This window comes from Saccopteryx bilineata, chromosome X, assembly GCF_036850765.1.
Source record: "Saccopteryx bilineata isolate mSacBil1 chromosome X, mSacBil1_pri_phased_curated, whole genome shotgun sequence".
In the NCBI taxonomy this organism is placed as follows: Eukaryota; Metazoa; Chordata; class Mammalia; order Chiroptera; family Emballonuridae; genus Saccopteryx; species Saccopteryx bilineata.
In genome coordinates, this window is record NC_089502.1 from 121441077 (window position 1) to 121585255 (window position 144179).

The window sequence follows — 144179 nt, forward strand, 5'->3', positions numbered from 1 at the left end:
AAAAGACTGAAACATTGTGTAAGAGGCAAAAATGACAAATCTGAAGCTGTCTTACTTCAGGCACATTATGAGAAGGCAGAGTCCTTTGGAAAAGACAATAATGCCGGGAACAACAGAAGGCAGGAGGAAAAGAGGAAGACCGACAGTGAGATGGGTTGACTCCATATAAGAAGTCATAGTTCCTTCAGCTGAGCAGGGCTGTTGAGGACAGGACAGGACATTGTGGACACCTCTCATTCATAGGGTCTCCAGGAGTCAGAGCCGACTCAATGGCATGTAACACAAGTAAACACTACTAACAGCTTCTTATATGTCCTTCCAGCATGGGCCAATGTCCTAGCTCTATCTTCTTTTAAAAATAGAGAGGTAACACACACTCTCCTCTGCACCTTGCTTGCTCCTGGGTCTCAAATGTTTCCATGTGTCTAGACAATATCCTCATTCTTTTCTAAAGCTACACATTTTCTACTTTGTGGCTGCATCACAGTTTTTTTCATCTCCCTTTGATGGATGTTTTGGTGATGACTGAAACGAGTTGATACTTACTAAAGGGATACAGAGAGTGTGGTGTGTGCATACAGTGGAGGATTATTCAGCCTTAAGAAAGAAGAGCCTGACCAGGCAGTGGCGCAGTGGATAGAGCATCAGACTGAGATGCCGAGGACCCAGGTTCGAGACCCCAAGGTTGCCAGCTTGAGCGCAGGCTCACTAGCTTGGACCCAAGGTCGCTGGCTCGAGCAAGGGGTTATTGGTCTGCTCTAGCCCCACAGTCAAGGCACATATGAGAAAGCAATCAATGAACAACTAAGGTGTCTCAACGAAAAACTGATGATTGATTGATTGATGCTTCTCATCTCTCTCCGTACCTGCCTGTCAGTCCCTATCTCTGACTCTCTCTCTCTGTCTCTGTAAAAAAAAAAAAAAAAAAAAAAAAAAGAAAGAAGAAACTTCCCGCCCTAAAAGAAGGAACTCTTACCATTTCCAGCCATGTGGGTGGACCTGGAGTAAACTATGCTACATGGGAGCTATTCAATGAGTATAAAGTTACAGTTACACAGAACGAGTAAGTCCTACAGATTTGTTGTACGACATGGTGCCTACAGTTTACCGGACTGTGTACTTAAACATTTAAGAGGGTAGATCATGTGTTAAGCATTCTTAACCACACAGACATGCAAAAGAGCAAAGGGACACAAGGAATCTTTTGGAGGTGATGGATATATTTATTACTGTGATTGTGGTGACGGTATGATAGGTGTATATGCATAGGTCCAAACTCATCAAATTGCATACATTAAATATATACATTTTTCTATATATCAAATATGCCTCATTAAAGCCATAAAAATAATTTTAATACTTCTACTTATTATTAGGTAGACACTATGAGGTAAATACTACCTACTCTACTGTCAATGTTGTTAGTTTCTTTGCTATGCCATCTTTCATTTGGTGGTTTCTCCTAAATAGCTATCATTCTGCCTTCCCACATGATATAAAACACTCACAAACCAAAGCACTGAGCTTGGGGCACTTCAAAAGAAACACACTACAAATTCTAAGATATCAGTACAGAAGCAAAGATACATCACTACTTATTTTATCGATTATTGGAGAACAAAAATTTAAGGTGTTGGCTATTGAGCTGAGAGAACAATGGTATACTTGAGTCCACCGTCTAACCAGGTAGAGAAAAACAAGCACAGAATGAAACCAGGTCAGGATTATAGGCAAGACTCTATTGATAATGGCTGCTGACCTTGCCAGGGTATTTTCCCGATGCTGAAATGGGACAGTGTAGTCTGTTGTAATACAGTGATTGAGGTGCTTATCATTCCAGAAACTACTTCATTGGCTGTTGGTTTACTCTTCAGAATGTGCCCGATCAAGTGCTAACAGTCAAGTTTCTCATTTCCTAAACATCTTTTTAAATTTCATTTAGATCGAAATTATAGTCTGTAACTGAGAAATGCAAGTAAGAGTGAGGGGTTAATTTATTTTAAGTACATTTATCATGAAATATCAATGTGTACAATTTCAAACACTTATAAATAGTGCAATTTATAGAAAACTAATGTCATCTGAAAAGGATTTGAACAGTGATTTTCACAATATTTACAATGAACTTAACCTACCTCTGTAGAAACATGTTTAAAAGTACCTTGCCACAAACTTGTAATGTCATAGTACCTTTATATAATATGAATGTCACTGAAGTGGCAGCTGTATCAATAAAACCCAGCAGAGTCAACAGTTGAGAAACAGCACAATGAGAACTGCAAATCCGAGTTAGCATTAATTCCAAACAAACCAAAGCCTTTTATATTAACATATAAATATTTTTTTCATTTTCAGCACTGATAGAATAAAATAATTAGTAGACAGTATATTCTTGCTTGTAGTAAACAGCAGTGAACTTGAAAACATCTTTAAAATAGACATTTACAATGCTAGATTAGGCACACAAAATAATAAACATTTTGAGAAATTCCTGGTTTCATTGGAAGCCATTTCTACTAGTAAACCTTTTTTCATTGTCATGACAATAAGCAGAGGTAATTCTGTCATCCTAAATAGAAATCATAATTGCTTATCAGCAATTAATAACATATTTGGATGGCAAGTGACCTTGGCTTTATTCATTCCTAAGGGTTTTTTCTTAACTTTTAAATTTTTTGACCTCCCCTCTAAAGGATCTCAAATATGTTTAAAATTATGTCAGTGGAAAATAACTTTATATAGACTAGTACTTGTGTTTGAGAAGAATATTTACTGTAGTATTCTATAGTTTTTTTCCCCCTTTAGCATATATCCAGCTAAAAATATTGAATAAAAATGTAAGGTATAAGAAATGTAGTTGAAGTCACAATAAAAATATTTTCTTTTATTGACATAGAACATATACTTTAAATTTTAAATGTTGGCTCTTTAAGAAAAAGTTTCTCCTGGTAAATAATATGTATAACCATTGCCCAAAACATATACAGCTGTTTTCCCTAAAATATTTATACACATAGTGGTCCACTTAAGACCAGCCCCATTATAATCTACTGAATACAATGTGCTCTTAATTTATAAATGGGCTACCTTCAGTATATAAAATATATAGGCATGTATGTAATACATACAAAGTAAGAAATATAAAAAGAAAACAAAAGTGTTCTTTCCTAAGATCCAGACACAAATTCAGTGTAATTAGTGAGACCATGTAAAATGTATTCTTAATTTATAAATGGGTTACCCTCAGTATATAAAATATATAGGCATGTACATTATATATATAAAGTAAAAAATATAAAAAGGATAGATGGGGAAAAAAAGGAAAAAGTATCTTTCTCTATAAGACCCAGATAGCAATTCAGTGTAATTAGTGAGACCATGTAAAATGTCTGAAGAACTTCAGTTTTGGCAAATACTTTTCAGAAAAAGAGCTAAGCTAGGAGAGTACTAAATTTCCGTTTTTAGAATTTAGTAGAGGAGTCCATTGAAACATTCAGTGAAGATGCTTTGGTCTCCCTTCTATGCAGAAAAAAGGACGTTTGGGGGTCTGCTAACCGGAAACCCAAAGTCGCTCATTTCAGCCAGTTAGTGATAAGCCCTTGAGCAAGTGTGTGTCGTGCAGAGAATCAAATCCTGGCCCATCAGCCTCTGACTGTGCTTGAGGAGAGCTGTTGATGGACAGGATGTGGATTCTTCCTAGATCTTAGAGGAAACGGGGCAGGAAGTGATGGCAAAGGAGGGCTCAGCTCCCAAGGTGGCTGTCCAATCTTAACGGCTGGTTAAAAAACACACCAAATGTTTCTATAGCATTCTTTCTGCTGCATTTTCTTTATTTCAAGCCACAGGCCTACTTCAAGCGTCATGCAGCAAGTACTTATAAATAAAATCAAAGTCTATGAATAGTGTCATCACATTAGAGACAGAATCACTGGAGTCTCTTGTTAGATAAAGACTCACATTGCCTGATCAGGCGGTAGCGCAATGGATAGAGCGTCAGACTGGGATGCAGAAGACCCAGGTTCGAGACCCCGAGGTCGCCAGCTTGAGCGAGGGCTCATCTGCTTTGAGCAAAAGCTCACCAGCTTGAGCCCAACGTCCCTGGCTCGAGCAATTATTTATAGGACACCTAAAATAGGGGACAAAAACCATATATGTCAATAACAGCATACACACAATTTAAGAGTTAAAGCAATGAAGACTATTTAATCATTTTCAGAGTTAGAAATTTTATATGGTTTCTAAATATTGATTCACAGTTAAAAATGCAACAAATAGAACAGCCAATCCCAAAATTAGCACATATTAACACTGTTGCTAATTGTTTACCAAAGCAAACGATCCTGCTGTTCTCAAATCTCAGCAATAGTTAGCAACAGAGAACACAAAGATGGTAACCATATCCATTTTGGAAGCCTAGGTATTTGGAAACCGAATGTATCCTTCATCTTAGAGATATGCTCCATGTCTCAATTTCCAAAGAGACAGGGCCTTTACCAAATAGGAAACAGAGGGGCGAAAATTCAATGGAAATATTTAGCTGCACTCTTTCTTTCCTTTTCCAGATAATCATCATGCAGTTAAAACAAAAACAACAAAAACAAAAACAACCCCCCCCCAAAAAAAAACCCCTCAGGATACTGAAAAAAAAAATAACAGAAATTTCCCCCAAACAGCATATACGTTTCTTTACAAATTTAAATTACTCTTCTTCTGGGGAATATTTGGACCCTTCCATGAAGAAAATAGGTATCGGCTAATTTCCTATAGGTTTATATATACAGAAACTTTGTAAAAATGTAAAGCATTGGCCCTGGCCGGTTGGCTCAGCGGTAGAGCGTCGGCCTGGCATGCGGGGGGACCTGGGTTCGATTCCCGGCCAGGGCACATAGGAGAGGCGCCCATTTGCTTCTCCACCCCCCCCTCCTTCCTCTCTGTCTCTCTCTTCCCCTCCCGCAGCCAAGGCTCCATTGGAGCAAAGATGGCCCGGGCGCTGGGGATGGCTCCTTGGCCTCTGCCCCAGGTGCTGGAGTGGCTCTGGTCTCGGCAGAGCTATGCCCTGGAGGGGCAGAGCGACACCCCGGAGGGGCAGAGCATCACCCCCTGGTGGGCAGAGCGTCGCCCCCTGGTGGGCGTGCCGGGTGGATCCCGGTCGGGCGCATGCGGGAGTCTGTCTGTTTCTCCCCGTTTCCAGCTTCAGAAAAATACAAAAAAAAAAAAAAAAAAAAAAGTAAAGCATTAATACCCACATAAAGTATTGTTATTATGGAAGCAGAGGATTTGAACAAAATATGAAGAATACAGTAAAAGGTAATTTAGTTTTAAATTCTCATGCAAGTTACCCATGCTTTATCATTAATAAAAAGATAACCTAATGTTCTGCTGATACAAATAATTTTTATTCCATATTTATATAAAGCACCAAATGGATGCTGGCAAACTGAATTAAGGCTTGTCAGATTTCTACAAACAGATGTTTGCCCCGTATCAGTAAAGTTTAAAGTTTACATTTGAAACCCAGGTCATCATTTAATTAATTAAGAGAAATAATTGAACTGTTTCCCAAATCATGAAGACTTTAAAAACGTTTCAATTTCTTGGCAACATATGGAACAAGTTATTTCCATTAAACCGATAATTTGAAGAAAAATTGAGCTATCATCGGGAACAGCTTCCAAAATGATTATTATATTTAAATTAATATGTTATGCAACGTATGCCATCACATGCTGAGCGATTTTACTTTCATGAGACTATTCAGTAGAAGTTAAAGTGCAAAAATAATAGTCCAGCTTCTTTTTTTAATTAATAGTTCAGTTTTGGTAATTCAACCACAATTTACGTAATCATTTTACAAACTTCAGTTCATAGAATGTATTCTTTTAAGTAAAGCAAAAGGGACTAAAAATTTCCCCTTGTTTTAGAGTTTTACAGAAATTCTGCTAACATACTCTGGCCAAAGCTCTAACCAGAATTAAGTTCTTAAGCCATTCATAACAAATTTTGGTAGTCTGAGAAAACATCTTCTGTACATTTGAAAGCCAATATAATTAATGTCAAAAATTATACTTGAACATGCATCTATCACTCTGAAGGCCCTGTCATTCAGCATTAACAGTAGTATTTTCACTTTTGCTCAGAGCTGTAGTTGACAGCAGAATGTAGCCCCTCAAAGAAATTATATCTACTAAAAACAAAAGAGCTTAAACAGAGCCACAGTTCTTAATTCTGACTGTCACAGAAGATTAATTAATTAGACCTTTAATGGATTACCCAGGTTCCTAAGCACAGGAAGAATAAAAAACACTGAAAACTTTTTGCTGCATTACATACAAGTACATTAATGCTAACTAATAAAATTGTCTAATTTAAAGAGCAACTGACCTGAGATGTACCTTGCTCCGATTAACATTACCATGCTACTCATTACAAAAAAGCCCAAGGGCAGACTACAGAAGAGACTAGGGTCACCTGTGGCCATCCAAGTAGAAGAGATTCCAGTCAAGCAAACCAAAAGAGAGACACATAATTACAATATTTGTGTTAAGAATCACATGATAGCAAAACAAAATAAGTTATAATAATAGTATATTCATAAAAGCTAGCAAAGAGTTATTATTTCAAATCAAAATATAATCAATATTGAAGGCGTATGACAATTAACAAACAATACAGATAGCATGCCACAAGTAGCCAAGAACATAATGCATATAGAGACTGCACGCCTTCCACTGGCAAAGCCAAAGGAAGCTGATGGAGGACTTTTTTGGGAGGCTGTCAATTTTAGTTTTCTTGATTAACCCCCCCCCAAAGACATAAAATAAGCAATCCAATTCCTCCCAAATTTAAATTATAGATCCTTTGGCTATCAGAAGTTATATGAGCCTACTAAAAGTAAATTTCAAAGCCACTGGTTTCATTTTCTTTCTTTTTTTTTTTTTTAATTCATTTTAGAGAGGAGAGAGAAAGGGAGAGGGAGAGACAGAGAGGGAGAGAGAGAGAAGGGGGGAGGAGCTGGAAGCATCAACTCCCATATGTGCCTTGACCAGGCAAGCCCAGGGTTTCGAACCGGCGACCTCAGCATTTCCAGGTCGACGCTTTATCCACTGCACCACCACAGGTCAGGCTCATTTTCTTTTTTAAAATAGAATTATCTGTATAAGAAAATGCACTTGACTATTAAATTACTCTAATTTGAAAATTAAATTGTATTAATCTACATTCTAAAATATTGCCTAAGGACATGGTTGTTTTGATGTTTTCTAACAGAGTTTCAGAATAAAAAATTAAAAGAAAAAGGACATTAAGCTTATTTAGGAAAAAAACCCAGAAGCTTCAAGTAGGAACACCCAGGACTAAAAAATACAGATTAGCCCTGCCGGGTAGCTCAGTTGGTTAGAGTGTCGTCTAATACACCAAGGTTGCAGGCACGATGCCCAGCCAGGGCACATACAGGAACTGACCGATGAATGCATAAATACGTGAAATAACAAATCAATGTTTCTGTCTCTCTCAAATCAATTAAAAAAATTAAAAATACAGATCATACTGATCTGTTGTACTGGATTGTTCCAGAAGCTTCTTTTAAAAGTCAGATACATTAAAAATTATTTTAGGAGGTGGAGGCAAGAAAAAGTAATGCTAGCCTGACCAGGTGGTGGCACAGTAGATAGAGCATTGGACTGGGACACAAAGGACCTAGGTTCGAAACCCTGAGGTCGCCGGCTGGAGCATGGGCTCATCTGGATTGAGCGTGGGCTCACCAGCTTGAGGGCAGGCTCACCAGCTGGAGTGAGCGGTTGCTGGCTTGAGTGTGGGATCACAGGCATGATCCCATAGTCGCTGGCTTGAGCCCAAAGGTTGCTGGCTTAAAGCCCAAGGTCGCTGGCTTGAGCAAGGGGTCACTTGCTCTGCTGCAGCCCTCCGGTCAAGGCACATATGAGAAAGCAAGTAATGAACAACTAAGGTGCTGCAACAAAGAATTGATGCTTCTCATCTTTCTCCCTTCCTGTTTTTCTGTACCTATCTGTCCCTCTTCCTGTCTCTCTCTGTCTCTGTAACAAAAAAACAAAAAAAAAAAAGGAAAAAAAAAAGTGGTTCTAAACCCACTTTGGGGTTGGAAGGCCAGTTGTATTTCATTTATAAGCTCTTCTTCAGTAAAGTTTATATTTCAATATACTATTGGCCATTGTTCCATTCCAAATCTTGCATTTAGCAAATAATTAAAATATTATGCTATATTATAGGCCTGTTTAAGGCTGTTTAAAAGCACAGGCTTATTAAAGAAAGCTTAAGGCTGTTTATAACTAAATGGTTTACTTAAGCTGAATACTTTCTTACCTAAATGGTTTAAAAAATAGTCCTCTGTTTTCTCCTGAAAGCCATTCCTAATCTATTATGATACTTCTAATTTAGTATGCTTGGTACATTTCTTCCTCTCTTATTCCAATAAAATCCCATAACATACACTGGCTAAGAACTTCAAATCAGCTTAGGAAGTAGTAAAATATATTCTGAAATGAACATAGCTTTTGGTTGGTTCAGGTCATGGAGACGGCCCCCCAAAAAGGTAAAGTAAGACATTAAGAGAAACAAAACCCACAAAGGCTATAGCTGATTTTTTTCATTAAGCAGAAACTAGAAAAATAGAAGGAACTAGAAATAATTTTATTTTTATAAAACTAAGCTATAAATCAAAGTACTAGGAATAAACCAATTAGCAAAGATATGGGAGTGTGTGTGTGTGTGTGTGTGTGTGTATATATATATTAAATTAATAGGGATAACCAATCAAAGTACTAGGAATAAACCAATTAGCAAAGATATGGGAGTAATATATATATATAATTTATATATATAAATTATATATATATATCAACTTCATAATTTACATTTTATGTTTACAATTTTAAAATATTTTCAAAATGTTAGAAACTCTGGATCTATGATAATGCTTTTCTTCAGAGCAACTCTGCTAAGTATATATGGTCAGACACTTAAATAAGCTATTTAATATACTAAGACAAAGTGGCAGTAATAATGAAAACATAGTTACCACTTTCCGAAGCCTCAGTTGTAACCCAACCCATTGACTTCATCACAGCTTTCTTCCAGGTAGAATAACGAATTTCACTTTCTAGAAATAGAACATGGGAAAAACACACATGAAAGGCAGGTTACTGATATGTTCTAGTCATTCAACATTCTTGACAAATTGTTACACATATTGAACCGATGTGGGGCTTTACAAGAATTCACATTTGGTAGAATATGTTTGCTAGTGATGGCCAATGGCTGGGAGAGAAGCTTGTTCGGAAGTTGGAGGGGAAAGTCAGCATGGTCCAAAGGGTGATGGAGAAGGGGAGACAGGATGTCTGCTAAGACCAGGCCATTTGCAAGCACGTGGTGATGAATTAGAAAGGGGAATCTCTTCCCTGACTGGTGGTGGCACAGTGGATAGAGCATCAACCTGAGATGCTTAGGTCCCAGGTTCAAAACCCCAAGGTCACCGACTTGAGCACAGGATCATCTGGCTTGAGCACGGGGTCACCAGCCTGAGTGTGGGATCATAGACATAATCTCATGGTCACTAGACTGAGCCTGGAGGTTGCTGGCTTGAGGCCAAGGTCACTGGCTTGAGCAAGGAATCACTGGCTGGGCTGACGTCCCCCAGTCAAGGCAAGTATGAGAAGCAATCAATGAACACCTAAAGTGCTTCAACCACAAGTTGATGCTTCTCATCTTTCTTCCTTCCTGTCTCTTTCTCTCTCTCAAAAAAAGAGGGGGGATCTAATTTAATCTGATTTCTCTTTTTTATGGGATAGTGTAGTGAGTATTTGGGATACACGGAGGGTATGCTATAATGTGGAAAGACTAGAAAGAGAATTATTTTTGGTCCATTCAAAGGATTTAACAAGTATTGATTTCTTACAAGATTCAACCTGCATTCCCAGGAGACAGGATTTCTTTAAGGTGGAAATCCACCACAAGAGGACGAAAGAAAACTGGGCACTGGCGCATTCACACATGCACACTGCACTCCTAAGGAGAGGCAGCATGCAGATGCCGCCCTGCTTTCAGGCCCGCCAGCCTTTCGCAGCACCTGGAGGCTGCACTCCCGCAAGAAGCTGCTCAGACAGCACTCACTTCAGGGAGCCTTCCGCTGCCTCACTTCTGGCCTGCCCCCAGCTTCCCACGGCACCTCACAGACACCGCAGGCTATCAGCCGCCACAGGGGATCTGCATGGTTTTGCTGACCTCTCCCAGGATACCTGAGTCTCCTGAGGGACAAGGACTCGCTTTTTATTCCTCTCTCTATTCCCATGTAAGGACAGTTTCTGGTCTGTGGTCAGCTCTAAACAAATGTTTGTTGTAAGAATGAACTATCTACATCTAGGTGCCCATTCCTGTGTGTGTGTGTGTGTGTGTGTGTGTGTGTGTGTGTGTATGCATGCACGCATGCGCATGTGTTTTGTGAGGAGAGGAGGAGGCTGGCGAAGGGAAAGATGTCGATATACCTGATCAACTCGGGGCTAAGGCCTTAAAAACCACAAAGATGGTTCTCCTCAGGAGACAGTAATCCTTAACTCTGTGCACAAAACTTCCTTGATTTAGAGTCAGATTAGCATCTCAAGACTATATACTTGCTGTGACCATTATTTGCTTATTAAAAAGTTGATTTTTTTTTGCCGTGGTCGGGTTGCTCAATTGATTAGTGTATCACTTCCATATGCCAAGGTCATGGGTTTGATTCTCAGTCAGGGCACACGCAAGAGTCAACCAATGAATGCATCAATAAGTGGAACAAATCAATATTTCTGTCTCTCTCTCTCTCCCAAATCAATCAATAAAAATTTTTTAAATTGATTTTTTTTCAGCCATAGAAAAGATTTTGAACTTCATATTTGAACTTCATCTTCATTAGCTATTAGAGAAATGCAAATCAAAACTATAATGAGATACTACCTCACACCTGTTAGACTAGCTATTATCAACAAGACAGGTAATAACAAATGTTGGAGAGGCTGTGGAGAAAAAGGAACCCTCATCCAGTGTTGGTGGGAATGTAAAGTAATACAACCATTATGGAAGAAAGTATGGTGGTTCCTCAAAAAATTAAAAATAGAGTTACCATATGACCCAGCAATCCCTCTACTGGGTATATACCTCCCAAAACTCAAAAACACTGGTATGTAAAGACATATACAGCCCCATGTTCATTACAGCATTGTTCACAGTGGCCAAGACATGGACACAACCAAAAAACCCTTCAATAGAAGACTGGATAAAGAAGATGTGGTACATATACACTATGGAATACTACTCAGCCATAAGAAATGTTGACATCGGATCATTTACAACAACATGGGTAGACCTTGATATCATTATACTGAGTGAAATAAGTAAATCAGAAAAAACTAGGAACTATATGATTCCATACATAGGTGGGACATAAAAATGAAACTCAGGGACATGGACAAGAGTGGGGTGGTTACGGGGAAGGGGGAGGAGAGGGAGGAAGGGGGGGAGGGGTGGAGCACAAAGAAAACCAGATAGAAGGTGACAGAAGACTGTATGACTTTGGGTGATGGGTATGCAACATAATCAAATGTCAGAATAACCTGGAGATGTTTTCTCTGAACCTATGTACCCTAATTTATCAATGTCACCTCATTCAAATTAATAATTAAAAAAACAAAACTAAACAAAACAAAAAAAAGAAAAAAAAATTGAAGTTCATATTTTATCCAATATATAAAAGTGAAAACTTATTTCCAGACAGAATATCAGAGTTTGAAACATGTTTCTACATTAAGGTACATGCTGTAGTGTCTGACTATAAAATCATTAGTATTACAATGCATTCTCTTGTATATGGAAAAGAATGAATTAAATTAATAAGCGCTGGCACAGTCTTCCAGAAACTTAAAAATGCATTTGAAGCTTATTTCTGAATAGCTCAAAATTCATTCCAATGCTATTTCAAGCATAGGTTTTTAGAAGTTATAAAACCAAATTTAATATATATAAAAACCTTATTTTTATACTCACATTTGTTTCAATTAGAGTAGCATTCCTACACTATTTTAATAAAGGTGTTGGTGAGACCTTTGGCCTTAGTTTAGTTAGGAAGTGAATAAGACATTTAATCCTCATTTATTTAAACTGTTGCTGCTTTTGTCTGGCTGTTTTGTCTGCTGAGCTTAAAAATGAGCAGAATGTCCCTTAGCGCAATCATGTCCTAAAACTGAGCCACTGGCACCAAAGATGATCCCGGGTAGACATTAGGGTGGGTGGCTGCTACATCGTCCTTCTCCCTTTAAAAAAAGGCTATTCGAACAAGCTAGAACTGACAGTGTGGCAGTGTTATCCTCCTACACAAAAGGACTGGAGAAGTGTGAACTGTAAAAATGCAATTCTAGAAGACCTTTTTATAAGGAGCGATTTCTCTCATCCAAACTAAGTGCAGCCCAACATGCTTAAGAGCCAAACCGGAAACAGTACAACTTGCTGCTGTACTCAGTTCCTTAGCTTATGAATAACCAGAAAGGCAAGCTCTCTCTCACTGAGCCTGTGTTCACAGTATATCATGAAAGGTTTCAATCTTTAAAATGTACCCTCAGCATTGATCTGAGGTTCGAAGCGTTCCATCGTGACGGCTGACAGATCATCGGGCTCCAGACTCCAAACGCCAACTCCTTCTGCAGCCCCCGCTGCCATGGCGGCTCCTAGAGCAGTTGTTTCCGGCATGGAGGGTTTCACTGAGAGAGGAGAGGTACATCAACAACGGTGTATTTATTTAGTTAGTTATTTTTTATGTATGTCTAAAAACCCAGTTCTTCCAAAAGATGCTTTAGTCTGAGAAGGCAAAGGTAAGAAGGTTTACTAACCTACTGGGATATAGAGAATGTCTGCTTGTAGCTGCATAAGAATTTTGTTGTTGGTCATGCCCCCGTCTACCTGCAGGTGACTGAGTGGGATTCCACAGTCGCGGTTCATGGCATCCAAAATCTTAAATAAACCAACGCAATGAACATAATTAAACTACTTCATAGTGACATGCCTGCAGACGGCCCTCATTGGTCTGGTCACAATCAACCTTTTCTCTCTCTACACCTCTGTACTCACCCTCGTATCCTGCCAAACCAAACCATTCTATTTTCTACTCGGCTTTCCCGCCTTGATGCCTGCTAGTGCTACTTCATTTGCCTAATATGTGCCACTGAACATCTACCCCAACCATAAAGCTCCCAGTGCGTGGCAGATGACAGGAGCTCCGAGGGTCATGTGAGTCTGACCTGTGGTGGCGCAGGATAAAGCGAGGACCTGGAATGCTGAGGTTGCCCCGGGCTCGCCCGGTCAAGGCACATATGAGAAGCAACTACCATGAGTTGATGCTTCCCGCTCCTCCCCTCCCCCACTTCTCTCTCTCTCACCTCTCTCTAAAGTCAATAAATAAAACCTTAAAAAAAAAGAAGGTAATGCGAGCCGGGAAAAGAACAAAAACTTATATTTATTAGATTAGTGTTTAGGCAGGTTTAATTTTTAAAAAGTATTTAATAAATTCATTAAGTATTCAATCAATTTCTGATACTCATAAGTAATTTGTTAAGAATGATAAAAGCCAATGAGGTATAAAATAATAAGTCCATATTTATTACCTCTCGAGTTTGGAAACAAACAGCTTCTAATGCAGCAAAAGCAATATGGCATTTGTTGGTGAACTGAGTGAGCCCACAGATGATCCTAAAAATACAAAGTTTTTTAAGGTCAGGGTGATAGGAAATGAGTCATCAGTCTGAAATGTTTTAAATATAGAAAAGTTGAATTTGGTAGATAGAAATGTGCAGGGAGAAAAATAGACATTAAAAAAACAAAGAAGAGTGGACATAAACATTAAGTAGTATAGAAAGTTCTTGTGGTCCAAAATCCTGCATCCATGTATGAAAAAGTTCATGATCATCCCTGGCCAGTTGACTCAGTGGACAAAGTGTCGTCCTGGTGCACCGAGGTCACGTGTTCGATCCCCAGTCAAGGCACGGATGAGAAGCAATCAATGAGAACACAACTAAATGGAACAACAAAGTGGAACAGCGAGTTGATGCTTCTCTCCCTCCCTCCCCCAAATCAATGGGAAAAGTAAGGAAAAAAAAAAAGAAAGAAAAAGGTCATGATCCATCGGAATAGATGACAAAAATATAAAACCAGATAAATCAGCATTGATCTAGACAATGTCCTTTTGATACATAACTTGCAGATGTCTTGAAGATAAAAGATAACACTAACATGAGTATGGACATGGCTTATTGTTAGATGACTTATAACTTCTGGGAGATTAAAGGTTAAGAAATTATACTCTTCAAATTAAAAAGGTTTCCTCAACACTTTAAAAGTATTTGAAAATAGATAGGAAACTACTGATTAATAAGTTATTAGACCCATAAAAGCATAACTTATTTTTAATTCTTACCCTCTTGCACTGGGCTCCCAGTAAGGTGCATATAACCCTGAAAATGCTGGGACGAAATAGCAGCCATAAGAAGTACCTACTTCTTTAGCAAGTTTTTCTAACATTAAAAAAAAGAAAAACAAAAACAAAAATCATTCTATATCCACTTATTTTAGTCAATAAACACATCTATTTTTTTTTTAAAAATTAGGATGAGGCTTTTGGTTTCTTATGCATTAGTACAACAAAATGTTCCTGAGTATGGCACTGTGCTAGGAGTAACCAAAATAAATTGCCCCACATTGAATACCACCACTAACATGTAACCCAGCCCCCAAAATAAAAGGACTGGATTAGTTTCGTTGAGCTATTTTAACTCATTTCCACTGTTTTTAAGGTGGCTGACTAAAAGATGAAGAAGTCGCCTCCAGTGCATTCCTACTCAGAAATGTGTTCCTCATTATCTTACCTTCGGGCAAAATTAAACAAGTTAGATGAAAAAGTGGACGGGTGAGTTCAAAATAATGATTCATAAACTGAAATAGCCATATTAGTACTTAAATTATAGGTGCTGGAGTTTTAATGCCCACTCTGATAAGATTTAAAGTTCTTTTTCATCAGATAAATTTAACTGGACTACTTCGCCTGAAGGTTCTGGTCATCTTCGGTGTTCAATTTTACACTTGGGTAATTTTTATGCCCTACCTTTCCAGTTTATTAATAACCACCACTAAATATATCAATTTGTTGTTTTATAAATCTTCACAAAATAGTCTTTTACATATAAATCAAACTCATAATAGGGATCCATATAATTTAATGTCATGTATGGGGCAAGAGCATTAGTCCTAACAGACTGCAATGGTAAAATATTAAAAAATATTCAGTATTGATATTCTAAGCCTTTGTTAGAACTTACTCACCAATTTCATCTGAGGTTTTGATAATTCCAAGATTGTCTCTTAGCCAGCGAATAACAGCACCGGCTATAGCTACAGAACCCTATGGGAAAAAAAGGAATCCAAGAAAAATATATGTTACCACTATAAAAAGTTTTATTGCTCCAAAAATGTTTTATTGCTCATATTCTGTGTATGACACTACCAGATGAATAAAATTCAAAAGTTTCAGCTTTGGGACTTGTACAAATATAAACTAGGTCTAACACAAACGTAGTTTTATCTAGGTCATTATAGAAGTTCTTCATGAGACAGGGAAAAGAGAAGCTTTCAGCACACCCTTGGATCTATGTGTTGAGCAGTCTGCTTCTAGTACAAGTGTTCTATTTGTTGCTAAGCAACTGAGGTATATTAATCACCTAGAATACATTCCCATATTAAGCACAAGATTATTGGGAGGGGCCACGGTAGAAGTTTTTTTCAAGTCTGTTTCTCATATTTAACAGTATATTAAATCAAAGAACAACAGAAAAGTTGGCAAAGAAGATAACTATGGTCTGGCCTGTGATGGCGCAGTGGATAAAGCATCAGCCTGGAACGCTGAGGTCGCCAGTTCGAAACCCTGAGCTCGTCCCAGGTCAGGGCACATACGACAAGCAATCAATGAACAACTAAAGTGAAGCAACTATGAGTTGACACTTCTTGCACATGACCCTCTGGGAAAGGTGCACACAACACACAAGCCTAATAGGTTGTACTCTAATAAAATAGAAATGAGAGGGTATAAAGAAGAATAAATTAAATAATAACAGAACAAAAGGAATAAATTATTTAAAAACTAGACAAATAGCCTGGAAAATGAAAGGCTAAGAAACAGGCTACGGGAAGATTGAATTAAAAATAATAAATCCCTGGCTGGAAAGCGTGGTTGGTTAGAGCATTGTTCCGATACGCAAGGGTTGTGGGTTCGATCACTGGTCAAGGCACATACAGGAACGTATTGATGTTTCCTTCTCTCCCTCTCCCTTCTTCTCTCTCTAATATCAATCAATAAATTTTTAAAAACTTCTAAAAAATAAAATAAATTCTAAAAAGTAATCAAGTAGACCTGATGTAATGTCATCGCAGGCAAACATACTTTTCCTCAAATGTTCCTTGACATGAATGCCACTGCTATGAATAGTATAAATATAAAGTATCATATTTCCCCATGTATAAGACACTCCCATGTATAACATGCACCTTAATTTTGGGGTCCGAAATTTGAAAAAAAAAAGTATTACATAGAGTTATTGAACTCAAGTTTTATTCATCAGAAAAATTCATACAACTCCTCATCTGCGCGAAGAAGCGGGGAATGCAAGTAAAAAACCCACTACCACCACTGTGTAAGACACACCCAGTTTTTAGACCCCAAATATTACAAAAAAGGGTACGTCTTATACATGGGGAAATACGGTAGATATTTCAGGATGCGGTGATTTTTATCTTACCCAACAGTTACAGTTAAAATCAGTAGGTGTGGAGAAAAATTATGTAAAATTAAGATTACCCTTGAATTGCTTAAAATCATCCATTAGGCATAGTAAACAGTTTTATGTATGCTATAGTAAGAAGTATCTCTACATACATGTTAGACTGTACTTAATTTGTATAAGATATCAAATGTAAAATCTCAGGCTATAGCTTTTTTTTTTTTTTTTGAGACAGAGAGAGAGTCAGAGAGAGGGATAGACAGACAGGAATGGAGGGATGAGAAGCATCAATCATTAGTTTTTTGTTGCGTGTTGGGACACCTTAGTTGTTAATTGATTGCTTTCTCATATGTGCCTTGACCGCAGGTCTTCAGCAGACCGAGTAACCCCTTGCTCGAGCCAGCAACCTTGGGTCCAAGCTGGTGAGCTTTTGCTCAAACCAGATGAGTCTGCGCTCAAGCTGGCGACCTCGGGGTCTTGAACCTGGGTCCTTCGCATCCCAGTTCGATGCTCTATCCACTGCGCCACTGCCCAGTCAGGCTATAGCTTTTTTTTTAGTGCACACACAAGAGAGAGACAAAGACAAAAAGAGACAGAAGCAGAGACAGGGAGAAAGATGAGAAACATCAACTTGTAGTTGCGTCACTTTAGTTGTCCATTGATTGCTTTCTCATATGTGCCTTGATCGGGGGGTGGGGCTCCAGCTGAGCCAGTGACCCCTTGCTCAAGCCAGCGCCCTTGGGCTTATGCCAGCGACCATGGGGTTATGCCTATGATCCTACACTCAGGCCGGTAACCCTGTGCTCAAGCTAGTGAGCCCACACTTAGGCTGGATGAGCCTGTGCTCAAGCTGGAGACTTCAGGGTTTCAAATCAGGTACCTTGACGTCAGTCCCAGGTCAACACTGTCCACTGTGCCACCACCTGTTCAGGGAGTCTATAGCATTTTTAATAGCATAGAAAACAGAAAAGGAGCACAGAGTTGAATTGGGGGAGCATTATTTTTGAAACATAATCTATATCATTAATATTTCAGTAACAAGTTAGGGAATTAAAATTAAAAGCATCTATTGCTCAGAAAGTATACTTTCTATGAAAATACATTACAGAAGCCCACATACAATGTTTATAGGCTGTGGCAGACAGACTGTTAACTCAAGTGGCCTCCAGGATCCCTTCCTCCTGGTGCTCATACCCTTGCATAATCCCCTCCCCTTGAACATGATGGGACATATAACTTGCTTCCAATCAATAGCTCATGTCAAAGGTGATGGGAGGTACTTGATTATGTTGCATAAGAATATCATGCCGCCTGACCGGGCGGTGGTGCAGTGGATAGAGCGTCAGACTGGGATGCGAGAGACCCAGGTTCGAGACCCCGAGGTCGCCAGTTTGAGCACGGGCTCATCTGGTTTGAGCAAAAGCTCACCAGCTTGGACCCAAGGTCACTGGCTCGAGCAAGGGGTTAATCGGTCTGTTGAAGGCCCCTGGTCAAGGCATATATGAGAAAGCAATCAATGAACAACTAAAGTGTCGCAACGAAAAACTGATGATTGATGCTTCTCATCTCTCTCTGTTCCTGTCTGTCCCTGTCTATCCCTCTCTCTGACTCTCTCTCTGTCTCTGTAAAAAAAAAAAAAATTGGCCCTGGTCGGTTGGCTCAGCGGTAGAGCGTCAGCCTGCCGTGCGGGGGACCCGGGTTCGATTCCCGGCCAGGGCACATAGGAGAAGCGCCCATTTGCTTCTCCACCCCTGCCCCCCCTCCTTCCTCTCTGTCTCTCTTTTCCCCCTCCTGCAGCCAAGGCTCCATTGGAGCAAAGATGGCCCGGGCGCTGGGGATGGCTCCTTGGCCTCTGCCCCAGGCGCTAGAGTGGCTCTGGTCGCAGCAGAGCGATGCCCCGGAGGGGCAGAGCATCGCCCCCTGGTGGGCAGAGCGTCGCCCCTGGTGGGTGTGCTGGGTGGATCCCGGTGGGGCGCATGCGGGAGTCTGTCTGACTGTCTCTCCCCGTTTCCAGCTTCAGAAAAATACAAAAATAAATAAATAAATAAATAAAAATAAATAAATAAAGGAAAAAGAATATCATGCCTGTTTCCTGGACTCTCTCCCTCCTTTCCTGACTTTGAGGAAGCCGAGGGTCATGTTAACAGTGTTCAGGTCAAAAGGGACTACAGGTGGCCTCTAGGAACAGAGGGCAGCCTATGGCCGACAGCTAGCAAGAAACTGAAGCCCTCAGTGCTACTACTGCAAGGCACTGAATTTGGCCAGTAACCTGAGTGCGGCTGGAAGAGGACGGAGCTGCATATGAGCCTGCAATCCACAGCCAGCACCTTGGTTGCTGCCTGAGCAGAGGACCCAGCTAAGCTGTGCCTGGCTCCTAACCCATGGAAACTGAGATAATAAATAAATGGCCATGGTTTTAAGCCACTTCTATTTGTGGTGTGGTAATATTGTACAGGTTTTTGTGTTTATTTGTTTGTTTGTTTTCGTTAGTGTGAGAGAGATAGACAGGGACAGACAGACAGGAAGGGAGAGGGATGAGAAGCATCAATTCTTTGTTGCGGCTCCTTAGTACATTGATTGCTTTCTCATATGTGCCTTGACCGGGGGGCTCCAGCTGAGCCAGTGACTCCTTGCTCAAGCCAGCAATCAAGGGGTCATGTCTATGATCTCATGCTCAAGCCAGTGACCTCTGGGTTTTGAACCTGGGTCCTCTGTGTCCCAGGCTGACACTCTATCCACTGTACTACCACCTGGTCAGTCTGTGGTAGTATTGTTAAGAGCCAAAATTAAGTAATATATAGGCTTATACCTAAAATGGGATAGCTGGCTCCAGAAAATTGAAAAACTAAAAAGAAAATCTTAACACTGTAATCATAAAGCACACAAAAGAAGAGATTGGAGAAAAGACATTTAAAAGAATCAATGGGGGAAGACACAGGGAACCTTCTTTGAAGTTCATATTTAAGTAGACAAAAATGGTGTAGCATAGGGTTTGGTATGTAAAGACTATTTAGTGAGTGTCTACTACACGTCAGCCAGCTGGGATGCAGAGGTGAAGGAGACAGACAAGTTCCCTGGCCTCACGGTATTTATATCCTAGTGACAGAATACAGAACACAAAAGTCTCAAACCCTAAATAAACTCAAATTCATAGTCTTATTAAAGGCCTCAAAAGGATTCTGTTTTGTGAAATAATATTTAGGAAAAGATGAGCAAGGAGAGGGAAGTACAGACCTTCGGGAACACAGAGCACTACGAATAGACAGCAGAGGGAAAGCAGAATTACTCAACCGCCCTAATTTGCTTCAGTCTTTTCCGCCACTAAGAAAAACTTTCCAACTAGAAAGAGCGAGACCAATTTAAGCGGTTAAATATAAATGTAAAATCTTAGAGCTAGTGGAGGATCGATCATGTGACCCAATTCCTTTTCACCGAGAATGAAAACAGGAACTTAGAGATGTTACCACATCAGGCCTAGATGAATCACATGCCGGGGGTAGAGATGAAAAAGAAGATGTTCACTTCAACGGAGATGGTGAGTTTGCACTTTAAAAATCCCCTCTGTTCTAAACACAGATGATTACAGGCAAAATGTGAAAAGAGAAAACCTGAAATAACACATGATGGCTCAAATACAGAATTGTGTCGATGTGGACAGACTCAGACATGCCTGACTGGGCGGGACTTGGAGTCATAGCACGATGGGTTCTGATTCATTTCTCTGTATGTGTCAGGGAGCAGGAGTGATGGTGGGAAATACTCTCATGGAGGGAAGGGATCCAACATGTTTTGTGTAAGACAAGGCATAGAATCGGCAGTGCTTGAAGCCAGCGGCTAGGTGGCGCTCTCCCACCACTGTAGGGACGCTCGCACACAAGCAATTGAATACAGCTTAATGGGAGAAAGGAAGTGAAAATTCCAAAATACAAGAAGAAATCTATTATTAAGAAAGACGCCAGTGCTCGCTTCAGCAGCACATATACTAAAGAAAGACGTCAGCCAACAAAACTTAACAGCTGGAATAGAATTCAATCCAGTCTGACAAAGACTTTAAAATAGTATGTGCTAAAAAAAATAAGTATGTGCTAAAAGTAATCAAAGAGATAAATGGAAAGGTATGACTTCCATTAAAAAATTCATGAAATTATAAATAAAAAACAACAACAGAGAAGTAGAACAAAATAAGGTCGATGTGAAAAATAACCAAGCCTGATCAGTCAGTGGCACAGTAGATGGAGCGTCGGACTGGGATGCAGAGGACCCAGGTTCGAGACCCCGAGGTCGCCAGCTTGAGCACAGGCTCATCTGGTTTGAGCAAAGCTCACCAGCTTGGACCCAAGGTCGCTGGGTCGAGCAAGGGGTTACTCGGTCTGCTGAAGGCCTGCGGTCAAGGCACATATGAGAAAGTAATCAATGAACAACTAAAGTGCTGCAACGAAAAACTAATGATTGATGCTTCTCATCTCTCTCCGTTCCTGTCTATCTGTCCCTATCTATCCCTCTCTCTGACTCTCTCTGTCTCTGTAAAAAAAAAAAAAAAACAATTAAAAAATCCCAGGAAGCCCTGGCTGGTTGGCTCAGTGGTAGAGCATTGGCCTGGCGTGCGGAAGTCCCGGGTTCGATTCCCGGCCAGGGCACACAGGAGAAGCACCCATCTGCTTCTCCACCCCTCCCCCTCTCCTTCCTCTCTGTCTCTCTCTTCCCCTCCTGCAGCCAAGACTCCATTGGAGCAAAGATGGCCAGGGCGCTGGGGATAGCTCCGTGGCCTCTGCCTCAGGCACTAGAATGGCTCTGCTTGCAACAGAGCATCGCCCCGGATGGGCGGAGCATCACCCCCTGGTGGGCATGCTGGGTGGATCCCGGTTGGGCACATGCGGGAGTCTGTCTGACTGCCTCCCCATTTCCAGCTTCAGAAAAATACAAAAAAAAAAAATCAAAAAAAAATCCCAGGAATGAAATTACTGAGTAAAGTAAAAAAAAAAAAAAAAAAAATGTAATAGATAGGGCCAATTGTAGAATAGACGATGAGTAAATTAGTGTTCTCATACACTGCTGGTGGTATTTTCATATGGTAATGAAAAGGAATGAAACAGTAGCTATATTTAACAACATGGATGAATCTCACAAATACAATACTTAGTGAAACAAGCCAGATCAAAGAATATATATTGTATGACTCAGTCTCTCTTGGTTTCTTCTATTTCTTACATTTTTAATATATTTATATAGTATATTAAAAAATTGCAAAACTAAACTATAGTGCTTAAGGTTGCACATTTAAATGTTAGCACTATAAAGAAAAGTAAGAAAATGTTCTAAAGCTATGTATGTTGTCAGATGGGTATGAGATTTATTGGGATAATCACTTGGTAAATTATATAATGTCAACTCACTGGGGTGTACACCTGAAACTAATATAATATTGTATGTCAACTGTAGTTGAAAAATAAAAAATGATTTAAATAAAAAAAGAAGAGTAAGGAAGTGAATATAATACAAGTCAGGGCCGTGGTTGCCTCGGGGGCAGGAGGAGGCTGTGATTAGAGGGCAGGTAATGGGCTCCTGAGTGTTGACAGTGCTGTTTCCTGATGTGGGTGAGCTTATACGGATCTTCTCTTTATAGTAATTGGTTAGCTGTACACGATAGTTCATGAAAAAAGGTTTTGTTTCATTTTATTTGTTTTAAAGAGAGAATCTGAAAATGTAAGGTAGATGCTGAGAAACTCACCAGGAATATAGCACAGAGAAACAAAGAGATTAGAAAAATATAATAGGATAGTTAAGAGACAGGGAAGGTGGGGCTGAAAGGTTTTAATGTCTATACAATAGCAAGTTCAGAAGAGAATGGTGGTAATGGTAGAAGCAATATTTGAAGAAATAATTGCTAAGACTTTTCCAGAATTGTAGACTTGTATTGAAATACCTAACAGGATAAGTAAAAATAAATCCAAACCCAAGTACATCCTAGTAAAACTACAGAACATCAATGATAAAAAGATAATGTTAACTCCCAGACACTAAATAAGATTATCTACAAAGGAACCACAGTTCGATCAGAGCAGCAGAGGTCTCAGCAGCATCAAAAATGGCCAGAAGGGATGTAGGGCAAACAACTGTTAATTTAAGATTTATTAACCCATGCCAGAGAGAGCACAAAATAAAGATAAACGTAAGAAGAAAAGCTTTACTAGCCCAGACTCTTATGAATACAATTTACTATTGACTGAAAAGAAAATAGCATGAATTATTGCATGTTTAAGAAAAGGGGCAGCCTGACCAGGTGGTGGCGCAGTGGATACAGTGTTGGCCTGGGACACTGAGGACCCAGGTTTGAAACCCTGAGTCACTGGCTAGACTACGGGGTCACTGGCTTAGCTGGAGCCCCTGGTCAAGGCACATATGAGAAAACAATCAATGAACAACTAAGGTGCCACAACTATGAGTTGATGCTTTTCATCTGTCTCCCTTCCTATTGTCAGTCTCTCTATCTCTCTCTCTTTCTAAAAAACAAAGAAGAAAAAGAGGGAAATGAAAACTAAACACAACATGATCACTGCTAGAGGTGGTGGGGGGAAAGTATTTGAGGTCCACATCATGGCTGGGAGCTTAAAGATACTAAACTTTAAACACTCTTAAGAAAATATGCAATTTGGCCTGACCTGTGGTGGCGCAGTGGATAAAGCATCGACCTGGAAATGCTGAGGTCGCCGGTTCGAAACCCTGGGCTTGCTTGATCAAGGCACATATGGGAGCTGATGCTTCCAGCTCCTCCCCCCTTCTCTCTCTCTGTCTCTCCTCTCTCTCTCTCCCTCTGTCTCTCCCTCTCCTCTCTAAAATGAATGAATAAATAAAAAAAATTAAAAAAAAAGAAAATATGCAATTAAATAATACCTTAAAAATTTAAAGGCACTACAAAAGAAAAAAGCCAAAACAACAACAAAATTAGAAATGCATTTTATTGCTTCCCAATCAGCAGAGGGAGAATAAGAGACTAAAAACAAAGATGGAGAGCTATCGTTTCAGCTTTTAAAAGGGGTAGAAAATAAAGTTTTACTACCTCCAATCTCTACGCCTAACAATAATCTGTCAAATTAATGACCCGAGTAGCGAATATATGCTTTGTAAGCACAGAAAAAAGCAGCAGTGTGACCAAGCATAATAAGCAGCAACTTATCGAGAAAGTTTTACCAATCTGGCTTTGTTCCCTGCCCTCTGTTTTCGATTTGCTTTAAAAAATGTCTGTTAATTTAAAAAAATATTAGAAGATATGGAAAAGAAAATCTTATACTGTTGTTTTTTTAAAATTTTTAGTTAGAAAATTAAATTTAATAGGGTGACACTGATCAGTAGAAGTAATCTATCTTGTTAATGCTGGTGTGTTTGTGCGCATGTGCGCGTGTGTGCGTGGTGGCGGTGGGGTTGGCTGAGTTGCTAGGGTAGTAGTCTAAGGAAGGACATCTGGGGGGCGCTGTGAGAGGGTCACTGCACTTGGGAGGCTGCAGTTCTGAAATCCAGATTTACAAGGACGGAGAAGGCACAGTGGGGTGGTCTACGCATCTACACTTTGAAGCCCGATAACCTGGGTATTTGCCTCCTGGATCAGTTACTTACTAGCTGTCAAAAATTACCTTCGCTAACTGAGTCCAATTTCACTGGTCTATTTTCAGATTCCTCGTGTGCAAAACAAGGGGAGGGCAGGGTGTCACAAAACCTGTTGTCATCTAATCTGTTGTCCCTCTGAGCTTTAAAATGTTAGGAATCGAAACAAAATTCCATGAAGTAAAACAAATCAGAAAGCATATGCTTGTTAAGTCTCCAGAGGAGACAAAACTGGAAGTGTAACAGAATAGGTAAAAAAGAATTAGGCCCTGGCCCGGTAGCTCGGTTGATAGAGCATCATCTGGAAGAGCAGATTGCTGGTTCGATCCTCGGTTGGGGCACATATAGGAGAAGATTAATGTTTCTCTCTCTCTCTCTCTCTCCCCCTTTCTCTATCTCTGAAATGAATAAAATAAATATTAAAAGAATTTGGTGTGTGTCAGCACAGGCTGAAATCATTATGAAATTTAACAGGGAGAAACAAAGACGTGAATTCAGAGTCGCACAAGGTCTGTGCAAATATAGAATGGAGCAGACTTGGCTTGACAGTGATTCATTTGGAAAAGTGTTACATATTTAACACGTGCTCCTGGAGCCAATGAGATGGTGAGGTTATCAGACGAAACTAATGAGTTTTCAGGCTAGAGCAACCGAAGCAGTGTTCATGGTCAGAGGTGCCCAGATCACTCCAGTGAGTATAGTTCAGGTTGCATGTGGAATACCCTATTCTGTTCTAGAAGACACTGGCAAGCTGGAAAGCATCTAATAAAGGCAGCCCAGAACTAAAGAGTATTTTGAAATCAGGTGACATGAGGGCATGAGAAAGTTTAGCCTAGAGTAGGAAGACCCAGAAAACCCGACACTGCCTCCTAGCATTTGAATGCTCTTGACAGCCGACCTAGGTCCGAAGGTTAGTAAGAAGCAGTTTTTGGTGCTATCTTCAAGCAGGAGTTGGAAGGATATGGACAAGGGATGGAAGGGAAGACTGTTCATGTTGGGGATGGAAGGAAAGCTAACGCCAGGTGACCTGTGTCCCTCAGGCCCTTTCCAGGTCTAAGGCATCTATAATTCTAAATGACTGGTTGCCTCCCTTGTAAGAAAAAAAGAGAGTAGCTTACTATTATTGGTTATAGGTACCACATAGTCAACGTGCCTAATGTTGTACTAAGTACTTTCCATGGGGGAAACAGAGAGAGAAAGGGCTTCTTCTGAGAAGTATTAGGATACCTTTAATATACAGACCAAGTGTTTCACAAATGCTCCTATTATCCAAAAGGGGTTGGGGCAGAGGTTACAGTGCTTATATAGGGAGAGGACAAGAAACACCCTAAATAAACTAAAATTCCTCATGCTCTAGGCTTAACAACTAATAAAATGTTTGAACTAAAAAGAAGTCTAGCCTGACCTGTGGGGGCGCAGTGGATAAAGCGTGGACCTGGAACACTGAGGTCGCTGGTTTGAAACCCCGGGCTGGTCCAGCTAAGGCACATACAAGAAGCAACTACTATGAGTTGATGCTTCCCACTCCTCCCCTACCCCCCTGCCTTTTTCTTTCTCGCTCTCCTCTCTCTAAAATCTATAAATAAAATCTTTTAAAAAGAGAAAACTAGAAAACAATTCTAACACTTTTGAGCAAATTATTATTAGATATTCCAGGAAACAAGGCTCAGTAAGTTTTCAGATCATACAATATTTGTTTGTTTCAAAATTTGCAGATTACAAGGGAGCCATTTAAAATTAATTGTAAAGAAATGCCTTTAAGAATTGCATCTGATTTACCTGACCAGGTGGTGGCACAGTGGATAGAGCATCAGACTGAGATGCAGAGGATCCAGGTTCGAAACCCCGAGCTTGCTGGTTTGAGCGCAGGCTCACCAGCTTGAGCGTGGGGTCACTGGCTTGAGCATGGGATTATAGACATGACCCCATGGTCGCTGACTTGAGCCCAAAGGTCACTGGCTTGAAGCCCAGGGTCGCTGTCTTGAGCCCAAGGTCTCTGGCTTGAGCAAGGGGTCACTTGTTCTGCTGTAGTCCCCCGGTCAAGTCACATACGAGAAAGCAATCAATGAACAACTAAGCAGCTGCAACAAAGCATTAATGTTTCTCATCTTCCTCCCTTCCTGTCTGTCTGTCCCTCTCTCTGTCTCTGTCACCAAAAAAAAAAAAAAGTATGGTATCTGATTTTACAAGGAGTACTGCTTCTTTGACTCCTGAAGTCAATATTTCTAATGTTTTCAATATAAACTTAGACTTAGGCTGACATATTCCTACTAGATTTTACAAACATGTTTTAAAACAAGTGCTTTCAGTGAAAGTGGCCTAAATCCTCTCACTCCCTTTGCCGCATCAAAGCACGACACAATGACTGTTACGGAGACACATGCAGGCATGCTCTGCCCGTGGAGCCCAGTGTTTCTCCTGGGAGCACGAGGGCACTGTGGTTCCAAAAAACAGAATTTTCAAGCTGAAAAAAATATTAGAACAAATCAGAGTCTAATTTAATTGAAAATTTTCATTTTCAATTAAAAAATTATTTATTGATTTTTATTTTTTTTTAGAGAGAGAGCAACAGACTGAAACATCGATGTGTTTCTGTATGTGGCCTGACCGGGAGTTGAACCCGCAACCTTTGTGTATCAGGAGGATGCTCTAACCAACCGAAATATCTGGCCAGGGCCCTCATTCAATTTTAGAAATAGAAAATCTCACATTGTGAAGCAGCTAAATAGTAGCAAAGTGGTTAAGGTCCCACAATTAATTGGTAAAGAACTGAGGAACCGATATATGCAAGGTCTCCTGGGAGTCCTGACCCCAGCTCAAGTCCCAAGTTCCTTCCATTCCACCAAATGTCAGGAAGAAAACAGAGTTTTTTCAGTCCTATGTATTAAGATTTACCAGCCCTGGCCGGTTGGCTCAGTGATAGAGCATCAGCCTGGCGTGCAGAAGTCCCGGGTTCAATTCCCGGCCAGGGCACACAGGAGAAGTGCCCATCTGCTTCTCCACCCCTCCCCCTCTCCTTCCTCTCTGTCTCTCTCTTCCCCTCCCGCAGTGAGGCTCCATTGGAGCAAAGATGGCCCGGGCGCTGGGGATGGCTCCTTGGCCTCTGCCCCAGGCGCTAGAGTGGCTCTGGTCACAACAGAGCGACGCCTCGGAGGGGCAGAGCATCGCCCCCTGGTGGGCGTGCCGGGTGGATCCTAATCGGGTGCATGCGGGAGTCTGTCTGACTGTCTCTCCCCGTTTCCAGCTTCAGAAAAAGGAAAAAAAAAAACCAAAAAACCAAAAAAACATACTTGTTCTGATAGCCTAGACCTAGAGTAAAGGGTATTGTTGTTAAAAAAAAAAAAAAAAAAAAAGATTTACCAGAAAAGGTATTAGAAAACACTATGATTCTCTTAATTTTGAATGTTTGTCATATTATCCATGTTGATTGAAAAGTACTTACTTCTAATGCATAATAAACAGGTTTGTCTCTGCCGAGTTTGTAAGCCACTGTGGTCAGAAGGCCATGTTCAGAAAATACACACTATAGAAAAGAGAAGAAAATGATGACATCGGATCATTTACAATAACATGGATGGACCTTGACAACATTATACGGAGTGAAGTAAGTAAATCAGAAAAAAAAAAACTAAGATGAATCCATACATAGAAGGGACATAAAAATGAGACTCAGAGACATGAACAAGAATGTGATGGCAACAGGGGCGGGAGGCTGGGGGTGGGGGGAGAGGGTGAAGAAGAAGAGAGGGGTTAGGGGAGGGGAGGGGCACAAAGAAAACCAGATAGAAGGTGACAGAAGACAATTTAACTTTGGGGGAGGGGTATACAGCACAATCAAATGTCAAAATAATCTAGAGATATTTTCTCTCAACATATGTACCCTGATTTATCAATGTCACTGCATTAAATTTAATAAAAAAATAAAAAAATAAAAAAAAAGAAAAGAGAAGAAACTTCAGTAGTCAAGAAAGTAAAAAGACAGATTATTTTTTAAAAGCTAAAATAGCCTAGGTTCAAAATAACTCAATAAAGATAATTATAAAAAATCTTAGTCAAAATTATCAGTATTAGGAATAATACGCTTATAAACAGTACGAAAAGTTTATACTTTGTTCCAAATTAGATTTGCATTAAGAATCTAACAGGGCTCAACCCCCTACCTCCGAAAATCTAACAAGGTCCTAGTATACATATGCAGCCAACACAGTTAGAAACATAAAATTCCAAGAACCTAGAATGGTTTACTAGAACCATTCAAATTTAGTGATATTTATCATTGCGCTCTTAATTAAATTCTAACAAAAATTAAAAAGGGCTGCAGTTTAAAATGTAACTTAATAGCAAATTATGCTCAAGCATTATTTATATGAAGTTAAAGAAGATTTTCACCAATGTTTTTTTTTTTAATTTATTTTATTTTTTTTAATTTATTCATTTTTAGAAAGGAGAGAGAGAGGGAGAGGAGAGAGAGACAGAGAGAGAAGGGGGAGGAGCAGGAAGCATCAACTCCCATATGTGCCTTGACCAGGCAAGCCCAGGGTTTTGAACTGGCGACCTCAGCATTTCCAGGTCGACACTTTATCCACTGTGCCACCACAGGTCAGGCTCACCAATGTTTTGATTTGAAAAAAACCTACCTTACGGCCTGTATTACATAACAAGAAGCAACCTGTTCCATACCTATAATTGGAGAAAGAATAAACAGTGTGACGATTTTATTAAAAGTGGTGAAACATTAATAATACAAATTATTTAAACTGACATTTAACTTAGTACAGTAAAAGTCATTATAGCAAAGTTTTAGAAAAGTTCCCAAAACTAACAAACATCACATACTCCTTTTGAAATCATGTTTTAAAGATCAGTCTAGAAGAAAACGTGCCTAGTGCAATCTTACTGGAAAAATGCAGGTGGGTATCCAGTGCTTCGTCTGTGATAGCCCATGGCTGTGTTTATAAAATATCACTGAATTACAACCAATCCCACCTTTAGTCACAGTAATGTCACTACTAATCCATGGGGATCAAAGCATTGTGACTAAGAGCCATTCAGCAACGGGGCTGGCCAGTTTAGCACTGTCATTCATACAATGAACAGAAAGGCTGCTATCTTCTGGCGCAAAGAGAAGGCCAAGTTCAGAGTGCAGGAACGGGTAGCAGGGCAGTGGGGACAGGAGTGACACAGCGGAGAAGGCTACTTGAGACCCAGCTTTCCCATCCCCTCGGCAGGAACGGGCATGCTAACGGTGCTGGCGGGATCTTACTGCCATGGAAGAACTGAGCTTACTCTGTGGCACCTTTATCAGCATAAGCTTCGGACCTTGCAGCAAGTCTGGCATGTGGACGTGCGTAGTTCTCACTTGCGCCAGGTGGATAAGCAGCCCAGACTGATACAAGCGAGGGTCACAGAGAAACAGTTTTCAACCACGTTGGCTGCGACTGTCACCCTTGGTTTTCCACAAGCTGACCTGCCTGAGCTTGGGGTCCCCCCACCCCACCCACGACAGGCCCTACTGCTATGCTGTGACATTCCAGCAGGTAGGAGAGGGGCGGCATTCAGGCCGGAGCAGGCAGAGGGACCTCAGCAGAAGCTACTACCAGTCAGCACTATGTCCATAGACACCATCCGCAGCCTCTATCTCATGGAGCAAACAGAAACTGAGGGCAATTTTTTCCCGATGGACATTTTTCTGGGTGCTATTGTTCTAAATAAGAATCAGCCCAAGACAGTCTCTCTCTTCTCACTCAATTAGATTCTCGGCTTGCTTGATGCACAGCAGACACATTCAGGGAACATGGGATTTACAAGTATCTTTTTTCTTCTTCTTTCTGAAGTGAGAAGGGGGAGGCAGAGAGACAGACTCCCACATGTGCTCCAACCAGGATCCACCCAGCATGCCCCCTCTCTACTGGGGGATGCTCTGCTCATCTGGAGCCATTGGTCTGTTGCTTGGCAACCGAGCTATTTTAGTGTCTAAGGTGAGGCCATGGAGCCAACTTGCTCCAACTGAGCCATGGCTGCAGGAGAGGAAGAGAGAGATAGCGAGAGAGAAGGGAAAGAGGGAAGGGTGGAGAAGCAGATGGTCACTTCTTCTGTGTGCCCTGACCGGAAATCGAACCTGGGACATTCACACGCCAGGCCAATGCTCCACCACTGTGCCAACCAGCCAGAGCTGGATTAACGAGTATCTGAAGTTTTTAAAGACATCAGTAAAATACCATTAGGTCCAGGTAATAATACATTTAAAAGTTAAAATACATAAATCACCTAAAATGGAAGTTTATGATTTGTTTCAAATTTTTAAAAGGAGAAATCTGGTCCTGACAGATAGCTTGGTTGGTTAGAGTGTCATCCTGATATACAAAGGTTGTGGGTTCAATCCCCAGTCAAGGCACATACAGAACAGATCAATGTTTTTCTCTCTTTCCCCCACCCCTTCATCTCTCTCTACAATCAATAAAATGGGCTTTTTTTTAAAAAAATAAAAGCCTGACTAGGCAGTGGCGCAGTGGGTAAAGTGTTGGACTGGAACACTGAGGACCCAGGTTCAAAACCCCGAGGTCGCCAGCTTGAGCACGAGCTCACCCGGCTTGAGCGTGAGCTCACCAGCTTGAGCACAGGGTTGCTGACTTGAGCATGACATGACCCCATGGTCTCTGGCTTCAGCCCGAAGATCATTGGCTGGAAGCCCAAGGTCGCTGGCTTGAGCAAGGGGTCACTAGCTCTGGTGTAGCCCCCCTGATCAAGGCACATATGAGAAAGCAATCAATGAACAACTAAGAAACTGAAATGAAGAACTGATGTTTCTCATCTTTCTCCCCTCCTGTCTGTCTGTCCCTATCTGTTTCTCTCTCTGTGTTGCTCTCCCTCGGTCTCTGTCACAAAAAAATAAGTAAATAAAAGCAGAAACTTGTATCAATTTAGCACCCATTTAAAACACTGTTGATATGAATAGTGGTGTACAAGTCTTTAAGTACAAAATTGATGGAAAGGCTTGGGGTACTTAGAAAAAGTGAATCCTTAAATTAGTATACTTAATAAGTAATTAATGGGCATTAGCAGTGTATGAAGAGACTTCCTGCTACACGGAGGCCACAGCTGTCAAAGCGGGACACAGGCAATTATTTTCCTTTTAAATCTTATTACCCTTTTTTTAAAAAAATTGTTTTTTTGTATTTTTCTGAAGTTGGAAACGGGGAGGCAGTCAGACACACTCCCGCCCAACCAGGATCCACCCAGCATGCCCACCAGGGGGCGATGCTCTGCCCATCTGGGGCATCGCTCTGTTGCAACCAGAGCCATTCTAGTGCCTGAGGTAGAGACCATAGAGCCATCCTCAGCGCCTGGGCCAACTTTGCTCCAATGGAGCCTTGGCTGCAGGAGGGGAAGAGAGAGACAGAGAGGAAGGAGAGGGGGAGAGGTGCAGAAGCAGATGGGTGCTTCTCCTGTGTGCCCTGATTGGGAATTGAACCCAGGACTCCTGCATGCCAGGCTGTTGCTCTACCACTGAGCCAACTGGCCAGGGCCTTATTACCCTTTTTTGCCAGTCATCCAAAAGATATGCTGCTTTCAGCATTTTTATGGTCTGTCTATTCTTCCTTAAGAGTGCCCTGTGTTTAAACATCCCCCAAACATGTTTGACCTCTCTACCCTCTGCGAAGGTGAAGGGTGTTTGCTATCCTTCCTGGAAAAGCGTGAACGATGGTGCGCAGTGGAAGGGGGAGGTCCTGGCTGAAGCTGTAGAGGAGGTAAGAAGGCCTCATTTATTACTCTCAGTGCCTTTGGGGAGAGGACCATCTATCTTGGGTTTGTTTTCTTAAAGGCAAAAATAACATTCAAATAATCCATGTTTATTCTTACAATTTAGAAAATACAGATAAAAGAACAATTAGAATCACCCCTCAACCATTCCTCTCCCCAGAAACAGAGAGGGGCTTTGCACTGAATTCTGAGCTGACGCACTGGCTCCCCGCTGAGGTTCAGAGAGATTAACTAAATTCTCAGTCCCAATCTCTCCAACCTCTTAGGACTCTGTTCTGCTCCTGTTTATTTTAAAGCTTCCATCTGGTCTCCGCTCAGACTCTAAAGAAACATTCTCTGGTCTTGCTGTGGCCAAAAACACAAACAAAACCCTCCAATGTTGGTATGAGTCTGTTAACCTAAGAAACTATCTGCTTCACTCACTATCCCCGAATGGCTGCACTTTTGCAAAGCACATTCTGTCTTGCTGCCTGTAGACTTTCTTAAACCTGCCTATGATGCCCACTTGACCATTTGCATCCTGGCTTCCACCCTGAGCGGTCTACTGAAGCTTCGTTCTTGGAGGTCCCAATGAAGACCTGAGTTTTAGGTACGACGGTCTGTTCTCACTCTCAGCCCCCATGACCTTTCTGTAGTCTTTGGTACCGCTGACTAAGCCTCCTTTTTAAAAATGTTTATCATGCAGATTTCCACATGAATAACTATGTTCTATCTGGACCTGGTCCTTATTTTGGCTAAGCCTAACTTCCGGGCGCAGGTGACTAAAGTCCATATCCCTCCCTGTATCTTGTCCCTCTGCAGTGCTATGGACATACACCTGCAGCCTTCTTCTGTGTCCCAATCCTTTCCTTTTTCCTTATTTTTTTTTACAGAGACAGAGAGAGAGAGAGTCAGAGAGAGGGATAGATAGGGACAGACAGACAGGAAAGGAGGGAGATGAGAAACATCAATCATTAGTTTTTCATTGTGACACCTTAGTTGTTCATTGATTGCTTTCTCATATGTGCCTTGACCGTGGGGCTACAGCAGACCGAATAACCCCTTGCTCGAGCCAGCGACCTTGGGCCCAAGCTGGTGAGCTTTGCTCAAACCAGATGAGCCTGCGCTCAAGCTGGTGACCTCGGGGTCTCAAACTTGGGTCCCCAGCATCCTAGTCCAATGCTCTATCCACTGCGCCACCACCTGCTCAGGCTGTCCCAGTCCTTTCTAACCCTTGCCTTTGCTATGAGCACACTGTAGTGGCCTACTCCATGGGTTCTTTGCCTCTAGTCTCCCCTCACTTTGACCTAGGATGGCCATATTATTAAACAAACAGCCTTGGTCATCTCTGAACACTGGCTCACAAGCCTATAGAAGTGTCCCACTGCTTAGCAGGAAAAAAGTCCTCAGGCTCTTTCTGCCATCTTGGAGCCTGTGGAATCGTCTGGAAACAGGACTTCCATAATGACAAATATGTCTGGAAAGCTGTGGTCCAGGGACATTTTTGCTAGTTATAAGTGGGGTCCCCAGAACCAGAGGGAGCACACAGCTCTTCTGAAAACTGAAGGTATTTATGCTTAAGATGAAACTGAATTCTCTCTATGCAAGAGATGTGCTGATGTGTACAAGGCCAAGAACAACACAGTGACTCCTGGTGGCAAAGAGAACAAAACCAGAGTCATCTGGGGAAAGGTCACTTGTGCTCGTGGAAACAGTGGGTGGTTCACGTTAAATCCTCAAGCAACCTTCCTGCTAAGGCCTTTGGACACAGAATCCATGTAGTGCTGTACCCTCAAGGGTTTAAACTTATTGAAGAGTAAACAAATAAAATGGGTTTATTCTCTTGTAAAAAGAAAGAAAGAAAGAAAGAAAAAAAGAAAAAAAATAGAGAAAGAAAGAAGAGAAAGAAAGAAAGAAAGAAAAAATAAATAAAGAGAGAGAGAGAAAGAAAGAAAGAAAAGAGAAAGAAAGAAAAGAAAAAGAAAGAAAAGAGAAAGAAAGAAAGAAAGAAAGAAAGAAAGAAAGAAAGGAAGGAAGGAAGAAAGAAAGAAAGAAAGAAAGAAAAGTTCTCAGTCTGAAATTTAGGTCTTCACAATCTGATCCTGGCCTTATTTTCAACCACTTCCCTACACACATGTTCTCTGTAGTCCCTAAACAAAGCCTTTCATTTCCTGGTCTGCATCTTTGCTCGGGGTTCTGAGCATGCGCCAATATCGCTCATTCCTCAAAATATCTTGTTAGTAACATCATCTTCTGTGACTTTTTTCCCCAGCTTTTGGAACTCAACAGCCATATTTCAAAGTTTCTTAGGGCACTTCAGTCCTCATTTATAATATGGTTAACTGTGTATCTGTGTTCTTCCCCCTCAGGGAGAGGAATATGAGCCCGGAGAGCTTCTCATCTGCTACTGCCTTCCTCCACCGAGCGGTGGCTGCAGAGGTACTCAACAAGCCTTCCCTTGTTTAACTGCATCATTTCAGGGCTTGGCTGATAATTTTTCTAAAGATTTTATTTATTCATTTTGGAGAGGAGAGAGAGAGAAAGAGAAGAGGGGGAGAGAGGAGCAGGAAGCATTAATTCCCATATGTGCCTTGACCAGGTAAGCCCAGGGTTTTGAACTGGTGACCTCGCCTTCCAGGTCGATGCTTTATCCACTGCGCCACCACAGGTCAGGCTGGCTGATAATGTTTGAGAACAGAAAGAAGGAAATCAGGCAATTTGGGTGGTATTATGTTAAGTACTTGACAAACAGAGATAGCATTGATTTACTGGCATTAGTGATTAGCCTGCCTACCGAGGAGGAAAGAAGGGTGGTGGGTAAAAGCCCGTTTTCTATCCTTTCTCCTGACTCCCGATTCAGCTGTCTGAACCCCAGAATCCAAACAATATGTTTCAAGACCCACGCTCCCGCAAGCCCTCTCACTCCTGGTAACCTCAGGACACCATGACCTGGAAGAATTTTCATCATATCCCTTCCCCCCAAAAAAAACTCACACTCTGTAACGACGACTGCTGATCCTGCTAGACTGCAACAACATTTACTCTAAAATAGTACACGTTCCATTAGTCACGAAAGAAGAACTTCATCACTGAAGTTAAACAGTGCTGAGAGATTTAGGAAATTCTCAAGAAAAGAACAATGAAATGTAGACAGTCTCTTGCCGGGTTTATAGAAATATTTTCCACGTTGGGTCAGGAAAGGGTAGAGGTTAAGGGCCTGGCTAAGTTAAACCACATGGACCTAGGGCCGAAGATTGCTTCTGCCACTTACTAGCTTAAGTTTCCTGAGCATCTGTTTTCTCATCCTTAACTGGGAGTAATCTCATTACTCTTAGAGATGGGGCTTGTTAAGACTCTACGTGTGTGAGTAGTCAGGAGATGAGATTAGGAGGAAAATGCACCGAATCTCCACTTCTATCATTTCTTCTGCTCCTTGTCAAAGGAGCATGTCCAGATAATGAGGAGAATGCAGTGCCAGGAGAACAGCATTGAAAACTCCACAAAACTCTGACTTTCTAGTCACAGTAAGAAAGTCTAGGGCAGGAACAATATGGTGAAAATTGTAGTTTAATATATGGCTTTCCCTCCCCTCTGCTCAGCCCTCCCTGCCCTCCCTGCCAATCTCACCCAAAAAGGCATGAATACTGTAAACCAGAATTGAGTTTCTGGATGGAAGAGGTATTGAATTTTATAAAGTATTGTCTCCACAAGGCTCACCGATGTGTTTACATATGGCCCACTACATTTTATTTGACAGAGTCAAAGAAAAACAAATGGTAAAAAGTTTATATATTCCTATTGGAACACTTAAGCTATTGATTTTCAGCCTGGATAAACTTCAAAAGCTTTTTCTCGTTCAAAGCACTGAAAGGAAAAACAACAAAAACATCATTGGTTTTTAGGTCTGTTTCTTAAACTCACGTATTTTTGGCTTGTCCGTCTCGAAAACACATTTGTCCCACCAATGCAGCAGACTGGTCCCCCAAACACTGAAAGTGTGAGTGACAATAAAGAACACTAAGACAATAGTATTAATTTCCTTTTCAGAAGAGCCATAGGATTTATTTTCCCTTTTTGATTTATCAAGGAATGAACTGATCTATGTTTTATGGATCACCTCCATTTGGCCTTTTTCCTATTTGTTGTAACCCCTATGAGATAATAGCTATGGGAAGGGGGTGGAGAATTGATGCATTTAAAAGAAATGCACCCCCATGTTTGTGGCAGCATTGTTCACAATAGCGAAGTTCTGGAAACAGCCCAAGTGTCCGTCAGTGGACGAGTGGATTAAAAAGCAACGGTACATATATACAATGGAATACTAGGGGGCCATGAAAAAGAAGGAAATATTACCTTTTGCAACAATATAGAGGGACCTGGAAACTATTATGTTGAGTGAAATAAGCCAGGCAGAGAAAGAAAAATATCATATGACCTCACTCATTTGAGGAATCCAAGGAATAATGAGAACTGAGGAACAGAACTGAGACAGAGGAGGGATCAAAGGGACCAGAGGAAAAGAGGACAGAGGGAAAGGGGATGATAGGATGGGATAAACCTGAAGGGAAAGGGGGAGGGCGCTGTAGGGAGGGGGGCAAGGGAGATGTTGAGGGGAATAGCGGGGAGAGGGGAGGCATTCGGGGTGACCCTAGAATCTATGTAAACACAATTAATTAAATAAAAAAAGATTCTCAACCCACACAAGAATAAGAATTCGCTGATTCTGCTGCTCTTATTCCTTCTGCACAGTTTAGGAAGAGGCAGGTAGATGAACATATAGGAAGAAAGCTATGACACGGAAGGGGTGGCGGGGAGGTAGCAGGGCGATGTTAGCTGGTGACACTTACCCCAGATATTGGCACACCTTCCAAGGCCCCAGCTTTCTAATAAAAATGTAAAAAAGGATTATGAATAATCTCGAATTGTTGGCTCTATCAACATAACCGCTGTGGGAAAGAACATGGATAGCGACGTGCCAGAGCATGTGGGGCAGACAAGACAAAGCAAGTGTTCCAACTACGAGTGGTTCAGAGACAGGTATTAGAAGTATTCCTAAGATGACACGAAGAGACATGACATTGGGGAACGGACACGGGATACTGGACTGGGAGTCAGGAGACGTGAGCTGTCCTCCTGGTTAGTTAGTATTAAGCCACTGAGCAGGCCGCTGAAACTTCTCTATGCCTTGATTTATTTATCTACAAAATGGGGCCTGGGCTACATGAATGCTGAAGTTCATTGGCTCTTGGCTATTATCGCCATTACTAAGGAAGGACTCACAGATTCTTTAAAATGAATATATAAATAGCTATCAAAGCATGAAACTTACTTATTTTGGAAAGTTGCATTTTACTAACTATTCTTCCTACCCAAACTGCTCCTAAGATAAGAAATGCAACATTGTTCAGGCATCAGGTACTGTTAATTCATAGCTAATATCATTCTTCAACTTTAGATAAGCAAGAGCTAATTTGTGATCTAATTAGTGGTTTTTAGTTTGAGCAAGTATGGCCAGCATTGCAGGAAGAAAAACAAGATTTAAGTGGCTGACTGTGTATTTCAACAGACTTCTTATTTTTTCAAAAAACATACACAAACACAAAACAATTTGCACCGGTATTATGGAAATAAGGGAAAGGAAAATGATCTCTGAGGTAGGTGTGATGTATTAGGAAGTGCACCAAACAAAAGCTATGGACCCACCCCTTCGCCTGCCATTTGTGGTCTTGTCTCATGGCTTCTGAGAGCTTGGGACCCCTTATCTGTTAGAGTGAGGGTAAGAATTGAAGCCACCTCACATGGCTCTGACGATAAGGAAATAACTGTAGATGTGTGCAAACCCTTTACTGAATAGAAAACACCCTCAGATAGCGGCTATTATTTTCTTTCTTTCAAGCTTCCTTGTTAATTCAAGAACTGCTATTTTTGTTTACTATATACACTGCTCACAAAAATTAGGGGATATTTCAAAATGAGTATGAGGTGATAAAATACCCCCTAATTTTTGTGAGCAGTGTATATATCCTTAGCAAACTTGAACCTGAATGGTAAGCGAAGGATAAATTTTCACAAAGAGCTGAAAGTGAACCAGTAGAAAACCTAGAGGCTGTATATCTTAATATACTTAAATACTAAGAGAAATCTTTGCTTATGCTCTTGACATTATTATCAAACTACCAGCAGGATCTACTATGTGAGGTCAGCCACGGAAGCGTTTCTGTTTCTTCACAGGGAGGGGTCTCTGGAAAAGTCCTGGGAACATGCAGAAAAAGTGACAGTGCATTTCCAACTAACTGGGCTGCAAGGTTGGTCAAGGTAGGTGTTCAGGATATTTAAAAACTACATCTAATTTCCCTATTATGCCAAAGCACATGACAACTGTACTTTGTAATGGTGACATCAGAATTTCTCATGCCAGGAAACTACCGTAGTCTTCTGTTTCGAAACATCACTCTCAGTCTATGGAAAATTTAAAAACTAAAGCTTGACCAGAGTTTATAATAATTTGAAGAGTCATGATCCTAGATAAATCTGTTTGGTAAACGGACTTCTGCTTATTTAAAACTGAATGGAAATGCACTGTATCTTTTCCGAATGAATGGGTAGAATAATTGGTGGGCAACCTACTCACCAGGCTATGAGAGATTTTCTATAGTCAGCAAGGGGGAAAAAGGGGGACAGAAGCATAATATTTTAAATGCAAGAGAAAACTAGGCCAGTTAAATGTTTTGTTTTGTTTTTTTTCAACCATCCTCTGAAACGGTTTCTCAGGAATAGTTTTTTTTTTTCTCTGACACAAGTCAGTTTGTAGATAGCTATAAAATCATCGAAGCACTTTAAGCATAGACAAGCAGTGGCTATCCCTTAAAAACTCCATGTTGCCTTAAAAGGCTTTATTATGAATGAAAAATTTAAGAATTCTTGCTCAAACTTTATCCAGAGCACTTAGTGTTTGACTTGATTATTATGACCTTTAGAGTTTCTAATATTTGCCAGGAAATGTCTATTTTTTGCAACTATTATTTCAATAAAAAATAAATCAGTAAAAAGAGATTCAAAAAAAAAAAAAGAAAATCACTAACTGTGAAGAGATCTTTCTATAAATGAAAAGCAGATACCACAAATACTAAATAGTTATTTGGATTAAAAGAACAAAATAGCTCAAATGTTCCCATGCCACCTTCTGTAGTAATTCTTCAAAAGTATAATACTCAAAGAAAAGCCAATTAAACTTTATAAAATGTAAAATGAATTGGTAAGGACTCTAAGATTTTTAAGTTATAAAACTATTTAAATACTAAAATCTTATTTTATATACCACCAACATTCACAAAGAAGTCAAACTATCAAATGTGACACAATTGACTTTTAAATTCTAAACAGTAAAATTTTTTAAATGAAAGTTTATATTTACCATTAAGCCATAGATCTCTGAAGAACTCCGGACATTTGGAAGAATTTTCATTGGAATTTCAAAAAATCTGAAAAAACATTAAAGTAAGATTGGGTGTTTAACACTGTTTTAAGTAAATATCTGCAAACATATGCATTTAAAGGTAAAAAATGTAAATAACAATTAGTAAAGGGATGTATTGGAGTATAAAACTAAATGGTAACAAATAAATAAATCGGCAGAATACAGTTGCATGATTAGATATTTATATATAAATTCTATACAAACCCATCAATAAAAAATAAAAAGCACAGAAACCAAAGTACTTCTCTAAAGGAACCTAATCTTCCTTGGAGAATAATCAAAGCAGTTACTTAATTTGGCAAGTTTATTGTATATGCAACAATAGTCTCACTTAAAAGAATATACAACATAGACTTGTAGATTGTAGTTGAAATACCAACATTTAAAGTTCGGTGCTCTGCTGACATCTGAAAAGAATGATTTATGTTATAAACAGGTAACATATTTGGAAAACTGTTCTTAGGGGAAAACACAACTCACTTGCAGAGGTCTTTATCCCATTCCAAAGAATGAATGTTGAAAAGCATCGTCCTGCTTGCATTTGTCACGTCTGTACAGTGGACGCCTCCATTGGGTCCTCCCGTCAAACTCTGGACAGAATTAAAAGGACATGTGAAATTTGTACTTATTTGCAATTTAATTCACGTTTTGTCAAGGGCCAAAATCTGCAGTGGAGCAAATAAAGTAGGAGAATGACATATTTTAATTACTTATTTTTCTAGTTTTTAGCAGTGTCCAATAGAAATATAGTGTGAGCTACACTCGTAATTTATACTTTTCTAGTGGCTATGTTTAAAAGGTATAAAGAAGCAGGTGAAATTAATTTTAATAGTACAACATAAAAAAGACAATTTAGACTTTTGGGGGGGTATTCTTTGAAGTCCAGCATGTGTTTTACACTTGCGGCACATCTCGATTCAGACTAGCCACATTTCAAGGCAGAGTGGCTTCCATATTAGACAGCTCAGTTCTTATTTATTTATTTTTTAATTTATTTTTCTGAAGCTGGAAACGGGGAGAGACAGTCAGACAGACTCCCGCATGCACCCGACCAGGATCCACCTGGCATGCCCACCAGGGGGCGACGCTCTGCCCACCAGGGGGCGATGCTCTGCCCCTCCGGGGCGTTGCTCTGTTGCGACCAGAACCACTCTAGCACCTGGGGCAGAGGCCAAGGAGCCATCCCCAGCGCCCGGGCCATCTTTGCTCCAATGGAGCCTCAGCTGCGGGAGGGGAAGAGAGAGACAGAGAGGAAGGAGAGGGGGAGGGGTGGAGAAGCAGATGGGCGCCTCTCCTGTGTGCCCTGGCCGGGAATCGAACCCGGGTCCCCCCGCATGCCAGGCCGACGCTCTACCACTGAGCCAACCGGCCAGGGCCGAGAGCTCAGTTCTAATGAATGGACAGTTAAACAAAAATCAGTTTTGTTTCCATCCTCCTATCTTTGGAAAAGGCAGAGTATTATAACTCTGGCAAACTGAGATACACTGAAACACCTGCCTCTTCAGGATCTTACTATATACCCTGCTTTGCCGCGTTCCTTTTCGGTTTGTTTTGGAATAACAATTCTCACTGCGCTGTGTGTGCTCTGACCCAAGCACATATCTTGGAAGTGAAATTTTAAAGTCTCTGATGTTAATTCCCTCAGACCAGAACTGAAAGCAGTGATGCTTTCTTTTTAAAAATTTTTAAAAATTATTTTAAATATTTATTTTATTAGTAACTTTCTTTCATTGCTGTTTTCTTTTATTATGGAAGTAATGAAGTAAGAAAGGAACAAAGGTGGAGAAAGACATCACGTGGGGGATACAGCCCAATGTGCCCCCTGAGTCTCCTGCAATCTCACAGTTCCCACATTGTGCCTTGCTCTGGTTCCGGGCAATTTCAACTGTGACTGACGTGTGGAAACTACTGGCCATGAGCACAAAGCACAGGCTGCTAACACAGTGTGTGTGTGTGTGTGTGTGTGTGTGTGTAAGGCGGGCTTCCTGATAGTGGTTTTTAAGACCTGCTGTGTAGCCCTGGTCAGATAGCTCAGTTGGTTAGAGCATTGTCTAAAGCACAGAGGTTGCCAGTTTGAATACCCGCCAAGGCACATACACGAGCAGATCAATGTTCCTGTCTCTCTCTCCCTTCCTCTCTTTCTAAAATCAATAAAAATAAACATGAAAAAAAAAGACCTGCTGTGTGGATTTGACTACTAAGAATAGGGACAATATTCCCTTGAAGCTCCCTGAATATTAAAAAATTATTGAAGTATTTACAAATGAAATTATATGTCTGGGATTTGCTTTACAATTATCTGTGGGGAGAAAGAGTATGTGGATATAGTTGAAAGAAGATTGCAAGATTGGCCAAAGTTGATTGCTGTAGCTGGTTAATGGCTGTAAAGGTTTGTTACACTTTTCCCTCTGCTTTTGAGTATATTTCAAAATAGTTATAATGAAAGTGTGTGTGTGTGTGTGTGTGTGTGTGCATGTGTGTATGTATGTGAGAGAGAGAGAAAGAGAGAGAATATGATCTTTAAAGACACATCTGGAAGATGTTTGACAGGTTAAGCCTCTAGTTATCCATATTCAGCTGAGGGAAAAAGATTGTATATCAGAAATTTCTACTGTGATTTTTCATAGTATGGAGTAATTAAATAAGAAACAGCTAGGTAATGGATGTTGAAAGCATATGATAAAAGTAGTCTAGGTGTTTTATCATGTGAAATAGTTATTTCTTCCAAGAAATGACTACTGGAAAACTTTATGATAGGCAACAGAGAAAGGCTACCTAAATTACTAATTGCCTAAATTACTTATTCTAAAAATAATAGATGACATATGGTTTCGGTAATCATCCTCTATTTTTACTGAAATACGGCAAGAAAAAATAAGAGGAAGTGGACAAAAACACCTCTCACATGGAGGCTGAAATGTTCTTCTATTTCTTGAGTGGCTTTTTTGAATAATGTCGCCATCCAAAATGTTGGAATTCCTAGCAGAAAGTAGACAAGGTAGTCTAAAAAATTTGAAAAAATTTCTCCACACACACATTCTACTTAAACATACCCAAATGAGCCAGGAATCAATGGTCCCAAAAAGAGCTCTATCCTCTTCAACAGCCTTTTGAACTTTCCTCACATTGTCAAGAAGCCAGCGAACTTTCACAGCACTAAAGTAAGTGCTAAGTGGAAGGCCTGTCTTGGACTAAAAACAATTACACATTATATTCATAGCAGTTTAAAATAAAACAAAACACCAAACCAAACAACTCCACAAATCACAAAATTTTCACTGGCTCGAAATGCAATTCCACAGTATTATGGGTAAAAATACTTTAGCTATCACATGGCATAGGAGAACATGTTCACGTACAAAGATCACAGTGATATGTTTGTAGTTCAAAGGGCATCCACGTAGCAAGGTAAAGAGGAAATTAAATGACACAATGCCCTGTAATCTATACTCCTGTGATAAGTTAGTATGAACCTACAGCTCTGTTTTTTGTTTCGTGTTCCATGAAAGTGATATTTAAACTATAGACAGAGAGTACATCAAATTATAAATTAATGGCCATAACCAGAAAACTTTATTCTTGAAAACAAATAAGACTTAACATATTTATATCATAAATATATGACACATTCATATTCAAATAATAGAATATAAAATTAATGGAGAATAAAGTAGAGCTCAAAGACACACCAGATTAAAGCAACATAAAGTTGCTCTATGTAAAAAAATCGTTGTCTAAATTAGCAAATACACTGCTCACAAAAATTAGGAGATATTTTATTGCTTCATATTCATTTTGAAATATCCTCTAATTTTTGTGAGAGGTAAATATTAAACAAAAGGAGGATGGATTGACTAAAGGTTAAAGTCTAATAATAAAACACATATGGGCTTATTAATCTTCCTTGAGAATGAATCAGGTCCAACTCTTATTTTTATATTCATATTAAATATCAAAAACTTTTTATATGAGCTGGTGAAAATATATACCTTAAAACAAAGCAACCATCTTTCCCCTCCCCTGCCTTAGTCTCCTCATTTATCACCTGACTACAGAAAGGGATACTTTTTCCTTTCTTATCCCCTATGGATATGTTTGGTAAGAATACTTAAACCAAAGGATCTAATATTTTAAGGCCACCTGTAAGTTAAGAATCTTAATATATGGTTTTCTATCTTTCCTAGAAAAGAATAGATCAATGATCAAACATAAAAGGCAATAATTTATGGGAGTACTCTACTACAGAAGAACTACTAGTGAGGTAAGTATTCAAAATCTCATTTCCATGACTTAGGTAGAAAGTGTACAAGTTGCTTCAAATGGCACTGGAGAGAAACATGCATTCTTTGAAGCAAAATGTAGCTGGAGGTAGGGGTGAAGATTGGACAGGGTGAGAAAGAGAACAGAATAGGAAATAATAAGGGTGTATTTAGGGCTGAAGTTATTTGGGCAGGTGGGGGTGGGGAACAGTTTGTTAAACAGCTGTAATTAACAGGATTGGAACATCACTTTTTTGAACAGACAAGAAGCAACTACAAGTTGTTGCTTCCTGCTCCTCCTCCCATGCCTCTCTCTCCCTCCCTTTCACTCCTCTCTTTAAAATCAACAAATCTTTTTTTTCTTTTTTAAAGAGTCTCACTGAAAAATATAAAGCAGATAGACCCCAAACCAGAACTTCTTTTTTTGGATACTAGAAGAATTTGACCTTGACCTTGCTAAGAAAAATACTTTGCCTGTTTCAAAAATTCTCTCTCCCTTCATGCATCAGAAGAGAAGTCTATATAAGAACTGAAAGCTAAGCAGTTTTTTATTAGCCATTTTCATATGAATGGAGTGGAAGTGTTCAATAAAGAGTTCAATTAAGAAAAAAAGAGTTCAATAAAATGACTTCTTTCTCTCCCTGAATCCAAATGCCTAAACACTCAAAAGCACTCAGAACTTCTTTGATGGAGAGTAGAAAACTAGAGGGATGGATTTGAAAAGCAGGGTTTAATTACGGTCAGCACACCCTGGGGATAAGGGCTTAACCATAGGGGTCCTTTATAATCCCCTGCAGCCTACCAACCTTGGACTATCACTCCCACAATCAACCACAGGGCGAGGAAGACAGAAAAGACTTAGTTGTCCTCAATTATCTGCATAGACATACTCTATAAATTGTACCAAATAACTATTGTGCAATAAGATGTAAAGGCCCGAAGTCTTTTTGGTAAAATCTCTAACTTTTTTTTTAAATTTTATTTATTCATTTTAGAGAGGAGAGACAGAGAGGAGAGAGCGAGAGAAGGGGGAGAGGAGCTGGAAGCATCAACTCTTTTATGTGCCTTGACCAGGCAAACCCAGGGTTTCGAACTGGCGACCTCAGCATTTCCAGGTCCACGCTTTATCCACTGCGCCACCACAGGTCAGGCAAATCTCTAACTTTTTAAATGACTATTCTTATAGTATACGTTTGAAGAGATCTCTTACCTTTACAAAGTTATTATTTCCGGGAATTCTTTTACTAAGATTCTCAACAGTAGACTGGGTTCTTAGATCAAGCCACACTATAGACCAAAATATAAATAATATATATGAAAAACTTCATTTTACAAAAATATCATATCTTAATGAAATCACTGTCCAGGATAGGAGACTGATTAGTTTCCATTAGCAATTAAAATGCTATAGCTTTCAAAAGACAGAAATTAGAAATTAGAAATGAATGGGCATATTGTTAGAAGAGAATAAATTTATGAGGGAGAATTTAAAGCTTTTATGCAAAATCACAGACCAAGTTAGGAGAACAATACAAACCTTATTTTGTATCCATTTTGTCAAAAAAAGAAAACAAGAAAAATGTTTGGATATGGATTTTCTATGTATACATGAGTGCAGAGAAAATCTAAATGCTGTACGAGCTGGTTGCCGGGGCAGAAATCAGCCCAGTCACCAGGTTGTGTACGAAGCATGTATGTTTGAAAACTGGGGAGCAATTTGTTACCAAATAGAGAACCTGATACTATTATTGAGGGGAAAAAATAAGATTCAGTCTTTTGTGTATGAAATGCTTATTTACATTAAAATTCTTTCAAAGTAGACAATAAATTGAAATCGTTAAAATAATTATTTCACCATTCTTTCTCCATGCTGGATTGTAAAAAAAAAAAAAAAAAAAATCTCCATTTTCACAGATCAACATTAATTTTAACTAAATAACTATTGCCCCATTTTGGACCCCCTACTAGAAAGTATTTCTGTTCTGCTTCACGACAAAAGGCTTGAGAAAGAGAAAACATTAAATGGTACATAACACAATTGTGAAAGGGAACCAATAGGGGCAGCTGAGCTTGATCCGCCAGATTTGTTTCGTATTTAACTTTGATCACTTTTAAGGTGTTTGTGGTCAGTAGGTCTTTTTAGGCACTGACTGTGCTCAGATGGCCCCTGAAAAGACTTAGGCCTGTAGTCTGTTTAAGGACACGAGGGAAGACTGTTCAGGCTGTCCCACTACACCTGTGAACACCGATAGTTATTGTCTAGTTTGGGTCACCCTTGACTATACTATTTCTTTCTCTTCATTTAAAAAATCAGTAAAATTCTGGTAGTGAATTTTAATCAATTCTTTCTAATTACTTAAGCTGTCATTTCCCTTGAGCACTGTCTGTGTTTGATTTTGACAGTGGCTACTGCACATGAGATTTAAACCGGGGGACTTCTGGACATTCTACTGGTTTCCACAGGTGTGAAAATCAGCAAGGAAAGGCTCATCACAAACAAGGAGACGGGAGACTAAGAGGAAGACCATGGACACGTACGGCATACGGACAACATCTGCATTTGCTGTCTAACATCCATTCATCTTGCTCCTGGGAGCAGTATTTCAAGCTGGTGACCTCAGGGTCTCGAAACCTGGGTCCTTTGCATCCCAGTCTGATGCTCTATCCACTACGCCACCACCTGGTCAGGCTGGGAGCAGTATTTCAAATTCTCTATAGGCAAGCTTCCTTTTCTCATCCTCAGCCACGTGGTTTGCCTGAGATTCGGCCCCACCCCCAGCTCCCAGTATCCTATCCTGCCCAGCAGTAGGTTCAGGAGAGAGTAGGTGGTCTAATCAGCCAGGCGAGATCTGGGCTTGGTCTGCAGACCTCCCCTTCTCAGCTCAGACTGGCAGCGTGTGGCTGGGACCCACTGTTCCCATGAAGACAGAACTGAATCGGCCACATTCTGAGCCGTCCCAGAAAAGACAGACTGTAGAGATTCAGGTGACTGTCTGAGTCTGGAGTAAATCAGCACCTGACCTAAGCTACTCTTGGATGGCTGGTTTCATGAGCAAAATAATTCCTTTAAAAAAAAATTCTTTCAGTGCGGTAGAGTTTTCTATGACTTGCACTGTGATCGATCCAAGCCATTATTAGCAGCAGCATCAGGGAGTCCAGGGAACAAGGACAGTCCACTTGTAACACAGGGGAGGCATTGTATGACTATGACAAAAGTGGACTTTCCTCATGGGGCAAGCAGCTGTTAACGGCTTAAAAGGAATAACGGGATGGTAGAGGAATTTGAGAAACTGTTTGAAATCTGTGATAGGTAGAATTAACAAGCGCATTTTAACCCTCAGTTTTTCAAACTTTGGTGGGTTAGGGGTTTAAAAGCAATGTGGTGAGTTGCAATGACCTACTTTTAAGAAACAGAATAGCGGGGTTTTGTACGTAGCAGAGCAGCTCCCTCGCTGCGATCTATTGAAAGTCAGCCCTCGACACAAGGCTTTGAAAACAAAGAAATAAAAAAAATAAAAAAATAAAAAAAAAAAGGAAAAAAATAGGATGGATCAGAACGGAAAATATCAGGGTTCACTGAATGTGGTAAGATAAGTATTGACCTGTGAAACTTCTGTTTTATTCTGTGGGTTTGCTGAGTCATGATGCACAATATATTTCCTACTAAGGGAAATGAACAAGAGACACAAAAGCCATTGCTTTAGGCCTTTTGTTTAATGATTCAAAGCCTTCTAGATCAGCATTCTTCTATATTTTAATGGACATAACAATCGCTAGAGAGCTTAAAGATAACCTCCATCCCCAGAAAGTCCAGGATATTAGGTGTGGAAAGGGGCCCCAGAAATACACCTTTTAAATATACTCCTTTAAGAAATGGTGCTGGACTCCATAGCAATTGTTCTTACCCAGAAAGCACACCAGAACCACCTAGAAAACTTTGAAATCAAACATCTTGAAAAAACAACAACAATGAAAAACCTGCAGGATTTTGATTGCTGGTCTAGGCAAGGAAGGCCTGAGCCTTTCTACTTCCGTTACAAGCATCCCAGCTTCCTCGGCATTATACTAGAACTCGAGAACCACTTTCCTAGGGCATCTTCTTCAAATCATTTATTAAAAAAATCAAACTAAAGACAGACTGACAATCGGTAGTTCCCCAAGTTACAGTGGCTCTGTGACCGTTGCTCCTTGACAAGGACCACTTCAGTAACTGGGCACTTTACTCCTCATTTGGAAGCTTACAAGTATCCACAGTGGTACTTGCAGAATTAGCCCCTCACCAGAAAGAGTCAAAACACTGGGTGTGAAATCAGGGGACCAAAGTTCTATGTGTCTTCTGGCTTTGCCACCAACAAGCTATGTGACTTGAGCAAGTCATTTTACACGTTGTGACCCGGATTTCCTGAACGTAAAAAAGGCAGTTGAACTGGATGCTCTCTAACATCCCTCTCCTTCCATTATTCCATGATCATGGAGGGCTGGCCTAATATTTCCTTTGTTTCGTTGTGGCCCTCAAGTTGACAATGATTAGAATACATACAGCCAATTAGTAAGACTGCGAAAGGGAAACAAATGTTAGTGGCTGGTATACTACCCAGTAATTCACAAATGCTCAAAATTAATTGAATTAAGAACACACACAAAAAAATTAGAAAACTCATTAAAGAAGCTAAGACGGCTGAATCAGATTTGCAGAAAAAGAGACCAAAAGCCAAAGAGAAGACCCCCAAGCTGGAAGACTGAGCCCCTTGTGAAGGTGATTTCTGAGAACAATCAGAAGAGGTGCCGGATCCAGATCCAGCGGCAGCGGTCAGTTTCCCCCAGCACGTCTGAGTCGGAAGGCCGGGCAGTGAGCAGGAGCCAGTGCACCAATACCTGAGGAAGGGCCAGCAGCTGGAACTGAAGAGCCAGAGTGAACAACGGCAACTGGATCTGAAGGGCCAGGAGAAACTGGAGCGGCTGGAGCATTAGGAGAAATAATGGCAATTCATGCTAGAGATGGCCAGATTCAAGGTCTGTGTTCCCCTGCTGACCACTTAGCAAATGGTAGCGCACTCACTGGGGCAAGTTCATCAGAATGAACATGATTCTATGCAGTTGAGCGTAGGGAAAAAAAGCAGCGCAGTCAGAGTCTCTGGTTCAGTAGTATTTCCATTGGAACAAAGACCAGGTATAGACCTTGTTTTTTTGTTCAGGGTGACTCTTCCCTACCTGGCCACGTAGCTGGGACCTAGTTAGAAAAAGTGGCACAGTTGGTCACAGGCTGCTCACCCAACCACGGAATTGAGAGGCTATGTGATGTAGCGAGTGAGCACATCCACAGGGGACGTTAAAAGGGAAGGATAAGGAAGTGTCCCAGTTGCTGTTGGGGCCGTCTGCAGGAAGGCAGCCCCCAGGAAGCCCCTCCCTGCTGGAGTGGCACGAGGTTAAGACCATTGCCACAAAAAGGAATAGCATGTCCACAGGGACCAGGGAATGGCTAAGTTTCAAAGTGATTAAAAAATAAATAAAAAAAGAAACACAGATGGTTGACAGTCCAGAATATTACACAGCCTGCTTCTAGAGGGCATTCTCCTTATTTCAAGCAAATAAATTGGATTGAAATGGTTCAGACCATGAAATGAATAGGTTCAAAAAACCAACTGGGATGCTCTGAAACCTTTTTACTGTATTAAATAATGTCACTTCCAGTATATCTGGTAGATTTGGTTTGTGCTGAAAAACAAAGTTTTAAGAGTGAGGAGAATTCGCAGTTGCCTCAGGGCCCATGGACCAGGGTTAGTTTAGTCAGGTAGTAATAGCACAGAGGAAAAAAATATTTTTAGAATCTTTCAGAAATTTGTGTTATTTTTGGTTAGTCATAACAATAGAAGAGGAAAGGACCTAAGGAAAAAAGTACACTAGCGATATTCTAAATTATTTTTAGTTGACTAGAAGCAAAGGCAGTGAATCGGGCTCCTTTAAGATAGTTTGTTATGAGGAGGAAGCGAGAGAATGGGAGACGCCAGGTCACAGAACACACCCTAAGCAAGGACTGCTGACAGCTACACAAAGTGTTATCACATTGTCCCCCCACCCACCAGAGACACAATAAAATGGTAAACTGGATTTAATTGCCACGTGTTATCACTTGCCAAAAGTTAAGCTATTAATTAGGCTGGGTAAGAGGTCGTTTGCAAAGAGGAAGAGCTTATGTTGCTGACTGTCCCTGACATTTTTAGAAATCAGGTGGAGTCAAATGAGAATGGGGTGGGGGAGGGGACGAGTTAAAATACATATATGTATATGCCAAAATTTGGGGGCAGATACCCATTTCAGCTGTTAGGTATATAAATGCCCAAATGCAATGACTGAGACAAGTGTGTGCGACCTCAGGTAGGCTCCGTATTTCCTCTAAGAGCACCTGTCATGTATAAATCAATCATTTTATCTGGCATTTCGGGATTAAAAAGGCTATCAGCTGGCCCTGGCCAGGTAGCTCAGTCAGAGCATCCTCCCAAAACACCAAGGTTGCAGGTCCCAGTCCCTGGCGGTCGGTGGGGGCACATAACATACAGGAAGCGACCACTAAATGCACAGCTAAGCGGAACAACAAATAAATGCTTCTCTCTCTCACTCTCTTTGTCCTTCCTTCTCTCTGTCTCTCTAAAATCAATCAATTAAAAAAGAAGAAGGCTATCAGCCAATTCAGAACAGTGGCCAGGGCTAACTCTTACTCTCTTACTGAAGCCTTATAGTTGGCAGCATTGTTTTACATACTCTACGTGTATTAATTCACCAATCTTCACCTCAGACCTATGAGATCTACACTTTCAATTTCTCTGGTTTAACTGTTGACGAAATAGGCACAGAATGATAGTAAGTGGAAAGCCGGAAAGTCAGGGTTTGAACCCAGAGTCTGAATCCAGAATTCCACCTCTATGATGTAGGTATAGCCAGGGTGACTTCATAGTCTTAAATAGAATATGAAGAAATACTAAAAGACTGGAAACCTCAAAGTCAAAATCTAATCAGTTATTTTATTTTGCACTTTTAAATTTCAATTTTATTTTTCAATTCCAGTTTATATTCAATATTATTTTAATTCAGTAATTTTAAAATTTAAACTGGCCAGAGTTAAAGAATCTCATCATTGCAAAATATGGTAGTATTTTTCTTTACCCAGGATTGAAGGAGACATAAAGCATTCAAAGAACTGTGTCATAAAAGACTTGAAATAATGAAAAATAAGTGGATCTTGATAAAGCTGAATATTCTAGATTTTACTAGAGTAAAAAATCTTCCAAACAACACAAACAAAACCACTTGTGTTGTTTGTGGCGAAGTGTGTTAGGACTTTTAGGCGGTTCACTCCCTCTATGGTTTTCTTTTATGCTGATGCTTGGAAACATAACCCAGTCTAGAAAAGATAAAAAAATTGAGCTCAAGGTTCTTTCAGTTCTCAACAGATGATTACACAGGTTTAATCATTGGCCCAGGGTTAACTGATATGTTAAAAAAAAAAAAAGGCAAAGAGGATGAGCAATGTTTAAAATTGCACACTCTGCGTAGAGTTACGTGTCATAACTGATATGTTAAAAAAAAAGGCAAAGAGGATGAGCAATGTTTAAAATTGCACACTTTGCGTAGAGTTACGTGTCATAGGGAACTTTAAACCCAACATCTTAGGGGAAAACGTGTGTAATACGATTTGAAGAGGGAAAATGATTTCAGAGACAAATGTTTTTGTTGGTGGTTTTCTTTAACGCACTGGAAGTCTTCGATCAGTGGCTCTTGCCTCCCTGGGTATTAGTCCCTGCCGTGTTCTATCTGAGGTAGGCCAGCGCATTCCCCTGGTGGCGCAGTGCATGTGGACACGCTAGACATCATTGATCCCAGCCTTCCCCCACTCAACATTTGAACCACTTGAGTGTCTTACTTCTTCACCAGATTAGTCTGTGGTGTGCTAATAAACCCAAATCTTTCTGTCAAATAATAGACATCAAGGTATATAGACCACTAATAAGGCTGAATTTGGAAGCAAAGGGCTTAGAAAAATGACAGGGAGCGGGGTGGTGGGAAATCCTTCCAAAGAGTACTGATGAAAATAATGCTAACAGGGAGAGGGAAAAGAACCAGAGGGAGGAGGATAACTGAAGACAGGCGAGAGCAGCCACAGGGCTGCTTCCGGTTCGGGGCCACGAAGCCCCTGCAACCCACCTGGGACATCATAATTGTAAATGGCTGCGGGATGGCCCAGTGACTGGGAAGCTGTGATACAAAGTGACACTTTTTCATTTTAGATACCACACCACTGTTACCTTGCTCCAACAATTAACACACAAATTCTAAAACTATATGCAACTACTAACATGAGCCATCTGTGCCTCAATGGACCCATTTAAACTTTTTGATATGCTTATAATTGTATGTGTTATAAAAGATGTCAATATACAAACGCACCTTTATTGCAGGCAAAAACAAATGGCCTTTCTCAGTCTCCGGCTTATTCAACGACTGTATTTCATATCTACCATTAGTACCATGAAATTCTCCTATCTCTGCTTACTTTCAAATTTGCCTTTATATCTTCGGGTCTCAGCATATGTTTATGTATAGCTTTCTGTATTCATCTTGCCTGGCGATCAAAGCACTTCCTGAGTCTGTGACTTGATCTCCTTTATCCCTTTTCAAAAACTTTATTATCTCTCTTCCTTTTCTTCTGACACTCTGATTACAAACATGTTGGACCTCCTCTTCTTATTCCATATTTCTCTTAGATTTTTTTTTTCTGTATTTTTGAAACCTTTGTCTCTCTATGCTTCAGTCTGGATATTTGCTTCTGATCTCTCTTCTGGTTCACTAATTCATCTTAATTCTGTCCAGTGTGATTTTAAACTCATCAACTGAGTTTTTTATATGGTTCTAGAATTTGCACTTTGACCTGACCTGGGGTGGCACAGTGGATAAAGCGTTTACTTGGAACACTGAGGTCGTTGGGTTGAAACCCTGGGCTTGCCTGGTCAAGGCACATGTGGCAGTTGATGCTTCCTGCTCCTCCCCCACTTCTCTCTCTCTCTGTCTCTGTCTCTCCTCTCTAAAGGGAATCAATAAAAATAAAAATGTAGAATTTCCACTTTAAAATTTTTAATTTTTTGCTAAGGTTACCAATTTTGTCAATGAATTACTTTAAAGTCTAATAGCTCTAATAGCAGGATTTCCTATGGTTCCGTTTCTAATGTCACTTGTTTCTGTTGGTTTTTACTCATGTCTTGTTTTGTAGGCCTGATAATTCTTTCACAGAAAACTAGAAATTGGATATGAAAACTCTAAAAGGAAGTTAGCCTAGGAGCATCTTGATCTAATCTGAGTTTAAAATGACCTGAATTTGGGCTTTGATTCCTGGGAAGGTTGGTGTATTTTCAGTTTACCTTACTTCTTAGGAGTGGCCTTCACGGTCCCAATCAAAAGTCCGTGATTTCCCCAATATTCCTTCTCATCTTTGGCAGCTCCTGAGCCCATCTTTTGCCTCCCTATCTTCGTAACCTGTGACAGTGCTGCTTAGCCTTTCGGATACTCCTTTCAGAATCTACAAAGGTCTCTAGGGAATAAGCAACACCAAATGCCAGGTCCACCTCTCTGGGCTTTCCTTCTGTCCTGGCTCTTGGTCCCACAATTCCTTACTGACTTGGGAGCCTTCCAGCACTTCAGATAGCTTTTTGTTGTCATTGTTCTAGCTGTTCTCAGCAAACAGGTGCATTTGAAAGAACTCATCCCACCACTTTTGTCCCATTTTGCCCCATGTTGCCCAGTGCATGGCTGGAACCCTCTCTATCCGCACCAACCCCTATCTATCCAAATCAGAACGCAGGCTTTGGGGTGGGTGAGGTTTATGTTCAAACTGGCTTTACCTCTTCTTATAGCTATGTGACATTGGGTAAGTCAGATAGCTTTTCCATAATTAATTTAGAAAATAAGGCCAGGAAACCTATTTCAGGGTCACTGAGATGAAATAATATGGGTAAGGTGTTTAGCACAATCCTTAGTACACAGTAATAGCAGTTAGCAATTATTAAGCATTCCTATCACTGCTAGTTCCATGAAACTCTTAAATAAGTCACCCTATGCTTAAATTTGATGAGTCTCTTCAGTCTTTGGTGAAATAGCTTATTTACACTATCCTTCAATGCTCCCTTTCCCTAATGTAATCCAATCATTCTTTGAGGCCTCAAATGGAGTTCAAATTTCCCCAAAGACATGCCAAAAATTCAAAATCCATACTAACCTGCACTTGCTGTAATTATTCATCAGCTCAGCAACACACAATTTATCAACTATTCTCTAATTTTGCATTAGTTGCTTTCCAAACTAGATCATAAAGAGTTGGCAAAAACAGCAAATAGTTTCCATCCTCCACAACACACCCAGTATAGCACTAAACATCCAAGAAGTTCTCCAACCATGCATTTGGGCCCCACCCGGATAACTAGGTTGGTTAGAGCATTGTCCCTATACGTAAAGGCTGCCAGTTCAATCCCCAGTCCGGGCACATACAGAAATAGATGTTTCTGTCTTCCTCCCTTCCTCTTTAAGATCAATAAATAAAAAATTCAAGCCCATGCTTTTGGTTCAGTATAGGGAAAAAGGTCCTCATATTCCAGAGGTATGGTTTAAATCAATACTACAAAGCACAGAGGATGGGGAAGGGGCACAGAGACACACAGGGAAAAGAGAAAGAAAGGAGTAAACAGGTGCATCACCAACCAAGTTTCTCTGGTAAAATATTGACTGGAGATCCCTCAGTATAAGCATCACTTCAACTAACCTAGTTGCATTATTTTAAAATGACAACTCAAAGTCCAAAGTTACACTTTTACAATCCCAGTTGAGAGTTTAATAGGAACTTTCTGGTTCCTTTGACTAGGCTCTTCCTTTCCCTAGGCACAGTGGTCGGCAAACTCAGTCAACAGAGCCAAATATCAACAGTACAACGATTGAAATTTCTTTTGAGAGCCAAATGTTTTAAACTTAAACTGTATAGGGAGGTACATTCCTTATCGAGGTAGTGCCGCACGTGGTGTTTTGTGGAAGAGCCACACTCAAGGAGCCAAAGAGCCTCATGTGGCTCGTGAGCCACAGTTTACAGACCAGGGGTCTAGGGGAGAAAAAGTACAACCCTAACTAGTTCAAGAAGTTGGCTAAAATTGATCTGTGAAAGAACACTTTCTTAGGTACTAGTCATTAAAATGGTAATTTCCTGCTTTACTTCAGAACGAGCAGCTCATGAGAACGAGGGGAAAATAAAGATTTAGAAGGTGTACTTTTGTGTAATAGGGTCGTTGGTTGCAATTCTTTGATAGTTCTTGAGTCTTTTTAAAATCATAAACACAAAAGACATACTAAATGCTTTCTCATAACACAACATTAAATGCCTGGATTTTTTTTTTTTTTTTTTTCTGAAGCTGGAAACAGGGAAAGACAGTCAGACAGACTCCCGCATGCGCCCGACCGGGATCCACCCGGCACGCCCACCAGGGGCGACGCTCTGCCCACCAGGGGGCGATGCTCTGCCCATCCTGGGCGTCGCCATGTTGCGACCAGAGCCACTCTAGCGCCTGGGGCAGAGGCCACAGAACCATCCCAGCGCCCGGGCCATCTTTGCTCCAATGGAGCCTTGGCTGTGGAAGGGGAAGAGAGAGACAGAGAGGGAAAGCACGGCGGAGGGGTGGAGAAGCAAATGGGCGCTTCTCCTGTGTGCCCTGGCCGGGAATCGAACCCGGGTCCTCTGCACTAAATGCCTGGATTTTATAAAAATTATTTCCAAAGGGTTCATGCTACTCTTACAAGGCACCTTTTTAGTATACTTTCTGCTTGAATATCACTTTCTTCCAATTCATACTAAAGTCTTTGATAATTTCTGCCTCCCTTTTCTACCCCACAACCTGGTATTTTATTGACAAAAAAATATGCTTTGCTATTTGTAAAAGGACGATGCCTTTTAGTGATAATATATTTATAACAAAATTTTCCTTTCAGCAAGTGACAGTATCATGCAGTGCTCAATTGTCATATGCTAAGAGTGATGGTAAAATATACCCATGGTCATTTACATTAATAAGATGTGATCTCTAAAGGTACTATATTTGAGATTTTGAGTTTTTGAACTCCTACTAAAATAGTGTGATGTGTAGCAGAAGGAGCTAAAATTTTGAGGTTTTATTTTCATAACCTCAGAAGAATCAACTCAAAATCCTAGGTGGGAAGACCAAATATACAAGTGCTTTCCAGAGAGATGACTATGAACATTTATAATTTTGATTTTTGAAGGGAGGAAGAGTTGAGATCTTTTCTTGGGGGTCAGAAACAGCAGGGATTAAAACAGTCTTGGCAACATCGACCCATTTGTATAATATAAGTAGTCAGAAAAAGTGGAAAGCATGGGAATGAGTTAATTCAAGATATGAATAAATAGCTAAAAATGGTGTATATCTATAACAATGAATTTTTTAGAGGACTCTTTTGCCCATCCCATCAAATTATAGAAATCATGATTGCATGCTTTTTTAAGCCAGGTATTTTAGTATGACGACATTTATAAGTGGAGAAAGGCCTTGCAGTTGACACGCATGCACAGCAGCTTACCTACAGCATTGTAGAGAGGTTCTCCAGTTATCTTGTCCCAGACTACAGTGGTTTCCCTCTGGTTACTGACACCAATAGCTTTAAAGAGAAAGTTAAACAGAAGGGAGTAGAAAATTAAGCAAGTAGAAAACTTACTTCAGAATAGTTTTCATTTTTTTTTATAGGCACAACTAAACAATTTTAAAAAATGTAAACATTTGTAGTAGTAATGAGGTTATTTTCTTTGAGGGGCTCCAAGAGAAGTGAACACCTAACGTCACGTGTTTCTTTTCATTGCTACAGATTCCTCCTGCTTTACAACCAGCACACGATGACACAAACCCAGATCAATATCCAAATGAAAAGCTAGGTGGTCTTATAAAATGGGAACACATTAACTTTCCAAATTTGCAATACCCAATTTATTTTTCTGAGGAACCAACAATCACCTCATTCATTTATTTACTAATTGCTACAAAACATTTCCTTCCGTGTGCGCATGTGTGTGTGTGGGTACACCCGCATTTAAAGAAAAGAGCTCCAGATAACAGCCCTCATGCTGGGCAAATGTATATTATGATTAGTAAGAAATTCAGTTTTGTTTCTGTATTTTAAAAATATGATATTAGACATACGGGGTTGAATCAGGCATAAGTATATGTGATGGCATTTACTGACCTATTATACTGACCTACATACATAACTCAAGTGCTAGAGATACATTATGGTAAGTTACTATAAGTAAAATACCAGTCTATACCATCTTATTCAGTTCAGCTTGATTCAGTTAAATCACAGGTTCTCAGATTTGGCTGTACATTAAGAATCAGCTGCAGAGCTTTTAGAAAATATCAATGTCCTGGCCCAACCCAAACATTCTGATTGTACTGACTTAAGGTGGGATCTGAGCATTAATATCTTTTCTTAAAATTCCTCAAGTGATTCTACTGTTATAGCAAAGGTTGGACACACTGGGCTAAAAAAAAAAAATCAAGTTCTTCTAGAATTTAAGATCAGGACAAACCTAAAAGGCTATATATGATCAACCACATGCCTTGGGCTCAAATATCCTCTAAAATTGCCTGGCATGTGACCATTCAGACAGAACTTCTAGTGAAAAGATACTAGTGCTCTCCAGGCAGAATAATCTCTATTGCATAGCTTTGCTATTAAAAATGAAATCCTTTTGCCTTGGCCAGTTGGCTCAGTGGTAGAGCATCAGCTTGGTGTGTGGATGTCCCAGGTTCGATTCCCAGTCAGGGAACACAGGAGAAGTGACCATCTGCTTCACTCCTCTCCCTCCCCTTTCTTTTTCTCTCAGTCTCTCTCTCCTCCCCTCCCGCAGCCATGGCAGCAATGGAGCAATTTGGCCCCAGGCACTGAGGATGGCTCCATGGCTTCGCCTCAGGCACTGAAATAGTTCAGTTGCTGAGCAACAGAGCAGCAGCCCCAGATGGGCAGAGCATCACCCTATAGGGAGCTTGCTGAGTGGATCCAAGTCAGGGCGCATGCAGGAGTCTGTCTCTCTGTCTCCTCCCTCCTTTCATTTAATTAAAAAAAAAAAAAGAAAAAAAAAAAAGAATTCCTTTTCCTTGTAGCTGCAGCCTTTAGATCTTCACTATATTCTTTGTAGATACACAGAATAAGGTCAATTATTTGTCCACATGTCATTCTTTCATTGAAGTGGCTATTTTGTCCCTCAAGTCATCTCTTCCCTTGTCTAGGCTAAACAACCTAATTTCCTTCCACTGTCGCGTCCCCCATATGAAATATTCCTCCTCTCCTAGGAACAGACAATTATCTGTATTACTCAAATTATACACTCAGAATAAAACACCATAGGAACATTTTGACCAACATAGAGCTGAGGGGAACCAGCAGCTCTCTTGTTCTAAATAATCGTTATCCAACGCAGATTTATTTACTTTATGTAACACCTCTTCTAGAGGTACAAAGATAATTGAGATCCTACTGCAAGGAAATTTAGAGGCATAGAGTAAAAGGAAGAGATTTCAGGATTTTTTTTTCTTTTCTTTTTTTTTTTTTTGTATTTTTCCGAAGCTGGAAACGGGGAGAGACAGTCAGACAGACTCCCACATGCGCCCGACTGGGATCCACCCGGCACGCCCACCAGGGGGCGATGCTCTGCCCACCAGGGGGCGATGCTTTGCCCCTCCGGGGCGTCGCTCTGCCGCAACCAGAGCCACTCTAGCGCCTGGGGCAGAGGCCAAGGAGCCATCCCCAGTGCCCGGGCCATCTTTGCTCCAATGGAGCCTCGCTGCGGGAGGGGAAGAGAGAGACAGAGAGGAAGGAGAGGGGGAGGGGTGGAGAAGCAGATGGGCGCTTCTCCTGTGTGCCCTGGCCGGGAATCAAACCCGGGACTTCTGCACGCCAGGCCGACGCTTTACCACTGAGCCAACCGGCCAGGGCCTCAGGATGTTTTTTAAAAGACAGAAGGCAAAAGTATTTTGTAGGACTAAAGAAAGAACAAAGAGGAGAATGTGGGGGCCCGGGGCTGGGAATCAATGGGATATGGTCCTGATCCTTGTAGTGACAGATTGGGATGAGATTAATACGCAGGTGAAGGGAGGGGTCTCAAGTAGGGCAGGAGGCTACAGCTTCTCTTGTGACAGAAGGAAGGCAGCCCGAGGTCCAGACATTGAGTACAGCAACAGGAAGCTGGGGCAGTTAAGGCCCCAGAGCCTCAAATTACTATGTGAGGCACACAAGCTTACTTGCTGAAATGGGGCCTAGAAAAAGTTGGATGCCAAGTTTGGGACATTATTCTGTAGAGCTCAGGCTCTGAAGCCAGACTGATGGAGTTCAAATTCTAAGTCTTCTGCTTCCTAGCAGTGGGATCCTGGGTCTCAGTTTTTATCTTCTGTATAATGGGGATACTAGTTTCTATCTTACAGGGTTACAGTGAAAAATCTGAGTTAATGCATATTAAAAGAGTGCCTGGTATACAGTAAGCACTCAATAAATGTTACTGCTGCCATTCATTGTCATCATTATTGAGGAGAGAGTGCTGTAAGAGTTGCAGAGAAAGGGCCTGGGCAGAGTAGGGCGAACGAAGGAATTCTCCAGCAGCAGGGTGGGCACACCAGAGGCTAGAGAGCTCAGTGGTACTTCGATCACAGGTGGCTGAACTGGAGTATTGTGAACAAGACAACTTTACGATGGGCTAACAGTGGATTCATGGTCTACGAAAATCTCTTATTCCTCCCCACTATGTGACTCTTCCATAAACAGGCTGGCTGCTCTCTTAGCCACAATCTATGAGTCACAGCTCTATGCCCTTCATGTTACCTTTCTTTACTAAGCATTCTAACTGGTATTCAGAATGTGATCTAGAGACATTTCCATCTGATTCACCGGTCACAGGCTCCTGACCACTCCTTCTTTCCCCTCTATCTTAATTCAGTTCCAAGTAGAACTGCTTTTTTTTTCTTGCAGATAAAGTCCAGTGAAATTGCTCTCGGGATTCTCTTCCAGCCACAAACACCCTTGTAACTGGTTTCTCCCCAGGCACACAGGCCTTACACAGTGCCTTGGGACTTTCTCAAAGTTTTAACTTCTTGTCATTTTCACCCCCAAATCTTGCCTTTTTAAAGAAAACTTTTCTGATTGCTGATCTCAGCACACACGTCTCTTCATAGTAATTAATTTCCTCTTTCTCAAAATAATACATTCAGGTTTTATAATTTTGCACCTAGTGCATTTACCACTTAAGAGTCTGTGAAAGTCACATGTATAAAGTATACATTTCCTGGCCTCAAAGTCTTTTAGTTACAGATGCTATAATCAGAGCCATATGTAACCCCAATGTAGTACTCTTATATCTAGTAGGTTCATGCTTCACTTATGTATTCTTTCTCAGGGGGTATCTTTCTTAAGGCTCACTATTCCTACTGAAATTAACTCATTAAATGCTACATTCAGGCCTTGGCCAGTGGCTCAGTGGATGTCAGCCTGGTGTATGGATGTCCTGGGTTTGATCCCCAGTCAGGGCACTCAGGAGAAGCAACCATCTGCTCTCTCCCCCTTTCTCTCCCCCTTCTCTCCTTCTTTTTATCCCACAGCTAGTGGCTCAACTGGTTCCAGTGTGGCTCTGAGTGCTGAGAATAGCTCCATTGGAGCACATCAGCCTCAGGTGCTAAAAATAGCTCAGTACTCAAGCATCGGCCCTTGATGGGGTTGTTGGGATGCTGGTTGGGGCACATGTGGGAGTCTGCCTCACTATCTCCCCTCCTCTCACCTTAAAAAATGCTACATTCAATGCTCCTGGTTCAATTTTGCTTAAAATGTCTGTGAACAATTATCATCATCACAGTTAAGGAAATATACTTAGAAAAAAGTCTTTTGGAAATACTCCAGGATGCTATATTTGGTAGAATATGGATGACATGCATCCTTATTTAAAAAAAAATCCTAATTTATACCTGGAACACATCAAAAGAAAGCTAAAAATACACAGAACAAAATAATAAAAGTGCCATGTGGGAGGAGGCATAACGGTTTTTAAAACAATAGTCTCTGAAAGATGTGGGATTGAGCCATGTGCAAATGAGGTGTGGCTACTGCTGGGAAGTTCTTTGGGAGAATGAGGTCTTTCTGAGACCCTGAGAGTCTCGGGTGGTGGGAATGCACGTGACTATGCAGGGCAGGGCCAGACAGTAGAGGAATGAATGTGGTGGCTTCCCTTTTCTTGAACACAGAAATAACTTCTTTGGGTAAAGAGAATCTAATTGCTGAGAATATTCTGCTCTCAACTTTGAAATAGCTTGTATGTTGTGTTTCGATTGTATCACATGAGAGCGGAATGAATGAAGAGTATCTGGGATTGTATTTTTTTTTTCTTCCTAAGAATAATTAAGGATTTAAAATGATCAAGATAGTGACTCCCTGATCCAAATACTAGTATAATTTAATCATAGTATATGGGCTTAATGGTGGTTAAAAACACTACTTTAGATGCAAAAATTGTAAATTAAGACTACAGCATGGCCCTGGCTGGTTGGCTCAGCAGTAGAGTGTGAGCCTGGCGTGTGGACATCCCGGTTTCAATTCCAGGTCCGGGTACACAGGAGAAGCGACCATCTGCTTCTCCAACCCTCCCTCTCTCCCTTCTCCATCTTTATCTCTCTCTTCCCCTCCCATAGCCATGGCTTGGTTGGAGCAAGTTGGCCCAGGTGCTGAGGATGGCTCCATGGCCTGCCTCAGGTGCTAAAATAGTTCAGTTGCCGAGCAATGGAGCAATGGCCCCAGAGGGGCAGAGCATTGCCCCACAGGAGGCTTGCTGGGTGGATCCCGGTCCAGGCGCATGTGGACATTTGTATTTGTCTCTCTGCCTTTCTGCTTCTCACTTAAGAAAAATAAATATTAAAATAAAGACTATAGCAACAGAACATAAATTTTAGTTTATTTTTAATTTGGCATCATTTCTCACAGATAAAATCATAGGCTTTGAATAGCATAAATATATACTCGTAATGTCATTAGAGTATTTATACAGGGTAGGCAAAGGTAGATTTATACTAATTCATATGGAGGAAAAATAATAAATAAATAAGACAAGAATAAACTCTGTTTAGTGGGCTCACAACTGTAAGCCTACTTTCACCCCACCCTGTACTTATAGTTCCTTCAGTCCCATGACAGGCAAACAGAGCTGCCCGACTCTCTGAGCCAGGACAGAAAGCAGTAGCCTATTCACTTGTCTTGTACTTACATATGTTGCTCAGCTAGCGAGTGAACTTTAATTTTGGGGGCATTGTTTATGAGGGACCTCAAATCAACCGACTTTCTGAAAAATGAGGACAACCAAAAACAATGAAACTGGATTTTGCAAAAGAAATACAACCAGCTATGATGAACTCTTACTGATGCTCCAGTAAGACTATAAATAACAACTTGCTCTTCAGCTGGAAAAAAAACACTTGTTCATTTGCAACAAGTGGTTTGTGGGGTTATCATCAGTGGCGCTCAGCAGAAAGAGCATAGGACCAGCAGACGGGGCGCTGTGCTTTAATGTTATCTACCGCCACACAGCTACATGACCTGCAGGAAGTCCCTTTCCCTCATTTGCTGCTAGGGCTAGGTGACCAAAGATCCTTTATAGCAGTGGTTTTCCAACCTTTTTATACATGGGGACTGGCGAAAATAGGAGGATTATTTCAGGGACCACTAAGGCAGAAATCATCCAGAGCATAAGCAGATTTGAAAGTCATTGAGTTTATAATCTTCATAAAACATCAGGGTGGTTAACTCTTTCAAGTACCGGCACAAAAATTCTGATGGACCAGCAGTTGAAAAACACTGGTTTATTTAGCGTTCTCTGATGTCGAGTTTTATATAGGCAAGGGAAAGCGTGGCCCTTGGCTGAGACAATCAATCAATTATCTGGGGGGAAAATGAGCACAAACGGCTGCTATGGGGGGGCTTGTGGAAGTGCTGGGTCACTTTGGCTCAGATATGGGGATCACACTGGAGTGTAGAGCAGAGGGCAGCACGTTCAGTATTCTTACAGACCAGTTACTGCAAGTGGCACAGGTCAGATGGACTGAATTTGTGCTATTTTCACATACACCACAAACAATAAAAAAGGAATGGCACCCGAGTGAGTACAAAAGGCCAGTATGTCGCAGCCTACCTTACCTGTAAAGGAAGTAGAATGATGTCAAAATCACGGCCAATCACCCTGAATCTACCTCTAGTACATGGCGTTAAGCAACCTAGATCATTGTGAATCTTTTGACAACAGAGTGTGCTACTGAATGCCTCATCTGTTCAAATGAAGGCTGTAAGAACAATTCAAGGAAACGACCAACAATCTCTTGGATGCTGCACAAGTCACCTGAAACCTGGTGAATCCAACTCTAAAAGAAGTTTGAAACTGTGTGGATAAAACGAGGGTAGGGAGGATATCTAAACATTGTCAACAAAATATCCAATGTATGCATGGGTGTTTATTTTTCTTAAAAATCCGCAATAACAGAAATAACTATATTATTGTTATAATTTTCCATTATTTTGCCATTATTGTGACCATTGGATTACCATCTGTTCCTCCACTTGACTGTTAGCTGTACAACCCTATTTGTGCTCCATTGTTCTCCTAGCACACCCAGGACATAGGAGGAAAACCTCTATAGGTTTGCTGAATGAATGGTTTTGATTCTGTCCAGCCTTTTTTAAGACGTGAGTTTTATTTATAAAAATAGGAAAGTCTGAAAAACAATCAAAGTTTCATCTCAGGAGTATGGTAAATCTCAGAGCCAAGACAGATGATGTGACTCTCATGGCACTGCCATCACCAACCGATGGTTTCCCCCTACCTTGAGTCAAACTACCTAATGAAGAAAAATAATCGCTCTTGAATGAACTTGAAAAGTTTAAACTATAAAGATATGGTGATTACCACATTATATTTCTACCCTTTACAGTACCTTATCAATTTTGGATAACTGGGTTATTTTTTTTTCTCCCTGTATAAATGATACGCCAAATTTAGGTAGATATTTTACCTAAAACTACTAGGGATTAACAGAGAGATCTATAATAGTCTAACACTCTCAAATAATCATTTCAGAGAGATTTTACAAATGAAGTGTTTTGATTTCAAACAGCACCCTCACCCCCAACCCCTGCTGCTGCTCCTTATTCTAATCCACACAGCAGTCAGCAAGTTGTCTTTAAAACACCAGTCAGATCCTGTTATCCCTTCTTGTCTTGCTTAAAACCTTTTCATAGCTCTGTGATACCAAGAGTAGTATCCAAATTCCTAACTGGTGCTACAAAGCCTTATCTGCTTCCATGATTTCATCTCCTAGTGAAACCTCTTACTTACCACCCTCTTCCCTACCCCTTATTTATTCTACTTTTGACATGCTGGCCTACTTTCTGATCCAGGAATGTGCCATAAATGTATTCCTACCTCAGGACCTTTGCATATGCTGCTTCCCTTTCCTTAAATACTCTTTCCCTTGATGTTTACATGCTTGGCCCTTTGAAACCTCAGTAACAGTGTCACCTCCTCAAAGAGACCTTCTCTGGCTATCCAATCTAAAGTAAGCTTCTCTAGGCCCTGACCAGCTGGCTCAGTGGCTAGAGTGTTAGCTTGGCATATGGATGTCCTAGGTTTGATTCCTGGTCAGCGCACACAAAAGAAGCAATCATCTGCTTCTCTCTCCCACCTTCTCCCCTTTCTCTTTCTTTTCCCCTCCTGCAGCCAGTGGCTTGATTTGTTTGAGCATCGGCGCCTGGCGCTGAGCATAGCTTGGTTGACTCAAGCATCAGCCCCAGACAGGGGTTGCTGGGGGAAACCCGGTCAGGGTGCATGCGAGAGTCTGCCTCACTATCTCCCCTCCTCTCACTTAAAATAAAATAAAATAAAATAAAATAAAATAAAATAGTAAGACTCTCTAGCCACAATGCACTCTATTACTTAGTTTCATTTTCTGCATGGAACTTAATCAATATGTAAAATTAGGAAGTATTTGTCTGCTCTTATTATTGGTCTCAAACCCATCAAAAGAAAAGCTTTATAAGAACAGGAACCTAATCTTTCCATTTATTGTTGTATCCTCAGTTCTCACAGAAATGCTTGGTGCTGCATATGAACTCAAATTATGTGCTGAACGAATGAATAAAATTGGGATAATCACACCATGAAAAAATAATTCTATTAAAAATACCTTTTATGTTGGAAATGTCAATATTGAGCTGTTCAAGTTTCTCACATGTTTTCTCTATACACTCATAGACAGACATCAGAATTTCCTTAGGGTCTTGTTCCACCCATCTTTGAACAAAAGAATGCATTTGGTTAGTCCACAAGAAAGTAATACAACTGTAATTTAGATTTCTAGAAATGTTCATTTATGAGGGTGTGGCGGGTATATAAATTAAAGTCAGATGAACAAAGCAAAGCATATTCAATACTCTAAAGAAATGATTTAAAGAAAAGCCTATTTCATTTCCCTTACATTTTTGTTATTCTTCATACAGTGATCAATCATTTGAAAGGAGGCAAGTAATAACAGGTCACACAATAGCAAATATTCTACCAATTTTAAAATCAGGTTTTCAAATCCATTAAGAAATTAGTTCCTTAATTCTTTATGTCTTGTGGGTTTGATAAACTATGCATGTTTCAACAGTCTCTAGTTTTTTCTTTCTTTCTTTTTTTTTAGTTCTTTCTAAGTAGACTGATATCTATATCATCCAAACGGAATTCTAAAAGTTAAATAAGTATACTAATCTCTTTGGCTATTTTTTCCCTCAAAATGTTTTATTAGCATTTAGGGGAAACTTTAAATTCTGTCCTAATTACTATTTCAAGTAGATAATGATTGGTCCAAGTTGTTTTCAGAACCTGTCCCAGTACAATTGTGGTGAGGAGGTACCAGGGCCTCAGACGGCTGAAAGGCTCATAATAACTGATAAAGAAGAGAAAGCTGGGAGGAACAAATGCTAATGAAGAAACCTCTGCCTACCAGGCAGTGGCGCAGTGGACAGTGTCGGATTGGAACACAGAGGACCCAGGTTCGAAACCCCGAGGTCGCCGGCTTGAGAAAGGGGTCACTGACTTGACCATTGGATCATAGACATGACCCCATGGTCGCTGGCTCAAGCCCAAAGGTTGCTGCCTTGAAGTCCAAGGTTGTTGGCTTCAGCAAGGGGTCACTTGTTCTCCTGGAGCCCCCTGGTCAAGGCACATATGAGAAAGCAATCAATGAACAACTAAGATGTAAGGAAGAATTGATGCTTCTTATCTCTCTCCCTCCCTGTTTGTCCTTATCTGTTCCTCTAACTCTCTCTCTGTCTCTGTCAAAAAAAAAAAAAAAAAAAAAGAAACCCCAAAAGCAGAAATGACCCACGTTAAAGGAAGCCTGCAGTCCTGGCCAGTGGCTCAGTGGATAGAGCATTGGCCCAGCATATAGATGTCCCAGTTCAATTCCTAGTCAGGGCACACAGGAGAAGTGACCATCTGCTTCTTTCCCTCCTCCCCTCCCGCAGTCAGTGGCTTGATTGGTTAGAGCGTGGCCCTCAGATTAGGATGGCTCAGTTGGTTTGAGCATGCCAGCCTCAGGGACTAAAAATAACCCAGTTGCAAGCATCAGTTTCAGATGGGGTCACCAGGTGGATCCTGGTCCGGGTGCAGGTGGGAATCAATCTATCTCTCCTCCTCTCACTTAAAAAAAAAAAAAAAAAAGAATCCTATTCTAGGATCTGCAGGTGGCAAGAGAATTCCAAATGCCTTTCTTTTCTGCCTTCCTCTGGCCTGCCTGGCTTTCCTGAGCTTTGTTCTGTCTCAAGTTTTTTCCAAAAACCCAATCTCCTTCCACAGATTTCTAATTTTCGTCCCTCCAAGGCACAAGCATCTTCTCTCAAAATTGCACTGGGCTCAGGCCTGTGGACAGTCATTCTAATGCTGCTTACATATCAATAGCTTTTCTTACTAACCAAAAAAAAAAAAAATTCTTTAAAACAGAACATTTTCATAGAAAGAAATGATAAAATTTGGTAGGACACCAATCTTCTTTCTCAAATCGAAGTGTTGCAGTGAAATGAACAGATATAAAGTGCAAAATTTGTTGAGTTCTAACAAATGTATATACTCATCCAACCCTAGTCGAGATATGGAATATTTCCATCCTTCCAGCACGTTCTTTCATGCCTCTGTGTCAATCACATAGCCCAAGGGCAGCCAATTTGGGGATTTCTGTCATCCTGAATGAGTCTAGCCCAGTCCTGAATTTCAGACACAGCCATGCAGTATGCATTCCTTCGTGTCTCGCCTTTTTCACTTTCCCTGATATCCACGAGATTCATCTATCTTGCTGCGTGTATCAGTTCACTTTTTAAATACTGGTGAACAGTATTTTGTTGTTTTCCGTTCTACTGATGACAGACATTTGGGCTCTTTCCAGTTTGGGTTATTATGAATAAAGCTGCTATAAACATTCATGTGTCTTTCTCTAGACATATGCTTTCGCTGCTCTTGGATTAATTCCTAATAGTGCGGTGCTACAGATGTATGGTCAATTTTATAAGAAACTGCCACACAGTTTTTCAAAGCATTTGTTTCATACATATCATTAAGTTTTAAATCAGCGATTTTTAACCTTTTTCCTCCCAAAGCATGCATAAACTATTTACTAAAATTCTGTGGCACACCAAATAAATATATATATTGCTGATTTGACCAAAAAAAAGGTATAATTTTGATTCATGCACACTGGACAGCTATTGTGTTGGCTGTTATCATTATTTTATATGACAATCTAAGGATAAAGAGGTCAGTGCCCCTGACTAAATAGTCAGGTATAGCATATTTTAAAATTCTTGTGGCACACTAGTTGAAAATCGCTGTTTAAAAAAATATACTTAACATTCTATTTAATCACAATTACTACATTATGAACATTATCCTCAAAAAAGGATGATTTTATTATTAGATGATAAGACATGTGAATGCTTTTCAGAAAAACATTTATTTAAGAAAAAAACACACTCAAATCAGCAAACAGTAGTTTGGTAATGATGCAGACACAGACTGCACGACTTCAAAGTTAACGGAGAACTTCTGATATTGAATACATTTTTGTTTTATTACGTTACCATCCCCTTCTTTTCTGTCACTAAATTCCCAAGCTATCAGATACCCAGATAGTTTGCTGAGCTACCAAGTTGCTCCTTTTCCTGACTAATACCCATCCCTCGGGTCTTCTCAGAAAGGTGTTTGGTCAAGTTTACCTCACAAAGCCCCGGGGCGGGGGGCGGGGTGAGACACGCTAATAAATGTGAAATATCTTTCTTTACATATTAAATGAGAAAACATACCCTTCTCTTGGAAACTCTTGTTTTATTTCCACTTGATGATGGCTAAGTAGTTCGGCTGTTTTTGAATTGAAAACCTGAAAAACACATTGCAATATATTGGTCAAAAGGCAGGGAGAAAGCAAAGGTGTTGAAAGTTATTCAGCCGGACCTGTGGTGGCGCAGTGAATAAAGCGTTGACCTGGAACACTGAGGTCGCCAGTTCGAAACCCTGGGCTTGCCTGGTCAAGGCACCTATGGGAAGTAATGAGTTGATGCTTCCCACTTCTACCCCCACCTCCTTCTCTCTCTTCTCTCTAAAAATCAATAAATAAAATCTAAAAAAAAAAAAAAGTTATTCAGCAACTGAAGTTCTTCTTTACTGATAGAAAAAGTCCAGTCAGATGAAATGCCGTGAAGATGTTCTACCTTCTCTACTGATAGAAGCACAAAAGTTATAAGGTTGCTTCAGAAATAATAACTTTCGCCTGACCAGGTGGTGGTGCAGTGGATAGAGCGTCAGACTGGGATGCAGAGGACCAGGTTCGAGACCCCAAGGTCGCCAGCTTGAGCGCGGGCTCATCTGGTTTGAGCAAAGCTCATTAGCTTGGACCCAAGGTCGCTGGCTCGAGGAAGGGGTTACTCGGTCTGCTGAAGGCCCATGGTCAAAGCACAGATGAGAAAGCAATCAATGAACAACTAAGGTGTCGCAACGAAAAACTAATGATGGATGCTGCTCATCTCTCCATTCCTGTCTGTCTGTCCCTGTCCATCCCTCTCTCTGATTCTCACTGTCTCTGTAAAAACAAAAACAAAAACAAGAAATAATAACTTTCCTCTAGATTAAAAAAAAACCCCAACCTATTGTCAATAAAGCTCAAGAGGCAATTCCTTATTCTTTAAAAAACCTAAGTGGCTCCAGATGTAGGAGCCAACCAGTTAACAGTACGGATTTCTTTTTGGGACTAGGAACACCAAGACTAACAGAGAGCTGGCAAGACGCTGAGAGAGATGGCACAACGTGCCATTTGGCATCCAGCTTGGATGTGGACAGAGAACGAGTCACAGACGCCTACGCAGGGAAGGGTAACGTGGGCTCCTTTTGAAGAGAAGCGCAGCAACACAGCTAGCTCTTCTACGAGGTAAACAGGAGAAGTGCAAACGGGGTCAACTGAACTTCTGCCACTTTAAAAATTGCAGCAGGGGAGTCGCATCCGATGAAGTAAGAATTGTAAGAATTGTGTTTCCATGCGTAGGTTACTGTGGGAGAAAGTTACCTGCTCGGTGAGGACTAAGAGAGAAAGAAATCAGAGCAAACACACCCTGGGTTGCTGCTCTGCTCCCTCTCCACCACACACACTGGGGGTGGGGGTGAGTGGGGAGGTGGGGGTGGGGTGGGGGGTTAACATAATGAAAGCAAGAAGGCAAATTCTCAAGCTCTCTGATGAGATAAAATATCTCACAAGTCAAAGGTTAACTTAACACATCATAAGTAAAGGGCACTTGGCAGAAGCCCATGTAATCTACAACTTAGCAGTAGAGTATCTTCAGGGTATCTGCTCCATTTGTCCTATTTTATTTGCTGAAGCACCTCTAGGGCCTAGAATAGTGCCTGGAACTGAAATATTTGTTGCACGTCTGAAAAAAAATATATGGTCTATCGGGTACTTCATTAGGAGAAAAATGATCAAATAAAATGAGAAATGGTTATGTGACCTAACCTCTAACAGGAAACCACAGATGTATTCTTTCTATTCACATTACTGCTGCTCCCAGTGTCTACTTTCAAATCCCCATGGGCCTCTGGCATCATAACAAAGTACCCCTTTTTGCTGGCTAGATTCATGTAAACCTCAATAGCAGACCTACAGGGCTATGAATGGAGTGTGACCCTTCTCCCATCACCTTCTCGTTTTAACTAGGCTAACTTCAGGACCCTCATACTAAAACCAGATCGATAGGTTTGTGAAATAGGCAGAGCAAAGGGAAAGATGTCGGTAAATCCTATTTGTTATGTAAGAGCATGACTCCATCTGATCACACAGCATGTAGAGAGAACAGGACGGAGCCTGGACTCCCTACTTCTATAGAGTGCTGAAACTGAGCAGAAAGGGGATACCACCTTTAGCTGTTTAGGATTGGACTCACTCAGCACACCACTCCTAAGCTTGTTGACACTTTTTAGATGAAATGTTTTTAGAATCTGTGACTTACTTATTGCAACGCCATCCCAGAGCAATATAATGCAAATCACAAATGCAAGCCACATATGCAATTTTAAATGAGCTCATTAAAAAACAGTAAAAAGACACAGGTAAAATTAATTTTAACAACACATTTTATTTAAACCAGTATAATATTATCATTTCAACATGTGATCAATATAAAAATTATTAATGAGGGAGCTTTTACATTTTTTTTTAGTACTTAGCCTTTGAAGTCTAGTCACAGACCAGGTTAGATTGACATCAGGTCATCCACCAATCTCAAGAAAAATTCCCATGCATCCAGAATGCTGTCAAATGGCACACAATCCCCCTTAGGTATTAGCCTGCCTCCAAAAGACCCAAAGCTTAGTTAATGTGCATATGACAGACAAAGCAAGCCTGACCAGGTGGTGGCGCAGTGCATAGAGCATCAGCCTGGGATAGAAGAACCCAGGTTTGAAACCCCAAGGCCACCAGCTTAAGCGTGGGCTCATTTGGCTTGAGTGCGGTGTTGCTGGCTTGGGTGTGGGATCATGGACATGACCCCATGGTCGCTGGCTTGAGCCCAAAGGTTACTGGCTTGAACAAGGGGTCATTGACTTGGCTGGAGCCCCCTTGGTCAAGGCACATATGTGAAGTAATCAATGAACATCTAAAGTGCTGCAACTACAAGTTGATGCTTCTCATCTCTCTCCCTTCCTGTCTGTCTGTCTCTCTCTTGTTAAAAAGAAAGAAAAAAGAAAAACAAAGACAAAAACAAGAGTTTCTCTCTCGAGAGCTGGCTTTTTGATCCTAGCCATCTGAAAAGTACTTGTATCAGCTTTTGGCAGTCAAACTACAGTACCTGGGGCTTTTATTATCATCTCTTTTGTATTTTTCTGGGTCCCCCGACAGCAACATGGGATCTTCACCTTCTAAAAGTTCCCCCCAAACTCCTTCCTTGGGAACTCTAGCTAGTTATAGGTACAAACATTTTAATAGCTCCTCTTGTGCCCTTTTTAAAAAATAAAATGGATCACTTTAGCCAAAGTGATTTAAAACTTCAAGGAAAACCTTTAAGTTGACCTCAAGGTACCTTCCCCTACCCACTCCCTCCCTTATAGAGCAGGGTTCCAAATCTCTCAGGGACAATGGACTGCATTCTTTTATGATATGCAGAAGCTTCTAAGAGACAAAATGATTTACAAACAAACAAACAACCAAACAAGCAACAGCTCTAAACTGACCCTAAAAGAAACTTGGCATCTGAGCTGGTACTTTAAAATTTCTTACTGTTGCTCTTATCCAAAACCTGACGAGATATTTGAGAGGACTTAGATTCATAGCCTAATAGAAAAATAAATTTTTTTAAGCCTCCTCCCCGGCCTGACCTGTGGTGGCGCAGTAGGTAAAGAATCGACCTGGAATGCTGAGGTTGCCGGTTCAAATCGCTGGGCTTGCCTGGTCAAAGCACATATAGTAAGCAACTACTATGAGTAGATGCTTCCTGCTCCTCCCTGCTTCTCTCTACCCCCTCTCCAGAAGTCAATCATAATTTAAAAAAGCGCCTTCTCCCTTAAGGTAAAATAAACTATGCACCCAGAGAAAAAGAAGCAAATTTGGAATGACATAGTTGGATCGGAAGGCCAACCTACAATGTCATGTAACTTACAACCAAATTCTTTGGGAGTATGCAGAGAAAGTGTTCTGATCTTGCAAATCTTTGTGAAATCAGAAATATAACTCTAGAAGCAGTCCAAAGCCCATCTATCTTTACCACCCTCATATCCAAAAGCTGAAAACGAAAAATAGCCAGGGTTATTTGTGTTTGTTGGTTTTTTAAGCCCAAACTGCTATTCTGGATCCAAGGCTTCTTGCCAAGGACAAATACAAATCTTAATTGTCTTCCTCACAAACATTAATAAGGAAAAGCCTCAGCCATCTGAGCGAATAAACTTAACTTATTTCAACTGCTATAAATGAGTGTGGTTTTTTTTGGCCTTATTGTACCTGTCTCAAATTTTATTTATGAATAAAAATTTATAAACAAAATCGTCAGATCTCTGGTAACAGCTGGTAGCAGTGTGTCTATGGCTACCTCCAGAGAATATTACTAGAATTGGTTTGTAAGGAGCTCTGTTTAATTGGCTTAAAGGAATTAAATGCTTATATAAAAATATAATAGAAAACTGACCCAAATGTTTTCTCAGGATCATGTGATATGAGAAAATATTTGCTGTTAAAGCTAATTTGAGTTTGGTTTGGTTGAATAGACATGTCCTTAGAACATCACCTTTAAATGTAATACATTTATCTTACCTGCGCTTATTGGCCATATAAGTCTGTTTTCTTTGTTGTAAAATTTGTCAAAAGAAAAACTCAGTGTGGTTAAGTTATATAAGTAACCCAAACATAATTATTAAGAACAAATAAAGTAGATGGATGCAGATGGGTTAAAAAGCTTTTAAGTAAACTTCTCAGCATTATTTATGATTTATGGTAAGTTTACTTAAATATTATTTCCCAAAATCTTTCAGTAACTTGAAACCTTAGAGTTTTGCCAAATTTAACGAGTCGAAGTTAAATTCACTGACTATGCAGATCATTTCCAAATATAATAAAATACTGAGACATGAATTGTTAAATAAGTCTATCTACTCAATTTCTTCTTACAGATAAACAAAAAGAGAAATTTTGTTTTATAAGGCAGGTGAGCATCTCATGCTGGGTGTAACAGGGAGGCTCCGGGCACAGGAGCACAGGCTGGAGGCGTGCACAGCTGGGGTGAGGGCTCTACTAACCCCGGCCCTGCCCTTGTCAGCTGTTTGGCTTTAACTTCTCTGAACCTCAACTTTTCCATGGGTAAAAGGATTAAGTGAAATAATTTATGAAAAGTTTTTTGCACAGAGCAGGCACATAGTATGCATCCAGAAGATGGTAGCTCTATTGTTGCTGCTATGACTGCTACTAATTTATTACTGTGGGAACTATTACTATCACCACCACTGCTGCCAATCTGTGATGTTGTTAGGGTCTGAAATCACCAGTTCTATATTCAACTCTAAGCCCAAAGCATGTATTTAGATTTTGTTTGGGAGGGAGGAGAGCAATTAAAAATGGCAGAAACAGCGCTGGCCAGAGCATCGGCCCATGGTATAGATGTCCCGGGTTGGAGTCCCAGTCAGGGCACACAGGAGAAACGACCATCTGCTTCTCCACCCCTCCCTTTTCCTTTCTCTCTCTTCCCCTCCCACAGCCATGGCTTGATTGGTCCCAGAGACTTAGCCCTGGGCACTGAGGATAGCTCTGTGGCCTCCAGCCTCAGGTGCTAAAAATAGCTCAGTTGTGGAGCAAGGGAGCAATGGCCCCAGATGAGCTGAGCATCCCTCTAGTAGGGGGCTTGCTGGTTGGATCCTGGTTGGGGTGCATGTGGGAGTCTGGAGTCTCTCCTGTGTCTCCCCTCTTCTCACTTAACGACAACAACAACAACAAAAGGCAGAAACAAGGACAGTTAATGTAGGAAAAGATTTGAGCACAGATCGGCACAGGGCCCTCAAAAGATGTTTACCAATACTGCTATTATTATCACTGTTGCAACTTGTTGTTACTGCTACTACTATTGCTATTGCCTATAAGTGTATGATAAGAATAAGAAGTCAGGCCCTGGCCGGTTGGCTTAGCGGTAGAGCGTCGGCCTAGCGTGCGGAGGACCCGGGTTCAATTCCCGGCCAGGGCACACAGGAGAAGCGCCCATTTGCTTCTCCACCCCTCCGCCGCGCCTTCCTCTCTGTCTCTCTCTTCCCCTCCTGCAGCCAAGGCTCCATTGGATCAAAGATGGCCCGGGCGCTGGGGATGGCTCTGTGGCCTCTGCCTCAGGCGCTAGAGTGGCTCTGGTCGCAACATGGCGACGCCCAGGATGGGCAGAGTATCGCCCCCTGGTGGGCAGAGCGTCGCCCCCTGGTGGGCGTGCCGAGTGGATCCTGGTTGGGTGCATGCGGGAGTCTATCTGACTGTCTCTCCCCGTTTCCAGCTTCAGAAAAATTCAAAAAAAAAAAAAAAAAAAAAAAAAAAAAAGAAAGAAAGAATAAGAAGTCACCAGCTCTATTCACCTCTGTGCCTAAATCATGACTCAATTTCACATTTGGAAGAGGGAGGTAGTTAGAAAGCTGAAGAAAGAAGAAAAATAATTTTATAAAAGGTTGTTTTAAAAGAACTATCTGAAACAACATATGCTCTGTCTTAGAAGAGTAGTGGATAGACAAAATGCTGTCCTTACCAAGTAACTCTCCTCTGGGTTTGCCTCACTCATCCTATGACTAATTCAGCTGGCCCATCATGAACTTGCACATTCACTTCCCTCCCCATGTGATCTCCCTTCCAGCCAACTCTTTTATGCCACACTCAACTATGTGATAAGACAATTCTCAGGAATATAAATTGCCTCTCTAGGACACTAGGATACTCCAAAGTTCAAATGACCTAAAATAAAAATAGGTTACATTGTAAATGTGACCACAAATGGCTTAATGGCATCTTCTAAACAAACCACAGAACATATATCAAATGGCATTGTATTTTTCTTCAAAATGAAACGGTATCAAATAGCTTATACATACATCTAATACATCTATAGTTGGCAAATCTCCCTCTTTTCGAGGCCCTGCAAAATTTATCCTTCCTAGTCTTTCAATCAGGGGCTTCTGGTCAACACCTCTGAGCCCTGTAGGACCCTCTCTGCTGAGGTCCATTCATGTGACAAGCACCTAACACATGTCAGATACTGTATTAGGCTCTGGGGAGAAAAGAAAAGATACCATTCTGCCCTCAAGGAGCACAAAATTGAAAGCTCTTCACTTTTGCTTGTGAGAGTCACGAGGACAAAAGAGGGAGGCAGCTCCCCGGTTAGAGGGTGAGAGCGTGTCCTTGTCATTTGTATAATGGGATGGGCAAGAAAACAAACCAGCTTAGTGGGAAAAAAAAATCCCACAGGAGAATCACAGCTATAGTTATCATACGAGTGGCCTTGTTCCAGCTATGAATCAAATTAGTTTTACCAAATTTACTGTTCATTAGTCCCTGGTCCCTAATGGGTGCTTAATAAATATATGTTGAGTAAATAAATGAAAGAAAGCAGAAATCCGTCCCTGAGCCTTAGGAGGTCTCTAAGTATAATGAGACGACTGGGGCCAAGGCAATGTTTCCTGCCAATGCAAGCAGAGGACTACAAATCTAGTCATTCTTCATAGATGCTGGCTATTGGAACGAAGTGGTTATGCAACCATTATCCATGGTGACTACACCTGAGCCCAGCCCAGGACCTGCTGAGTCACAGGATAATCAAATCAGCAGTACGTATTCAAAGGCAAAATTTGGCCATATTGCAAAACCAAGCCGTAAGTATGTGTGTGTGTGTGTGTGTGTGTGTGTGTGTGTGTGTGTGTGTGTATATATATATATATATATATATATATATATATATTTTTTTTTTTTGGGGGGGCGATCCATTAATGACCATAATCAGAACTGACATTTGAGTGACAGCTGGGTAAGTGGCCTTTTCCACCCTCTTATCTCCCCTTCAGAACACTGAAGGCAGCCGGGCGGCCAGGGAGCCAGGGGGCCAAGGCAGGCGTTAGGAGGACAGGCTTCTGAGTGCTACAGGCCTGGACTGGAATCCTAGTTCCACCACTTGCTTTGAGACCTTGGACACAACGCCCAGGACGGGCTAATTACCTGTGTAAAGGAGTTTAAAAACACTACCACACCCCAGTTCTCACAATGATTAAATGAGGTTATGCTGGGAAAAGTCCTCTACATAGTACCTAACACATTTCAAATCACAACACATCCTCTGGTTTTTTCTTTAACATTCAAATTAATGGGGGATAAACAAAGTTACTAAATGAGAGAAGGAAGCTGTGACTGTTTAAGCTGCAACTTTCATCTTATAAAGAAATGGCCCCTCCTTAAAACTTGTTACAATAATTATCTTTCCAAGAAGTTGTTACTCTGCAAGCCGAATAACCACTTGCCAACTGCAGCTCACTTTTCTATGGGACAAGTTGGAAATTTTCCTTTAGTACAAAGCATATTCATTCATAGGTTGCCAAAAGTAATTCTTTGACAACTGGAGGAAGAAATGAATATGTTCTAAAATTGCAGTCCTAGGCCCTGGCTGGTTGGCTCAGTGGTAGAGTTTCGGCCTGGCGTGCGGAAGTCCCGGGTTTGATTCCCGGCCAGGGCACACAGGAGAGGCGCCCATCTGCTTCTCCACCCCTCCCCCTCTCCTTCCTCTCTGTCTCTCTCTTCCCCTCCCGCACCCAAGGCTCCACTGGATCAAAAGATGGCCCAGGTGCTGGGGATGGCTCCATGGCCTCTGCCCCAGGCGCTAGAGTAGCTCTGGTCGCAACAGAGGGACACCCTCTGGTGGGCATGCCAGGTGGATCCCAGTCGGGCGCATGCGGGAGTCTGACTGCCTCCCCATTTCCAGCTTCAGAAAAATACAAAAAAAAAAAAAAAAGTAAAAAACCCCCAAAACTCCATAAAATTGCAGCCCTACTACTAAAATAGAAGAAATAAAGTAACCCAACATACCCAAGTTAGAAAGTTTTAAGACTTTTTGACTAGGTAAAAAAGATAACCAGAATTAAAATTCAGCTGACCTATTAAAGAGAAATAAAATCTATTCAATATTGTTGGTCCAGTAAGTTTGTAAATATGATATACATGTTTGCTCGCTTAGAGTTTGCATTGAGTGTGGGGGACAGGCTGTATGCGGGCAGGGTCATTATAGTCTAAGGCAGGGGTTGGGAACCTATGGCTCGCGAGCCAGACGTGGCTCTTTTGATGGCTGCATCTGGCTCGCAGACAAATCTTTAATAAAAAAATAATAACGTTAAAAATATAAAACATTCTCATGTATTACAATTTATTCATTTTTCTACCGCTCATGTTCATGGTTGCGGGTGGCTGGAGCCAATCAGCTGTCCTTCGGGACAATACGAAATTTTTATTGGATAATGCGTAACATACATGGGTCATTGTATGGCTCTCATGGAATTACATTTTAAAATATGTGGCATTCATGGCTCTCTCAGCCAAAAAGGTTCCCAACCCCTGGTCTAAGGCTTAGTTTTAAGACTAAGCCTTTCCCATCCTAAGTGACTGTGTATCAGAGACTTCCTTGTTGGTATATTGGATTAAAGGTTTTGATTTCTACACTATAAAATGGGGCAGAGGAGCCCATGCTGGAGGAGAGCAGAGAAAGGCCACGTGGAAGAGAGGAGAAGCAGCCAAGATGGCAGAGTGCTGAAGGAGAAGCCAGTTTGTGCAGAGTTAGTACAGAGAGAAGGAGATGGGGAACAGAGGTGAATAAGACTGGTGAGGTAGAGACCTTTGATGCTAGGAAACTCAGATAAGTCAGTGGCTTTGGGAGCCCTGAATGGAAACGGAAGTGTTTTCCCACTGTGTGTATTTCTTGCCCGCAGGGTGCAAGCTAGGATTAAAGGTGATGGCTCACCAGTTTTTGGCTCTGTTGTTTTATTACAGTCTGTCTGAATCAAATGTGAACCTGCATGAGCCAGGCGGCTGTGATGGTGTCCATAGCTACTGGCCTTACAAATATATATAAGAGCTACTCCCTGTAGACAAGGCACATGTTAATTTGTTGTGTTGACCAAGATGTTTTAAACACAAAGATGAACTAGATTTAAATGGAGAGCCTTGCTCTCTTCAGTGCAGCAGATGTAGCACTGTAATACAAAGTAGGTGATGAGAGCTCCTAAGAGGTATAAGAAAAGTACTATAGGCCCTGGCTGGTTGGCTCAGCGGTAGAGCGTCGGCCTGGCGTGCGGGGGACCTGGGTTCGATTCCCGGCCAGGGCACATAGGAGAAACGCCCATTTGCTTCTCCACCCCCCCTCCTTCCTCTCTGTCTCTTTCTTCCCCTCCCTCAGCCAAGGCTCCATTGGAGCAAAGATGGCCCGGGCGCTGGGGATGGCTCCTTGGCCTCTGCCCCAGGCGCTAGAGTGGCTCTGGTCGCAACAGAGCAATGCCCCGGAGGGGCAGAGCATCGCCCCCTGGTGGGCAGAGTGTCGCCCCTGGTGGGCGTGCCAGGTGGATCCTGGTCGGGAGCATGCGGGAGTCTGTCTGACTGTCTCTCCCCGTTTCCAGCTTCAGAAAAATACAAAAAAAAAAAAAAAAAAGAAAAAAAGAAAAGTACTATAGGAAAGGGGAGAGTTTCTGAGATTCTGACTAAGGGGTTGAGGAAGACTTCTACTAAGAGATGACAGTTAAGCCACTAAATTCGAGGCAGAGTACAACTTCAAGAAAGCATGAGGAATAGGGGAGGAGGCATTTCCATTGGATAAAAGATCATACACAAAGAAAACTTGAGTCCTTTATGGGAGACAGTTAATATTACTAGCAGAGAAAAGGGGAGAAGAAAGCTTGGAGAGGTTATTGGTCTTGTGAAAGTTGAAATGGAAATGCAAATTGAATGAATAATGTGCAGGAAATCATTTAAATACTTTTATCTTTATAAGCTTCCTTATGAGAGTTCTTATCCACTGTAGTCTTTGTGAGAAAGTAAGCAATTATTTTTGAGTCATAATTACAACATGGAACAGTGACTGGAACAATTCCTGGGAATCACCTTGTGACTAAAGCACCTATTCAGCAAATCTGTTATCTGCATTTCGCAGGGAGTGGTTTAACAAGCTCATTCCTTAAAACCACAGGAAAAAAGACTTGGCTAAACCATCCCTAAGTTTTTCTTGACTTTGCACAGGAGCTGTCAGTCCTTTATCTGCCTCTGAAATCTTCTTTCCTAGTTGTTTCTGAGGGAGTGGAGAACGTCATTGATTGACTTTTACATATCCTAGAAACAGGATGGGAATCTCTTGAATTTGCACCAGATTACTCATTGAGATCATGCCAGAGAGCCCATCACAGAAACCGACATTCAAAGATGCGTGTCGTTCGTGTCACATACTTAACAACTGATTGTGAGAGTATGAAATTGACTTATTCCTTCCCACCTGTGCAGAAGGATGTCTCTTGGGTAACAATCTGACGCACCAGGAACAACCTGCAGTGGATAAAGATCGCTGGGCTACACGGAGAGCAAGAGCAAAGAGTTGACTGGAAGACAAGCATATTCAGGCTACCTACTAAAAGACCTGTAAAGTTGTATTTTACCAACTTTCATAAAAGGCAATGGCTATATAAAATTGAAAACAATCACCGTGTTTGATTTGACTATGGTGCTTTATGAACTAGTTGCCACCATTTAAGAATAGGAAGGTTTCACTGAAAACATGCGATAACCACCTTTTCTTTTTTTTTTTTTTTTTTTCATTTTTCTGAAGCTGGAAACAGGGAGAGACAGTCAGACAGACTCCCGCATGCGCCCGACCGGGATCCACCCGGCACGCCCACCAGGGGCGGTGCTCTGCCCCCCAGGGGGCGATGTTCTGCCCATCCTGGGCGTCGCCATATTGCAACCAGAGCCACTCTAGCGCCTGAGGCAGAGGCCACAGAGCCATCCCCAGCGCCCGGGCCATCTCTGCTCCAATGGAGCCTTGGCTGCGGGAGGGGAAGAGAGAGACAGAGAGGAAAGCGCGGCGGAGGGGTGGAGAAGCAAATGGGCGCTTCTCCTGTGTGCCCTGGCCGGGAATCGAACCCGGGTCCTCCGCACGCTAGGCCGACGCTCTACCGCTGAGCCAACCGGCCAGGGCATTTTTTTCTTAAAGAATTTGAAGAACTGTTGACACCGGGCTTGTGTTCCTGCTTGGCAACTGCAGACTGTGCCCTTGGCCTGAGTCCCTTCTCTCCAGTCCGCCCCCATAAAACTGTACCTGCCTGGCCTCTGTGGGCATTTGTGTGAGCAATTCTTGAATACTGGCTTCAAAACTCAACCCACAAGTCAGTCAGCACATGTGTCTTAATGGCATTTCTCCATTTTAAATACACAATGATGATTGCATATTTTATATATTAACCAAATCCAATCAGGCAGACTTTCTTATGATTCACTTTCTTATGATTCAGGATTACTTTATAAACATTTATGAAAATAAGACAAAGTGAAACCTGCCCTGGGTGATCAAGAGATAGTGTAAAAGTTTGCAGAACTATGTCTTGGCAGCTCAAACTAGGGTTAAGTCATGTCAGGTTAAACTAAAATTGCACCAAAAGTTTTTCAAGAGAGAAGTATCAAAATGAAGGCACAAATGAAGGTTTTAGCCAAGTGGTCAGCTAAATAGAAGTTTGGAACATATAGACTGCATGTATAATGTATACATATAGCATACATCTACATACATCTACATAGATAATGCACACAAAAAAGATTTGAGGTAAAGTAGTGAAGATGGAGCTAAACAATCATTAAATATTTACATCAACTTGCAGATGAGTCAAATGTTCATTTAAGCATGAGCTCTTAAACCAACAACTGCTTATTTAAATTATTTTAAAATTATCTTACTGCACTCAGTGCTAGATCACTTTAAGAGCAAGATCCCTAGCAGAGAGTCTCTTACATAGCACCCCGCTACGGTAAATGAAAAGAGAAACAGAATTTCCCTGTGAGGTCACGTCACACTGTGAAGCATGAAGTGTTTGCAGTAGGCAAAGTGTCAGAACTGAAATTGCCAGTAAAGATCCTGGTCAAGGCAGAGTGCCGTCTTTTTCCTAATGTGTTCTGCACCCCCCCCCCCCACCCCAAGCATTGTACCTTCTACAATTTCTGTGGGAGAGGATGACAACGCATCATCACGCTAATACTATATTTGTTCACTGCTCCAAAGGACGTGGTGTTAGGCTATCGCAGCCGTGACACAGCTTTCCCCCTATCCAAGGACGTCCTGCGCCCCGCAGGCCAAATGCTCCAGGGGAAGACCGCAGCAGCGGTCAACGTGACCACCTGTCCCTGGCTGTAGACCGGCCGCTCCACACGGATGCTCGGCGATTCCTAGCTCCTTGGAGGAGGAGTCCCCCCATTTAGTAGGTGACGCGGATCCACCACCGAGGCCAGGGCTGCTCAGCTCGGCCGCCGTCGCCAGCGTCTCGAGGCTGAGGTCCCCCAAGCCCGGGCGGGGCAGCTCCAGCGTGGCAGGTCCTGCTCTGGGGGCCTTGGCCTCCTTCCCACGCCTAGAGGCCGGGAGCCCGGGTGCGGGGGGGTGCGGGATGGGGACCCGACACCCAGCGCCGGCGTCCCGGGGCTCCCGCCCCGGCTCGGCTCCTCAAATGTCACCCCGGGCTCACCAAAAAGCGCGTCGAGCTGGTGCCCTGGTCCACTGCCCCCACCAACGGCCCCAAAACTGCTTTCTTCGAGGCTGCCATGAAACCAGCTTCGGGTCGGCGCCAGATCGCGGCCGGCTTCCCGGGGGACGGCGGCTAGCTGAGCAGAAGCGGGCGCCCGGGCAGGAGAGCGAGGCGGCGTGTGACCGCAGAGCGAGCGGCCCGCGCTGCAGGCAGCCCCTTTACCCGCGCGGAGCCGTCTCACTCCGCCCCCGGGCGAGCCCGCCCCGAACGCGTTCCCCGGGCTCCCGGGGCGTGGCAGGAGGGGCGCTGTCTGGCAGGCCGGCCAATTGGCAAGCGCAGAAAGACACTGAGCGTCCGGACAATTAGAGGGCTGCGTGACGTCACGGGGGCGGGGCCTGGGCGCGGCGGGGGCGGTGGCCCGCGCGACACGTCACGTGGGGCCGGCGACCCGGCGGCGGAGCCAACCTGCAGCAGGGCCGGGGGCGGAGGCGGGCGCTGCCCCTTGGCAGGGAGGGCCAGTGGCCCGGGGCAAGGGCACGACCCCACCCGCGCCCGGGGCCTACTGCCTGCGGACGGGTCCTGAAGTGCAGAACTGCTTGTTCTCTTGATGGGCTGTGCACAGGACGCCTTGAGCCGCTCTTGGGACCGACCTGGCCCGGCCTTCCCGCGCTCCCATGCCCCGCCCACCTCCCCGCTTCCCTACTCCTCTGCTTCTCGCCCTGGATGATACCAGTAACCCCAAGTAGTGTCACTTCCAGAAGCAACGCGAATCCCTCACTTTTGTAGGCTTTTCAGGGACAAGGAACGCGGAAGTTCCTTCGGTTTAGCATTTCAGGGAAGCGCTCCAAATGAACCTCCCTAAGTCCCTCAATTGACCGTCCAGGCAGAAAGCACCGCCCTGGCCCGATCCGTCCTTCCTTCTCGCTCGACCTCACTCTGGTGCCTCCTCCGTCGCAGGCCATTTCCTCTCCCTCTCTTCACTGCTCTGGTCGGCAAAGGGCCAGAAAAGGGGCTTTCTCATTTGACCTTGAATTTACCTTGCCAGGATCCTTTCTGGTCCTCTGTTTCAGGGGCTTTCAAACTTTGGACCAAGACCCAGTGTAGCAAATAGTTTACAAAACAGCCACGGGCATGTGTGTCCTCATTCATTCACTTATAATATATATGACAGTTACATATATAAAAATACATTTTCTATATTTATGTAGAGAAGGAAGAAACTTTGCCCTTTAAGCTAGTCTAATGATGAAATCCACATGAGACAGATTAATAAGACAGAATAACTAAATTTAATTACATACATATTGATAGGAAACCCACATACATGAGAGGTTCGCAGACAGAAAGGGAAAATGAGGTCTATATGGCATTCTGAGCTCAGGATGAGGAAAGATGGCTGAGGCTTCAGACGGAGGAGGGCCATTCCCAAAACAATAAGAAGAGCAGATGTGCCCAATTTAGAAGTTTTCCCTGCCTTATAAATACATCATAAAAAGTTATTTCTGATATCTCAAAAAGGGCAAGAAGCACCAGTTTGAATTATATAAGGGAGAGGTAAAAGTTTCCCTGGAGCCCACAGGGTCTCCGTGACCTTGAGCGAAAGATAATTCACATGTCAGAGAAAGACAAATACCATATGGTTTCACTTATATGTGGAATCAAAACGAACCAAACGAACACCCAAAACAAAACAAAAACAGACTCATAGAAACAGAGATCAAATTGATGGTTCCCAGAGGGGAGGGTGATGGGGGGTGGAGGGATGGGTGGGAAAGGTGAAGAGGGGTATAGTCAATATTGTGATAAATTTGCACAGTGTGAAATGATGATTAGACAGTGTGGTGGTCACACTGGAAGGTATATAAATGTCAAGTCGGTACATTGCACACCTGAAACTAATATAATGTTGTATACCGACTATATTTCAATAAAAAGAAATAAATAAAAATTTAAAAATTAGAAATAAATAAAAGTAATTCACAGGTTAAAGTGGCACACCTTGGGGAAGACTGTTCTGAACCACTTCGTTCACATATATTGAAAAGTGTTTCCAAAACTATACTCATTGCTCCATGCTATGCATTCTACATTGTTTTATTCTATTGCATAGCATTTAAAAAAATGTTGGTTGAAAAACACTAAATTGATTTCATAAACCACTGTGCTATCAATTTCAAAAGCGCTCTACTATCCCCACTCTCCCTTTTCCTCATTTCTTTCCCCAAACTTTCAGTGTTCTTAAACATCAATTCCAACTGTTTCCCTTCTAGTTTTACTGAATACTACCTCACTTGTTCATCCCTGTGCCTATAGTTTTACCACACTTGCTTGGAGGTAAATTTTCTTATACTCTGTTTAGAAATCAAATTCTGGTGTTTCAGATGAGGCCTGCTTATGGAGATGCTGGACTTGATGACTGCTGATAAACTGACTTACTTCAGAACAGGGATGCAGATGAATCGGTATTTCTGAATTTCCTGGAAGAGGAAAAGACACAGAGGCATACAGACAAAGGTAAAGGAACTAGCGAGTGTGCTTCTAAACAACATGAAAGGTATTAATTGAATGATATAGATAAGGATTTCCGAGACTCTACTAGGCAGTAAAAAGAAAGCCACCAAACCTATTACACTGATTCATTTAAAAAAATTCCTGACCATGTTTGAACTTTCACACACTTTTGACAGGACAGCAATTTATTTGTTTGGCTGTAGAGTGGGATCAGACTTTAGACATTTCAGAATAAGTAGGGATAGGTGTGCATGAAAGATTCTCAAATATACTGATTCTGCAGTGCCCATAACAGTCTGTATTCCATATCTTCATTTCTTTTTTTTTTATGTTTATTTATTGATTTTAGTGAGAGAGGAAGGGTAAGAGACAGACAGACAGAAATATTGATCTGTTCCTGTCTGTGCAATGACCGGGGATCCAACTGGCAACCTTTGTCCTTTGGGACGATGCTCTAACCAACTGAGTATCTGGCCATGTCGGTCAAGTAAGTTTGCAAATATGATATATATGTTTGCTCGCTTATAGTTTGCATTGGATTTGGAGGACAGGCTGTAAGCAGGCAGGGTCATTATAGCCTAAGGCTTAGTTTTAAGACTAAGCTTTTCCCTACATCCTTGACTGTTGCATGATGTGGGGTGGTGCACTCTCATGAGGAATCCCATTATGCCTCACATAAGTGGCTTTGTATCAGAGACTTCCTCTTTGTATATTGGATTAAAGCAGGGGTAGTCAACCTTTTTATACCTACTGCCCACTTTCGTATCTCTGTTAGTAGTAAAATTTTCTAACCACCCACTGTTTCCACAGTAATGGTGATTTATAAAGTAGGGAAGTAACTTTACTTTATAAAATTTATAAAGCAGAATTATACTAAGTTAAAGCACATAATAATAATTACTTACCAAATACTTTATGTTGGATTTTCACTAAGTTTGGCAAAATAAATCTTTATAAAACAACTTACTATAGTTAAATCTATCTTTTTATTTATACTTTGGTTGCTCCGCTATTGCCCACTATGAAAGCTGGAATGCCCATTAGTGGGCGGTAGGGACCAGGTTGACTACCACTGGATTAAAGGTTTTGATTTCTACACTATAAAATGGGGCAGAGGAGCCCATGAGGGAGCAGGGCAGAAAAAGGCCACGTGGAGGAGAGGAGAGGCAGCCAAGATGGAGGAGTGCTGAGGGAGAAGCCAGTTAGTGCAGAGAGAAGGAGATGGGGAACAGAGGTGAATAAGGCTGGTGAGGTAGAAACCTTTGATGCTAGGAAACTCGGATAAGTCAGTGGCTTTGGGAGCCCTGAATGGAAAGGGAAGGGTTTTCCCACTGTTGGTATTTTTCGCCCACCGGGTGTGAGCTAGGATTAAAGCTAATGGCCCACCAGTTCTTGGCTCCTTTGTTTTATTACCGTCTGTCCGAATTAAATGCGAACCTGCATGGGTGTTGGTCAAATAAGTTTGTAAATATGATATATATGTTTGCTCGCTTATAGTTTGTATTGGGTGCGGGGGACAGGCTGTAAACAGGCCGGGTTATTATTGCCTAAGGCTTAGTTTTAAGACTAAGCTTTTTGCCTGGCCAGGCGGTGGCCCAGTGGACAAAGTGTTGGACTGGGATGTGGAGGACTCAGGTTCGAGACCCCGAGGTCGCCAGCTTGAGCGTGGGCTCATCTGGTTTGAGCAAAAGCTCACCAGCTTGGACCCAAAGTTGCTGGCTTGAGCAAGGGGTTACTTCATCTGCTGAAGGCCCATGGTCAAGGCACATATGAGAAAGCAATCAATGAACAACTAAGGTGTGGCAATGCACAACGAAAAACTAATGATTGATGCTTCTCATCTCTCTGTTTCTGTCTATCCCTCTCTCTGACTCTCTCTCTGTCTCTGTAAAAAAAAAAAAGACTAAGCTTTTCCCCACACCTTTGACTGACTGCATGATGTAGGGTGGTGCACTCTTATGAGGAATCCCATTATGCCTCAGATAAGTGACTTTGTATCAGAGATTTCCTTGTTGTTGTTTTTTAATTTTTTTAAAAATTAATTTTAATGGGGCGACATTGATAAATCAGGGTACATATGTTCAGAGAAAACATCTCTAGGTTATTTTGACATTTGATTATGCTGCATTCCCATCACCCAAAGTCCAATTGTCTTCCATCACCTTCTAACTGGTTTTCTTTGAGATTTCCTTGTTTGTATATTGGATTAAAGGTTTTGATTTCTACACTATAAAGTGGGGCAGACTGGGGAGCTTGCTCTCTTTCGGTTCTTGAGATTAGCATTAGAGAGGAGAGCAGATAAAGGCCATGTGGGGGAGAGGAGAGGCAGGCAAGATGGCAGAACGCTGAAAGAGAAGCCAGTTAGTGCAGAGTTTGTGCAGAGAGAAGGAGATGGGAAACAGAGATGAATAAGGCTAGTGAGCTAGAAACCTTTGATTCTAGGAAACTCGGATAAGTCAGTAGCTTTGTGAGCACTGAATGAGTGGGTTTTGGAGCCCAGTGTGTGTTTTTACTTGCCTGCCGGGTGCAAGCTAGGATTAAAGATGAAGGCCCACCAGTTTTTGGCTCCATTGTTTCATTACTGTTTGTCCAAATCTAATGCAAACCTGCATGGGCCAGGCGGCTGTGATGGTGGCCATGGCTACTGGCCATACACCAGGGCTATCTTCATTTCTTTCTCCAAAACAATACTGAAAAGCCAACATATTATTTGAGATATCAGGACTCACAAGCTTTATGTTAGAAGTCAGGGAAGGTCAAAGGGAAGGGTCTTAAATGGAAGCGTCTAACAGCCTATCTCAACTCTACACCATGATTTTTTTAAATTGATATTTCTTAGAGAAAAACATTAATCCATGTCCCATCCATCTACACATTTGTTGTTTGATTCTTGTGTGTGCCTTGACTGGGAATTGAACCTACAACCTTGGCATATAGGGACAATGTTCTAACCAACTGAGTTACCTGGCCAGGTAGCTCAGTATCTTTTTTTTTTTTTTTTTGTCCAGTGATGCTCTTTGTTCTTATATTTGTCTGACTTATTCTTTTTAGTCTAGTCTATTTGGATAGTGAACCTTTCCTTGTTATTCTAAAGACAGCCTGGTTATGGATTCATATGGATGTGCATAGATAACATGGAAAGTTAGTGCTGGAAAGGATTACAATAAATAGCACAGGTACTCCTTTATTTTATGGGGCTGGGATGATTTAGGCAGATATAAGAAGTGATTTGCCCAAGGTAGCACAGGGAGTTAAAGACAGATAAAGAATTTAAATATATTTGATAAAAATAGCCATATTGGGAACCCTTTCCTCCTTGCATTCAAACTAGAGAATCTACTCACACGTATGTTAAAAATCTCATTGTAGCACTGGCCATATAGCTCAGTTGTTTGGAGCGTTGTCCCAATGAGTCAGGGTTGAGGGTTCAGTCCCTGGTCAGAGGACATGGGTAAGTAGAATAACAAATTGATTTTTCTCTCTCTCTCTATTTCTCCCTTCCTCTCTCTCTAGATGGGTAAATATAATTTTTTTTTAAAACCTCAGTGAAACTACCTAAAATTATGTATCACTTTATGCAATGTTGCAGTTGTAATAGAATTACAATATGGCAATGATTCTCAAACTTTACCTATGTTGGACAGATAAAATATATTATGCTCACTTTGTTAAAGATGGCGCTGCCCACGTGGAAGCCTGTTGCCCAGGTGATTGCTTGGGATGGGCGTGATTATGTTAATATGTGTTGGGAGAGGGCTTTTGTGCCAAAAGGTTTTAAAAGGAAGAGAGATCATGTTGTTTCGGGAGAAGAGGGATTACATTCTAGGTGGAGCCCATGCTGTAGGAGAGCAGAGAAAGGCCATGTGGAGGAGAGGAGAAGCAGCCAAGATGGCGGAGTGCTGAAGGAGATGCCAGTTTTTACAGAGTTTGTGCAGATAGAAGGAGATGGGAAACAGAGGTGAATAAGGCTGGTGAGGTAGAAACCTTTGATTCTAGGAAACTCGGATAAGTCAGTGGCTTTGGGAGCCCTGAATGGAAAGGGAAGTGTTTTCCCACTGTGTGTATTTCTTGCCCGCTGGGTGCAAACTAGGATTGAAGGTCATGGCCCACCAGTTCTTGGCTCCGTTGTTTCATTACCGTCTGTCCGAATCCAATGTGAACCTGCACTGGCCAGGCAGCTGTGATAGTGGCCGTGGCTACTGGCTTTACAACCTACGTAGAGGAATTGTTAAAACCCAGGTTGCGCCTGACCTGTGGTGGCGCAGTGGATAAAGTGTCGACCTGGAAATGCTGAGGTCGCCGGTTCAAAACCCTGGGCTTGCCTGGTCAAGGCACATATGGGAGTTGATGCTTCCAGCTCCTCCCCCCTTCTCTCTCTCTGTCTCTCTCTCTCTTCTCTCTAAATATGAATAAATAAATTAAAAAAAAAACCCAGGTTGCTGGACTCCAACCCCATATTTTTTGGTTTAGTAGGTGAGATCTGATAATTTGCATTTCTAACAAATTACCAGGTGATGCTGACACTGCTGGTAGAAGTCCTACACTTTGAGAACCATTGGGTTTTGGGTCTGCTGGAATATCTATTTTTCTAGGAGTTAGTTGACAAAACTGCATGTTAAGAGAAATCTGTCATATGATTTGTGTTCATGCTCTTTTCTCACAAATCTTAATTCTCTGTTAAAATCAAGTTATACACTAATTGATAGAATATTGATAGAGAAAGGCTTAAGGCAGAGGCTCTCAAACATTAGTCTATGTCAGAATCACCTAGGGTACTTGTTAAGGATGCAGATTCCTGCTACTTTCTCCCTCCTCCAACCTCTCTAATGCAAGGAGCTAGGCTCCTTGCTCCTTGATGCCAAGGATTTTGTCCTGATCATTATTATATCCCTAGGGTCTGAATGTTCTATAAGTAATTGTTGAATGAACGAACGAATGAATGAGTGAGTGGATAAATGTGATAGACTGTTACTACATAGGTGACCCTTGATGAATCATGGCTTCTGGCAATAATGTCTTTGTGTTGTACCCTCCAACATTTTTTTGGATTGTTTTAAAAGTATTTTTTGTAGGCTTTGCTACTGGATACAGAATAAAGGCACACGACTGTTACAAATTCTAAGCTGTAAAAACCATTTCAAAATAGAAACTTGATTTTTGGAACACATTGTGTCAAAGGCTGCCCATATGAATACTTTTGGTACAAAACAGTAACATTTTTCTTGATAAGCAGACAAAACTTATCTGTTACCTTACACACATTCCCATTTCCTTTTTAACTACTCTACTTGGTCTAGTCTCAACCACTCTTCTGTCCCTTCACAGGCACAGAGAAGACTGGGCTAATGCCATGTGACTATCATGACCAATGGTGTGTTACCAAATATTATGCAAGCAGAGACTTGATATATGTTTGTACAAAAGTGGGCTTTTCCTTCTTGGAACCCAGCTGCCGAGCTGTAAGAAAGCCAATCTAATTGACTAGTAGATGAGAAGCAATTTGCAGGAGAACGATGGCACTCTAGCTGATCAACATCAACTTCCAGATATGTAAATAAAATCATCTTGGATACTTCAGCTTCAGCAGAGCTCCAAGTTGATTGTTGCTACTAAATGAGTGACCTAGGTGAATAAATGACCTTAGTCAATATCATCTAGAATGCAGGAAATCCACTCATTTGAGGCCGTGGCCAATGGTTCATTGGATAGAGTGTTGGCCTGGCATATGGATGTCCTGGGTTTGATTCCCATTTATTGCACAGAGGAGAAGTGAACATCTGCTTCTCTTCCCCTCCTCCTTCTATCCCTCTTTTTTTTTTATTTTTTATACTCCCTTTCTTTCTTTCTTTCTTTCTTTCTTTCTTTCTTTCTTTCTTTCTTTCTTTCGAGAGGAGAGAGAGAGAGGGAGAGAGAGAGACAGAGAGAGAGGAGAAAGAGAAGGGGGGAGGAGCTGGAAGCATCAACTCCCATATGTGCCTTGACCAGGCAAGCCCAGGGTTTCGAACCGGCGACCTCAGCATTTCCAGGTCAACGCTTTATCCACTGTGCCACCACAGGTCAGGCCTTCTATCCCTCTTTCCCTCCCACAGCTCAATTGGTTTGAGCGTCAGCCCGGGGTGCTGAGGATAGTGTGTTGGAGCATGTCAGCTTCAGGTACTAAAAATAGCTTGGTTGATCTGAGCATCGACCCAAGACAGGGTTGCCAGCTGGATCCCAGTTGGAGTGCATGTAGGAGTCTGCCTACCTGCCCTACTCTCACCTAAAAAAGAAAAAGAAGAAAAAGAAAAAGAAAGCCACCCAGCTCAGCCCAGCTTGTCCACAGAGTCATGAGGAATAATAAATGGCTGTTATATCTGGCCACTTGGTTTTGGAATGGTTTGTTAATACAGCAATAGATAAATAACACAATGAGTATATTTTGGTGTGATCTCTATTTCTCACAGAATTTAATTCTTGGTCATATTTGTTTATAACCAAGATATCGGGTCTTTTGGAAAGATCCAAGTATGAGCATCCAGAACTTTTCTTATTTTCCAAACATGTTTGGAAACTTGCAATAGATGCAAGTTGAGAAATTTTCAGGGTTCTGGGGCCCAGATGATACCTGAAATGCCCTTGAGGTTTTGTTAAGGGCAAAGTGGTGCTTAAGGCGGGACCACTGTCACCGGCTGTCTCAGCATCCCTTTGGCTTTGCAGTCTCACATTCTTCTCACTTTCCTCATGCTTTCTCTTTTATGTGCTTGTTTGTTTCATCTTTCTTTCTTTTTTTTTTTATATGCCCACCTCTAAGGCCCCAGTAGATAATAGCAAGGACACAAAGATGTATGTTTCTTTTTATTTTCTGTCTTTTGCCACTGTATATAAAGATATTAAAAATATAGATACTGACAAAAATGAAGCCAAAGTAATCACAATTATGTTCAATTATGTTTGTGATTACAAATTCTGTGTTACATTTATAATCCTGGAGCACCGACTTTTCAAGTGCTCCATTCATACATTATATCATAAAATTAATTAGTGACTTCTCTGACAAGTCACATAGTAGGCACAAAATATATCTTGAATGGATGAAAGGAATTTCCTAATCTCAATGAGATTATAATCATGCATTTGATATTTTTTTTAAAAATTATGTTTATTGACTTTTGAGAGAAAGGAAGGGAGAGAGATAGAGAGACAGAATCATTGATCCATTTCCGTATGTGCCCTGACCAGAGATCGAACCAGCAACCTTTGCATTTCAACATGATGCTCTAACCAACTGAGCTATCTAGCCAGGGTTCGTTTGCTGATTATTTAAAAAATGCATGCTCTTTAAAAGAAAAGGTAACTTTATAGTTTATTTGTTTAGGCTCCATATTTAAACCTGATTAGGAAAAATTGGAAGAAAATCTATCATATATCATTCAGTAATGGTATGTTAAGGAGAGAGGAGCAATGATCTCAATTGAAGTATATTGTTTCCTTAATGGGAAGCCACGAATTTTTGGAACATTTCACTGAATCACATGTATCTTTGCAGGCATTTCTTATTTGCAAAAGAACGTATAGGTTTAATTTTTTAAATTAAAGCATTGGAGGATCTGGCCAGTTTGCTCAGTGGTAGAGTATCAATCCAGCATGTGCAAGCCCCAGGTTTGATTCTCAGTCAGGGCACACAGGAGAAGTGACTATCTGCTTCTCCATCACTCACCTTCCCCCTCCCTTTTTCTTTTTGCCCTTCTCACAGGCATGACTCAATTGATTTGAGAGCGTTGGCCTTGGGCGCTGAGGATGGCTCTGTGGAGCCTTGGCCTCAGGTGCTAAAGATAGCTTGGTTGCAGGCATAGGGCCCAGATGGGCGGAGCATTAGCCCCAGATGGGGGTTGCCAGGTGGATCACGGTCAGGGTGCATGTGGGAGTCTGTCTCTGTATCTCCCCTACTCTCACTTAAATAAAAAAAAATAAAGCATTGGAAAAAAGTGTAAAGATTGTCTGGCTCAATTGCACTTATTAAAGCTGAAGAAAATAAAGGCAAGAATCAGTACCTTGTCCAACGTCACTCGAATATATGAAATCGGTTACCTAGTGCTGAGATATAAATGTGTGTCTTACGAATTTATCATTATTTATGAAAAATAAACTCAGAGTAAAATTCAACCTACAATGAATCAACAGTATTCTTTTTGCAAAGATACTGTAAACACATAAACGTTATATGTATAAATAATTAATCACTGAAACATCAAATGCTAATGAGGATGTTGAGCAACAGAAACTCAGTCACTGCTGCTGGAATTCAAAGTGATTCAGCCACTTTGGAAGACACTGGTGTTTTCTTACAGAACTAAACGTACTCTTACCTTACAATTCAGCAATCACAGTACTTGGTATTTACCCAAAGGAGTTGAAAACTTACGTTTACACAAAAACTTGCACCAGGTGTTTATAGCACCTTTTTTTTTTATATAATTGCCAAATCTGGAAGCAACCAAGGTGTGTTTCAGTAGGTAAATGGATACATAAACTGTAGCACATCTAGATAATAAAATATTATTCAGTGTTAAAAAGAAATGACCTATCAAGCCATAAAAAGACAGAGGACTCTTTTTTTTTTTTTTAATGAAATCATTAGCCAGCCATGCAGAGCACATGCTAGGAAGCTGGGTTCATGGTTTTTATTGTTTTGTTTTGTTTTTTTACAAAGACAGAGAGAGAGTCAGAGAGAGGGATAGATAGGGACAGACAGACAGGAATGGAGAGAGATGAGAAGCATCAATCATTAGTTTTTCGTTGCGACACCTTAGTTGTTCATTGATTGCGCTCTCATATATGCCTTGACCGTGGGGCTACAGCAGACCGAGTAACCCCTTGCTCAAGCCAGCGACCTTGGGTCCAAGCTGGTGAGCTTTGCTTAAACCAGATGAGCCTGCGCTCAAGCTGGCGACCTCGGGGTCTCGAACCTGGGTCTCCGCATCCCAGTCCGATGCTCTATCCACTGCGCCACTGCCTGGTCAGGCTTATTTTATTTTTTAATTTATTTTTTTGACAGAGACAGAGAGAGCCAGAGAGAAGGACAGATAGGAACAGACAGACAGGAAGGGAGAGAGATGAAAAACATCAATTCTTTGTTGCAGCTCCTTAGTTGTTCACTGATTGCTTTCTCATATGTTCCTTGACCAAGGGGCCTTCAGCAGACTGAATAACCCCTTGCTTGAGCCAGCGACCTTGTGCTCAAGCTGGTGAGCCTTGCTCAAAACAGATGAGCCCGTGCTCAAGCTGGCGACCTCGGGGTCTCAAATCTGGGTCCTCCACATCCCAGTCCGACGCTCTATCCACTGTGCCACCGCCTGGTCAGACAAGTATGAATTTCTTAACTAAAAAAATATTTATTGATCTTAAAGAGAGAGAGAAACATTGATTTGTTGTCCCACTTATTTATGCACTCACTCATTGATTCTTGTATTTGCCTTGACTGGGGATCAAACCCACAATCCTAGCATATCTGGATAATGCTCTTAGCAACTGAGCTACCTGGCCAAGGCTGAATTTAATAATTTCTTAAAGCTAAGTCTATTTTAAATAGTTTGTAAAATATTGACACAACACAAAAGCACTAACTAATGGAGAGTAGAAGTTGTATTCTCCTTTTAAAAACAGTTGGTCCCCAAATTCCTGCTCTTAAGGAAAATTTCAAGTAAATTTTGTACTAACATTTTAAAATATACCTTAACTTCTCTACTCCCCTTCATGCCCTTTGCCCTAATTGCTGGTTAATGACATTACAGTCTACGAATGGAAATTTTTTCTTTGTAGTTTGTGTCTGTTTGGCTGCCTGTAAGTGATGGTGATGTCACAATCGTTGGTTGGCCATTAGGCAACATAGCAAGAGGAACCTGGTTAAAGGGGAAATAACTTCTATCAGTAAACTAGTATTTGTACAATGAAGAAACCATAAGTTTGTTTGACTCTCCTCTCATGACTCCTTTTGGATGGGGTGATATGACATCTCTGCCTATTACAGAGAATTGGCTTCAATGTAGTGCCTACGTCTAGACACTTTGAGGTGCCTGCATATCCCATGGGTGTGGCCAAGTCCATACTGCTTGGACCTTTGGAGATCTCTGGTCTGCCAGTCTCCCACGCATGGGCACTCAGACTGGACATGTGCTCAGGAAAAGGGAACAGAGTGTTCACTTTTCACTTATGATTCACAGCTCTGTGGTTCTGAAGATTAAAGGGACAAGCCCCATTTCACATAAGGGTCTGGTCCCCCCAGTGAAGTGCTTTGCAGCAGAATAGTTTTCTTCTTATAATTTTGTTCATTATTTGGGAACCTTTTCTGTTATCAAGCATAAGAGAGCCTGTTATGAGGAGTATATTCAGGAAAGACTTTGTTTTCATTCTTTTGTTATTTCCCTCTGTTACTTCTACCAAAATTCTTTTTTTTCGGTAAGAAAAAAAAAGAGGAAAGGCAGATTATATAGTCCAATAAGAATGAAAATACTACAGATACTATTGTATGCTTTATAACTATTTAGACCAGTATTTTTTTTTCAGCTTGCGAGAGAGATAGACATGAAGCGAGAGAGATGAGAAGCTTCAGTTCATAGTTACAATATCTTAGTTGTTCATTGATTGCTTCTATATGTGCTGTGACCAGGAGCTCCAGCCAAGCCAGCTAGTAACCTTGGGCTCAAGCCAGCGACCTTGGGCTTCAAGCCAATGACCATGGAGTCATGTCTATAATCTTGTGCTCAAGCCAGTGATGCCATGCTCAAGGTGGTGAGCCTACGCTCAAGCTGGTAACCTCAGCATTTTGAACCTGGTTCCTCAGCATCCCAGGCTGACGCTCTATCCACTGCACCACTGCCTGTAGACCAGTATTTCTATGGCTTTATAGTCATGAGTCCATGAATTAAAATCTGTACTCTTCCAAAGATATGTAGGTCAAGTTACAGCAAACTGAAGGTTTTCTTAGACTCATTCCCTTAAAAACACCACTCCCATGGCTTTTGGCCTTTGCTCACAGGCTCTTCATTACCAGTACTCCTTTTCTCCCACCATGTCCATTGTAGTTTGTGGTGCGTTGTTGCATTAACAGCTTTCAATGTGTTCAAGGCCTCTCTGTATTGAAGGCTTTGCTTAATCTCCATCACTTTGGGTCTACACTTGACCTGGTGACTTGTTTTGCCTAAGGCAGTGATTTTCAACCTTTTTTTTTTCATGGCACAAACACACACTAATTATTAAGGTCAGCGCCCCTGACTAAATTCAACCATTTTCATCTCATGGCACAAATAAATTAGTTACTAAAGAAGAAGAGGTCAGGGCCCCTTTTTCTTTAGTAATTAGTTTGAGTGCGTAGAAACAAAGGGGAGCAATAGTAACTATGACATGAGCAGAGACTTACAATGAGCTTTTTCATTTGAGCTATAGTTCTTTTGCTGCTTCTATGGCAGTCCTTAAACTACCATGTGGACATACCTGGCCTAGCTTTTTGGAGGATGGGAGACAACATGGAGCAGAGACTCAGCATTCCACCAAGGCCTTGCTAAAAAAAACCCCAGCTTAACAATCACCAGACATGTGAGTGAAGCTATCTTAGAACATCTAGCCCCAGCCCAGCCAGCCAAGACCAGAAGAACCATCACAAATGTCTCAAATGTTACAGTCAATGCAATTAACAAAATCACAAGCCAAATAAATATTTTGTTGTTCTAAGCCCCTACATTTCAAGATGGTTTGTTATATAGGAGAAATTACGTGACTCACAGCTCACCATGCATTTGGTCTGGTTTTCTATCTTGAAGAAACACCTATCACACGACTGGTTGTTCATCTTTTCTCTTCCATTTTTTTTTGTATTTTTCCAAAGTTAGAAGTAGGGTGGTAGTCAGACAGACTCCCGCATGCGCTGGGCCAGGATCCACCTGGCATGCCCACTGGGGGTGATGCTCTGCCCATCTGGAGCATTGCTGCACAGTGTCCAGAACCTTTCTAGTGCCTGAGGCAGAGGCCATGGAGCCATCCTAAGCACTTGGGCCAACTTTGCTCCAATGGAGCCTTGGCTGTGGGAGAGGAGGAGAGAGCCAGAGAGGAAGGAGGGGGGAAAGAGTGGAGAAGCAGATGGGTGCTTCTCCTGTGTTCTCTGACCAGGAATCAAACCTGGGACTCCCACACACCAGGCCAATGCTCTATCACTGAGCCAACCGGCCAGGGCTTCTTCTTCTTCCATTATTGAAAATATCTTAGTCCAGGCCTGACCTGTGGTGGCGCAGTGGATAAAGCGTCGACCTGGAAATGCTGAGGTCGCCGGTTCGAAACCCTGGGCTTTCCTGGTCAAGGCACATATGGGAGTTGATGCTTCCAGCTCCTCCCCCCTGTCTCTCTCTCTCCTCTCTCTCTTCTCTCTAAAAATGAATAAACTAAAAAAAAAATTAAATTAAAAAAAAATAAAATTAAAAAAAAAAAAAAGATTAAAAAAAAAAAAAAAGAAAATATCTTAGTCCAGTCCTTTAGTTATAGGGAACCAAATTCATTTAAATTAGCTAAAAACAAAACTCTGTATGTGTGTGTGTGTATACATGTGCACATGCTGAGTGGGAAGTGGGAGATGAGGGATGGTCTTGATGACAAAATAGACAACTTCTTAGACAGAAGACTGGCAGCTCAGCCAGGTTCCATGTTTGCTGGTACTGGGAAGCCTCTGAGAAGTGAGTCTATCTAATATTTTTTTTGTCTCTCTAGGACTCTTGTTTGAAACTCTTTGAACATTTTCCTCTTTTTTTTACTTCACTCTGATGACTGGCTTCCTGTTTATTCATCAAGTTCCAAATGACACGTCAGTTTCTAAGTCTAGAAGACCCTATTCCTTATTGATTACAATTTGTTTCTAAATATGAACCCTCAAAAAGATTTAATTGGCTCAACTCATTTGCTTCCCTTGAATCAGATGATCACCCCAATATGATCCACTGTGGTGACAGAGGACAGTTAGGGTGAGCAAGAAGATTTTGTGCATGCACTGGTTGGCTAGAGTTCTGCTGATCTGGGCTGGGCACGATTGGATGTCACTGCCTCAAACTGGCAGCTAGGCTGGTTCTTTTTATCACTTAAGTTTGTGTATCCAATAGGGTAGCTCTGCTCCATGTGTGTTACCATCTTCCTTGGTCTGTGAGATGGCTTATTCTTGGGCATGTTCATCTCATGGTGATGGTAAAAGTAGAAGAAACATGCAAGGTCTATTAAGGGTTAGGCTAGAAATGGTCACATTGGCACTTCTATCTAGATATCATTCACTGAAGTAAGTTATGTGGCCAAGCCTAAAGTCAAGGGGCAGGGAAATCCAGTCCACATGATGAGACCATGGCAAGTTTCTGTCTGTAGGCAGGGCTGAAGAATGGGCCAGCAACGCAACCTAGTACACTTTCTCTTTTCACATCTTCTTTAAAAATGGAATTTTATTGGGGTGAAACTTGTTTTCATATCTTTGATATGCTCACTTTTATGGTTTATTTTATTAATTTTAGAGAGAGAGGAAAGGAGAGAGAAGGAGAGAGTGATACAGAAACACCAATCTATTCTTGTTTGTGTGCCCCGACCAGGGATCAAACTGGCAACCTCTGTACTTCAGTACAATGCTTCAACCAACTGAACTATTGGGCCAGGGATGATATGCTTATTTTCAGATGATGCTGGTAGTGTTGTTGATTACTGTTGAAGAGCTGGAAGAAATGGGTCCAGGCCTACAGGAACTAACTTCTCTTCTAAGATTGCCAAAACGAGAGACTTTGAAGGAAAATGATGGATATGGGTTTGCTCTTGATCAATGCTATTATTCTAGGATATCCAATATGGCACCATAGTTATGATCTCTAGGCCATACATGGGCCAACAGTGAAGAGAGCCAGCCAGGTTGTTCAGGGCAGAGCTGTATCCCTGAAATGAGAAAACTACTATGTACAGCATCAAAGCAACAGAGATATGCAGTCATATATCTGGTCAACAGAAGGAGTCAGAGGCAAGGTGTCAGCATGACAGCAAGCACTAGCCCAAGACTAATAGGACAAGACTACTTCAGGCCTTAGGGGTCTGCTTTGGTCAGGCTTGACTATGGCCAGAGATGAAAGCTTATTGAAGATCTTCAGGACCTGGCAAAAACAACAACAACACAACAACAGCAAAAACAACAAAGAAGCCATGCACTGATCCGGCTAGCTCACAGCGCCTTTTCTGTCTAATAATGAACCGACTATCTCCTACCCCTAACCCGCCATACCACCCGTCTAAATGGCTCAGTGGGCAATTCATCATGTTCTGCCTTATCTGTTTGCTTAACTTGTCAGATCTGGATCATGTGAAAATCATATACCTACTTAAAATTTTTTTTCAAAATTATTTTTAAGATTTTCCATTGATTTAAGAGAGAAAGCAAGAGAAAGAGAGAGGAAGGGGGAAGGAAAAAGAGAAAGAGATAAAGAGAAGTAACAACTCGTTGTTCCACTTAGTTGTTTCATTTAGTTGTGCACTTACTGGTTGCTTCTTGAACATGCCCTGACTGGGGATTAAATCCGCAACTTCAACATGGGCCGATGCTCTATCCACTGAGTCACTTGGCCTGGGCTTCATATAAATATTTAAAAAAATAAAATTCAGAGGAGGCTCATGTCCATAGAGTTGATCCTGATTGTTTAAAGAGAAGAAATGACCTGACCAGGCAGTGGCGCAGTGGGTAGAGCAGGCATGGCCAACATCCGGCCCGCAGGCCAGATCTGGCCCCTGTAATGAGTGTATGCGGCCTGCGATTAAATTTTTAATATTCTCCGCTACTTTAAAATCTCAGCTACTCAGAAGTGGAAGCGTCTTTGATTATTGGAAATTGAGATATTTAAGAAGATAGTGATATATGGAAAAGAATTTCGTGTGTGACTAATCTAGGGTTAACTTCCAATAATTGGACGAATGGATTCACAATACTTTATTTTTTAAAAAAATTCCATTATAAAGATTTACAACTTGTTGTTTTGTACTCATCTGTACTCGATATGAACTGTTTGACATTTAGCGGCGATGTGAAACCCACATTCTTTTAGGTGGAGTTTGCCAGTGCACACCCAAGGTCAAACAATTCGTTATTTTTATGGTCAAGTGTGCTGAATCAAGTGGCATTGTAGCATAGACAATAGCTGCAGTTGATAACTGAAAACGTGTCCAGGCTGTTTGTAAAACAAAATAATTGTTTTATTTGTGATATAACCCCTTCAAGCTCATTCTATTAATTAAATATTGTTTTGATTGATTGTGATACAGTTTGGATATTTATATGGTATGTAATTATATTTTTATTAAAAAATATTTTTATTAAAATAATATTGTATATTAAAATTTTTTTACTCATTTACATTTATTCATAAATTACATAATAAAATTTTGTTTACTTAAACGAATCATTTTTGTATTTAACATTTTTTAATTTTAATATTTCGTCCAGCCCATGAAAAAAGTTTTCTTTCTAATCTGGCCTGGGGGAAAAACTGTTGGCCACACCTGGGATATAATATTGGTCTGGAATGTTGAAGACCCATGTTTGAAATGAGGTTGCCAGCTTGAGTGCAGCATCACTGGATTGAGTGTGGGATCATGGACAGACCCCATTGTCACTAGCTTGGGCCCAAAGATTACTGGCTTGAAGACCACGGTCACTGGCTTGAGTCTAAAGTTGCTAGCTTGAGCAAGGGGTCACTGGCTTAGCTGGAGCGCCCCCCTAGGTCAAGGCACATATGAGAAAACAATCAATGAACAACTAAGGTGCCACAGTTATGAGTTGGTGCTTCTCATCTCTCTCCCTTCCTGTCTGTCTCTCCCTGTCTGTCTCTCTGTTTGTATCTCTAAAAATAAGAGTAGAAATTAGGGTAACAAAGTCAGAAGATCCAGTAAGTGTAAACTGATGGTAGGAGGGAGAGGCAATAAAAGTAAATCATTAGCGGGGGTTTACTCTGAGAGCCCTAGAACAGGCTCCTTCTGCTAGGTAGCTACTAATGGTAGGAAAGGAGGCTATGGCCTGACTGTAAGTGTTTGGAGAAGTGGGGGAGGAGCTTCCTCCAAGCCCTTAGGGGAGGAAATGGACACAGGCCAAGCAGCAATGGGAACTCTTTCAACTTCCTCATCTCTGAATTCAGAGTAAGCTCCTGTTTACCTTTCCAGCCTCATCCCCCACAACTTCCCCATCTGTACTGTACCCACTGCCAATGAGCATGCTTTCCATTCCCCAAAGTCATCCTACTGTTCCCTATTCTGTGCCTTTGACTGTGCTGTTCCCGCCATCTCAGATGCCATCTTTCCTGTTTTTTGCCCGTCAAATAGCTCTTATCCTTCAAGGCTGATCTCCAGTTCCACTTCTTCCATGAAGTGGATTACTCAAGCAAATATGACCCATTCCCACTTTAACTCTCATAGTCCATCTCATGGTCTGCTTTGTGTTATCATTTTACCTGTACTTGTTTTATCCATCCTTTCCTTTCTCTTTCCTCTGTATCAGTTACCTATTAGACCTCCTATATTTTATCTAGGCCTATGAGGACATAGGTCCTCAAAATCTTTTCTTTTTTTTTTTAAAAATTTTTTTGGTATTTATTCATTTTTGAGAGGAGAGAGAGTGAGTGAGAGAGAGGAAGGGAGAGACAGAAAGGGGGAGGAACAGGAAGCATCAACTCCCATATGTGCCTTGACCAGGCAGGCCCAGGGCTTTGAACCAGCTACCTCAGTGTTCCAGGTCGATATTTTATCCACTGTGCCACCACAGGCCAGGCTCAAAATTTTTTCTTTCAAAAGACTTTAGCTGGTCTAAAGGGAGATGCTGACAGGTAAATGGGAATTGTAACGTGTGGTGAAGATGAAACAGTCATAAGCATAAGTGCTATTGGAGGCTCAAAGAAGGGAAATCATAATCAGTCTTTAGAGTCAGAATCATAAGGGGAAAGGACAAAAGTCATTCTAGCGGAGTTAGTGCACATGCAAGGACCTAGGGAGTTATTTACAAACTGCTCTAAGGAGCAACACATTAAATAGTTATGTTTAGATCTTGGTAAATTAAAAAGTGAAAGATTTAGATGATCTGAAGAGAAACCAGAGTATAGATCTTGGTAAATTAATAATCTAAATGGATATATTACATGAATACTTTCCTATTTGTTATATCTTCTGACAACCTTTACTAAGCTACTATTCATTCCAGTTTATAAATGAGAAAACCAGGCTCAGGGTTTAATGATTAACTTGGAGTCAGTCAAATTCACAGTAGAGGAGTAAGGATGACAACATAGGTTTTCTGATGCCAAAGCTGTGCTCTTTCCTCCACATTCTGCTTCTTAGACCTGGCTCCTCCTGTAGGAGAGAACTGGGCAAAAGGTGAAGGAAAGGTTATAAAAGAGAAGTTAGGAGCTGGAGGATAAGTGACATAACCATTACCATTTGTACCCAAGACTAACTCTGCTTAGTAAAGTGTACAAAATCCAATGTCTAGCAGGTAGACCAGGATGTCAAAATTCCTTTCCATGGACTCTCCTCTACTTCCAATGGTTGACATTGTCATTCCCATAGGTAATAAAAAGGGGGAGGTGCAGGATGACCTCTGACCTACTCAAAGAACTGATACGGATGCAACGATGATAGCCCACAAGAATTTCATAATATTCGAGTGTGAAGGATTAACCTGAAGTTGCACAAATCACCAGAGTGAAATTCTAACCTCAGTACCAGTGACATGCCAATGGTGCACCGTTTTAAAAAAATAATAGGATAGTACTATATTCTAATTTAAAATAAAGTTTCACTTCTTTTCCACTTTAAAAAGTATACATGTGCCGTATATGACACTTAGGAGAGGTAATAAGGGTTTTGTAAGATCTAAGTAAGATTGCTGAAACTCCAAAAATTCTGGTCTGTACAGGGACAAGCACTGCCACCTTCAGTGAAAGGTGGAAATTGCATGATCAAGTAGGACTATTGTACCTTTAAATATAAATTGTTCCCCTAAATTAACAGCCTTGAATGATGGAATATTTATGTTGGAAGAAACCTTGCAGATCACTCCTCCTTTTCTACATTAAAAGTTAAATGAAGAGAAATTTGATGACTTTGCCGGATAACATTTCTTTGGGATTTTTATCTTCACAATGTCATTTTATATTTGAAACCTGGTGAAGAAGAGCTGACAGGTGGTATTGCAATTTTCCCCACAAGAATACAAAGCTCAAAGAGTTTAAGACTTGGTTAATAGCATGAGGGTAATAAATGACCATGCCTGGATTATTTTTGCTTTCTTCTGTACCATGTGACCCTTCATGAATTTTTATTCTGAAGGAAATGACAGTAAGGAATAATAACAAGGAAAACACTTGGCATTTTACTGTTTGCTTATGTAATCCAAGGAGGAGGTGCAAAGTGTTTTAGATTGGAGCCTGAGACTTCTTTCCAGCAGCTACTGGCTGAGTGACCTTAGGCTAACTTCTTACATGTGTTCATCTCTGAAGTCACAAGCCTGAAACTTGACCTGTCTCACAGGGTTGGTGTGAGGCTCAAGTGAGATAATAGTTGGGAAAGCACTCTGTAAACAACAAAGTATTAAGTGATTATAAGGTGAAAACAAACTCTGAACCCAAGCTTTAGAAATGTAGGCGATAATAAAAACACTAACTGTCCAGGTACTAATATAACGAGGGCCACCTGTAACTTATAAAGGAGGATTCCAGCACTTTAACAGCAGAAAGGCTCATCTGAACACAAAAAGAAATATATGCGCTCTTGTTCAGGAAGATAATGTTATACAGAGGGTATTTTACAGATTCAATACAGTACCAATTAAAAGCGTACTTAACAGTGTACTTAACAGAATGTGACTATATGTAAATGTTTTATGGAAAAACATGCAATCAAGCAATATTTTTAGAAAACAAGATAACAGCATAGGATTTACTCTGCCAAACTTTGAAGTGATTGTTGCAATTTTCTGGCACTATCTTAAGTAGAGAAAATAGAATGATGAAGTAAAATAGATATAAAAAAGACTAACAACATTTTAAGATATCAATATATGGCAAATCAAATGACAGAGTAATAAAAATGATTCACTAATAAATGTGTTAAAGAAAATGGATATGAATATGGAGAAAAAGAAATTTACAGCAATACCTTACATCGTATCCTAAATATATTTCAAATTAGTCATAGAGTTAAATGTTAAAAAGTTGTTTACAAACAAATCCAGAAGACCTAAAATAGATCTAAAATAGATTGTGGAAGGGAGAGGATGTCTTGATAATTAAAGTAATAAAAATACCTGTGGTGAAATAGATATAAGAAATGCAATGTTTTCCCACAACAATGAATAGTAAAATGAAAACATATTTGCAATTCATATGCAGGAGCAGAAATTTTAGCCCTAAAATATGTAAGCAAGAGAGACATGGGTTTATAAAGGCAGTAACTACTTCCTAATAGCAACATGGTCAAGGAATCTAAATGTACATTTATGCAAGAGAGAATGTAAAAAAATCTGTGAATTAGAGCAACTATGAGGTGTCATCTTAACTACATGTATATTAGTAAAAAGAAATCAATTTGAGTAGGCCATTGTTGACATGGTTGTGAGGAAACAGATATTCTTTTTTAAACATTTATTTATTGATTTTACAGAAAGATGAAGGGGGGAGAGATAGATAGAGAAAAAATCAATTTGTTGTTCCACTTATTTATGCATTCAATGGTTGACTCCTGTATGTGCCCTGACTGGGTATCGAACCTGTAACCCTGGTGCATCAGGATGATGCTCTTACTAACTGAGCTACTCAGCCAAGGAATGATATTCTTATATATTCCTGATAGAATGCGAGCAATCATTATCAAGGAAATACTTCAAAAGAAAGGAAAAGGCTCTACTTGTACAAAGACATTTAAATTTGTATATCGCATTTCAGAACAAACTGGCCTGCACCTGAAATACAGCTGTGGAGAAATTAATTGGTAGGCAAATCCTCATGTGTTTGGACAATGGATTAATATTCTCATTACAAATGAAAAAATGTTAGGACCATACAAATATGTGGAAATAAATATATAAGACAATCTTAAGTAAAATAAATAAACAATGTACATACTTTGATACCAGCCTTATAAAATTTATAGCATAAGCAGTAGGGTTGGAAGGGACTCTGTTGCTTAATAGCAAAGGTTTTTAAACAAAAGTTTCCCCCCTCATTTAAATATATCAGTTTGACTTTAGGCGTCCCCAAACTATGGCCCGCGGGCCGCATGCAGTCCCCTGAAGCCATTTATCCGGCCCCCCACCGCACTCCCGGAAGGGCCACCTCTTTCATTGGTGGTCAGTGAGAGGAGCACTGTATGTGGCAGCTCAACGGTCTGAGGGACAGTGAACTGGCCCTCTGTGTAAAATGTTTGGGGACCCCTGTAATGCAACCAAAAATTTATGAAGATAGCCTGACCTGTGGTGGTGCAGTAGATAAAGCGTCAACTTGGAATGCTGAGGTCTCCAGTTCGAAACCCCAGGCTTGCCCAGTCAAGGCACATTCCAGAAGCAAACATGAGTTGATGCTTCCCATTCCTCCCCTACTGCCTTTCTCTCTCTCTCTCTCTCTTCTCTCTAAAGTCAATAAATAAAATCTTGTAAAAATATGAGAATACATAAAAAAGTCAGAGATAAATAAAATTCTCCCCAGAGATGTGCATTATCTTTAAATTTTATTTTACACTTGTATATTGTGATTTATTTATAGACTGAATGTATACCCCCAAATTCATGTGCTGAAACCTAATCCTCAATGTGATGGCATTTGGAGGTGGGGCATTTGGGAGGTGATTCAGTTGTAAGGGCAGAGCCCTTATGAATGGGATTAATGACCTTATAAAAGTCCCAGAGAGTGTTTTTTTTTTCTTCTTCTACATCCGATTATAGTGAGAAGACAGCTGTATGAACCAGGAAGGGAGCTCTCACCAGACACCTTGATCTTCCAAGACTCCAGGACAGTGAGAAATAATTTTTTTTTTTTTTTTTTTTTTTTTTTTTTTTTATATTTCTGAAGCTGGAAACAGGGAGAGACAGTCAGACAGGCTCCCGCATGCGCCCGACCGGGATCCACCCGGCACGCCCACCATGGGGCGAAGCTCTGCCCACCAGGGGGCGATGCTCTGCCCATCCTGGGCGTCGCCATGTTGCGACCAGAGCCACTCTAGCGCCTGGGGCGGAGGCCACAGAGCCATCCCCAGCGCCCGGGCCATCTTTGCTCCAATGGAGCCTTGGCTGCGGGAGGGGAAGAGAGAGACAGAGAGGAAGGAGAGGGGGAGGGGTGGAGAAGCAATTGGGCGCTTCTCCTGTGTGCCCTGGCCGGGAATCGAACCCGGGTCCTCCGCACGCTAGGCCGACGCTCTACCGCTGAGCCAACCGGCCAGGGCAATTTTTATTCTTTATAAGCCACCCAGTTTATGGAATTTTGCTATAACAGCCCAACTGGACTAAGACATTTACTATTTATAGTTATGATACCTTTTGATACTTTTTATTAAAAATCCACTTAATTTTGTAGACTTTGAACTAGATATATTTTCAGAAATTATCTTTCCCAACCTTATTATTTTGAGAATTGAGGCCCAGAGAGAAAAAGAAGCTGTTCAAAGTCACAGCACTTGTCAGCTGCAAATTAATTTTTAGATTATACAGTCATTCTTTTTTTTCATTTTGTTAGGTGAGAGGAGGGGAGATAGTGAGGCAGACTCCCACATGTGCCTCAACCAGAATCCACCTGGCAAACCCTTCTGGGGCGGATGCTCAAGTACCAAGCTATTTTTAGTGCCTGAGGTTGATGCATTCCAATGGAGCTATTCTCAGTGCCCGGGGCCATGTTTAAACAAATCGAGCCACTGGCTGCAGGAGGGGAAGAGGGAGAGAAAGGGGAGAGAGAGGGGGGAGAAGCAGATGGTCACTTCTTTTGTGTGCCCTGACTGGAAATCAAACCCGGGATGTCCATATGCCAGCCAATGTCCTATCGACTGAGCCACCAGCTAGGGCCATTCCCAACTTTCTTATAAACAGATTTGCTATGTCTCCAAATGAGCATATGATCCACCAAGCAGAGTAACTCAATGTTAAAAGTATTATTACCTTAAACTTGCTTATAATTAAATAAATGAAAATCAAAATGTTAAGATGCCATGTGTCACAAGAGTAGTAATAAATTAAAAACATTTTATGATATCTAGTGATGGTGAGAGTTTGGGGAACAGGCATTGCCGTGTTGTGTTGGAGGCAGTGTCAATAGACACAGTGATTTCTAGAGGGCGATTTGGCAATAGGTACCAATCATTTAAATGTACTTTTCATCCAGAAACCACACTGCTAGGAATTTACCCTGGAGATGTACTTGCAAAAGATCTTCAAAGTCTCTTCAAAGGATGTTTATTACAACATTATTGTACAGGAAAGAACTCACAAAGGCATTGATTAGTTAGAAACTAGTTAAATAAATTGGGGATATCCTTCAGATGGAATATTATACAACACTAAAAATGACATTGTATATGTGAAATTTAGAAGTGTCTGTAAGATAAATTATTAAGAGAAGAAGAGCAAGAATGACAATCATGAATGGTCCCTGGTGTGTGTGGGACACACACACACACTCACATAGACACAAATGTATACCTGAATTCCAGGAGAAAATGAAAGAAACTTTGAATAGTAGTTGCCTTTGGAGAGAGGGATAGAGAGAAAAGGAAAGTGGGTAGCTTTCACTTAATATCTCATGCCAATCTCTACAGTATGGATTTTCTACTTTTTTATTTGTATTTTTTTTTGTATTTTTTCTGAAGCTGGAAACAGGGAGAGACAGTCAGACAGACTCCCGCATGCGCCCGACCGGGATCCACCTGGCACGCCCACCGGGGCGATGCTCTGCCCACCAGGGGGCGATGCTCTGCCCCTCCAGGGCATCGCTCTGCTGCGACCAGAGCCACTGTAGCGCTTGGGGCAGCGGCCAAGGAGCCATCCCCAGTGCCTGGGCCATCTTTGCTCCAATGGAGCCTTGGCTGCGGGAGGGGAAGAGAGAGACAGAGAGGAAGGAGGGGGGGGGTGGAGAAGCAAATGGGCGCTTCTCCTATGTGCCCTGGCTGGGAATCAAACCCGGGTCCCCCGCACGCCAGGCCGATGCTCTACCGCTGAGCCAACCGGCCAGGGCCTCTACTTATTTATTTACATCTATTACTGATATTTTAAAATAGTCAACTGAGTTTATGTAGGTCGTAGAATTATGGGTCAATTTTTTTTCTTTATGTTTCTTGTTGCAACTTTATACTTCTCTGCATATTTTCTTTATATTACTTTGGTAAAAAAAAGAATTAATATTTTAACTTTTGTATTGAGTTATACTCATGTGAACTGACTTGGAAAAATGTCCATGGAATTTAAAATTTTTTTACTTATTAATTTTAGACAGAGAGGAAGGGAGAAAGAGAGACAGGAACATTGATCTGTTCCTGTATGTGTCTTTTTTTAAAATTTTATTTATTATTTTTTTTTACAGGGACAGAGAGGGAGTCAGAGAGAGGGATAGATAGGGACAGACAGACAGGAAAGGAGAGAGATGAGAAGCATCAACCATCAGTTTTTTGTTGCGACACCTTAGTTGTTCATTGATTGCTTTCTCATATGTGCCTTGACTGCGGGCCTTCAGCAGACCAAGTAACCTCTTGCTGGAGCCAGCGATCTTGGGCTCAAACTGGTGAGCTTTTGCTCAAACCAGATGAGCCTGCGCTCAAGCTGGCGACCTCGGGGTCTCGAACTTGGATCTTTTGCATCCCAGTCTGACGCTCTATCCACTGTGCCACCGCCTGGTCAGGCACCTTTATTTTTAATTAAATTATTTTTTATTGTAGGGGAAAGAGGGCAAAGGATGGAAATGAGGTCTGAAAGAGACTTTGCTTGAGGTGATGGGGTGTACCGTGTGGTGTGCAGATGGTATTACATTGAGTCGTACACTTGAAACCTGTATTGTTTGGTGAACATGTCATCCAAGCAAATTAAAGAAATTAATAAAATAAGAAACTACTATCAAATAAAACAAACAAACAAAAGTTATTGATTGGTTTTAGAGAGAGAAGGAGAGAGATAGAGAGACAAATACCAATTTGTTGTTCCACTTGTTTATGCGTTCATTGGTTGATTCTTGGATATGCCAGGACTGGGGATCGAATCTGCAACCTCGGCACATTGGGATGATGCTCTATGCATTTGAGCTACCCAGCCAGGGCAAACTTTTATTTTTAAAAAATAAAAATCCGATAAAGAAAAAAAATTAAATAAAAAATATCACCACGAAACTATATAGTACCCGTGTTAGTTTCCTACCGTTGCTGTAACAAATTACCCAAATTTAATAAAGAGATACATATTTGTTATCTTATCGTTCTGAGATCAGAGGTCCAAAATGAATCTCACTGGGCTTAAGTCAAGGTGCTGTCAAGGGTACCTTCCCGGAGGCTCCAGGGACAGTCTGTTTTCCTGCCTTTTCCTGATTCTAGAGGCTGCTCACATGCTTTGACTTGGACCATCTTCAAAGTCAGAAATGGCCAATCCAGTCTTTCTCACATCACATCATCCTGATACTCTCCTTTTTTATTTTGAGGAGCCTTGTGATTATATTGAGCTTACTGAACAATCTAGGAAAACTTCCCTATGATAAGGTCAACTGATTAGCAACCTTAATTTAACCCATAACCTTAATTCCCCTTTGCCATGTAAGGTTACCCATTCAAAAGCTCCAGGGATAAGAACATGGACATTTTGGAGGGACCATAGCCTACCACAGGACATTTGGACAATGGCCACTTCTGGGACTATACAAGGATGTTTTCAATGTGAGCCAGAGGGGCTGGACTGCAAGTGATATCCCTGGAGTGGCTGAATGTGGCTTTATCATTTCACATTGACAGTCCAGTGGAGCCTGAAGGAACACCTATTAAGATAGTTTCCTACCTGAGTTGAATCTGGGAAGCAACTCAGACTCCCAGTTGTTTAATTCCTTTATCTTTTCCCCCCTCATTAAAAGTTTTAGGTTGTACTTGCTGGCTTTATATCTGTATGAATGCTTTTGTCCCTTTGTGGAGTCCTTCATCTACCAGCACAATCACATCCTCGGCGTGAAACTGCTGCCACAGTGCTCTGCCTTTAGTATAGTTCTTGAGAAAATTCTACCACTCGCCAGAGCCCCTGCTGAAATAAACTTATCATCACTACTCTTTATAGACAAAAAGAATGAGTTAGCAACACTGACTTTGCAGTAGGCAGTTAGACAGGCATGAGAAGAGTAGAAATGATGAGCCAGGCATGGAATGTCAGAAGGGCAGAGAGCCCCGGGTGCCCAGCAATGGGAAAACTGGGAACAGGCAGAGAGCCCCGGGTGCCTAGCAATGGGAAAACTGGGAACACAAGGACCTCCAGAATAACTTGACTTTTCTATTGCTGTTCATGTGGTGCAGACCCTCCCCTGCCCTTTCCTCCCCTAGCATGTTGCTACCCATGTGGTAGACCCCCCTTAGAGGAGGAACCAGTGGGCCGGAGAACAGCCTCATAGGACTCCTATCTGAGCCCTGGCACGATCACTCCCTTAAGCATTAAGCTCTCAGGACAATGAGGTTCTGACCTGAATCAAATAATCTTAGGAACAGAGACAGAGTTTTGGTCAAACTAGAGATGATATCTAGGCCTCAGTTGTGTTTCAGCTCCAGGCCCAGAAAAGCAGCAAGACCAGGTGGGGCAAGCCATGGTGGACATCAGGACCAGCTGCAAAGACTGATGAGCCCCTGTGCTGGTGCTGACCAAACCAATCAGTAGAGACAATGACCCTGAAAGGAAACACCTTGAAAATCTGATGTATATTCTTTTTTTTTTTTTTGTATTTCTCTGAAGCTGGAAACGGGGAGACACAGTCAGACAGACTCCCGCATGTGCCCGACCGGGATCCACCCGGCACGCCCACCAGGGGCGACGCTCTGCCCACCAGGGGGCGATGCTCTGCCCCTCCGGGGTGTCTCTTTGCCGCGACCAGAGCCACTCTAGCGCCTGGGGCAGAGGCCAAGGAGCCATCCCCAGCACCCGGGCCATCTTTGCTCCAATGGAGCCTTGGCTGCGGGAGGGGAAGAGAGAGACAGAGAGGAAGGAGGGGGGGGTGGAGAAGCAAATGGGCGCTTCTCCTATGTGCCCTGGCCGGGAATCGAACCCGGGCTCCCCGCATGCCAGGCCGACGCTCTACCGCTGAGCCAACCGGCCAGGGCCCTGATGTATATTCTATTGAAATCATCCTCGACCCCTCCCCTGAAATCTCCACCTTTGGAAAGCAGATCACAGCCTTCAAGACAACTCATTGCTTTCTTTCTCCTAAGCTTCTACCTCTGTGACTTTCTAAATAAACTTTTGCTTGTATTTGAGTCTTGGTTCTGAATTCTTTCATAACCAGAACTCAAGTACCAAATTTGCTGAACCAAGGACCAATCACTGGTGACATTTCAATGCCATTTCGCTGCTCACACAACATTTACTCTGCAGGTTAGGAAAAGAAAAGGAAGCTACAATTTGACCGGAAATGAAAACCCCATGCAAAATTCAGGCGTACTCATAGATATAGACAACAGCATGGTGATTATCAGAGGGAACGTGGGGTAGGGGGAGGTAGAAGAAGGTAAAGGTGAGGATAAATGGTGATGAAAGAAGACTTGGGGTGGTGATCACACAATACAATATACAGATGATGCATTGTAGAACTGTATACCTGAAACCTATATCATTTTATTAACCAACGGTACCCCCCAAAATTTAATTTTAAAAAATTAGGAGTAAGTGCTAATTTGGAAATAATAAAAATTTCTTCTATAATTAAACAAAATCAAACTGTTCAGGAATATCAATTCATTTTTAAGACCTCAAGCGTGCTTTGTAAGTTTGTCCTTGAAGCTTAATCTTCCCTTCTGATGTCATGGTGAAGGGGACCAAAGTTTTGTCACCTAAAATGTGCCTTTTGAGATGTTGATTTTAAGCTGGCTATTAAGAAATAAGAGACTGGCCCTAGCCGGTTGGCTCAGTGGTGGAGCGTCGGCCTGGCGTGCAGAAGTCCCGGGTTCGATTCCCGGCCAGGGCACATAGGAGAAGCGCCCATCTGCTTCTCCACCCCTCCCCCTCTCCTTCCTCTCTGTCTCTCTCTTCCCCTCCCGCAGCCGAGGCTCCATTGGAGCAAAGATGGCCCAGGCGCTGGGGATGGCTTCTTGGCCTCTGCCCCAGGCGCTAGAGTGGCTCTGGTCACAACAGTGCGACGCCCCGGAGGGGCAGAGCATCGCCCCCTGGTGGGCAGAGCGTCGCCCCCTGGTGGGCGTGCTGGGTGGATCCCGGTCGGGTGCATGCGGGAGTCTGTCTGACTGTCTCTCCCCATTTCCAGCTTCAGAAAAAAAAAAAAAAAGAAAAGAAATAAGAGACTAAGAAAGAACTTTTACTCGTCCCCCTTTTCTGCCTAAGGTTCAGAGGGACAGGTCAGCTCTGGGAAGGGAGTCCTAGCACGTTCACCGTAGCATTAGATGGGAAGGTTCCTACCAGGGACTTGTTAACTAGATTCCCTCCTGTGTCTCATTGTTTTTGGGGTGCCTAATAGGAATTTGTTTGCCACCCTTGTCAGCTACCTGTGAGTTGATTCCCCCCTTTCAAAATCCCAGACCCCTGTCTCCATTCCCCCTTTGTCCATAATGTCATATAAACCTCAACCGCCCAATGCCTTTTTGGGTCACATTTTTATGGCATCCTTGAATGTGCATTTGTATAACAAACTTGGACATTTTCTCCTGTTAACCTGTCTCCATTAATTTTATTATTAGCCCAGCTTGAAGAACTCAGAATTTGAAAACCAGGTCAGAAAAAAAAATCACCATCTGAAATGCAGCTAAAATAAATCCAGATGAGGGAGCTGAAGGATGAACAAGAGCGACTTACCTAGAGAGGTGGTGTGGGTTATAAGGGTGATGAGGGAATTAAGTGAGAACTTAAGTGTATGTAGCAGGTCTTCCGACTTTCAGTTCTAGAAGTTTTACTCCTTTTTTTCCCCCACAGAGATAGAGAGAGAGTCAGAGAGGGATAGATAGGGACAGACAGACAGGAACGGAGAGAGATGAGAAGCATCAGTTTTTTGTTGTGACACCTTAGTTGTTCATTGATTGCTTTCTCATATGTGCCTTGACCGCGGGCCTTCAGCAGACCGAGTAACCCCTTGCTTGAGCCAGTGACCTTGGGTCCAAGTTGGTGAGCTTTGCTCAAACCAGATGAGCCCGCGCTCAAGCTGGTGACCTCGTGGTCTTGAACCTGGGTCTTCCGCATCCCAGTCCAATGCTCTATCCACTGTGCCACTGCCTGTTCAGCCTAGAAGTTTTACTCTTTAAAGTGGAGACAAAATGCTGACTTGTTGCATTTCAAAAGGATGGGCCAAACCCCATGGCTGAGGTGGCTGTCCAAACAGAAGAAGCAGTTGTCATCGCCACAGGAGAGGGTAGAGTCTCCTGTTTGGGAGGGCACTTCCTGTATTTGCTCTACCTGCTATTGGGAAAAGGTGTGGGCCCATCGCAGTCTCTCATCAAGTGCTGACTTGCTCTTTGACATGGTCTCTTCTCCAGTGTCATATTCTTTTTAACCTGGTTATAAGGTGCAAAGTCTTAGAAACAAGGTGACAGCTTCCACAATGGTTGGTTACAAGGAAATGATGTCAGGAGAGTGTGGGATGAGCTAAGGAGTGGAAATCATGCGTGACCTTGGGCATGTAAATCCAGGGAAAGGCAACTGAGAGACTCACAGTTGCTGTGTCATTTTCATAGCATTATAAAGAGCTTCATTCATCTGCATGGGGCTCTTTATGTAATGTGAGCATGTGTGCTGGGTTGGCAGGGGTAAGTAGGAAATACATGAGTGCCTTTCTTCAAGCAAGCCTACAGAACGTTCCTGTCTCCCCTGCTTCTCTCTCCCAGCTCCTCCTACTCTACACACCAAGAGGAAAGGCAGGAACACTGAATCCTACTTCAAACTCTATTTACTAAAAAGCCAAGTACCTTTGTGTAGTTGGCATATGTTATTTAAATATGTTGCTACTGCAGAAGACATATCCTGAAAAGATTATATCATCTGCTTGTGAAATGCACAACAAAGAAAGGCATTATCTCCATTGGCAACTGTAAGTTGCACACCTATCTTTTTTCCCTTTCACTCAGAATGTGTATCAACTTGCCCATCAACTGTGGAATCCAGAAAAAAGGGCACGTCAACTGAAAGGCAGAAAAGTTTCTATTCTCTCAAAGTCCAAAAAAGGTCAACTCAAGTGACTATTTTTTTATTTTAAATTTTTAAAGTTTTGACAAAGTGTGTGTCAGAGAGAGAGAAGGACAGAGAGAGACAGTCAGACAGGAAGGGAGAGAGATGAAAAGCATCAATTCTTTGTTGCAGCTCCTTAGTTGTTCATTGATTGCTTTCTCATATGTGCCTTGACCGTGGGCCTTCAGCAGACTTAGTGACCCCTTGCTCAAGTCAGCGACCATGGGCTCAAGTTAGTGAGCCTTGCTCAAACCAGATGAGCCCATGCTCAAGCTAGTGACTTCAGGGTTTCGAACCTGGGTCCTCTGCATCCCAGTCTAATGCTCTCTTCACTGTGCAACCGCCTGGTCAGGCAACCCTAGTGATCTTTATAAAGCTGTATTTCCTGAGTTACTGGAAAAAATCATTAGCATTAGACATTTAATGGTGCCATGCTTTATTTTCTTTCTTCCAAATGAGGTTTATATCATGGCTTATTTCTCCTGTCTGTGTGCCCTTATTGTTGGAAATTTGAAGTTTGCGCTATGTTTATCTTGACTATAGAGAAAAATTAGCTCAATGTCCTTCAGCAAGGAAGAACATATGGAGAAATCACAGACCATTGCTCTGTTTATATTTCTATTATAAGAGTTAAATATTTATTTTAGGTAAGATTATTATTTTTGATCACCTCTTAATGGAAGTCAATTAGTGAAGCCACTTTAGAGCTATGAGAACATAAGAATTCTGTGCCATTTTGTTATTCTATATTTAAAAAAATTTATTTATTGATTTTAGAGAGAGAAGAAGGAAGAGAGAGCGAGAGAAACAGAAACATCAATCTGTTTCTGTATGTGCTTGGATAGGGGATCGAACTGGCAACCTCTGCAAATTGGGATGATGTTTTTATCAACTGAGCTACCCAGCCAGGGTATGGTCTCAATATTGGAACCAGTTAATGATCATTTATTAATACTTTTCCACATATAATATTTAAATTTGATTAAGAAGAAAAAATAAATAAAACCCTATGGCAGGGGTCCTAAACTACGGCCCGCGGGCCGCATGCGGCCCCCTGAAGCCATTTATCCGGCCCCTGCCGCACTTCCGGAAGGGGCACCTCTTTCATTGGTGGTCAGTGAGAAAAGCATAGTTCCCACTGAAATACTGGTCAGTTTGTTAATTTAAATTTACTTGTTCTTTATTTTAAATATTGTATTTGTTCCCGTTTTGTTTTTTTACTTTAAAATAAGATATGTGCAGTGTGCATAGGGATTTGTTCATAGTTTTTTTATAGTCCGGCCCTCCAATGGTCTGAGGGACAGTGAACTGGCCCCTGTGTAAAAAGTTTTGGGGCCCCTGCCCTATGGTGACAATCAAAACCATTTATACCGACAGAGCTTACTGTCTACAATCATTAATGTCACTTTACTCCAAGCTCTGCTGTCTTCATCACTGTAACTTACAATCTCAGCAGACACTTGCCCAAGAAGATAATAGCTGTAAGTAACTTTATTGATAATTCTGGGAACTTTCTGAAAGACACAGTATACCCCTAGACTCTTTCAATTCCTTTCCTTAAAAATACCCACCTTACTGTAATCACCACCAAGTCATGGTCCTTACTTAATCCTAACCAAGATTAGTCATTGAAAGGCCTTCCTTAACCCAAACTTCAAAATCTCATGAATATCCTGACTTTCTTCTCTGCATCCAAGATTCTGTCAAGGTCACTCTCTCTTACTGAAGTAAGAATGAACTCAGCTTTGTCTTATCAAAAAGTTGTTTTGGCTTGACTGGTGGTGGAGCAGTGGATAGAGCAATGACCTGGGATGCTGAGGACCCAGGTTCAAAACCCCAAAGTTGTTGGCTTGAGCACAGACTCACCAGCTTGAGTTCAGGGTTGCTGGCTTGAGTGTGGGATCATTGACATGATCCCATGGTTGCTGGCCTGAGTCCAAAGGCTTTCGGCTTGAGCTCAAGGTCGCTGGTTTGGCTGGAGCCCCCTGGTCAAGGTACATATGAGAAAGCAATCAATGAACAACTAAAGTGCCACAAGTACGAGTTGATGTTTCTCTTCTTTCTCCCTTTCTCTCTCTCTCTCAAAAAAAAAAAAAAAAAAAAAAAAAAGAAAAGGTTGTTTTGATGATATTTATAGAGGGCTAGTATTCTACATGGATTAGTGGACTGAACTCTGGAAGTCAAGGTAGAAGGTGTGAGTCAAAGTCACAGCTTTGTCACTTGGGCAAGTCACTATTTTTCAGATGCCTTTTTTTTGGGTAAAATGTATGTATATACAATATGTATATACTATAGCATAAATAAAAGTACCTAGTATAATATGCGGTAAAGAATACTTAATAAATATTTCTTATTTTACCCTTTCTTTCTTTTTTTTTGGTTGCCTGCTGGGGAAGGGTAAGCTGGAGAAACGGCTATATTGTCAGTCTGTTCAAGCCATTACCTTTGGGTAAACACTCCTGGGCCCCCACTACCACCTTATAAATATAGCCAGTGCAAGTTGAAGACCCTGGAGAATGGTGATACATCTTTCTACCTGAGACACCACAGTTTTTGGAAGGAAATGCACATAGACCAAGAGCAAATATTAAACTGCTTTTATCTGCAGAGAGCTGGTAGCTGATTGAAAACCTTATGGGTGGAGGCCTGAGGAGGGCCAGCAGTCATCTCCTTTGTTGTGAGAGGTAGGTGAGAGGTGTCCTACGTGGACATTTCCAAGACCTTCATCACCTTGCTCACTGACTCCTCTCCTTCTTTCTTACTTCCTGTGCCAGTTGTTGATATATTGACTCTCTTTACCCCTTTGGCTAACTATAGGAAAATGAGTCAGGACCTTTTTTTTTTTTTGTATTTTTTTTTTCGAAGCTGGAAACGGGGAGAGACAGACAGACTCCCGCATGTGCCCGACCGGGATCCACCCAGCACGCCCACCAGGGGCAACGCTCTGCCCACCAGGGGGCGATGCTCTGCCCCTCCGGGGCGTCGCTCTGCCGCGACCAGAGCCACTCTAGCGCCTGGGGCAGAGGCCAAGGAGCCATCCCCAGCGCCGGGCCATCTTTGCTCCAATGGAGCCTTGGCTGCGGGAGGGGAAGAGAGAGACAGAGAGGAAGGAGGGGGGGGTGGAGAAGCAAATGCGCGCTTCTCCTGTGTGCCCTGGCCGGGAATCGAACCCTGGTCCCCCGCACGCCAGGCCGATGCTCTACCGCTGAGCCAACCGGCCAGAGCCGAGTCAGGACCTTTAAATCTTGCTTTGCCACCAACACAATGTTCAGCTTTGTCAGTAGAAGGTGCCGGTGAGACATTGCAGGAGAGAAGGGTCTCAAATCGTGGACTGATGTGCTTGCTCAGCAGGCTCCTGTAGGAGGCAGGGCTTCACCAGGGCAGTCTTCTCAGTGTCCAGGTTCCACACTGCACAGGAGCCAGCAGCTTCTATTGTCCAGAAGCTTCCCCTAGCACCCACTTTGACATTTTATTTTTCAAGAGAAAGAGACAGGAAGGGAGAGAGATGAGAAGCATCAACTCATAGTTACTTCACTTTAGTTATGCACTGATTGCTTCTCATACGTGCCTTCACCAGGGGTCGGACCTCAACCTGAGCCAGCAACCCGTTGCTCAAACTGGCAACTCCAGTGTTCTGGATGTGTGCTCTCTTCACTGCGCTACCACCAGTTAGGCCCAGCTTGAGTGGTTTTACAGCAGGGTGCCTCTCATGAGACATCTCTCTGAATAGCTCTTTAGGAATTCTAGAGGATTGGTTTTTCTCAGCAAGTAAGAGTGGGTTCCCAGAGAGCTCTGCTGGCATAAAACCACAATGACATCCCTGCCATTCAGAGTAAGTCATTGCTGGGACTGCTCAACAAGATAGTGGTGAGCAAAACTATCTTTTATTTGAACAACAAACCAAACACATTTTATAAGGAAAGCTGAAATAGCTCATCTTTTATTGGTGTTACCTATGTTTCTATTCTAAGAGAAGATGTTGGTAAGTATGTATACACCTCTCCAACACACACACAGAGGAAAGAGAAAATGTAGTAAAATTAAAAAAAGAAAAAAATCTTTATATAAATTAGTATAGCTCATGCTAAACTTTGAAAAATTGAAACTAGGGCCTCCAAAAAAATCAATCAAGGGTGGTATTCTTATAGGTTAACAAACTATAGAAATGATCCCTGAAAGTATAGTCTTTTCTTATAGGTTAAAAAGACATTTAATACTCATAGAATTACTCATGCACAAAATTTTAACTTGTAAAATAAGTATACTTGTTACTGGTTGTCCCACAAATTCAGGAATACTTCAGCTTTGAGAATATATTCCAACTATTGTAATTCTTATTTCCTATTAAATTGCAAGGCAAAAATTAAACTTCCCTAGCAAAAGTAGTGGTTCCAGAAACATCTGGTATTTATAAACAGAAGCTTGTGGTTGAAGACCACATGTCCCTAATTTGTCAGCAATTCAATACTGTATTGCTAGACAAATTGGAGTGGTCTAAAAAGCTGGAACTTGCCTCACCAGGCAGTGGCGCAGTGGATAGAGCGTTGGACTGGGATGCAGATGACCCAGGTTCGAGACCCCGAGGTCGCCAGCTTGGTGCAGGCTCATCTTGAACCCAAGGTCTCTGACTCCAGCAAGGGGTTACTCCATCTGCTGAAGGCCCACGGTCAAGGCACGTATGAGAAAGCAATCAATGAACAACTAAGGTGTTGCAATGCAACAAAAAGCTGGAACTTAAAGAATTATGTTGGCCTAATTTGGCTATGGGAACATTGTTCTAGACTATTCATTTTCTTTTCCTAGGAATCTTTAGTTTAATTTTACTTTTTAATGGTTTATTTGTTAATTCACATATTAGTTCTTTTAGAAAAGTCTTGATATACTGACTCAGGATCTGTTTGAAGGCTCAGGCAAGAGCAAGACACTATAACAATGGCTTTCTCTAGACACATCTTTTCATTTCTGCAGTAACACACTTTTAACGATGTGAATTGAGCACCTCTGGGGGAAGTGTGTGAATGTTTGTTTCAGTCATACTTTTTTTTTTTGACAGAGACAGAGAGAGAGTCAGAGAGGGGGGACAGATAGGGACAGACAGGAAAGGAGAGAGATAAGAAGCATCAATTCTTTGTTGTGGCACATTAGTTGTTCATTGATAGCTTTCTCATATGTGCCTTGACTGGGGGGGGGTTACAGCCTGAGCCAGTGACCCCTTGCTCAAGCCAGCGACCATGGGGTCATGTCTATGATCTCACGCTCAAGCTGGTGACCCCACACTCAAGCCGGATGAGCCCTCTCTTAAGCTGGCGACCTCGGGGTTTTGAACCTGGGTCCTCCGTGTCCCAGTCCGACACTCTATCCACTGCACCACAGCCTGGTCAGGTGCTTCAGTCATACTTGACTGTTTAATAAGACACAGATCTGCTTGATCTGTGGTGGTGCAGTTGGTAGAGCATTCAACCTGGAATGCTGAGGTTGCTGGTTCAAAACCCTGGATTTGTCTGAAGCCACTACTATGAGTCTGTTAGTCACCCTCCTTTTTCTCTCTCTTCTCTCTAAAAAATGAATAAATAAATTCTTTTTAAAAAGACACAGATCCAAGTATACGATACAATTATCATAAAAATCTTAAATTTCATTTGCTTTGAATAGAATGGAACCTCAGGTACTGAAGCACATTATGGTAATCAATACAGCATTTTATATGCATGATGGTTGCCTATGTAAGTATAAGATCTTCTGACTCACATTTTTCTTCAATGGACTTTCCATTTTTCCAAAATTTATTATTTATGGAGCAGCTAAATTTTTCTTCTCAAAAGACTATTGGTAGAATGACAATATAGTTTAAAGAGATATTAACAAGACAGCATACTTTAGCCTCTGGTTTCAGATTGACCTGAATTTAAATCTTTGCTTTATTATTTCCCCCAGTTTCCTCATTAAAAAAATAGGATATGACTATAACTCATGGGGCCATGGAAGTGAATAACTGAAATAAAACAGGAAAAGAGTTTAGTAGTATGCCCAACACATGGCAAGAGCTTAAGAAATTATATGGCCAGATAGCTCGATTAGAGCATCGTCCTGAAGTACAAAAGTTGTTGGTTTGATTCCCAGTCAGGGCACATACAGGAACAGATGGATGTTCATGTCTCTCTCTCTCTCCCTCTTCCTCTCTTGCTGAAATCAATAAATAAAATTAAAAAATTACATATTTTGCCTCCTATTAAAACCAGAACACTGCCTGACCAGGTGGTTGTGCAGTGGATAAAGCATCTGCCTGGGATGCAGATGACTCAGGTTTGAACCCCGAGGTCCCTGGATTGAGCGCAGGCTCATCTGGCTTGAGTACGGGCTCACCAGTGAATATAGATCACTGGTTTGAGCGTGGGATCATGGACATGACCCCATAGTTGCTGGCTTGAGCAAGAGGTCACTGGCTTGGCTGGAGCCCCTGGTCACAGCACATATGAGAAAGCAATCAATGAACAACTAAGGTGCTGCAATAAAGAATTGATGCTCCTCATCTCTCTTCCTTCCTTCTGTCTGTTCCTCTCTCTGTCTTGCTCTCAGTCTCTCTTGCTAAAATAAAATAAAATAAAACCAGACACTGAGGATGTTTTCAAGGGGATGAATGTAGAAATTTTAAAAAGATGGAAAATTTCTGATTTTCCTGAGGAAATAACAAATAGAAGTAGACTATTGTTTGGTGACCTTGGCCCTCTGAGGATGATTGTCTCATCTTATATCATAGTCTCCCTTGCTCCTCTTTGATGTTCGTCCAGCTTGGGTTTTGTTCATTCCTCAAATGTACCATACTTTCTCACAACTCTGAGCTGGTCACTGTCTAATTATTCTGGCTCAGTTTCTTCACTCCAAAGTCTTAGCCTGGCAAACTACTTCTCATTCGAGCCCCAGTTGAAAAGTCATTTCTGTGGAGGCCCTACCTGACCAGGATTAGGTCAGAATCACCTATCATTCTTTTTTTTTTCTTTTCTTTTCTTTCCTTTCTTTTCTTTTCCATTTTTCTTTCTTTTCCTTTCCTTTTCTTAAAATTTCAAAAAAGATTTTATTTATTAATTTTAAAGAGGTGATAGAGAGATAGAGAGAGAGTAAAAGAGAGAGAAACATCAATCTGTTCCTGTATATGCCCTGACCAGGGATTGAACTGGCAACCTCTACACTTCTGGACAATGCTCTACCCAACTGAGCTACCCAGTCAAGGCTCCTTAGACTCTTTTTTTTTAATTTTATTTATTCATTTTAGAGAGGAGAGAGAAGGGAGAGAGAGAGACAGAGAGAGAAGGTGGGGAGGAGCTGGAAGCATCAACTCCCATATGTGCCTTGACCAGGCAAGCCCAGGGTTTCGAACCGGCGACCTCAGCATTTCCAGGTCGATGCTTTATCCACTGCGCCACCACAGGTCAGGCGCTCCTTAGATTCTTAATGCTGCAAACCTTCAAGCTATCGGTACCCCTTCTTATTCCCTGGAGTGCTTGATACACCAAAGTGAGGTGCTTTATACATGCAGAAGTGAGGAGAATGCTCAACCTCCCCCACTGAATGTTGTACTTTATCTCCTGGGCATTGACCCAGACCTGCTTGTGCCTCTGTGCCAACATTTCCTTATAAAACCAATTCCTCAGCTTCTGTCTATAGGCCATATTCCCAATGGTAAGTTAGAAGTCCAGAGGCAGGAAGCTCATATGTGGGACAGACATCAGGCTGTCCTTTTCATTGACTGAAGGTATCTTTGTACAAAGAGCATCCTCCTGACCTTACTCACTAGTATGTTATTTAAGCCTGATTCCCAGTCAGGTGAGGCTAGGGTCACAACTCCACAAGGCATGCTAGGTCCTTCCTAGTGGGATCCCCTATCCCTCTTTTCTGGTTCTTTTTCTCCTGTCCATTTTACATTTACTTCTCTACCTTGCCTTGGTCCCAGGTCTCTGTGCCTTTACTATAGTGAATTACTGCATCAGCTTTTACGTCTTAACTTTACACATACTGGTCTCTCTCCTTGGAATGTTCTTTCACCAATTTCTACTTGGAGATTGCTTCTTCATTCTTCCTGACTCAGCTCCAATGTTTAGTCACTTGTCAAATTTTCCTCAAGCCTCTTGGCCATAACTAATTACTCCACTAGCACCTTTTACATAAGTCCCCTACCAAAGTATTTATGATATTCTGACTTGAAACTATGATTCAACCTTGGCAGCCAGTAACTGGGAAGTCAAACACAGATGGTTGGTTGATGGTAGGAGCTATCTCCCCACCTCTGGCACAGAGGGTAAGGTAAAAAGAAAAAAATCTTAAGGTGTGAATGAATGATGAAATGACTGAATAGGTAAAGAAGGAATTGTGTAGAAGACAAGGCAGCATGATGTGGGAGAGAACTGGCAATGCCAAAGGCATGGAGAAATAACAAAGGTCATAACACATTATTGCAGAAACTAAGAGGGGGTGTGCTGGAATCCTTGATTTCTTGGTCAAGGTGCATTCAAGGGGAGGAGGCACAGTTTCTGAAATTGGAACTTGTCCCAGTCTGCGCAGTGGGCTGAAGACACTTGTGTACTAGCTACTCAGGAGGGAATGTCCTAGGTGATCTTGGACTGAGACTATCCTGAAGAGGGGGCTCTCAGATTCTGGATCTCTCAGAGGTGTGCGGAAGTCTGGATAGACACAAAGCTGTTCTGTGTGTATGTATGCTTAGAATTACAAATGAGGCACTCAGTAAGTTGAGTGAATTAATAGAAAATAGCTTTAGCTTCAAACTGGGCAGCTATTAGGAAGATATGTATGGAAATGTGTATGGTACATTTCTGTAAACAGTCTATTTCCCTGTCTTTTTTCCTGTTCCTTAAATTTCTATAATATGCCTTTTATATGTGGCAATATTCCAATCATTTTTAAGCTTTGTTTTTCAGAGTAGTTCCAGGTTTACAGTAAAATTAAGCAGAAGGTGTGGAGATTTCTTATTTACTTTCTGCCCTCATACATGCTCATTTTATTATCCACTTTATTATTATTATTATTATTATTTTTTTTTTTTTTACAGGGACAGAGAGAGAATCAGAGAGAAGGATAGATAGGGACAGACAGATGGGAACGGAGAGAGATGAGAAGCATCAATCATTAGTTTTTTGTTGCTCATTGCAACACCTTAGTTGTTCATTGATTGCTTTCTCATATGTGCCTTGACCACAGGCCTTCAGCAGATGAAGTAACCCCTTGCTTGAGCCAGCAACCTTGGGTCCAAGCTGGTGAGCTTTTTTTTTTTTTTTTTGCTCAAGCCAGATGAGCCCGCACTCAAGCTGGTGACCTCGGGGTCTCGAACCTGGGTCTTCCATATCCCAGTTCGACGTTCTATCCACTGCGCTACCGCCTGGTCAGGCTCCACTTTATTATTTTTAATGTACAAGCAAAACATTCATTATAAAACATAAAATCCTCAAATAAACAAAAAGAGAGGGGAAGGAAAAATTTTCAAATAACATCTTTTAAAGATAACTGCTGTTACTTTTTGATACCTACCTTAATGTAGATAAATATTTCTCCTAATAATATTACTTATAACATAATTGAGTGAAAAATAACTTTTATAATATAATATAATATAATAATATATATATACATATATATATATATTTTTTAATTTGCTCTCTTTTGCTTGACCAGGTGATGTTACAGTGGATAGAGCACTGGGACTCTGAGGATCCAGATTCGAAACCCTGAGATTGCTGGCTTGAGCCCAAGGTTGTTGGCTTGAGCAAGAGGTCTGCTGGAGCTCTCCCCCAAGGCACATATGAGAAAGCAATCAACGAACAACAAAAGTGCTGCAACTACGAGTTGATGCTTCTCATCTCTCTCCCTTCCTGTTTATCTCTCTCGCTACAAAAAAATTTTTTTTGCTCTCTTTTATAGAAAAGGTAATAAATACAAACAATACAAGTTTCAAATATTACCAAAGAATATATAGTTTCTTCCTGTCAACATAAGAAACATTCAAACCTGTAAGAATTTTTATGAGTTTATTTGAACCAAACTGTCAACAATTGCCAGGAAGCAGATTCTTGACAGATTGAGAAAATGCTCTGGAAAGTGGATGTTTCACCACTTATTTTACAGAGCAGAATCAAAGGGGAAGATGTAAGAGGTTACAGGAAACCCTTTGGCAATACATTAGGGAGGCGTGAAAAAGCAAAAAAAGCAAAGCAGGGTGTATGGCCAGAGGTCCGCCATAGTGGCCATTCATATGCAGGTTCTCATTGAATTCGGGCAGACGGTAGTGAAACAATGGAACCAAGAACTGGTGGGCCATTAGCTTTAATCCTAGCTTGCACCCAGACGGTGAGAAATACATACAGTGGGAAACACTTCCCTTTCCATTCAGGACTCCCAAAGCCACTGACTCATTCGAGTTTTCTTAGAATCAAAGGCCTCACCAGCCTTATTCTGTTCCCCTTCTCTTTGCACAAACTCTGCACAAACTGGCTTCTCCTTCAGCACTCCACCACCTTGGCTGCTTCTCTTCTGCCATGCTGATTGCAGGAACTGAGAGAGACAGCCCCCAGTCTGCCCCATTTTATAGGGTAGAAAATTAAAGCCTTTAAGCCAATATACAAATAAGGAAGTCTCTGATACAAAGCCACTTATCTGAGGCATAAATGGGATTCCTCATAAGAGTGCACCACCCCACATCATGCAACAGTCAAGGCCAATTGCAGCGCCATTTGGTTGCTCTGCTACTGCCCACCATGAAAGCTGGAACGCACTAGTGGGCAGTAGGGACTAGGTTGACCAGCACTGCAAAAATGGGTGGTTTTTATAAAATTTTGACTACCCCTGGAAGGGTGTGGGGAAAAGCTTAGTTTTGAGAAGACCTTAGTATTAGAAGGGAGGGAAAGGCTTAACCTTTTTTTTTTTTTTTCAGAGACAGAGAGAGAGTTAGAGAGAGGGATAGACAAGGACAGACAGACAGGAACAGAGAGATGAGAAGCATCAATCATTAGTTTCTCGTTGTGCATTGCAACACCTTAGTTGTTCATTGATTGCTTTCTCATATGTGCCTTGACTGTGGGCCCTCAGCAGATGAAGTAACCCCTTGCTGGAGCCAGCAACCTTGGGTCCAACTGGTGAGCTTCTGCTCAAACCAGATGAGTGCACACTCAAGCTGGCGACCTCGGGGTTTCGAACCTGGGTCCTTCCGCATCTCAGTCCAGCACTCTATCCACTGCGCCACTGCCTGGTCAGGCAGAAAGGCTTAATCTTAAAACTAAGCCTTAGGCAAAAGGACCTTGCCAGCTTACAGCCTGTCCCCCACACCCAATGCAAACTATAAGCGAGCAAACATATACATCATATTTACAAACTTATTTTACCAACACAGGGAAATCTCTGGGATTGGATGAAAAGTAAAAATGTATATGCTTGTAAAGCCAGTATCCACGGTCACCATCACAGCAGCCTGGCCCATGCAGGTTCTCGTTGGATTTAGACAGACGGTAATGAAACAATGGAGCCATGAACTAGTGGGCCATTAGCTATAATCCCAGCTTGCACCTGGTGGGCAAGTAAAAACACACACTGGGCTCCAAAACCCACTCATTCAGTGCTCACAAAGCTACTGACTTATCCAAGTTTCCTAGAATCAAAGGTTTCTAGCTCATCAGACTTATTCACCTCTGTTCCCCAACTCCTTCCTTCTCCCTGCACAAACTCTGCACAAACTGGCTTTTCCTTCAGCTCTCCGCCATCTTGGCTGCTTCTTCTGGCCTCCTCCATGCGGCCTTTCTCTGCTCTCCTTTTCTGCTCTCTCCTCTAATGCTAATCTCAGGAACCCCGAGAGAGCAAGCTCCCGGTCTGCCCCCATTTTATAGTGTAGAAATCAAAACTTTTAATCCAATATACAAATAGAGAAGTCTCTAATACAAAGTCACTTATCTGAGGCATGATGGGATTGCACCACCCCACATCAAAAAGAGTGGGAAAGGCTTAGTCCTAAAACCAAGCCCCAGGCTACAAGGATCCTGCCTGCCCACAGCCAGCCCCCTACACACATTAATACAATCACGCCCATCCTAAGCAATCACCTGGGCCACAGGCTTCCACTTGGGCAGCACCATCTTTAACAAAGTGAGCATAATATATTTTATCTGCCCAACAATGCTCAAACTTCTTTTACATAAGCAGGAATAAGATAGTTAACAGTTAACAATTAATGATAAGGGGGTTTGTGGTTTCTGCTCTGGTGAGGTGGCTGGGCTCTGAGGGGCCCTCAGGGGGCAGGAAAAGAAGATCACCCTATGTTTGAAAGGTGTGTTATCAAGTACATTATTTTAGATCAGGGGTCCCCAAACTTTTTACACAGGGACCAGTTCACTGTCCCTCAGACCGTTGGAGGGCCGCCACATACAGTGCTTCTCTCACTGACCACCAATGAAAGAGGTGCCCCTTCTGGAAGTGCGGCGGGGGCCGGATAAATGGCCTCAGGGGGCTGCATGCGGCCCGCTGGCTGTAGTTTGGGGATGCCTGTTTTAGATGAAAAAAAAAAAAAAAGAAATAAAAAATAAAACCTGGCCCTGGCCGGTTGGCTCAGTGGTAGAGCGTCGGCCTGGCGTGCAGAAGTCCCGGGTTCGATTCCCGGCCAGGGCACACAGGAGAAGCGCCCATCTGCTTCTCCACACACCCCCCCCCTCCTTCCTCTCTGTCTCTCTCTTCCCCTCCCACAGCGAGGCTCCATTGGAGCAAAGATGGCCCAGGCGCTGGGGATGGCTCCTTGGCCTCTGCACCAGGCGCTAGAGTGGCTCTGGTAGCAACAGAGCGACGCCCTGGAGGGGCAGAGCATCGCCCCCTGGTGGGCAGAGCGTTGCCCCCTGGTAGGCGTGCCGGGTGGATCCCGGTCGGGCACATGCGGGAGTCTGTCTGACTATCTCTCCCTATTTCCAGCTTCAGAAAAATACAAAAAAAAAAAACCACACAAAAAAAACCTATTGACAGGCTCAATTAGTAAGCATTGACCTTTGTGTAGAGAAAAATACCTCCGTAGGACATGACTACCCACCATGAACCGCTTTTAGTTAGAAAGTTTTAATTGCAGACCATCCAGTGCAGTTACTTTAGGTCTCTGAGTTTGTAAGACCACCATGCATGCTTCCCTTGAGCTTGTCAGGTTTAGCACATGGCCTCTCTTTGTCCTTGCCAGAGACACACACTGAAATTTTTTATACTTTTGCTAGGTGGCAAGAACTATTAAAATTTAACATATCTTTTTCTAAGTAAGACTAATTTAAAGAATTACACAATTAAAGAGAAGTTAATACATTTTTAATGTTACTCAAAACTGCTAATATCAGGAGGCACAGAGAATGGGGATTAGGCAGAGTAAGAACTATGGAGTGGATGGTAGAAAACTGGCCAGAGGCTGAGGGATGGTGGGGAAGGAATTTCTCAGTTCTAGCGGGGAAGAGAGGATGCTTGAGGAGAAAGGGAGCGGCCAAAGTCATTGACTAGAGATAAGAAAAGAAAGTGATTGATAGAGAAGAATGAGAAAATAAACTATTGAATTCCTGAAGAATCTCAGGTTTTACCATGTGTGGGACAGATGCCAGGAGGGCACAGTGGTGGATTTAATGGCAGGTGCACCAGGTGTGCACCCTGGACCCCATCTTTACACTTTTTTCTAATGACACCAAGTTTGGTTTCATAAGTGCAATGTTAATATTAATAGTACATAATATCTTTTATTTATTTAAAAATATGGTTAACATATATTTTTTCCATCTCTCTTTTTTTTCCTTTTTTTTTGTGACAGACAGAGAGAGGGATAGACAGGGACAGTCAGACAGGAAGGGAGAGAGATGAGAAGCATCAGTTCTTCAATGCAGCACCTTAGTTTTTCATTGATTGCTCTCTCATATGTGCCTTGACCATCCACGGTGCCACTGTCTGGTCAGGCTGTCTCTCTCTCTCCCTCTCTCTCTCTCTCTCTCTTTTTTACAGAGACAGAGAGAGAGAGAGAGAGAGTCAGAGAGAGGGATAGACAGGGACAGACAGACAGAAATGGAGAGAGTCAAGAAGCATCAATCATTAGTTTTTTGTTGCGACACCTTAGCTGTTCATTGACTGCTTTCCCATATGTGCCCTGACCACAGGCCTTCAGCAGACCGAGTAACCCCTTGCTCGAGCCAGCGACCTTGGGTCCAAGCTGGTGAGCTTTGCTCAAACCAGATGAGCCCACGCTCAAGCTGGCGACCTCGGAGTCTTGAACCTGGGTCTACGGTATCCTAGTCTGATGCTCCATCCACTGCGCCACTGCCTGGTCAGACTCTCTCTCTTTTTTTTAAGGGGCCCAATATTTTCTTCTGTGCCCAGGGCCTCAATCGACCTTAATCCGCCTCTGGGAGGGCATCAACTTCTCTTCCACTGAGAGTCTTTTACTGCTCTACCAAGGGTTCCAGAACCCTTGTTCAGTACCTTTACTAGCACAGTGTTAGAGCTTCTGCTTTTCAGAGATCCTCTGCTCTTTGCCTAGAGGTGGTCATGGGGGAAATCGAGATTTAAACTCTTAGCTTGAGTAATGCTGGCTTTGTTATGGTCAATGAGCATAATGGTTAATGCAAGTAAAAGCTTTGTTTTGGGAACTGGGATCTTCCAGTGGTCTACCTTTGTACTCTAAGGGACTGCAAGTAACACACTTTTATGCCCCAGGAGATCTGCCAGCCACCTATCTTTGTGCCCCAGGGAATGCAAGCCAAGCCTTTGTGCTCCAAGGATGGAACACTCAGTGACTGTAATCTAATCAACTTTGGTTATTATCTGATTAACTCTTCCTTGAAATTCTAAAACTTTATCTACCCTTTACTTCCCCTTATAAAATGAGTGGCTGTGGGTAGGGGTGGGAATATTTGGGTATGTAACCCTCATCTCCCTCTCTCCCTAGACTGCTGGTCATCTGAATAAATCACCCATAAAGATTCAATCCCTGTCTCTACCTTTTTGACTGAATTGGTGATAGGCAGCATGAACAAACTCCAATATTTCCCATTTTAGTGGGAAGGATTAATGGCTGCTCCTCATTTTCTAAGGAAACAGATTTTTTTTTTGTCAACCTGAGGGGCCCAGGCTATACTTTTTGTTATAATTCTTGAGATCAGATGCAGATTTCTACTCACCCCCAGTGATAGCCATTAAGTTGAGTTGGATCAATGAATTTGTGGTAGATTGACAGGAGAAAAGCAAGGACAATGGGTCAGGCCTTAGTTGTGTTTCAGCTCCAGGCCCAGAAAAGCAGCAAAACCATACAAGTGATACCATGGCTGACCTCAGGACCAGCTGCATTGACTAAAGACCCCCTTCCCTGGCACCGACCAATCAATGGAGACTGTTAGGTTGCCAAAGGAGGGAAGCACAAGGCTTGATGAGTCTTATAAGAAATATATTTATGCTTCTGTGAACAGATGGGCTGAGACCCTAGTAGCATCAGCAGCGAGAGGATGAAAAGCCTTATCCTACAGAGGACTGAGTTTGGCTGTATCTCTGGCTGCAGGAGGGAAACCTCTCTTTCCTGTGGCAGTTAAACAATGGAAGGGTTAAACAATGGAGGGAGTGGTGATTAATGGTCAAACAGCAGAGCATTCAGTAACTGAAGGGAGGAATGATTAGCTGGCAGAACATCTGGGTCAGGTGAAACATCAATCAGGACTGCTCAGGTAGAAAGGTACCGGAACTACTCTGGAGCTGGGTCACCTAAAGTTCAACCTCTGTAGTTGAGGCTTTTGGTAAGGGACCTTGGACCCAAACCTAACAGAGACCACTACTCTGAAAGGACACACCTGGAAAGCTGCTTAATATTCTATTGGGACCTGTTGGGCAGATAAAATATATTATGCTCACTTTGTTAAAGATGGCACTGCCCATGTGGAAGCCCCTCACCCAGGTGATGATATTAGTTGCCCTTCTTGCTTGGAATGGGCGTGATTATATAATGTGGGTTGGGGCAGGCTGTGAACAGGCAGGATCCTTGTAGCCTGGGGCTTGGTTTTAGGACTAAGCCTTTCCCACACCTTTTGATGTAGGGTGGTGCACTCTCATGAGGAATCCTGTTATGCCTCAGATAAGTGACTTTGTATCAGAGACTTCCTTATTTGTATATTGGATTAAAGGTTTTGATTTCTACACTATAAAATGGGGGCAGACCGGAGCTTGCTCTCTCGGTTCCTGTGATTATCATTAGAGGAGGGAGCAGAGAGGAGAGCAGAGAAAGGCCATGAAAAGCAGCCAAGATGGCGGAGTGTTGAAGGTGAAGCCAGTTTGTGCAGTTTGTGCAGAGAGAAGGAGATGGGGAACAGAGGTGAATAAGGCTGGTGAGGTAGAAACCTTTGATTCTAGGAAACTCGGATAAGTCAGTAGCTTTGTGAGCACTGAATGAGTGGGTTTTGGAGCCCAGTGTGTGTTTTTACTTGCCCACCAGGTGCAAGCTAGGATTATAGGTAATGGCCCACCAGTTCTTGGCTCCATTGTTTCATTACCATCTGTCCGAATCCAATGCGAACCTGCATGGGCCAGGCGGCTACTGGCTTTACAGGACCCTCTAAAATTTCACCTTTAAAAGCCCTTAGTTTGGGGAACTGTTGGGCAGATAAAATCTATTATGCTCTCTTTGTTAAAAATGTCGCTGCCCACGTGAGGCAGTCACCCAGGTGATATTAATGTGTGTTGAGAATCCTTGTAGCCTGGGGCTTGGTTTTGGGATTAAGCCTTTCTCACCCTTTTTGATGTGGGGTGGTACAATCCAATCATGCCTCAGAGAAGTGACTTTGTATTAGGGACTTCTCTACTTTGTATATTGGATTAGAGGTTGTGAAGCTACAATATAAAATGGGGGCAGAACGAGAGTTTGCCCTCTTGGTTCCTGGGATGATTAGCATGAGAGAGCAGAGGGAGCAGAGCAGAGAGCAGAAAGAGGCCATGTGGCCAGGAGAAGCAGCCAAGATGGCGGAGTGCTGAGTGAGATGCCAGTTTGTGTAGTGTTTGTATCTGGGATAAGGAAGGAGATGGGGAACTGAGGAGAATAAGGCTGGTGAGCTAGAAACCTTTGATTCTAGGAAACTTGGATAAGTCAGTGGCTTTGTGAGCACTGAATGTGAGTGGGTTTTGGAGCCCAGTGTGTATTTTTACTTGCCTGCTGGGTGCAAGCTAGAATTAAAGAAAATGGCCTATCAGTTTTTGGCTCCATTGTTTCTTTACCGACTGTCTGAATCCAATGTGAACCTGCATGGGCTGGGCTGCTGTGATAGTAGCCCTGGTTTCTGGCTTTACAGGAACCCAGCATGCTCTTCCTCCAGGGAGCAACACCCATGCCTTCTCTTTCTCCCTCTTCCTTTCCCTCACCCCAGGCATGTTTCTCTCTTTCTCCTAAGCTGTTCTTTTGCCTCTGTGACATGTTTCCTACAGCCCATTTCTTTTACCTCTGTGACTTTCTAAATAAAGTTTCTATTATAGTTTGAGTCTTGGCTCTGAATTCTTTCCTAGCCAGAACCCAAGTACTGAGGTTGCTGAACCGAGGTCTGGTGTGACTTCCTCGGTCTAACACCTGGTACTGTTTCTGATTTCATCACTGTCAAGAGTTTGGTCTCCTTCATCAAAGTAGGTACTTTGTTTTATAGAATGCTTAAAACAGTTCTTAAGCTGTGTGTTCAAAAAATATATTGAATAGATAGAGGTAATCAGTAGAAATAATTAATGGGCAGATAGAAATGTGATCAGGTTCTCTGGCTAGCACAGAAGAGTTGATTTATGCAGAAGGGAGGTAGAATTTATGTTAAGAGAACTATAGATGAGAAACGCAAAGTGTAGCAATACTTCTAGGAAAAATGTCTTCACAGGTTCTTGACCCCTTGACGTAGTTTTAAATGGGATTGTAGATCCTCCCAATGCCAAGATCTAGGTGGAATCCATCAGGGCAGGGACTGAAATTCTAGGGTTGGGGAACATAGACGCTAATGGGGAATAGGAAGGCTGTAGGAGAGAAAATCCATATTGGGTTTGGAGCTAAGGCGCTGAAGTGGGCATGAGGAGTTGATGAGTTCCTGTGGAGAGGACAGGTTAGTTGTCTCCCTCTCTTATCTGTATTGCTGAGGAGGCTCCTGTGTATGATAAGCAGAGACTGAAACCTCAGGGCAGGGAAAGAAAGAAAAGAAAGAGGAGGAGGAACAGCAGCTAAAAAGTTTGGAGTCCTTAGGTACAGAATGGGATTTTCTCTTCCCTTCTTTCTTTTTTTTACATTTTATTTATTCATTTTTTTAGAGAGAGGAGACACAGAGAGAGAAAGAGACAGAGAGAGGAAAGAGATAGAACAGAGGGAGGAGCAGGAAGCATCAACTCCCACATGTGCCTTGACCAGGCAAGCCTGGAGTTTCGAACTGGCGACCTCAGTGTTCCAGGTCGACACTTTTACCCACTGCACCACCACAGGTCAGGCTCTTCTCTTCTTTCTTGTTAGTAGATGCTGTTGCCCACCCCGGGAGGTTTTCTAGTCCCTCAGGTCCCTTCCCTTCCTGCAGAGACTCTCCACCATGCTTTGACCTGGGAAATGCAAGAAAGTGCCATCAGAACTTGGGAAGGGAGACTAAGAGAAGACGGAAGTGTGGCAGAAAAGTAGAGTCAGAGTTAGACAGCAGGAGCTGCAGTAGGCGAGGGGGAGGGGACAAGAAAGGAACTCCACTGTTCCAGAGGAAATCAGTTTCTTAAACACACATGGAAAGACCAAGTGGGAAGTCTGTTTGCATTTTTGTGAAAACTATAGGTAAACATGAATAACATTTCCTTCTAGATGAGGAGTCTCCCATTGGTGGGGGAAATGGAGTTCCATTTAGGAAAAAGAACTCTTATCTTGAAAATTAACGTATAAACTCATTTTAGTAGATTGAGTAACAATATCACTGCCATTAATTTTAGAAAATCTACCCCAAGACAACTAATGCTTGTGGTAGTAGATGGTAAAGAACATGGCTCTACTGTCACACTCATGATTGTTTCAGTACCCTGGTCTTCTCTAGGGACAGGTGCACTCTCCCACGGGTGTCTGTTATATGCTCAGTAGGACAGAGACCACATCATGTTCCCATCTGCAGACTTGGCTACCACATCCTGATCTTGAAAATCTGAAATGTAAAGTGAACTATGCTCCTCTCAGGACTCTATTCTTAGTGGTTTATGTGAATTAACTTCCTGCCTAAATTTCCACACACTTAAGAAAGTTTTTCCACATATGCTTTTGCCTCTCCTTGAGGAAATGAAACAAACCAAAACCTTTTCATCACATGATATTTTGTATGCAAATTGGCAAAAGTATCTGTTTCATGTATTTAAGTAGGCCTTTTCTTTAAGTAGTGACTACAAGTATGCTATATATGTACATAGATATAGATAATTTTAGGTTTGTCATTAACGTTTTAAATTAGGAGATATTTTAGCAAAATGAAAGTCAGTCTTCTTGGGTTAAAATCCTAGCTTGCTAGTTATTAGCTCTGTGTCCTTGGGAAAGCTAAGGAACCTCTCTGTGTCTCTCTTTCCTCATGTATAAAACAGGGCTAACATGGGCCCCGTTGAAAGGCTTAAATAAGTTAATACATTTAAGACTCTAAGAATAGTTTTCAGTGTACAGTAAGGGATCGTTAAGTCTTAATAGCTGTTATTTAAACCCAAAACAGCCAATCCAAGGACTTGGTGTAGTGGCAATAGAACAAGCTTAACATCAGGAAGAGCTAGGTTTGCATCTTTAAGTCCCAGTCCTTGCTTGAGCTAGAAAATTATTGAACCTTTCTGAGCTTCAAGTCTCCTATTGTAAAATAGAAATAAAATCTATTTGGTGAATACTACCAGGAGGCTTAAATAAGATCATATTAAGTAAATAATAGACACGTGGTAGATATTCTAGTCTCAGCAATACATATGTAAATGAATGCTAAATTTGTTCTACCCAACTACCCTACTAAGACTGTTACATGTCCTTTTAGATCAGCAGTTCTCAAAGTATGGTTCCTGAGACTTTTTCAGGAAGTTCATGAGGTCAAAACCATTTTCATAATAACACACACACACTATTTGCCTTTTTGACTGCATTGAAGTTTGCACTGATGGTGCCAAAAGCAATTACAAATAATTCTGGCTTCTTAGCACAAATCAAGGTGGTGGCACCCAACCCTATTAGTGGTCATTTTATTCTTCACCACCACACAATCACAATTTCAAAATGCCTGTATAATTTAAGAATGTCCTTGATAAAGCAGCAAAAAAATATTAATTTTATTAAATCTTGATTCTTGATAACACTTTAAAAAATATTCTCAGTATTGAAATCTGAAGTGTGCATAAAACACTTTTCTGGCATATATATATAATTGAAGACTGACCTGTGGTGGCGCAGTGGATAGAGCATCAACCTGGAATGCTGAGGTCCCCAATTCGAAACTTCGGGCTTGCCCAGTAAAGGCACCTATGACAAGCAATCAATGAACAACTAAATTGAAGCAATTATGAGTAGATACTTTTCACTCCCACCCTCCTCTCTTTGCAAAATTAATAAATAAAATCTTAAAAAAAAAGTAGAATTGATGCCTCCAGGAAAAGCACGTGAATGACTGAGTTGAGACTGGAACTAGCAGATTTTTCTCATGAAATACAATTTGTAATTGAAAGGACAACAGACAGACACACTATGGCTATTTAGACTTGGAATTTTGTCAGACATGTTGAAAATGAAAGAAGGGACTCTGTCACATTGATGAAAACAATTGACAGTATTTGCCAATGATAAAATTGAAGTTTTTGAATGGAAATTAAAATTTGGAAAGACCTGATCCACTCTTCTGATCTTATAGCCTCCCAATACTGGAAGACTTTTCTTATGAGATTGGCCATGCCATTAACAAATGTTATTTTTTGATAATACAATGTAAAATGTGTTAGTATTTGGAAGGGCTACATAATTCAGTGAACTAGTTTTTTTCAAATGACTAATGCCTAATGCTACAGAATCATGCATGAGTAGAAGATACATTCAAAGTATTAAGGAGATGAATGGATTTTAATGTAATAGACTAGGTTCATTGATATGGTTTCAGATTTTATATTGCAACCTTTAAGAAATTATCATGGCACTGGACAGATAGCTCAGTAGGTTAGAGTGTCATCCTGATACATCAAGGTTGTGGGTTTGATTCCTGGTCAGGGCACATACAAGAATCAACCAATGGATGCATAAATAAATGGAATAACAAATCCATGTTTCTCTCTCTCTTCCTTCCTCTCTTTCTAAAATTAATAAATTTTAAAAATGGTCATATTTTGAGTTTTGGTGTTGTGTCAAAGAATATCTACAAGTATCTGAAAGCTTTATAAATTCTCTTCCCTTTTCCAGCTGCATATTTCTGAGTGGCTGGATTCTCCACATATAATTCAAGTTGAAATTTTCAGCCCAAACAACATATCCCAATCAATTAAATGCAGAATCTAGCTGTCTTCTATAAGCCAACATTAAAGAGGTTTATAAAAATAAGAAATGATTCTATTCTTCTCATTAGTGGTTTTGGAAAATAATTTTTTCTTTAAACTATGTTATTTATATTACTATTTAACGGGTCTATCACTGTGATTTTTAAATGAGTTTAAAAAATGTTAAACATTTTCTTAGTTTTAATTTCTATTTTGAAAAATACCATAACCAATTGAAACAAAAGTTTCTTGGTATTTATTACAATTTTTATGTGTGTAAAGGGATCCTGAAACCAAAAACTTTGAGAACTACTGCTTTGGACAATTAGTCCTGAACACCAGAAGAGCTGAACACTAGAATCACTTAACGAGCTTTTCAAATATACGAATGCTTGAAAAAACAAACGAAGAAACAAACACCCAAATATTAATGTCTGGCCCCACCCTAGATAAATTAAATCAGAATCTCTGGGTTTGGAGCCTGGGCCTTAATAGGCACATATGTATATTTTCAAACTCTCCAGACAATACTCATGTACATTCAGTGTTGACAAACTATTGCCCTAGTGTAGTGTTTTCCAACCTTGCCCAACCAAAGAATTTTCTGATATTAAGATGATCATATTAAAAAGAATTACCTGAGACATTTGTTAAATGTGCAGTCTCAGTTGCCTTCCTAGATCTAATGAACCAAATCTCCAGGGCAACTGGCTGGAAAATCTTCTTTTTTAATAAGCATCTCAGGTAATTCTTAAAATGAGGCAACTTTTGGGAAATAGTGCACCATTCTCTTCCCAACCTCCTCGTTCTTGATGGCAGGCGAGCCAAGGCACTAGTTACTCACAAAGTCATTACTCAACTAAATTCAACCCACAAAATTAGGAGTACACACCTTAAAACTTCTCCTGGGAAATTAGCTTTAAAAAAAAATTCTTCTCGAGAGAAAGAGTTCAATCAAGAGACAAAGTGCAGTACATAAAGGAAGAATTTAGCAGCTGTGCAAGAAGAAAGTCAAGGAGAAGGGGACCTTGGAGACAGGTTCAGGGGGTTAGCCAGGACAAGCTGCCATTGCCCACTGCTCCCATGGTAGCAAGTCTCTTGAGGACCCTTAGATCTTAGGAGAAAGAAAGGGGCAAGGAAAACATATCTGGGGGAAGAAGATGGGGAGGATGAGGGGAGGAAAGAGAGAGAGAGAGAGCGAGAGAGCAAGGGAGAGTAAAGGAGGGGGAGAGAAAGAAAGGGAGAAGAGAGAGAAAGAGAGGAGTGTAGAGAGAGAGAGAGAGAGTGTGTGTGTGTGTGAAGAAATTACTTTTTAATGTGAGATTTTGCCTGCAGAAATGACTTTACAATTTAAAGGAATAGAGACAAACTAGTTAATTATTTGACAAGGTACTATTATTGTATGGAGGCACTTTTTTCCCAGGGCATTCAAATTTCATGCAGTTTTGTGGGAAGTATGTTGATAAATTTGGGTCGAGTGAATTCTGCACAGGAAGTTGACTCCTCAGCCCAAGTGTTCAGCTGAACCTATGTCAGAGGACTGGCAAGAACCAGTTTTTCTTGATTGTCTTGTACCCAGGATAAAAGCTCTGTAAATACAATTTCATTTCCTTATGAATTGTAAGAAGGCAAATAGACCCAAGGAGGAGTTTAAATGGATTACCTTGGAGTGCAGACCAGAAAGTGGTTTATAAGAATCACAGCAGAGAAGTGAAACTTGCCTGAAGAGAACACACCCTCAAATTCCTACTTTTTATCTTTGGGTACAACAGGAAGAAGGCTGTGCCAGTATTAAATAGTGATTTCCTGTCTGCAATTTCACAGTCATTCTTTTTCCTGGTCAGAGAAATAAAGAAACCATTCAACTATGAGTGAGTGGAGGGAGAGATTGAAGCCCCGATAGTTTTCATGTGCTAACTCCTGCTTAATGCCTGGCTCATAATAAATAATAATACTAGTGATCACTTGTCTAGAGCCCAATGTTAAAAATGTACAAAAATATTAGCAATTCTATATAGACATTTCTTTAATGTAACTTCTGTTCAATGAGGCTCACACTGAAAATTTATAAAAACCTGCCAGAAAAACTTAGTTCTGCCAGAAAAGAACCATATAGCTGAAAATAATATTTTCTTCTGGGGAGTGGAAATGAGGGGACTAGGGGGGAAGACTTTTCCCTTTATAGTTCTCTAGTAGCATATATGTATATTTTAATCATGAGCAGCTAGTTTATAGACTCTTGTAAATGGCAAGTTTGAATTTTGAATTCCATAATCATACAAGTAGAGACCCTGAAGGGACCTTGGAGACCCCCCTTTTGCCATCAATGCCTACTCCCAGAATAGTTCTAACTTCCTCTTCATTGCTATTTACAAGTGGCAGCCTTGGAATGGCTATGATTCTCATATTCTCTTATGAGGTAGAATCTTTTGAACATGAGTTGGCCAGGTGATTTGCTTTGATCAATGGGATGTTAACAAATGTGATACAAGCAAAGGCTTGAAAAACACTGGTTCACTGGGTCCTTCTGTCTTGGTGTCCTTGTCACTTGTCTAAGCCTATTGATGACAGACAAGATCCCATTCATCTTCTGCCCTAGCCAACCACTAGACATGTTAGTAGCAAGGCTAACAAGGGCCAGTCAGTCCCCATCTGATCCTCCAACTGACCACAGATTACACGAGCAATCCCAGATAAGATCAGTCCAGCCTGGTTCAGACCAGAAGAACCCTCTTACAGAATTGTGAACTAAAGAAATGGTTGTTATTTTAAACCACAAAGTTTTGGTATGGTTTATTATGCAGCAACTGGTAACTTGATACAGTCTCCAAATGAAGAATTCTCTGCTGCATTCAAATAGGTCCAATCCATCTCTATGACAAACCATTGTTCATATACCTTTGTTCATACCCCTTTCCTAAATGAACTATGCTCCTGGTCTTCGGTTTCTCTACCTCTCCATGACCAAGAGTTTTCTTTTCTAAACTCTTGAAATGTGTTTTATATCTGTTAGGCATGCTGGTGCTAGTTTTTAAATTCTATTAGAAATATTTCTGTAGTTTAACACAACAGAAATTAATGAGTTAATACAAAGTAATTTTAAGGAAATATGTTGTTTATTAATTTTTCCTTTCCAGTTTTATTACTATTTAACCCAATAAGTCTATACTTTGTTAATACTTGCAGAATACTTAAAAAATGTTATTTCTATGCCCTGGCTGGATAGCTCGGTTGGTTAGAGTGTCATCGTCCTGATATGCAAAGGTTGCAGGTTCTATTCCCGATTAGGGCACAGATCTATGTTTCTGTCTGTCTCTCCCCTCCTCTCTCTCTAAACAGTGAATAAGAAAAAACTATTATTTCTCTTTTTATATACAGAGGTGGGAAAAGTAAGGTTACAGTTGTGAGTATGCAAAAAACAGAGTTTATTCTTATATTATTTATTAATTATCATATTATTTATTTGTACTACTTAACTGTACTATTTAACTGTAAGCCTACTTTTGCTCACCCCTGTATATATATGTCCAATTCCTGCCATTAAACTACTATAGACGAGAGACGTCACGGAAATGGCGCCGTGAGCAGCGCGTCCGACAGCTCTCCCCCAAATCACAACAAATTTATCAACTAGAAACAGAAAAATTTATCCTCGGAGCATTCCGGAGTTCCACACAAACTGATAGCGAAAGGACTGTTATCACTTGAATCTGAGAGACGAGGGTGTGGAGGAATCTACCACAGGGACGTTCTTTCAAACCGCAAGGAAGTCCGCCTGTGGTGAGTCAGCCCATATACTTGGGAACTGCGAGCCGCCGCGAGCGGCCGCCACGAGCCGCCGCGGCGAACCGCCACCGCGAGCCGCCGCGAGCCCCCGCGAGCAGCCGCGCGTGCGCCCGGTCCCGGTTGAGCACCGCTGACGTTCCCAGCGGCCCGCACACTGCGAGTGGGGGTCGCCGGCCACCGGTGCCCGGAGCGCCACATTCGCGCGCGTGCCTTGGGCATTCCACGCGCCCAGGGCGCCCTGCTGGCCCGCACACACAGGGGGCTCCATTATCCTGCACCTGGTGCGGTCCAGCCGCCAGCGGCGGGGCGAGCGGGAGAGGCTTGGGAGATTCTCTCCGTGGGCGGGGCACCTCACCCAGCCATTCAAGCTAACAATCAAGCGTTGGGGGAGGGGCGCGCGCAGGCAGCCTAAAATACCTTCGGAAGCACAGCTGCGACTCAATCACTGAAATTAGCTTAACCCATAAAATCTGCGCACCCTCGGTTCTAATTGATAAGATCTCTCTCAGTTCAGCGATCCAACACAAGAGGCGTGATATTTTTTAGTGCCTCTCACTAAAGGGGCGGGGGCAACTTCTGATTGATAGAGCCTCCATATTCAGGGATAAACGCTAACAAGAAGGACTTGGCAGATAATAAGGTCTATACTACACTAGTCGTAAGCAGAGACTAGTGCCTCTTCTTCCCTGCAAAAACAGGCTACAAAGTGTGGAAAGCCTGGGTTGAGAGGTCCAACTAAATGATAGGCGCTGAACAGTCACCTTGACAACAATTGACTCCCACCCCCGCCTGATTACACTGGAGGCCCTGACTCTCAGAGCCTTTCCCAAAGCCTTGCACTGAGTGGGGATAGAGTGGGGATTTCCCAGCTCTTTGAGCCTCTTACTCCCCAGGCAGAAGCAGTTGCAGCCTTATAGCTGGATCACTAGGCTGCTAATTCAGAAAGGGGGGACTAGGAGAGAGAATCCAGGAAAGCAAACTCTCTCATCGTTGGACCCTGCAAACGCCAACAAGCCTTTACTTCCGGCAAGACTAAAGCCAATTATATGACATTGCCATAGAATCCCATCAACTGCAAATCCCTACCTAAGAGTGACACAGGGGCAGAGCCTGGGGTACAGAGTCACCGACCAGGAAGAGGGAGAGAAAAGAAAAAGGAAGAAGTTAACCTCTCAAAATCAAGAAAAACCCACAGACTTTACAACTTGATCCACTAATTTTTTTTTGTTGTTGTTGTTGTTTGTTTCTTCTATCTTTTTGCCTTTATATCCTCCACCTCGGTCCTTCTATTCTCTGCCCATCTTATGCTTCCCCTTTCTTGAACTACACTACCCATGAGTGTTGCATTTTATTTTTCTTCTTCATCCTCACCCTCCTTTAAGGTTATACTCCAAAACACTTAACTCTCACTCTCTCCTCTTATGTGTTTTTTTTTTGTCTTGCTTTATTTTGTTTTTTTCTCTTCCTATTTTATTTCTTCCTTCGTTGTTCTCTTTTTCTTATTTTTTCCTTTCTATTCGTTTTTTCTTTTCTCATTTTACTTTCCTCCTATATAATCCTCAATCACAAACAAATTAGTTAATTTGGGACTCAAGGCTTTTTTTTGGCTTTATTTCTCTTTTTTGCATTTGTTTTTATTTTTTTTCTTGTTTGTTTATTTTTGTGGCATTTTGGGTCCTCCCAACCCAAGGTCTCCATTGTATTTAGTCTTCGCTCCACTTAATACAACAGATTTTTACTTATTATTTTTATTTTTTCTTCTTTATTATTCTTTTTTGGTCCTTTTTTCTGGTTCCCTCTTATCCCTCTCATTATATCTCTTAGTTGACCATCACTTACAAGCAAATCATCTTATGCTTGTCTAAGATTTTCATCCTTTTTTTTTTTTTTTGCATTTAGTAGGTCCCTACTCCCTTTTTTTGCCCCTTGAACTCTTCACCCCAAATCAGGCCCTCCATTATAGGCACGATATTTCCCTGAGGAGGGGAGAGGAGGGAAAGAGAAGAGAGAAAAAAAGGGGGAAATAATAAATTATTACTGTTTTTTTTTGTGGGGTGTTTTACCTTTTTTTTTTTTACTTTTTACTCTTTATTAATTCTAATTAGTGCTATCAATAAGACCACCCTCAGATGCCGATAAGAAAGAGGAAATCGAATATTATGGATACAAAAGAAAGAGAGGTAACACAAATAGATGTGGAAAAATCTATGGAGAAAAGACTTAACATATTGGAAGCCTTGGAGCTAAATGACAGAGAATTTAAAATAGAAATCTTAAAAATACTCAGAGATATACAAGAAAACACAGAAAGGCAATATAGGGAGATCAGAAAACAACTCAATGAACACAAAGAATATATTACCAAGGAAATTGAAACTATAAAAACAAATCAAACAGAAATGAAAAACTCAATTCACGAGCTGAAAAACGAGGTAACAAGCTTAGCTAACAGAACAGCCCAGATAGAAGATAGGATTAGTGAAATAGAAGACAAACAACTTGAGGCACAACAGAGAGAAGAAGAAAGAGACTCAAAAATAATAAAAAACGAGAAAGCCCTACAGGAATTGTCTGACTCCATCAGAAAGAATAACATAAGAATAATAGGTATATCAGAGGGAGAAGAGAAAGAAAATGGAATGGAGAATATACTCAAACAAATAATAGACGAGAACTTCCCAAGCCTGTGGAAGGAACTAAAGCCTCAAATTCAAGAAGCAAACAGAACACCAAGTTTTCTTAACCCCAACAAACCCACTCCAAGGCACATCATAATAAAGATGACACAAACCAATGACAAAGAAAAAATTCTCAAGGCAGCCAGGGAAAAGAAGAGTACAACATATAAAGGAAGGCCTATTAGATTATCATCAGATTTCTCAGCAGAAACTCTACAAGCTAGAAGAGAGTGGACCCCAATATTTAAAGCCCTGAAAGAGAGGAACTTTCAGCCAAGAATACTATACCCATCAAAGCTATCCTTCAAGTATGAAGGAGATATAAAAACATTCACAAATACAGAAAAGATGAGAGAATTTATCAACAGAAAGCCCCCACTCCAGGAAATACTAAAGGGGGTTTTCCAACCAGATTCAAAGAACAAAAGAAAACAACACCACAAGTAACAGCTCCACCAAGAACACAATAAAACCAAACAAACTGTGACAACAAAGGAAAAAAAGGGGGGAGAGGATGGAGATTAACAGTAGCAAAGGATGATGAAGTGCAGAAATACTTATAAGATAGGGTACTACAATGAATATGGTAGGTACCCTGTTCATTACTTAATGGTAACCACCCTTAAAAAAACCACCACAAAAACACTTGACTTAAAAAAGGTAGCAACAGAGGAAAGAAGTATGGAACACAAACAAACAAAAACAAATGATAGAAAAACAAAAGAGAAGAATCAAACTAGATACAAAACTAACAGAAAGCAATTTATAAAATGGCAGTAGGGAACCCACAAGTGTCAATAATTACACTAAATGTAAATGGATTAAACTTACCAATAAAAAGACACAGAGTAGCAGAATGGATTAAAAAAGAAAATCCAACTATATGCTGTCTACAAGAAACACATCTAAGCAACAAGGATAAAAACAAATTCAAAGTGAAAGGCTGGAAAACAATACTCCAAGCAAACAACATCCAAAAAAAAGCAGGCGGAGCAATACTCATATCTAATAATGCTGACTACAAGACAGAAAAAGTACTCAGAGACAAAAATGGTCATTTCATAATGATTAAGGGGAAGTTGAATCAAGAAGACATAACAATCCTTAATATATATGCACCAAACCAAGGAGCACCAAAATATATAAGACAGCTACTTATTGACCTTAAAACAAAAACTAACAAAAATACAATCATACTTGGAGACCTCAATACACCGCTGATGGCTCTAGATCGGTCATCCAAACAGAGAATCAATAAAGATATAGTGGCCTTAAACGAAATACTAGAACACCTGGATATGATAGACATCTACAGGACACTTCATCCCAAAGCGACAGAGTATACATTTTTCTCTAGTGTACATGGAACATTCTCAAGAATTGACCATATGTTGGGCCACAAAGACAATATCAGGAAATTTAGAAAAATTGAAATTGTACCAAGCATATTTTCTGATCATAAAGCCTTGAAACTAGAATTCAACTGCAAAAAAGAGGGGGAAAAACCCACAAAAATGTGGAAACTAAACAACTACTTCTAAAAAATGAATGGGTTAAAGAAGAAATAAGCGCAGAGATCAAAAGATATATACAGACAAATGAAAATGAAAATACGACATATCAGAATCTCTGGGATGCAGCAAAAGCAGTAATAAGAGGAAAGTTCATATCACTTCAGGCCTATATGAACAAACAAGAGAGAGCCGAAGTAAACCACTTAACTTCACACCTTAAGGAACTAGAAAAAGAAGAACAAAGACAACCCAAAAGCAGCCGAAGAAAGGAGATAATAAAAATCAGAGCAGAAATAAATGAAATAGAGAACAGAAAAACTATAGAAAAAATCAATAAAACAAGGAGCTGGTTCTTTGAAAAGATCAACAAAATTGACAAACCCTTGGCAAGACTCACCAAGGAAAAAAGACACAGGACTCAAATAAATAAAATCCAAAATGAAAGAGGAGAGATCACCACAGACATCATAGAAATACAAAGAATTATTGTAGAATACTATGAAAAATTATATGCCACCAAATACAACAATCTAGAAGAAATGGATAAATTCCTAGAACAATACAACCTTCCTAAACTGAGTCATGAAGAAGCAGAAAGCCTAAACAGACCAATCAGCAGGGAGGAAATAGAAAAAACTATTAAAAATCTCCCCAAAAATAAAAGTCCAGGCCCAGACGGTTATACTAGTGAATTCTATCAAACATTCAAAGAAGACTTGGTTCCTATTCTACTCAAAGTCTTCCAAAAAATTGAAGAAGAAGCAATACTTCCAAACACATTTTATGAGGCCAACATAACCCTCATACCAAAACCTGGCAAGGATGGCACAAAGAAAGAAAACTACAGACCAATATCTCTAATGAATACAGATGCTAAAATACTAAACAAAATACTGGCAAACCGAATACAACAACATATTAAAAAAATAATACATCATGATCAAGTGGGATTCATCCCAGAATCTCAAGGATGGTTCAACATACGCAAAACGGTTAACGTAATACACCATATCAACAAAACAAAGAACAAAAACCACA

At 41.4% G+C, this 144179-nt stretch overlaps 1 protein-coding gene, 1 non-coding gene and 1 pseudogene across 4 annotated transcripts; 2 read left to right on the forward strand and 1 right to left on the reverse strand.

Annotated features, from left to right (window-relative positions):
• Positions 1–1200: 1200 nt before the first annotated feature.
• On the reverse strand, positions 1201–82079 carry GK (glycerol kinase). 3 transcript variants are annotated; one of them, XM_066248764.1, is made up of 21 exons: positions 81772–82079; positions 68343–68416; positions 65192–65298; positions 56517–56594; positions 48771–48854; positions 45106–45182; positions 42690–42827; positions 40117–40226; positions 39574–39640; positions 37007–37042; positions 36081–36148; positions 29057–29099; positions 27862–27942; positions 15370–15448; positions 14468–14564; positions 13659–13743; positions 12888–13008; positions 12615–12758; positions 9053–9133; positions 6382–6468; positions 1201–4126 (listed from the first exon to the last, which is right to left on the reverse strand). In XM_066248764.1, exons 1-21 carry the CDS (start codon positions 81847–81849, stop codon positions 4116–4118), a joined length of 1746 nt encoding a protein of 581 aa, XP_066104861.1. In that variant the 5' UTR covers positions 81850–82079; the 3' UTR covers positions 1201–4115. The 3 variants fall into 3 exon arrangements, with proteins under 3 accessions (XP_066104861.1, XP_066104862.1, XP_066104863.1); XM_066248765.1 differs by lacking the exon at positions 48771–48854 and having other exon boundaries at positions 81772–82077; XM_066248766.1 differs by lacking the exon at positions 6382–6468 and having other exon boundaries at positions 81772–82077.
• TRNAG-GCC (transfer RNA glycine (anticodon GCC)) lies at positions 18464–18539 on the forward strand. The gene has a single exon. It is a non-coding gene; the product is annotated as a tRNA-Gly (tRNA).
• Positions 33633–33979, forward strand: LOC136317293 (large ribosomal subunit protein eL33 pseudogene; annotated as a pseudogene).
• Positions 82080–144179: the final 62100 nt, after the last annotated feature.

Bases quoted from the DNA above. Each gene is read 5' to 3' on its own strand.
- GK (XM_066248764.1), bottom strand. From the start codon at position 81,849: ATGGCAGCCTCGAAGAAAGCAGTTTTGGGGCCGTTGGTGGGGGCAGTG. The intron at 68,417-81,771 runs GTGAGCCCGGGG...TGTGTTTTTCAG, and splicing joins CCAGCTCGACGCGCTTTTTG to GTTTTCAATTCAAAAACAGC. The intron at 37,043-39,573 runs GTAAATATAAAC...CATTTTTATTAG, and splicing joins CAGAGATCTATGGCTTAATG to AAAGCTGGGGCCTTGGAAGG.